Here is a 142088-nt window from a genome sequence, read left to right on the forward strand (position 1 = left end):
GATCATGTTTAAGTGGACGTTTCTGGGAGGGGGAGCTCTAGGATGAGGCAGAGCTGCTTGCATCAACCCTCTGGGAGGAAAGACACTAACTCCTAAAAGCAGGCCTGGCTGCGTGGTTTGCGGGGACAGTGCAAAAGGAAAGTTGTCCAAAACACTGGAAAAGTGTGCCTCAAAGGCCGGAAAATATAATGCTTCTCCCTTCTTTCCAAGGTCCCCCTCATGACCTGTCAGTGCAATCAGCAGCCCACTAGCTGCTAGTTTCCTCCTCCCCTCTGGGCCAGGGTGAAGCAGCATGCCCTGGGCAGGGCAGGGATGCAAACCAACTATTTCCCTCATCATATCCAACACTGCGGGGATGACCGATTCCCGAAGGTCTGAATCGGGGGCAGTGAGAGTCACGCCCCTGTCAAATTGCCGCCTGGATGTACCTTCCTCCACCTTCTCTTCTACCTAAACTCTCTGCCTCACTCCCAGAAGGACACTTGTCATTGGATTTAGGGTGCATTCGAGCAATCCATAACGATTGTATGCCAAAACTCTTAATCACATCAGCAAACCCTTTTTTCAAATAAGGAACCCATTCGCAGGTTCTGTGGATTTAGATGACAAGGAACCTTTCTGGGGGTTGCCATTACACCCTCTACGCTGGCCCTACCTGAAGAAGAAAAAGGCCAACTCAGATAGTGTTGGGAATATATCTCTTCCCCTCTTCCCTTGTTCTCTCCTCTCCAAGAAAAACTGGGTCCTTGAGAAAGAAAAGCCAGAGGAGGAGAAAGGAGACAGGTAAGAACAAGCATTGACTTAAAACATCCTGACTCACCCACCCAGCTCTAGCCTTCTCAAGGCTTCCATGTTTATCACCCAGAAAGAAGGCAGAGGGGGACCGAGATAGTTCTTTTTCCTGAAATACAGGAAGAAACGGGTCCAGATGAGTCCCAAAACTCACAGCATGCCTCTGATCCTGTCTCCATTTTAGAAAGGTCACCCTGGCCTAGGTTGGGGAATGAATGGAAGGAAAGAGAAGTGGAAGCAGGGGAACCAGAAAAGAGGATGGTACACTTGCTACTGGGAGTCAAACTGCATCCCCCTCCAACTTGCCCTTCACCAGGCACCAAATTTGCCACCACCATGATCTTGGACTTCCTAGCCTCCAGAACTGTGAGAAAGAAATATCTGTCATTTATAGGCCATCTAATTTATGATAGTCCGTTATAGCGACCCGGATGTATTAGGACCACATCAGTGGAAGTTTGAATGGGTTTGTCCAAGCATTCTGAATCCAGGGAATTACGTTCTGCAGTGAATCCGGGACAGCTCATCAAACTTCACTGTGGCCTGGAGGACACATTCTTCTACACTGTGTACCTCCATTTGTTTTCATTCCATGTCCTCCTCCAAGAAACCTCCTGATTCACATGGACTTTGAAGTGGTCAACAAACCCACAGTCTCCCAGTCCCTACAAAGAATTTCTTCCCACTGCTCCCTTTGTAAATCACTAACAAAACTGGTTAATGTTTACTGAGAGCTTACTTTGCACTAAGTGCTTTAGGTACACTATCTAACCTAAGCAGCAGGAGAAAGAGTAGGGGGCTCTAGCTCTGGCTTTATTCGCTGGTAGGCAGACAAGACCGTCCTAGCTCAGGCACACTTCCCACCAGCTGAGCACCGAACAAAGAGAATGTCATTCCTCATAGCCCCCAGGGAAAAATACCAAGTAATTCTCCAAGAGGCTCATCTGGAGTCATGTGCTCATCCCTGAACCAAAATCACTATGGGAACAACCAGGAACAGAGTTGACCTCCCAAGGCTGGGTCGAATACTCACCAGTTCCCCATACAATAGAGGGCTGTAGCAAGAAGCAGGGGCAGAGTACTGGGCAGAAAAACTACGGATGTCTGCAATAATATAAATCATGTTTACAAATATTGATTAGACCAACTATGCCTCTGGCATTTTCAATTAATTCGGCCAAAAAATTCTTTAAGTTAATGTAAGTTGAATATACTATTTGTTGTTAAGAAAGGACACTGATTCATTTACATATTTTTTCTCTCTTTCCACCAGAATGTAAGCTCCATAAGAACTGATACCAGGTCTGTTTTGCTCACTGCTGTAGTTCCTTTGCCTACAACAGTTCCTGAGACCATAGCAGGTACTCAGTAAATACTCGCTATGTTTGTGATTCTCTGTTCAACAACTGACCTTGATCCATACCAAAAGCATTTCCATGCAGCAGAGTGTTTGGTTTTCAAAACTCACCTCCGTATCCTCCAGATTCCAGTGTAGGTCTCACACACCCAGTCTCTCAGAATACACTGAAGAATGAATGAATAAGGACACGTCTCTGCTGCTGGGCTCTAAGGAAGAGAAAGGTAGAGACCCTGAATATCTGAACAGCAATTATGTCTCTAGGATCTAGCACTGTCTGACACACAGAATGCCACCACCTGTCCAATTACAATTTCTGAATGATAGACTAAGTGAATCAGTAAGTGGTGAATATGCATAATGTTAATGTAACTGCGGATTGCGGCAGCTTCTGAACCGGAAACCTATGACTTTGTGGACTCTGCAGAGGTTCACACGGTCGACATTTTGTTTTCCTGCCGAGACCCCCTCTCAACAACAGCTTTTAACACACAGAAAAGTCTTGCATCAACCACTGATGGAGAAGGTTTTAGGGCTTCAGGCAGTCCTCCCCATCCCCCAGTCAGCCAGGATGACGTCAATGGTTCGTTCTGGCTTGTTCCCCCTCAAGAGCGCTTAGCTCTTGTTAGCTATAGAGGCAGGTTCAGTCTGTTACCATGGAAACTGCAGCTGGAGTGGGGAAAAGGAGGGAGGTTGAGGAGTGGGCGGGGACTGGAACTTTCCAGCTCCAGAGGCTGACTGTGTGTGTTTGGAATCGAAAAGCAGAATCAGTACACAGTTCTCAGTAAATATTCTTGGGGCGACGGAATAAAATCGGGAGCTTGGACAAGTGACTGCATCTCTGAGCCTCTTCCCTCATTTGTAAAGTGAGACGGTTACCCCACTGCACGGGAGGTTTCAGTTAAGATGACGTGCACACAGCCCTTAGCAGAGGGCCCCGCGCTTTAGAAACCTCAAGCATCTCCAGGATGGTCTTCAGATCTGCCCAAATTCCAGACGCCATTTTTTCCTTCCTCCAAGAGGAATGCAGGCCCCTTCCCTCTCTATCTTACCGCGCGGCCTTGTCCCTAAGGCCCCGGATTAAATACAGGGGCCGCAGTGCACCCCAATGGGACTACTTAGTGCCAAGAAGACTGGTATTTATGGGAAATGCGATGGAAGCGGGTGGGCTGGTACCTGCGTTTGCTGGAGCCGTGGCCCCCTCCTTGCCCTAGGCTACTCTGCGACTGACGAAGCGCTGGTCTTGTCGGCCCACCTAGGTGATTGCTCCCTGACCGCGGCTCCGCGTCAGCCGCTCCTCAGGGGCTCCGGCCCCGCCTTTGAAAAGCCGTCCCGGAACGTCCCTTCCGGGCCAGCCACCGCGGACGCTCACCTCTGACAAGTGCCAGCCCCCGGGGCAGTCGTTCTAGGACAGGTGGAATCCGCTCTCTTTCCACCAGAACGTATTCAATCCAGTAAACATGTGCCCCGATGGAATTCTAAAACCGGAGCTTACTTCCGGGCTAGCCAACACGCTGCCTCCCGCACCAGACACCGGTAACGGGTCTGTAAACACGTAGCGCAGGCCCTACCCCGGGTGCCTCAGGCTAGGGAAGGGCCATACATCTGCGCCACCCTCGAGGTCCTCGACTGCAAGGCCCCTCTCCCGCCACGGCGGGTCTCCCAGGCGCCCTTGCGCAGGGGCTCCAGGTGCGCCTGCGCACTCAGTACCCACGCTCCACCACGCCAATGCTTGTTTTCAGGGCCTCACACCGTCCTCCGCGGGGAGCCGGGGAAGGCCTAGAGACCAGCGACGGTAGGACTTTAGCAGACCCACGGCGTCGGTAGGATCTTAGCAAACCGATGCCCTGCTTCTACCGACTGTTCTCTGCAGCTTTGGGTAAATACACAGAACTCTGTAGGCCCGGCTCCAGAGCCTAACCCCAAAGGCCGGAGCAGGCGCCTGCGCAGACAGCCGGGCTGGGGGCGGCGCCATCTTGGGCAGCCGCTGTCTCCCTCTCCTTCTGGCCGCGAGGACTCCTGCAGATGAGGGCTTCGCGTCCCTCGCGTGACTCCTGTGGCATCCCTGGCCGCCGTCACAGCCTGGGATCCTGCGCCGTCGTTGTGGCCAGCCCCCGGAAGGCCTCCGGGCAGTCGGGAGCGGCGCGCTTTTCTGAGCCCGTGATTTGTGGGGAGGGCCGTGCGCCCGCAGGAGAGCACGCCCGGGCAGGGGTCTCAGAGGAGCACTGCTGCCGTGTCCACAGCAGCTTCCCGAAGATGGGAGCGCCCGTCCTCGGAAGCTCAGCCGCTGTAAGTGCACAGCCCCGTGGTGTTTGAAGCAGGTGTCGGAGTTGTGCATCCTGGCTCCAAGGCCGCGTTGCCCCCGGTGTGCTCTCCCTCGGCAGGGGTCCCAGCACCCAAGCAGCCACCCATGTCCTTGATGTCTCTTCAGACGTCCCTTTCCTGGGCCTCTGGTGAGAATGGAGTCGTACGATGTGTGGTCTTTGGCTGCTGGCTTCTCGTACTTAGCAGAATGCTTTTGGGGGTCCACGTGTTGGTCACGTGTCGTACGTTCACCCGGCATGGGGTCCCACATCCCTTCAAGGAAAGTAGCTTTGGTTCAGAACTGCTCTGCGGGAGTCGAGACGGACTGTCAAGACTTGTTCAGACATTGTGGGAATGCGGCCGCACCTACACCGTCCCCCCAACCCCCCTGAAAGTCTGGACCAGTTTTGCCAATTTCTGTTTTCCCTGGGTCAAGCATATTTAATTCGGATTTATTACCATGGAATCCTAGGAAGTTATTAAAGATGCTGACTTTGGGGGCGCCCGGGTGGCTCAGTGGCTTAAGCCTCTGCCTTCAGCTCAGGTCATGATCTCGGGATCCTGGGATCGAGCCCCACATCAGGCTTTCTGCTCAGCAGGGAGCCTGCTTCCCCCTCTCTCTCTGCCTGCCTCTTTGCCTACTTGTGATCTCTCTCTCTGTCAAATAAATAAATAAAATTTAAAAAATTCAGGTCCTCTCACTCGTCGGTGGAGAGACTCTGGACAGCCGCTCAATCTTTCTGCGTCTCTGTTTGCAGGAGATCATTGTTACTAGACTGAAATTACTGCATAGAAAGTCTTCGTGCACTGGTGCATACCCCAGATTAGAATGTTAGCTCTTATTAACTTTTACAGATTCTTTTTTTGGGATAGCAAGGGTGGTGGGTCAAGAAATGGATGCTACTGCAACCCACCCGTGGGCTAAGGCATAAAGTTTGTTGAGAAACTCTTTTTTTATGACTAAGACCCTTTTGTGGCTTATAATTATTTGCTCCCTGGGAGTTGATAGGAAGTTTATAACCACCTCCCCCCAACCACCAGTATTGTTTTGATAGTTTGGGTACTTTTATTTTCTCAGGAAATTGTGCATTTCCTTAATCTTTGCAGATTTATTAGGTTAAAATTAAATAGCTTGCTCTTAAGAGTGTAGTCCCTGAAGGTAGAAACAAGGGTTAGAGGCCTGAGCCCTTACCAACTTTGGTGACTTGAGCAGTGTCCTTGACCTCCTGAGGCTCCAATTTCATGTTCAGAAATGGATAACAATAGCACCTACCTTCTCTTGTGGAGAGGATTAAGTGGAAACCTTTGACTTAACACTAAACCTGGCAGCATAGAGAAAGTTCCATAACTATCAGCTGTTGTTATTTTCATTATTCAGAATTCTTTCCAATTAAAACAGCTTAGGGATTGTAAACCTCTGTGAACTAGTTAATTAAAAGAAGTTGGGAAGCCCTCCACTGTTTCCTAGGCCTTGGAACATGTTATGGAACAGATAAATTACATGTTCCTTGAAAGTTGGAAGGAAGTTCCCATTCCTACTCCAGTCACCCTTCAAAGTCATGCTTTTTCTTCCTTTTGGGACGTATTTTTTATATTCTCCCCTTTCATTTTGCTAATAGTTTTAAATTTAATACTAGAGAATGGGGGTGAGTAAACCCTTTCTGTAAAGGACCAAATAGTAAATATTTTAGGCTTTGTGGGGTATTTGATGTGTGTTGAAATTACTTAAGTCCGCCATTGTGGTATGAAAGCAGCCATAGATAGTATGTAAATATGGGTATGGTTATGTCCAATGAGACTTTATTTATGGACATCGAAATTTGGATTTCATGTGACTTTTGTGTTTGATTATTCATTTGATTATTTTTTCAGCTATTTAACCACTTTTTAATTCAACTATATTGTATGTAGTCTGTCCAGAGAGAGGGCTGAATTTGGGTGTAGTTTGCTGACCCTGCCATAGGATTTCATGGCACAGTGACTAGTGGTGTGATCTGGAGTCAGATAGGCATTATACTAATCTACCTCCCTCCCTCCCTCATATATATATTGAGATAATATATATGAAAGGTCTTAGTGTTGGGAGGCAAGTGATCACATTTTAGCTATCTCACATTTCTGAGACTTAGTTGAATAGAATTAAGTGGTAGAGGTTGACACTAGATAACTTGAGTTTAAATCCTGGCCACTTATTAGCCATGTAACTCTGAGCTGGTCACTCAGCCACTCTCCCTCCTATTTCTCATCCCTAAAATAGAGATTTTAATTGTACCCACTTCAAACAGTTGTCCTAAAGATTAAATAAGCTAACACTTTATTTATAAAGTACTTAGAAAAATCCCTGGCACATATAAATTTTCAATTAGCATTAGCTGTTATTATTTCACAATACGATATATTTGGTGTTGAAAATCCCTGTGCTGTGTTGTTAAAATGAAAGATTTTCATTTCACTGAAGTACAGTTTATAAAGCAGAGAAATTATTTGTTCCTTGGAAGTGTGAAGAAAGTTGCCAGAAAAAGGCAAGGGCTTAGAGAAATATTTCAAGAAAGTACTCCCTTGATATTTGCCAAATTTTTATTATCTGCCTTCCTTTCAAGAATGATATATTTCATTATGGCTTTCAAATTTAATAGCCTAGACATGTACCCAATGGTGGTTGAGAGTTCAGGCGTCTCACGAATTTGGGTTTGATTCCTGACTCTACCACCTACTAGCATGTACCTGAGATGAGATAACTAACTTCTCAAGGCTTGCCTCTGATGCATAAAACTTGGATAATACTAGCATGTACTTCATAGAGTTGTGATGTGGGTTAGCCATCATAATGCACATAAACGCTTGGTGCCAGGCTTTGCCCATTGTAAGAATTTAATGAATGATAGCTATTACTTTTATTATCTTCCAGGGCACTCTTAATGTAAGACGCATTTGAGATTGAAAACCATTTGCTAGGTTTTTAAATGGACAGCCTTCCCTCTTCTTCTAGGTTTGGAATGCTTAGTATTATTATAGGAATTTTTGGTCTTAGGAGATTGCCTTCAGGAACCCATTAGTCACCAGTTTACTTCTCATAAAGGGGGCCATTTCTTGAAGATTTTCATTGTATTTGCATATCATTGTATTGGGAATTTAAAGCAGTGTAGACAAAAAGACCTAGGTTTGAAATCTGGCTTTCTCAACTGGTCAGATTATGACTTTGAAGAGATAACATCCTCTCTGAGCTGAAGATTTCTCATCTGTAAAACAAATATATTAGTTCTAGTTTCATTATGATTACTGGGAAAATACACCCAGATACGTAAATTTGCCAATAACTTCATCTAGATCTAATTACCCATTTAAAGTGTACAAATCAGTAGCATTTAGTATATTCACAGAATTGTGCAACCATCATCACAAGAAATTTTAGAACGTTTGCATTACCCTGAAGGGAAATCTCACTCTCCATTCCTCTCTTCCCCAACCCTGGGCAACCATTAATCTACTTTCTGTCTCTACAGGTGTGCCTGTTCTGGACAGTTTACATGAATGGAAGAGAGCTCTTCCGACTGGCTCCTTCACAAAGTGTAATGTTTTCAAAATGGATCCGTGTTGTGGTATGTATCTTTTTTCCCCCCAATACTCTTGTTGTATGGATATACCATAGTTTATTTGTCCACTCAGCACTGATGGGCATTTGTGTTGTTTCTACTTTTGGCTGTTCTGATAATTCACGTATGTTCTCATGAGGACATACGTCTTCATTTCCTCCAGAAATGGAATTGCTGGGTCCTGTGGTAACTGTTTGACCTCTCAGGGAACTGCCAGACTTTTCCAAGTGGTACCCAGATTGTTTTTGTCAGAAAATGTTCTTGAAAGCCACTCTCCTAATTTAGTTAAGGGAATTGGCAAGCCTTCTGCCTTTTTTTAACGCCCTGTAACAATTTGTGCAGACTAAGAATAATTAGTTTCTTGGGCATTTGAAAGACACTCCGGTCAAACTGAGATTTCAAGTAATTGCTGCCTCCCTAGAAAATGATAGCATTTCTTTAAGTTTTTCCAATGTGTTAGCATAGAATTACATGGCATAGTGGTTGAAGAGCCTGACCTTTGGAGTCATTTATGAGGTATGCAATTTTGAGTGAGACTGTGAGCTTCAGTCTCCTTGTATATAAAACAGATAAGGACACCTGTCTCACCTATTGTAAGGACGAGCTGCAAAACATGTAATGCTCGATGCAGTATGGAGAGCCCAAGAAGTGTTAAATAAAGATTAGTTTTTAATCATATAGATCTTATGCAGTTGAAAATCCCTCTGCTGGGTTACTGAAATATATTGGAGAGCATTTTAACATAGTATTCTTTGTAAGAAGATCTTTCCCAATTTTTTTCCCTATCCTTTTAGTAGTCAATTTTGGTCATTTTTATTTTCTTTGAAAATGTTCCTTTTCATTGAATTTTCATATATATCATTTTAAAGTCTTATTTAATATTAATGTGTTTGCTTTAACTTTTAATTATTAACGTATTTGTGTGATTCGCAATTAAAAAGGAGAAAAGGGTATGTAGTGAAAATTTCCTTCCCACATGCAATCTCCAGCCACCAGTTTCTGGTCCTGTAGATAGCCAGTGTCACTAGTTTTCTGAATAGTCTTTCAAAAGTTATCCTGCGTATATAGTGGTAAATATAGATATGTTTCCCTTTTAACTTAACAAAGTGTTCAACTCCTTGGCTTTTCATTTAATAATGTGTCTTGGACATCATTCCATCAAATATTTCTCCTTTGGATTTTTTTTGGATAAAATATTTCTCCTTTGGATGGTAATATACTATGGGATTTTCTATTACATACAGAATTTGTAAAATCTTTATTTCCAGCTGTTTTTCTGCTTTCTGAGTCATTTTCTACTTTTATCTCAATGATTGTCTTTTTCTTTCTTTCTTTTGTAAGATTTTTATTTATTTAGTTAGTTTACAGAGAGAGAGAGAGAGAGAGAGCCAGAGAGCACAAGGGGTAGAGAATAGCAGAGAGAGAAACAGAAGCTGGCTCCCACAGAGCAAGAGCCTGATGGGGGGCTTAATTCCAGGACCCTGGGATCATGGGGTCAGAGCCAGAGACAGGCACTTAACTGAGCTACCCAGGCACCCCTGATTGGTCTTTTCTTGTTCTCTTTAGATGTATCTTGTGATGGGCCTTTAGCAAAACCAGCCAGGCCTGCCTGGCCTGCTGTCACATTTGAGGTGTTGACATGTGAGTATGTGTGGAAATCGTGCCATTTTTCAGGAGACTTGGGTGAGATTTGAGTGTTGGTTGCCCCTAGGAGGATGTGCTGGAGGGTGTGATTGCTGGGGATCTCGTTTTTAAATGGTCTACAGGACCTGTATGGTCTGACTTCTCTTTCTAGCATTTGTCTTATGCCTGTCTGTTTCCAGTTCTGTGGCTCTCCAGATTCCTCTCTGCCTCCTAACCTTCATACGCACCATTAATTAGGCATCGGCTGTCTTTTCTCAGCCCCGATCCAGGTCAGACTCTCCCGTTGTTCATGTATATCTTCATGACATTTACTGCTCGTCACTCACATTGTGTGGTTATATGTGATTATTGGGCTTCACCATGGACCGTATGGCCCATGACGGCAGAGACTGTTTCCTTGTTCGTTGTACCGCAAGTGTCTGGATGTAGTTGATATTCCCTGCCTGTTTGTTGAATGATTAAATAAATAAGCCTCTAGGATGTTGCCAGTTCAGGATTAGGGCTTTCAGGCTGATACACCAATTTGAGAGAGAACGGACAAGCAGGCCGAGTGGCAGGCAGAGGCGGTGAGAGAAACAGGCTCCCTGCCGAGCAACGAGCCCAATGTGGGGACTCAATCCCAGGACCCTGGGATCATGACCTGAGCTGAAGGCAATGGTTTAACCAATGGAGCCACCCAGGTGTCCCAATGCCTTTAATGTAAATGTTTGGTTTTCAGTTGTCCTGACATCCTTTGAGAGGGTTAAAAAATAAAAGTAAGTTTACCCTTAGGAAAACTGCATTACTGAGGAATTTTATACAAATTTGTATACTAAGATATTTACCCATTCAGCAATGAATATGTATGTAAGAGCCCTAAATACTGAAGAATGATTTCTTTCTTTATCTTGTAAAGTGGTGTTTATTTTAACCTACCTATTCGTGTGTTGACCCAGCTCGAAACAGGAGCGGAGGACTTCCAGCACTAGCGCTCCAGCAGAGGCCTCTCAAGACTCCCTGCTTAAGCTCTCCACTTGATAGGAGCACAGGCATTTCAGTGGTGACATGTCCAAAAGAGCGCTTTTGATTTTAGGCTCTTCCCTAAACATGTAATTCAGAAACTCACTAAATTACACTTCCATTTACTAAGTTGCCCAAATGAGAAACATAAGAATCATTTCTGACACCTTTTTTCCTGGCCATGTGCACACAGACTGCCAGCAAGATCTCTCTCTTCTGTCTCCAAATTACACTGTATTTGTTCGCCTCTCCCTGTCTCCACTGCCACCAGGTTAGTTCAGAGCACCGTCATCCTTTGCTAGACAGCTGCTTCCTCTCTTCCCCATCTCTCATTCTCAACACAGCAACATGAATCTTCTCAGGATGGATTGAGACAGACCTTATGTATAAGTCTTTAATGGCTTCCCATCATATTTAGGATTAAATTCAAGATCATCTTGGTCCACAGTTCCTAAAGAGCTGGCTCTTGCACATTTGTACAACCTCATTTTGTGTACCTCAACCTCATCCTAACTACCCTCCATCAATTCAGATGTCTTTCTGTTGTTTCCCTTTATGGTCTTTGTATGTTGCTGTTTCGTCTGTTTAGAATGTCATTCCCCTTGCTTTTCTGGCTGGCTCTTTCCTACAACTGAGTCTTTGCTTCTCTTTGTCAGAAAAGCCTTCCCTGACTACGTTGTAACCACCATACAAACACATCCCTCCTCATTTCCACATCCTGTTTTTTTTTGTTTGTTTGTTTTTAGTTGTTGTTGTTGTTCAGAGCCCTCAGCACAGTTTTAAAGGTTTATTTTGCCAACTTACTTACTGTATGTATCTTCCTAGCTAGACTGAAGCTTGAAGACACATTTATCAAATGAGTAAGGGCAGGGGTCATTTTAGTGGCACTCAAAATGAACCATGAACCTGGCCTTAGCATTGGTCCTTATATGTAGTGGGCACTCAAATAGTTGTTGAAAGAATGGATGAATAAGTATTTACTGAGAGATTTCTATGTGTTTAAGATCTGTATAAGCTATGGGATCAGAATACCCAGTTAGTCCAATCTATTGCAGATTTATTGCATGCCAGAGATTCTCAAACTCTGGTTTTAACACCCATTTACAATCTTGAAAATGATTGAGTCCTCCAAAGAATTCTGTTAATGTGGGTTATACTTGCCACTATATATAGGTTTAGAAATTGAAACAAAAATTATAAATGTATATTAGTTCACTTAAAAATAATTGTAGTAGGGCGCCTGGGTGGCTCAGTGGGTTAAGTCGCTGCCTTCAGCTCAGGTCATGATCTCAGGGTCCTGGGATCGAGTCCTGCATCGGGCTCTCTGCTCAGCAGAGAGCCTGCTTCCTCCTCTCTCTCTCTCTGCCTGCCTCTCTGCCTACTTGTGATCTCTCTCTGTCAAATAAATAAATAAAATCTTTAAAAAAAAAAAATAAAAAAAATAATTGTAGTAAATCCCAATACATGTTAATATAAGCAACTTTTTTTTTAAACTGAAAATGTCTTAATTCCTAAAACAAAAGATTACTGAGGAGAGCAGCATTGTTTTACATCTTTGCTAATCTCTTTAACATCTGGCTTGAATGAAAATAGCTAAATGCTCATCTGCTTAAGCATTCCCTCTGTCAGCCTCAGGAGAACTCCACTATACACTTGGGAAAGAAATGAGATTACTGATGTAGATAACTTAGAAGATACTATTTTTGAGATGGTGCTGGGAGTTTTTGCTTTCACACTTCCACTTCTTTTTAATACGAACTTGCAATGATAGAGATATTTATGACATCTCTGTGGATCAAAAACTGAACAGAAAGACACAAAGATATGTGGGGTTCAAAGAGATAAACCTGCAGGACTTTTGCTCTTAAAATAGGCAGAGGAAGTTAATTCCACTGCTGTGGAGTAAGGAGGTCCAGGAGAAGCTGATGCGCACTGAGGTCCCAGGTTCACTGTGTCAAACGGGCTGGGGTGGAGTTGTCCTGACATAAAATGAGACTGGAAAAAGGCAGTGACGGTTATTCAGGCCTCCAGCTTATGATGGTTATACTCAGGGCAGTGGGGAAAAACATGACCATGTAGAGAGTACCTAGCCTAAGCTGAAGTCTTGTTCAGTGAATAATATACTCTCTCTTCACATGGCACATATTCCCTAATTGACAATATAAAACTTGTCTTGGGATTAAGTTTCTCACTGGCAGGTAGAGATTAACCCCACCCCCCCCCCCCCAAAAAAAAGCTGGATGTGGAGGGAAGAGAAGTTCTGAGAGGAGGGGAAAAGATAATCCATAGGAGAAACACTTAGAAACTAAAATTGCAAAGCATTGAGTTAAATTTAGGAAAACCTGTAATAAGACAATAAAATCAACAGATAGGACATGAATTCACTCCTGACAAATTGCAATTCAAATTAGATAGTTTCAGTGTGATCTTAAGATTATTATTTTTTAAAGATTTTATTTATTTGAGAGAGAATGAGAGAGAGTTCTAGAGGGGGGAGGGTCAGAGGGAGAAGCAGACTCCCCGGTGAGCAGGGAGCCCATGTGGGACTCAGTGTGGGCCTCAATCCTGGGACACCGGATCATGACCTGAGCTGAAGGCAGTCACTTAACCAGTTGAGCCACCTAGTTGTCCTTGACCTTAAGATTCTTAAAAGATGAAAGATAGTATTCATAACATGTTCATCCATTTGAGAAAGGTGGTCATAAAAGAGTACCAATTAAAAATCATAGACAAAAAGAAAATATAGCCATTATAAAACACATAAAGTGAAATACTATACTGGATGCAGATAAAAGGAGGAATTACAGGGGCACCTGGCTGGCTTAGTCTGTACAGCATGCAACTCTTGATCTTGGGGTCTTGTGTTCAAGTCCCATGTTGAGTATAGAGTTGACTTAATATAAAAAAAAATGTGTGTGTGTTTAAAAAGGAAAAAAAGGAATTAGCAACCCAGAAAAGAATATGAAAAATAGAGAAATTAAGATAAATGGAGGATAGATGAAGAAAGGCCAGTATACTCCAGTACAGAAGAAAATAGAATTGGAATGGCAGAAAAGTGATTTTGGCCAAGACATACTGGCATGAATTCTCCAAATGGGAAGAAATACCTTCATCAAGCACACAAGTTCTGAGCAGGATAAACAGAAATAAATCCCACCACCTATTCTAAAAGCTCCAGGGACATTTAAATTGATATCAGACCTTCTTCTCAGCAGTGTCTGAAGACAATGGAATATTATCTTCAAAATAAGGAGAGAAGATAAAGGTCACCTTAGAATTCCATACCTAGATAAACTGTCATTTAGAAATGTCTCCTAAAGCCATTTTTAGAAATACAAATAGAAAGACTGTCTTACACACTAACTAAAATTTTATTTAAGGATTTATTTCATTAACAAAGATGAATCTAGAGAGGAGTAAAATTTAAGCAAAAATGAATGAATAAATTATTAAAATATCAATAAATATAAAATTAGTCATTGAATATAAAAAACTTTTTGGTTTATTTAAAAAGTATGGCTAAATTTCTTGACAATAACTAGAAAGGGGGAATAGGAAATTCAAAAATTGCTAAGGTATTCCAGGATATCTTTTATTATTTATACTGTTAAATATATACTTGTATACAAATTAGGAATTTAAGGTGGACAATAAAATAACTGAAATATAATTGAGAGCTTCCATATTAGCAGATGGGAAAAAAGGGGGGTAAAGAAAATTTGATCTACTCAGTAGAAAGTAAGAAAGGAAAAAATAAACAGAGGAAAAAGCACAATCATCAAGCAAATATATCAGAAATTAATAATGCAAACAAATTAACTCCTCTGTGAAGAATAAACTCACAGAGTAATTTCTTTGATATCCAACTTAACAGAGGAAATCATGGACTTGTTTCTACCTAAAAATATGGCCTTGAAACATAAAGCAAAAGGTAAAGAATTAACCAGGAGCAGTGGATTAAAACCTTAGGCATAATGGATGGTTTCATGATAATTACTTAGGACTGATATATTAAGCAGAGAGAAAATTAGTAAGAATTCTGAAAATGTGAACACATAGTTAATAAGCTTGTCTATGAACACAAACAGAAATTGGTAGCTAGTATTTACAGAATACTCATTATTTTCTAATGCATTGAACAATTAAAAATTGATTATATCAAGATCACAAAGGAAGTTTTAACAAAAACATCAAATAATAACATGCAGGTGATGTCATTTGGCTATAATGCAGTTAAATTAGGAATCTGTAATTAAAGACTTTTGCAGAACTTAGAAACCTAAAGGCATTCTTAAATATCATGAAGAGGAAGTGTGATGGAAACAATATAACATGGTACTGAACAGCAGTGAAATACATGCAAAGCCAGTCAAGTGATACTTGGAGGGAAAGTTAACAGTTTTAAGTATATCTGTTAAAAATTAATGGATTAAAATATATGAGTTAAATATGCAACTCAAGATGCGAGGAAGAGAAACCCAAATAAGTAGGAGCTAGGAAATAATAAAATGAACAGAAATTAAATGGAAAAAAGGAATATGGTTAAAAAAGCCAAAAGTCACTTTAAAAACATAAAATTGTCAAATCTTTAATAAAACTGGTAACATCAGAGTAGATGAAATCGTATTAGTACTAGAAAAGGTGACATTTTACCAATGCAGAAGAGATTATAAATCAAAGAGAATACTGTGAATAGTTCTGTGCTAATAAATTTGAGTGAAGTGAACAGTTTTCTTGTAAAATATAAACGACCAAAATGACTCCAGACGAAGCAGAAATAAAAGTCCCAAACTTACAAGGAAACGAAATCTAAAATATTCTATGAGAGAAGACATCAGATCTACATAATTTTATGGTGAGTTATACTAAGCTTTCAAAAGCAGAGAACCCTATTTTTTTTATAGACTGTTGTGGAGAATATAAGCAGCAAGATAACAATCCAAGTCATTTTATAAGGCTGGCATAACCTTGATAAGGAAACCAGGCAAGGACAGTATAATTAAGAACTTAGATGTAAAAAACAAACATGAAATATAAGCCAGTAGTATCCAGCTGCATATATATATAAATCAGACTCTTGTAGTCATGCTCAAGTAGGATTTAGGAATGCAAACATGTTTCAGCATCAGAAAATTAGATTTCATTCTCCACATTAACAGATTATATAAAATAATAAAGTATAATCTTCCCCCAAAATATAGAAAAGTCATTGTATGAAATTAAACTTATTCACGGTAAATTTTTTAGAAAATTAGAGCTTAAAGGAATTTCCTTAAACCCCAATAAATAGGCTCTACAAAAAAGCTTGTGAACATTTTTACTTGATAGCGAAAGGTAAGATGTATCCCCACCTCAGAGATCCTAACCAATGTGTTATGATAATGGAATGAGTTATGATTGTCAAGAGAAAAAAATTGTCATTAATAAAGATAGTGACATTACCAAAAACCAGGAAAATTTGTAGACAAACTAACAAGTGTTAGAGCTAACAGGACTGGTAAACAAATTCACTGACTACGAAATCAAAAAAGCAATAGCAGATAATTCTTCTCAAAAGCTCATAATCTAATGCAAGTCATGAGAAAATATTAGATAAACTCATTTGAGAGACATTCTATAAAATCTTACTGATACCTCAAAACTGCCAAAATCATGTAAAACAAGAAAGTACTGAGAGGCCGTCACAGCCCAAAGCCTAAGGAGAAGTAACAATGTGTCCTGGATAGGATTCTGGAACCAAAAGGAAGATATTTACAGAAAAACCAGTAAGATAAAAATAAAGTCTGTAGTTTAATTAATAATTCTGTACTAATGTTAGTTTTTTCATTTTCACAACATTCCAAGGTTAGGCAAGATGTTAACATCAGGGGAGACTGGGTGAGGAATCTTTATCTTTGCAATTTTCCTATAAACCTGAAGTTACTTAAAAAAAAAAAAAAGCTGTACCACATTGTAACCCCAAAATAACTGATTAAGTAATAGGGGGAAAAGACCTCCTAAAATCAAATTGAAATTCCAATAGGATATATTTTCTTCAGGTGTTTTTTTGGTTGTTGTTGTTTTTTTAAGTAATATTTGTACCCAACAAGGGGCTTGAACTCACAACCTTGAATCATCAAGAATCACGTGCTCCACTGCCTGAGCCAGCCAGGCACCCTTGCAGTAGTGTGTTTCATCAAACTTGACAAGCTAATTCCAAAACTCATTTGAAGATGGAGGGTGAAGAATAGTCAAAGACACTTTCAGAAAGCAAGGTAGGGCAGATGCCCTTTCAGGTATCAAGATATTGAAAGCTATAACAATTACTATGATGTGTTAACATAGAGATAGACAAATGGGCCAGTGGGACAGATGAGAGAATTTAGGAACAGGCCTGCCCATACAGAAACATGTCAGGAGAAAAATCAGATCCCAATCACAAAACATACAGAAAATTAAACATAAAAACTTTAGACTTTTAGAATAGCTTTATGACTTCAGTGTGCAAAGGGATTTCTTAAGGTACAAAAAGCAGAAATATGAAGGAAGAGATTGTTAAATTTTACAGCGTCAGTATTTAACACCCATAGGAAAGGATTTTGATGGCTTTTCTTTAAACTTGTTTATGGTACATATTTTAGACTTATATTTAAGTGCAACTGGGGTAGGAAATGGGAGGTAATTCAAATTCATTATTTGCCTTTAAAGATCACCCTGGATGTTCTGTAGAGAATGTTGGGAGGGAAGGGTTTGGACTAAAAGCAGTTTTTCCAAGTGAGTAGGCTAATGACCAAGGGAATTCATGGTGATTAGGATTGTCAGAAAGAGGGAAAACATTGGACAGATTTGGGATGGCTTAGATGTAGGGTCAGCAGGACTTGCTGATGAATTAGATGGTGTTATTAAGGAAAAGAAGACTCAAGAACAATTGTGAGATTTTTGGCTACCACAATGGGTGCTATTTATAGAAGCATATAGAAATATAGAATGAGGAAAAGGAAAATAAAATATTTGTTTTAAATGCTTTCAGTTCCTGTTAGATATCAAGGAGCAGTCAGCTGTTCAGCCTACAGATAAAGGAGATTGGGCTTCTGTGTAAAGTTCTGTGGCAGAGTATAAACGTGGGAGCTGCTGGCATCTCGGTGATATTTAAACCATGCTACTAGCCGAAACTGCTGCCTCGGGAGCAGATGTTGATGGAGAAGTCTAGTGACTGAGTTATGAGCTTTTATAAGTTGAACAGAGCAGAAGCCAGCTAAGATGATGGAGAAGAGGCCACTGAAAATCAGAGTGGTGTAGGGTCACCAAAAAGAAGATAGTGTGTGTTCTTGTTTGTTATTGTTTCTTTTAGTGAGGATGTTGAATATCACTGAAAGATCCAGTGAAATTAAGATCAAGTGTCCTAACTGCATAGGGAATTGCTCAGCAATTTCTTTGGCTAGAAGGTATGGCATAGTAGAGGGAAAGAATGTGCAGTAAGGCCTTTGAGTTAGAAGACCACTCCATCAAGAGAGGATTTTGGGGAGCGTGGGAGGAAGGAGTGCTGAGGAAAGGGGTAATAGCTGGAGGAGCTCAGAGGGGATGTGGTATCTGAACGGAATGAATGATCTAGGAAGCAGATAGAGGACTATGAGGAGAGAGAGGATGGGGTCCATAGAATGTGTTAAAATCACCTCCAAAACCTTAATCAGACATTAACATCACCGGGAGCTCCAAAACAGCTAGAGTGCTCAGTAGTTCCCCAGGTGATCCTAATGGGTGGCCAGATGTGAAAACCTCTGACCTAAGGGTAGTACCCCATTCACTTGCACTGGTGCCTCTAGAATTTCTGTAGAGGCTGCTGGGGAATATGTTTCAAAGGTGCATAGCAAGCACAATGTTTTCATTCAGTTTTTATGTTTACTGTGGTGCGGCTGGCTGGCTGAGAAGAGACTGGTGAAGACTTGGGGAGTTTAAAACATCCTCCATCCCACGCCAGTAACTTCTTAATGTAACAAGCAATCACTGATTTCTATTTATACTTACTAAGTATAAATAGAAAATTTAATTTGGGGCATCATCTTTTATGTGCTTATAGGTAACCTGCATTTTATAATTAACTCATGAATTTTTTTCCTCTAAAATTAAAATCCTACATTTTTATTGGTCACATAAAATTGCAATGTATGGATTTACCAGAATACCATTTAATTCTCCTGCGGAGTACACTTTTCTAATAAAAGATGATGCTCCATGAATATGCTTGCGTATTATCTTTCATACATCACTGCTTATTTTCTTTGTCTTGGTCTTTTGAAGTAGAATAGTTGGATCAATGAGTTTCACCAAATTCATTGATTTTATTGCTAGAAAAGAAATTGGTATTTCTATCAAGGATATTCATACGGTATAGGTTGGAGAAGGGAAGAAAAATCCTTCCTTCGTCCTCCTCCCTTGCCCCCTCCATTCCTTTTCCCTCCAGGTAACCAGTTAACGAGTTCTTGTATTGTTTTGTGCAAGTTTTATCTGCAGATGTGTTCATCCTTAACAAACAAACAAATGAAAACACTTACCAGCTCATTCCTACAAACTTGAGCAACTTATGTGTTTACCTAACTCTGGGAGTCCTTGGTCCTTCCTAGTCCCGGACAGCTGCCCCTCACTGTTGTCCTGAGCTACCGGTCCCCTCCCTGGTGTCATCTGCGGTTCGGTGGTCTGCCACCCAGTGCGGCGGGGTTCTGCGGAGTGGCTTGCAGGGTGTGTGCGGGGCGCTGGGTCTTCCGGGAGTCTGTTCAGGGATCTGTGCGGGTGCTGTGGGGTCTGGATGGGGACCGGTGCAGGTCTGCCAGGTGGCGGTAAGGTCTGCCGGGGTTTGTGCCCGGTACCGGCGGGGTCTGCGAGGGTCTCTGCAGGGATCTGTGCGGGACACTGGCAGGGTCTGCGGGGGTCTGTGCAGGTCTGTGCCGGGCAATGGCGGGGATGCGTGCGGGGATCCGTGCACCGCACTCGTCCGTGGTGCCCACTTCGCCGGGCTTTGAGGCAGCGCGGGATTTTTTGCCGCGGGTCTGTCAGCCATTTGTGTCTTCCCATGAGGTACCAGCATCTCCGTGGCCGCCCAGCTTTCTGGTGCGGCTGGTGTTTCCCGTACTGGTTCCGAGAGCGGCTCGTTTACTGAGGGAGCTGGCCCGCGTCTTTCCTGTGTCCCAGGCGGAGAAGTGTCGTCTCCCACCTTCTCGCTTGTCTTTGCACTTCTACATACTCGGTTTTGCCCGCTGGATTTTCACATTTTGGACAAATGTACGTTATTTTTCTAAGTTGGTTTTGTGTTTGGGCATCATTAGTTGGCCCTTCTCGGTGTCACCCCCCTTTCTTTGTGTGGGGGTCACACACACCCGCCCACTGCCCCCTCCCCCCTTAGCAGACCCCTCTCAGGGGCCCCTAGTATCAGCTCAGTTGACGTCAACCTCCAGCCTTCGCGCCAAGCTGTAGGCACAGCAACCACAGCCTGATTGGCAGGGTTCAGAGGCGTGGCAAAGGGGCCCGGGGTGGGAAACCTGGCCGCTGATTGGCCTGCGCTGGAGCCCCGCCTCTGCGGAGAGTCTGACAAGGAGTCGCGCGCAGAGGCTCCGTGCAGACGCCGGGAGCTGCAGGAGGACGAGGTCGGAGCAGAGGAACTGGCATGTCCACCCTGGGCTGGTGGCGCCGCCGGGCGCCAGGGGTCCTGTGGGCGTGCTAGACCGTGCACGGGGGCTGCACCTTGGTCGGGCCCCAGGCCGTGTGGTGAGGGGAGGTGAGTCAGGCTGGCGCTCGTCCTGCACAGCCACATCAGGACGGTGTCAGGATGTAGCGTGAGGCGGCACAGCGGTCACACGCCACAGTCCGGGACCCTGGTCAGCCGGGGGGTGGGGCCGGCAGACATCGTCTGGCAGGGTCCTCCCTCAACGGGTCTCGGGCGTGGGTTGCCGTGCTTGCCGCAGGCGCCATCCTGTGTGGCCCACCAGGGTCCCGGGGACGGGTCATTCCTCTGAGGTGGCCCCGGAGCTGGGGGACTGCCGCGCCATCTTGCCTGTGGAAGTGGGGAACGGGGACGGGTTGGCGGCGGACTCCTGTCCAGCGAGCCAGCCAGAGTGGGCGCTGGGGAAGTGGCGGGCTGGCGGGTTTCAGGGCGCCCCCTCCCTTCGCAGCTGGGTCTGGGGGCTGCAGACCGCTACGTCCATCCCACGGTAACCCTGACAGGCTGGTTCGCTCCGGCTGTCCCTGCATCCCTGCTAGTCCTTGGGGGAGGGGCCTGTTTTGCCGCAGTGGCGGCGGGAGGAGCTACTGGCTGCAAGGGGCGGGGCCGAGGGCTTCATGCCTGTGGGGTAGTTTCTCTGGCTGTGAGAGGCTGGGAGCCCTCCTCCCCGCCTAACGCCTTCTTCGGTGTGGGCAGTGACGGTAGCGGCACAGGCGCTGTCCTGATTGGTTGGCTGCAGGCTGGGCGGGGCCAGGGGCTGTCAAGACTGCGGCTCAGCTGGGTTACCGCTGTGTGCTGAGACCCGCCTACCTTGGCGCCATCTTTGGGGGGGAGTGGCCGAAGTTTGCCGCGCAGGCGTGGTGGTGTCTGGCTGCAGCAGGGGGCGGGGCCAGGGGCTGTAGTGGCTTTTCCGAACCTGTGTTCCACGCAGTGATTGAAGGCTGCAGGGTCTCGACTACTTCGCAGCTCCTTTGGTAGTCATGGGTCTGGCTGCAGAGGCCGACTAGCATGGGATCTGGACTCTGACTTCTGAGAATGGGCCACGGCAAGTGACTGGGGGCCATTTTTATTGGCTTGCCCCATGTGTGTGGTCTGGAGAGGCAGCGTCTACTGAAGCCAGGCGTTGTGCCTGAAGTTTGCCGCGGTGACCGCGGCCGTCATGAAACCATCAGTTCCGAGGGACAGGGCTACAGACTGTTGGCGTGCCCGCTCTTTCTCCTAGACCACCCTTTTCCTACTGTCTGGGGACAGTTGGTGCCCTGGGTGTGTCTGGCCCCATCATTTGGCTAGGGGAATTGCTGGGGGTGCGGGAGCGGTGGAAGTGTGTTGCGCAGTTTCTGTTGGTGGGCTTGGGGTGGGGCCTGGCCTGTGAAGCCCCGCTCGCTCTGGCACTATTTTTGTTGGTCGACAGGTGGCAGCCTGAGACTTACTGCGCAGGCGCCATCCTGCAGGTCTGCAGAGCTGCAGGGGGAGGATCCAAGGGGAGGGGCTGCAGAGCTCGGCCCACCTTAGCGCTGTTTGGCCAACAGGTGGCAGCCGAGACTTATTGCGCAAGCGCCATCTTGAGTGACAGTGGGGCTAGCCCCGGCGCGGGGGCGCGGAGGGGTAGATGGGCCTAAGACGAGGGGCTGCAGAGCTCAGCCCACTTTAGCGCTGTTTGGCCAACAGGTGGCAGCTGAGACTTATTGCGCAAGCGCCATCTTGAGTGACAGTGGGGCTAGCCCCGGCGCGGGGGCGCGGGGGGGTAGGTGGACGCAAGAAGAGGGGCTACAGAGTTCGGCCCACTAGCACTCTTCATTGGCCGACAGGTGGCAGCCGAGACTTATTGCGCAGGCACCATCTTGAGTGACTGGGGCTGGCCGCGGCGGAGGTGGGGCGGGGAGTAGGTGGGCCCAAGAGGAGGGGCTACACAGTTCGGCCGACTAGCACTCTTCGTTGGCCCATAGGTGGCAGCCGAGACTTTCTGCGCAGGTGCCATCTTGAGTGACAGTGGGGCTGGCCGTAGAGGGTGGTCAAGGAGGTGGGGCTGCAGAACTCAGTCCATTCTAGTACTGTTTATTGGCCGACAGGTGGCAGTCGAGACTTATTGCGCAGGCGCCATCTTGAGTGACCGTGGGGCTGCCGCGGAGGGATGGGGTGGATCCAAGGGGAGGGGCTGAAGAACTCAGCTCACTCTAGTACTGTTGGCCAACAGGTGGCAGCCGGACTTACTGCGCAGGCGCCATCTTGAGTGACAGTGGGACTGGCCTGGGGGGGCGGGTCCAAGGGCCAAGGCCCACTCTAGTACTGTTTATTGGCCAACAGGTGGCAGCTGAGACTTACTGCGCAGGCACCATCTTGAGTGACAGAGGGGCTGGCTGTGGAGGAGTGGGATGAATCCAAGGGGAGGGGCTGCAGAGTTCGGCCCTCTGTAGTACTGCTTGTTGGCCAACAGGTGGCAGCTGAGACTGCACAGGCGCCATCTTGAGTGACATTGGGGTGGGGGTGGGGCCAAGAGGAGGGCCTATGGAGCTCCGCCCACTCTAGCAGTGTGTTTTGGCTGCCACATGGCGGCCAAGACTTACTGCGCAGGTACAATCTTAAGTGGCAGTGGGACTGGCTGCTCCTGCTAGGGGTATGGTCCCCACGAGGCCAAGGGGGGGCTTCGGAGCTCCACCCATTTGATGAACAGGTGACAGCTAGAGCTTATTGCGCAGATGTTACCATCAGTGATTTTATTTCTGGGAGCTTACCGAAGGGCGGCTTTCATGTTTTGAGTGACTAACAGGAGACTGTAGACCCCATGTTGGCCTGGGATCGCCACCCCCCCCCCCCCCGAGGTTTATTGCACAGGCACCATCTTGAGTGATGCCTCAGCTGTGGGGGAGGGCGGCTCTGAGGGAGGGGCTGGCTTGTCCTGAATGACAGACAGGATCTGCAGACCCATACCCACCCTAGCGGTATATTTATTGGCCGGTAGATGGCTGCCGAGGCTCACTGCGCAGGTGCCATTTTGAGTGAGTGGCAGAACTACACGGGGCAGTTGTGAAGGACAGGCCGACTTGTCCTGATTGATGGGACTGCAGACTCCTGCTTGTTCTTGTGCCATGTTGGCCAGTAGGTGACTCCGAGAGTTACTGCGCAGGCACCATCAGGAATGGCCATGGACTTGGAGGGTGGGCCTGCAGGTGGTCTTGCCGTGTCTTGAGTGACTAAGGGCACCTCTGTAGCTCTGCTCACCTTTGCTGGCCAAAGGGAGTGTGAGGTTTGCTGTGCAGGCACCCGTTTGGCAGGCCCAGAGTGTTCGCCGCAGTGGCCATGCAGCATGGCGGGAGGCACGTTTCCTTGGAAGGATACCAAAGCCAGCTCTCAGGGGAATGCGGGGGACAGGGCTCACCCGGACAGCTCGGAGGGTCAGTCTGGAAAACTGGGGTTCAGATTTAGATCTTTTAATATGTTTGGGGAAGGGCAGGGTCTCAAGAAAACGGAGATGGCAGGCTGTGGATGTAAGGTTTGGGGTTTGGAAGCTCTGAGGGCAGTATGGAGGTTATGCAAAGAAAAAGGTCTAAAAGCCTATGAACTAGACAATTCAGAGCTACAGACCGTTACAAGAGGGGCGTGGTATGGGAGATTATGGAGCCGCTCCTGCGCAGAGCTCTTTGGGGCACTGTCACAGCGTCCTCTGGAGGGCAGTGATGCTTCCAACACTGAATTAGCTTTCACCATGTTTCCTTAAGTCTATTCTGGACTCCAGGGGGGGCTGCTTCTAGTCCTAGCTCCAACAAAGGAGCCTGTAAGTCCCTACCTTTATTTATTTATTTATTTATTTATTTATTTATTTATTTATTTATTTAAGGTAGTAAGGAAGGTAACACGTTGCATTCTTCCTTCCCAATGGTGGTGAGAGAAAATTAAGAATATACATCCACTGGTGAACAATGTTTCTTCACATCCACTGGTGAACAATGTTTCAATATATAGTAGAGTGTAATGGTGAAGATGCTTCCCCCAGGTGCTTCTCGTTGACTGAATGCATGTTCTGAGGCACAGAGGGACTTGAAATAGGAAGTATTAATCCATTGGAATGGTGTTGATAATCTCTAAAATGTTACATAAGGTTAAGGAATGATGTTACTACTTAATGATAGTACTGAGGTCCACATATAAGTTAATTTTAAGTTAAGTTCATATTACTTAAATTTAAAGTAGAGTTAAATGTCTGGCCCTGCATCACTGGCTGTTAAATGACAAAATTGGGATTTAATTCACTTTTCTAAAGGGTGCATATTGTTGCTGCTCTGTGTGGTGCTCATGGAAAATGTCAGTAGATGTTCTGTTTTCCAAAATGACATTACGATGATCTATAATAGTCTGCCATGAGGTCTGAGATTGAGTTCTCTGAGCATCTGCTTTTCTGTGAACTGGGAACTAGAAAATTAATAGTGTTGTGGTAAGGAGTGACAAATAATAAATAATAAAAGTAAGATGTTAAGCACTATATAGGGCATGTAACTAGTAAATCACTGTACTGCTTTAGCTATTCTTTCCTCCGATTTTTGCTTGCAACATGCATCCTTTGCTTTTAGAGGGACAGCCAGTGTCACATAGCTAATAACTTCCGTTGAATTCTTGACTTGATTTCTTAATCCAAAGCACTGTGTCTTTACTATTTTGCTCTGCTTGTTAGAAAGGGTTCTGAGATACTCAGAAATTGGCTTGCACACCCATTGACATAACCTCATTGGAAAAGGGTTGTGGTTACAGTCCAAGGTACATCTGCCTCAGGGAGCAATGCCCATGGGCCCTTCCATCCTGTAAGGAAGAGCTCTTCTTCCTGGTCTGGTTTGACCTCTGTCACTGGAAGAAGTGGAGATGCATCTGTTATGCAGTCCTTTTCAGCCTGAGTAATGTATATACAAAGTAAATTTGATATCTCATGTTTTCTTTTCTTTCCCCAGCTTTGCCTTCTCGAGCTTCTACCCTTCTCAGAGACAGCTGGCAAGAGGACGAGGGACTAGGTCCAAACACTAGGTGGCCAGGTCCAGGTGAGCTGAATTCCCTTCTCACAGTGCTACACTCATCCTTGGAGCGAACACATTTTTTCCTCATCCTGACACTTTCCTACTGCATAGGTGTTCCATATAGCCATGCAAATGTCATTTGTGCTCTGAAAACTCACAGACTCTCCTGGTGAGTTTGTGTGTTCACCAGAAATTCTCCTTGGCTCCACGCTATCCTTTTCAGTTTCCTACTTCTTTTTGCAACACTCAGCTGCACCTTTCAGGCCTGCTCTTTCTCTCTTGTTGGGTGATTAAAGAAGCATGAGAGATTCATTGGTTCATCTATCAAACGTGACCCCGAGTGGAAAAGGAGGTGTTTTCTTAGAGCTCCTGCTCTATTGGGTAATGAAAAATGTTGAAAAAACAATTGTATCTTTCATGTTTTGGGGACAGAACATTCATTATGAACAACAGTTAACCTGAGAAAGGCCACATAGGGCCTTCCTGGGAAAGTCATTGAGAGTCCTGAAGAAAGGAGGACAGTAGTATACTTTAGGAAGTGTAGTCTTAAGAAGAGGGGATGGGACATTTCCTGAGGGATCCAGAGATAAAAACCAAAAGTCTAGGATACCTGGAGCAAAGGAAAGAATTGAGTGGCAGTTGAGCAAAGTTTGGATTTTGAAGGTCAATAGGAACTGTATTGTGAAAGGCCTTGCAGTCAATGGTAAGTATATGGGCTTGATATGAAGCATAGTGGGAAACCATTGAGGTGTTTTAGCCATGAAAGTAACATGGGAATAAGATTTGTGTTTTAAATATACCATCTGGTTGTCAGGTTTAGAAGGGGAGGGTGGAAATTGGTTGCACCCTCAGGTCTGGGTGAGAGGTGGTGGCGTGGATTCAGATCAGAGCATGGAGTTAAGTGAAGTGGATGGATTTGAGAGAGGTTCTAAGAGACTCAGGAGGGCCTGTACTCTTCTTTCATGGCTTGCTGACTGTTTCAGATAAGGTACAAGAAATCACGTTATGTGGAAAAGAGAGAAGAATAGCAAAAGTTGTTCATTCCATCAGCAAACATGGGCACTATATGCCCAGTATGGGATAGGACCATGTTAGATTCTTTGTCTCTGGAAGTGGGTAACATAGTCACTGACATCAGTATTTTCTGAATGAGAACTCTATTTAGATGGAGAGTAAGAAAACATGCTCACCAAAATAGGTGGCCATGTTGATGGTGTTACCAATCTGGAGAAAGGCTTACGTGCTGTCCCAGGTGGGCCCCTGGGAATGGATTTGTTTATTCCTGGCCTCAGTAAATGCTCCAAGTAGCTAATGTCTGATGCTGAAGCCTGTGGAGACTCAGGAACCTTATTTTACTCATGTTAGTAGGTACACGTGACTGAAGCTCAGGAGACTTCTAGAAACCCTACTGACATAATAATTTATGTTGAAAAATAGTGTGGCTAAAGTACGACGTTCCTGTTTTCTCAATTTTGGTTTATCAGTTTTTGGTGGGAGATAAGTACAACAGGGACCCAAATACTCAAAAGTATGTATGATTGGGACGCCTGGGTGGCTCAGTTGGTTGGACGACTGCCTTTGGCTCAGGTCATGATCCTGGAGTCCCGGGATCAAGTCCCCTATCAGGCTCCCAGCTCCATGGGGAGTCTGCTTCTCTCTCTGACCTTCTCCTTGCTCATGTTCTCTCTCACACAAATAAAATCTTAAAAAAAAAAAGTATGTATGATCAGTAAATTCTTTCTCTGTATGCAGACCTACGTGGGAAGTGAAACCATAATGAGCAGGTTGCTTGGTGAGTATGGAATCATGATGAGAGGATGCAGACAAGGTTTAATAGCACTGGCCTGTAAAGTAGGCTGGTGCTACCCTCTGGTGCAGTGCAGCTCTTGGTAGGATTACTAGGACACCAGAAGCTCTTTGTCTACAGTCCCTTTCCTCCCCAATTTCCATTCAGATTAGGTCTAACCAGAGTAGCCCTTTTCTATACATGGTTAAATGAACCATGCTTTGTGGCCTGCCTTTCCATGCTCTTTCTCTTTTGTGGGAAAAAAGTCTGATCAGCTAATTATTGACATTTAAGTATGGTCAGATATATCATACTGGTTCAGAAGACATTTTCTTTAAGGTAGCTTTATTCATCTTGAACTGTTTGGAATCTGATCATTAAACTCTGAGATACTGTTTCCTCTCTTCTGAAATTTTTTGGGAAACCCCACAGGAATGGACAACAACAAGGAAATTTTGCTGCAGTGTGGTAAGTGCTGAGCTTATGTGAGAGAGGTAAGCCCATAGTGATGTGGAGATTACCTGAGAGGAGCCATGTAAAAGACCAGATAGTAGAGATTAAGGCCAGTGTGGTAGGGAGAGTGGTCATTTACTCTTTGCGGACATTCTTATATAAAATTGTTTGCCCAACAGCTCCTGTTGGCCATATGGTGCTGTTCACGGTCAGTTGGACAAGACCACACATCTAAGTCTAGAGCAGTGGTTCTCACTGTATAGCTCCTGGAGGGCTTGTTTGAATGCCTCTTGCCTAGAGTTCCACAGACCTCTAAGTCATCATACCTGGAAAGGCAGCTACATATTTCACAAGTACCTCAGATAGCTTTTGGCACCCCCAAATTTGAGAACCACTACCCTAGAAGAACTTGGCCATGGTGTGCACTTGCAAATTCGGAGAGCTTGAGTTGTTAGTCTCTCGGCACTGAGCACTTCACTGGGAGGTGAGGTAGGACTGGGATGGGGGCAGCATTTACCCAGGTGCATGCTGTAGTAGAGACTGTTGGTCTGCAGAAAGAGGCAGGAGAATGGAGCAAATGAGAAGAGAGAGGAGACTGCACACCATGCTGTCCTTGAGAAATGAAGAAAGTAACTGCCTCGCTTCCTGACTTTAAAGTACTCAATTCCAGCCCCCTTGGATGAGGTAGGTAGAATGAGTGAGGGGGCTAAATCTAGCTGCACTGTGCTGAGGGACCAAAGTAAGTAAGTAGAGATGGGGATAAAGATGCTCTCTTGGGGGGAAAAAAAAAAGAAGCTCTCTTGGAGCTTCTTTCTCAACTGATGGGATGTGGGGAGCCTGAGGTCAAACAGTGGGGTCACAGGATTTTTTTAATCTCTCCTTACACATCCCACTTAGGTTTCCAAGCCTCTGGTATGTGTTCTTTGAGTTCTTCCAAGTTCAGTTAAATTCTTGACCCAGTGATCCTTTGAGGCCAGAGACACTGCACTTATAGCAGGGACGCCTGATGAATTCCATCTTTGTTTCAGTTGAGACCCATATTTTTGTTTTCTATTCATGAAATAGAGAAGTGAAGTGCTTTAAAACTTCTAAAGAATAACACTAAAACGGCAGCATAAACCACAATGGCAACACTGTTGTCCTGGCAGCAGCACTGTCCTGTGGTTTTGGGTAGTCAAGCTCGTGTCTGAAATTCACTCCATATAAAATGTTTGTACTGCACGTAACATTTCATGGTCAGACGTCCAGTGTGTGTAAGAACAGATATTTGGAGGTTAAAGAACAGTTAGAAATCTGGAAGCTCTTCTACCTGGTGTGGAGATCGAGACTGGTTTTCCCTCATATGTCTCCTCTCTTGGACTTCGTGGTCTCCCTTGGCCCCTAGGACCAGAGTTGGCCTGGTCCCTTTGTGTCTCCACCGTTGCCCCTGTCTGCAGAATGTGGTCAGACCTTTTAAGATCCTGCCTTTGGCTAGTGCTTAACCCACTTACTACTCTAGAGAACAGGGAAATGCAGAAGCTTTAGTAACTAGGGGCATGTGAAGGCCCACCTCCAAGTCAGAAAAGGTGATGGGTGGGCCATGTGGCCAGAATTCAGTTTGCACTAAACAGGACAGAGGGGAGGCCCTACGTAAGGAGTGCCATCAAGTGGTGCACAGGCTCGAGGGGGGTTACAGATAGTGAGTGGAGGACTCCATGGGAGCAACGTGAGGTGGCCTGACGAGGAGAGGGAAGTGTCAGAGTAAGCAGAGGCCATGTCCCAAGCACCACCACAGCAGAGGGAGTGCTGATAAACAGTAACAAGCAGAAAGAAAAAGAACAAATAGCAATTAAATTTACTTTGGATTTTTATATTCAAAAAATGTTTTTCAATTGTGAACTTAGGAAAACATTTAAACTAAAATGCAAAAAGAAATGGAAGTATCTTTTATTACTTTTTAAAAAAAGGTTTCAGGTTTATGTTTAAATGTTTAAAAATGTTTTTTAAAAAATGTTTCAGGTTTATGAAATCTTTACTCATGATTTATGTGGAAGTTTTCTTCTGGTTTAGTTTATACTTACTTCCATGTTTAAATATTTTTATAATTTTTATTTTAACACAAATGAGAGATCATACCCAATTCATTAATGTTTCAGACAAGTTATAAGAGTGCAAGTTTGTAGGATGTGAGACAGTGGTTGGCAGGAAGGTGTGATATACCTTCTGGAGAGCTCAGAATGTGTCCACCACATTTTCAGTCTCCATTTACAAGGATGTGGTTTTTTATGCGTGTACATGTACTACTTTGTCGCTGTTTAACAGTGTCTACAAGAATTTTCATATAAATACATTTTCACTTAAAGCTTTGCTTTCTAAAAATTGCATTATATTCTTTTGTGTGGATATTTTCATCATTTTCTAACATATAAATGTCATGTGTATGTACAAATTTATACCTTATTTTAACTTAATGCTTCAAAATTTTTTTACATTAGTGGTTTCTGTCAAGTTTAAATAAACCAGTGTGTTTGTAGAATGGAATACTTTGTAGCCTTTAGAAAGAATGATGGAGATCTGTAAGTACTAGTACAGAAAGATAACCATCAAAAATTACTAAGTTTTATGGTGCACACATAAGGGGCACCTGGCTGTCTCAGTGGGTAGAGCATGTGACTTTTGATCTTGAGGTTGTGAGTTCAAGCCCCATGTTGGGTGGAAAGTTTATTTAAAAAAACAAATTTTTAAAAAAGCATACTCCTGCAGAACTCCTAATGTGATCTCATTTAGGTAAAAATGAGATCCTATTCTATATATGGATGTTGGAAGGTTTAGAATAGCAACAAATTTGATCAATGGGTATGGCTTGTAGTTTCCCCATCAAATATTCTGTAACTGAACATTGCCCTATCTTCTGTGTTTGTAATCAGAAATAAAATTTTTTTGAAAACATGACTTAATGGCTACATAACATTCTATTAAAGATTTTTATCTGTTTTCATTCCTTCCTGTTCGAAAATTTTGGAAGAATGCTGTGTTTTGAGTACAGTGATTTATTTTGGTGTGAACAAAGTATGTTTGTTATTGGCCTTAGTGGTCTTAGCCTTCTAGCGATGTTTTGAAATAAAGAATTTTTTGTCAGGAGGCCAGACACCAACACTGGTTTTATTATTCTTTCCTAATGTCAAAGGCTATCTCCAGCCTCCTTGGAAAGCATACTTGAATAACTGGTCAGAAATTAAAGTGTTGGCTGTCGCCTCTTACCATGTTTGTTAAAATTACTTTACTACTTAGTCCTCAGAAAGTTTATAGTTTGTATTTAAACAGTTAATGCTTTTCTTGATTGAGAGACATTTCTTTATTGTAAACTAAATCCCGCATGTGTATATACTTCCTTGCAAGTCAGTTTTTCGATTGCGTTAGCTCTGTTAGTGTATTTGTCTTAACACTTGGATCATTGTGTTGGAAAGAATACTTTATGTTTTCATGTGTTTGGGTCATTTTATAGACAACTCCCTCCTCCCACCACACACATACCTTACTCAAAATTCTCCTGATATTTTTGTACATTTATTTACCTAGAGGAACTGGATTCTCATTTTGTTAAAACTCCGCACCCTGTTACTGAATCTTAATTTATGTTCAAGGAAGGATTGACAAAAATTTCCACATTCTCATCTGAAAACATATGTTTTCATTTATTAGGACTTGTTTTATGTTCTGTACGTTTAAAATTTTTGTTTGAGGTTCCAAATACTTTGGTGAATTTATGCGAATTTATTTTGTTATTAATGGGCTTCTTTTCTTGTATTTATTGATGAGGTTTTTCAGTTCAAAATAATTCTTTTTTCACATCACACCTTTCATTTCTTCTGTTGTGTTTACTAGGTTTTTTCCAGAATACCGTTGAATGGTAGTTTGGTGGAAGACCTCCTTTCCTTGTCCTCACCTTTAGTTGGAATAGTTTTAGTGTTTCACGTGCTTTCTTGTATTTTTTTGAGATTAAATCTTTATTCTTAAATGGTCTTCTACTTTTACTTTTGCTAAGAACAAAATAAGGAGAGGCTATTGAAGTTTGCAAATGCTTTTCAATGTGTAACAGTGCTCACGGGGTTCCCTCCCTTCCCCCTTTAATAGCTCATATAGAATAGTCCACTGGAATTGGGATATCTTCCTTGTATTCCTGGAATAGGCTTTCATGGTTATGGGCTATTTAGACTTTTCTAGATTGGATTTATTAAACATTTTTTGCATTGAAGTGCAAACAAATATTTATTGAACACCTTTTCTGTGCCAGTCCTGTGAAGATAAAATACAATGATGGAAAAGGTAGCAGAGGCCTTGCCCTCAGGGACTTTGGGTATAAGTGTGGGCACTCATTTCTACTGGCTTCATGCATCTTCAAGCACATCTCATTATATGGGTAAATTGTTATTGTTGGCCTTTCTGAGCATCCTTGGAGGGGTTCCCCCTCAGCCTTAACATTTCATGTGATCCATATCAGGCAAACCTTCATTCGACTCCTTTTTGATGCTTTGGTCTCAGCCACTTCTTCACCTGTATCTTCTGTTTTCTTTAACTGTAGGCTGGACTGGGGAAGTGGGGGCGAAGTGGGTAGAGCAGTTATGCTTCTGATTGGCCAGAGGTGCTGTCACAGGATGAGTTCACCTGGGATCTGGGTCTTCCCGAGGGTAAGGTGAGTATGGGGCCCTGGCAGGTACTAAGCATATCTGGCCCCATTCTTAGTTGCCCTTTGGGCTACAGATGTAGGACAGAGTGAGTCAGGGTTAAGGGCTGGGTCACGTAGCGAGTGGAGCACCTTACCTCATCTCACAGGGCTCACCTGCTCTTAGGTATCCCAGTGGGAGGATATTGACCAGTGTTTTGTCTCCCTGAGTTTGATTCTTAATGACTCTGGTAGGACTGCGTTATACAACAACACACTGACAGCAGAATACTTCTCTGACATGTGCTTGTCCCTTCCTGTGACTTTGTGTGTAAAATGATGTCACCTGCCGTCGTTTACTGCCACAGGTTTTTAGCACTGCAAGTGTTAGCTTTTATAAACTGGAAATTAGATATCCATATAAAGACTTAATTGTAGTGGGCAGCCAAATTTTTAGCTCTTATTTTTATCTTACTAATATTTTATTTACTTGACTATCCTTAAATGGAGACTTGCTGGTTCAAAAGGAATGGGTATTTTTAGTGTTTTTAAGCCATTTGCTGAAACAGCATTCAGAAATATGGTTCATGTCTGCACCAGCCAGCTTCTCACCAACATCAGGTTTTCTTTTTTTTTTTATTTTGATTTTTGAAATATTTGCCCATTTGATAAGCCAAAAAATGTTCACCGTCATATTTCACATTTCTTTGATTTCTAATGTAACTGTTGGATCTTATCACTGTGTGTTTTTATTTTCATGTTAAGACACTTACCTTTCTCTTACTATTTTCTTTTTTTTAAGATTTTATTTATTTATTTGACAGAGAGATCATAAGTAGGCAGAGAGGCAGGCAGAGAGAGAGGGAGAGGAGGAAGCAGGCTCCCCACTGAGCAGAGAGCCTGACGCCGGATTCGATTCCAGGACCTTGAGATCATGACCTGAGCCGAAGGCAGCGGCCCAACCCACTGAGCCACCCAGGCGCCCCTCTCTTACTATTTTCTAAGAGCTTTTCACATTTCAAATATTAACTGTCATCTATATTGTGAAATATTTTCCCCCTCCTCTTCTGGTTTGTTTTTGTTTTGGTTGCTTTTTATAGTGCTATAGAAAATTTGTTACCCATTTTTAGTTTCAGGTCTGCTGAGTAGTGGTCTTTCAGTGGTCTCTGCTGTTGAGATTCTGCTTGAGCATTCTCCTTTCTGTACCTGTTCTTTGCTGTTGTAAAGAGTGCCTCTGTGAACACACTGGTGAACTCTTGTCTTTGTGCAGTGGACAGATAAGTCTATTAGATTTCAGATGCGAAAACACTAGCATAGTAGGGGATGGCATTGCATTTATATAATAATAATTGTTGGATATCTGAAGAATATATTCAATTTTGAGCTGCAATTTCCATATGTCATTCTTGGGTGTCAGAAGTTCCACAGTTGATTCTTGGCGTTTTTCTAAATTGACTGCCATCTGGTTTAGTGTGTGACCTGACTCCAGCAGGGTGGGATGGGTAGGGAGGGGAGAAGACCCCGATCAGCATTAAGGTGTCAGTGTTGTGTTACCTATGCAGTGGGCAGCACAGTCTCTAAGGCCTCCAGTGCTTTTGTTTATTGTTTTGTTTTAACTTAGAATATATTTTTTGGACTAGGTAGTACATGTTCATGATAAAAAATAAATAAAAACAAAAAATAAAAGGAGAATATACAGTGAAAAAGTAAGTTTCTCTTCTCTCCCTGGCCCCCAGTTCCCTTCCCTGGAGGCAGTCACTATTGATCACTAATAGCAGTCTCATCTATATCGTTAGAGAAATCATCTGTTTAGGTAAATGCATCTGTTTTTATAGTTTCTTAGAATGCTATACACATTGTTGTGTCCCATTTTGTCACTTAACTACCTTAGAGAGCATCTCATAGCCATTTATTTACAATTGCCTCATTATTTTAAAAGGTTTCATAATCATTAGATGAATATGTACTGTTTTTTGTGCATTTTAGCAGTGCTTCAATGAATATATTTTGCACATGTCATTACATATATCTAGGATAAATTCATAGAAATAGAATTTAGAGGACAGGGTATGTGCATTTAAAATTTTGATAAGTTATCCAGATTGTAGAATCTACATTGCCATAAGCACTATGTGAGTATCCCAGTTTCCTCATACAGATGTATATATTGTCCATCTTTATGATTACTCTGTTCTAAAGGCCCCAAACTCTCAGATCTCAAGTGACTTTCCTCTGCCATTGTGGGAAGGAATTGTTAGGGTCTGATTATTATTATTATTTTTAAAGGTTTTCCTGTTAAAATAAAAAAAAATGGTCTTACTCACCAAGGGCTATTTATTCCCCTGGTTAGAAAAATTTATGAACACATTTAATGAAGATCGTATTTGTTTGCTCTAGTCCTGAATTTCTTGAGAAAAGAAATGAGTGAATTTTTTGTATAGAACTCGGCATCTCCCTTGTGATAGAATTCATAAGGACATTTAAGTGGTCAAATTATTAATGAATAGGAAGTCCTTCATCTCTTTTCTGTGTTCTGGGAGGGTTTTTATAACATGGTAGATTCATTGCTCATGGAAATTTTACGGGAGGTTGCTCCTTAAATCAGTTCATCTTTTAAAGTTCCTTCCCTAGGAACTTTTTTTTGCTCTGCTTTCTGATCAGATTTGTCTGTTTCTATGTTCTTAGAAAAATTGTTGATTCCCTATCAAACTTTTTAACCCTAGAGTTCTTATATATAGTTCACTTACTGGTGCTTTATGCTTCAAATACGTGCCTACTGGGAAGAAAAGTTAACATAGTAATTAAGTACCTATGTGGATTGGGAGTTACCCTTTATATCTCCTGATTTTATTGTCAGGCTAGACAAGCCTGCCCTTGTTCCATAATTATAAAAATTAAACTTTTGTTTATTTTTATTTTAGTTTTAGCGTTTTTGTATATAGTGTGACCTTTTCCCCTAAGTGAATGATAGGCTAGTTTTCCTATATACCAATCACCAAAGTAATTTATACATTCTTTACTAGTTTGAAATGCCACTTTTCATACTACTACTGGATACTTGACTATATATGGTCCTAAATGAATTCATTTTTTTGGTCATAAGTTACAAGTGCATCTTTTTTGTTGTTTTATTTCTTTGATGGTATAAACAAAACCATAATTTGTTATTTTTCTGTAGTCTTTCTGCCTTTAGGCATATTATAAAAGAACTTTCTTACCTGAGATTATGTTAAAATAGTTTTTAAATGTTGTGTTTGGTTTGTTGACCTTTGATATATGAATTCTTAAAATATTGGTCCAAATGGAATTCCTCCAGGTCAACCTTAGAACCATTGCCAAGTTACCCAATGTTAATATTCTTTGAAGTTCCATGTATTATAGATTGATTTGGGGGAGGTTTTAGAACTTTGATACACCAGATCTATACATCTCCCATGATTATATTGTGTCTCTCCAGTTATTGCCTTTTATTACTATAATTTATAATTATATTCACATGGTTGCTGTTGTCTTTTATTAAATCTTTCCTATCTTTATAATAGGAGTTCTCTTCCCATTTTTTAAAATTTATAATTGCTGAGACATTTTTAGGAAGTCTGTTATAAGTGTTTTCCATATCTTATAAGGTCTGTTTGCATTGATTCACAGTGTCTGAGTGGATAGTCTTATATAAGTGAATGATAGTTTTACATCTTTATGCTTCAGATTTGTTTCTCTTACCTTGTTCTAATTGGCTAGAACTCTGTAGAATCATGTTCAACAGTGATAGTGTTAAAGATTTGTGTCTGCTTTTATAATTGAGTTCAGTCTGTGGTTTGTTAGTGCTAGCTCTATCTTGGGTTTTTACAATTTGAAAGTTATTTCTCTCTGGTTGGTTTACATGACATGGGAATTGGCCTTTTCTTGAATATGATATATAAAGCTCTCACCTTTAATGCTATCTGAATTTGCAGCCATTTGGAGAGTTAATTCTCTGACACTCTTTTTACATTTTTTTCCACGTTTGTCTTTTTTTTTTTTAACTGTCTGCAGGTTTGTTTCATTTTGGCTCACTTCCTCTGGAAAGCTGCTTATTCTGAAGTTCCAGAAAGGATCCTGTTCCCAAACAGGTACCCTGTTGCCTCCGAGAAGTTGGACTAGTGTTTGCTAGGGGACTGGAGTGTTGCTCTGGAATCTGGATGCCAAAGAGCAGACTTGGGCTTTCTGCCCTTTTGTCCTTGCCATTCAGGCATGCCGCTCTTTGGGAACTCTGCTCTTATCAGAGGTGGTCCCTCTTAGCCAAATCCTGGATAAAATGGACTGTTCTCTCATCCAGATTATCATACCAGTTCCCCAGAGCCTTTTCCTTTGCTCTTTTCCTTTCCCTGCTTTGGAAGTCTTCTGTCCAGAAGTGCCTTTGTCTCTGTTACTGCTTGTCCTCCTCAAGGAGGGCAGGGCAGTCAGGGAGACGGTGCTTCATTCATGAGGGTCTTGATGATGGATGTGTGTTTGTGAGGCTTGGTACTCCCGGAGATAGTGGTGGGAGAGGGCATGGGAGGGCAGTTTGTGCATGAGTAGCATGCAAGCCCATCACTGCCAGGGGAACCTAACGTGGCAGAGTTTGCTACATTTATTCCCAAATAATAAAGGAAACACCTCGTTTTCTCTTTAGACATTAAAAAATAAAACCTTAATTTTAAACATACTTGGTTTCCTTTTAAAACAAAAACAAAACCAAAAAAGCAGAGAATTTTTGCTGCATATGATTTTGTTCTTCTCTGGAAGTAAAGCCAGAAGTACAGAACGGTTGGGTGAGTTAATTGACCCACCCAAAGCTAGATTTTGTTTCCATAGTGCCTGCTTCCTTGTACCATTTGTGGCTGTCTACAGGGAGACATGTATAGCCTTAATTGGTTACATTAGAAAAAAGATGAATATCAGCGTTTTTACTCTGTCTAAAGCGTTTTTCTAAAAAGAGGGGGCAGATAATAAAAGAAAAATAAAGAACTAGGGGAATAAATGAAACCATACAGAGGATTATCAAAGCTGGTTCTTTCACGACAAACTTTGGCAATATTGATCAAGGCAGAAGAATGTGTAATAGGAAGCCTGACGGCCACTGCATCATATTCTTACTATTCATGTGAATAACATACGTTTATCACCTTGGTTTCACCACTATTGTGTTTAATTTCCCTCCAGTGTACTAGGCAGGACAGAGGCTTCCCATATACCCACCAGGGCTTCCCACCCAGTTGTCTGGAGATATGGAGAAGGGGCTGGTAGAACAGTTGGCAGGTGAGGAGGGTGACACACCAGAATGCTCTTTTAGAAGCAGTGGCCTAGAGGTTAACCTAGAATGTTCTCTATCCCTGGAAACTTTTCCATGCTTCTGCAGGCACATAGTAATACTTGCCTGTGTCTAAAATCAATTCTAGGATGGGTCTATGTATGTTATTTTTTATAACGTTATTGCACTGTTGACACCTGACTTTGTGTTACGCTGGCACTAGAGGACATGGGGATAGAAAAGTTAATCTCTAATCCATTTAATAGAGTTTATAGTTTGCTGTGGGGAGAGGAGCATGTTAATTCCAGTATTTAAAAATAAATGTGATGAGTACTTGCAACACTTAAAAGATGAAGTACAGCAGGGGTGCCTGGCTGGCTCAGTGGGTTGAGCCTCTGCCTTTGGCTCAGTCATGATCTCGGGTCCTGGGAGCAAGCCCCACATCAGGCTCTCTGCTCGGCGGGGGGCCTGCTCCCCTCCCCCCCCTGCAGCCCCTCTGTCTGCCTCTCTGCCTACTTGTGATCTCTGTCAAATAAATAAAATCTTAAAAAAAAAAAAAAAAGATCAAGTGCAGCTCAGGAAACATACCTGAGGATGTGGTGTTAGCAGAGCCTTGAGGCTGGGTTTTGGGACAGGCACTCATCAGAAAGGTGTGCAGTGCTGAGGGAAGGGGTCCTAAGTATACTAGCAAACTCTGCCACTCTGGCCAGTAGAACCTTCGGCAATGATGGAGATGTTCAGAAATAATCAGAAATGGCAGGCTTGGCCATCATTCCCTATATTCCCTTTTCCATTTTTGCTGAAGAGAAAATTGACCTCCAGTTTCAGTAATGGCTAGCACCTTGAGCATTTCCCATGTGTGGACATTGGGCAGTTAGGCCTTTAGAAATACTAACTTGTTTAATCTCAGTTTTAAAAGGGTTGAGGGCATTTTTCCCCTTGTGTAGATAAGGGGACAGACTCTAGGGCATTGAATGGTTGCCCGCGGTCACAAAACCGGTTAGTAGCAGAGCTAACTCTCAAACAGGTGTGCCCAGAGGTCATGCTTGTAAGTCCTTTGTGAAGCCAACTTTGTGTGCTGTGTGTGTCTGTATGTTGTGGGTTTATGCATCTCTGTCCCCTTGACCATGTAGGGCAGCCCTGCTCTGCTGCCTGATCCTCAACTTTGGGACATGTGTATATTTCCTTATGATCTACAGGTCCCTGAGTACTGACTGTCACAGGCTGCTGCGTCTTTCCTGTTGACTCATGTTTGGTTCCTCAAGTGAAAATTTTACTTAGAAAAATGCTGCCTCCAAAGTACTTGTCTGCCACCAAACCCAAGAAGTCTTGGGCCCCAGATCTGTATGAGCTAGACAGTGACTTGACTAAGGAGCCGGATGCCACCGTAAGAGAAGGTGCAACTGACCCTGAATTCTTTCATCAGAGGTTTCGAAATTTCCTCTACGTGGAATTTGTTGGGCCTCGGAAGACGCTGTTCAAACTCCGAAACCTCTGCCTTGATTGGCTGCAGCCGGAGACTCGCACCAAGGAGGAAATTATTGAGCTCTTGGTCCTTGAGCAGTACTTGACCATCCTTCCAGAAAAGATAAAGCCTTGGGTGCGGGCAAAAAACCCAGAGAACTGTGAGAAGCTAGTTACTCTGCTGGAAAATTACAAGGGGATGTATGAGCCAGGAGGTGAGACTTTGTAGAAGTGTGGTGAAGGCCGTCATGGAGCTGTGAGCTCCTGGGGGTTTGAAGCCTCAGCATTGTTGGGGTTCAAGGCTAGATCGTTCTCTTCGTGGGGGGCCGGCTTGTTATAGGACATACAGTGACATCTCTGGCCCTTCTCTACCCACGGGATACCAGTTGCATTCCCTCCCTAGCTGTGACAACTACAACGTGATGTTGACAAATGTCCCCTGGGGAGTAGAATGCCCTGGTTAAGAACCACCACCCTAAGTGGTGTGAGAAGGAAAAGCAACACTTCATTGAGGGCCTCCATGAGGAATTGGTGAGCCTCCGTGGGCTTCACAACCCTGGTCCAGTCCCTTTCGTGAAACAGAGGGTGTATTTCCCCCGAAAGTTGTCGTGGCTGTTATTTAGAGGGGAGGTGGGAGGGCAGTTGCAGCCACTTGCCAGCCCAGGAGCAATAGGAAGCTGAGGAATGAGAGGATCTGATCACTCCTGATCCAAACTGTTGAGGTTGGGGGTTAGTGCAATAGGGGCAAGAGCAGACTCCACTTGGGGGAGTGATTTCGAGAACACAGGCAAGAGGTGATAAAGCATTAAGTCAGTGTCTGGTGTCCTCTCAGACGACAACAGCAGTGACCTCCTCAGCGAAGACAGCATAAGCCGGAAGGGAGCAGAGTCCCCGCCGCCCCGCTCCGCCTCTTCTTTCTGCAGTGAGTAACCCTGTCCGATTATGCTCCCCCCGCATTCGGCATGCTTCCAGATTTCAGCCTAACTTCCCCTCCACCAAGCCTGCTGCATGGTATAAAAGTGCATGGTGGGCATGAAGTCTTCAGGGAAGACAGCAGCGCCTTCCCCAGGGCAGCTGCTGCTACTCAAGATCTGAGTGGAAAGTAAATTAATTGATGACATAGTGAGACTTTTTTTAAAAAAATTAAAGCAGATAGCAGTATGTGGCATGAAATACAATTTTCTTTCTTTTCTTTTCTTTTCTTTTTTTTTTTTTTAAGATTTTATTCAGTTATCTGAGAGTGAGTGAGGGGAGGGTGAGCAGGGAGCCTGATCTGGGGCTCGATCCCAGAATCCTGGGATTATGATCTGAGCCAGAGGCAGTCGCTCAACCAATTGAGCTGCCCAGGCACCCCTACAATTTTCAAGATAGTATTTAAAGCCGTTGGAAATTTGCAGCAGGCTATTTGAAGGTATGCCCACACCCTACCAAAGAGGGACAAAGTCCATTACTACTTTGTTTCTAAAAGCTATTTTATCTGTTAAAGGTTCTTCAGTGAACTTTCTAAAAGCAAGAGTGCTTTTGGGAAGGGCATGTGTTTTGTTTCTTTGGAGTAGTGTAATGTGTCCATTAACATAATCAGGGGTAAGCCCAACAGCAGAGAGTCTCAAGTTATTGTCCTGAGTGTGGGCTTGAGTATGTAGGAACTGGAAAACCAACAGAAGTGTTTGAAGGGGAACTAACCTCTAAGCCAACCTTTGGAACTTGCTTTACAGTATGTCCCACTTGAGCAAAGCCTCCAGAAATGGTGTTCCAGGTCTAGGGTAATAAGAAAAACTCAGATCATGCTTAGGAGTCTGGAAACCTCATTGTGGGATCCCTTTCATCAAGGGAGGAGCAAGGAGAGTGTTCCTTTACCAAGTGGTATGTGTGCACATGAAGGGAGAACACACGTGTCAGAACACTTCTGTTAACTTCTGGAATGTCTGGCTTTCTCAGGTGACCGGGACCGGGAATGGGACCAGGACTGGGATCAGGACCGGGACCGGAATCGGGACTGGGGGCTGGACTGGGACCGGGAGCGGGAACGGAGAGGGAGAAGCAGAGACCTGGAGTCTCGAGACCGCTGGCCGTATACCAGGAATCCCAGAAGCAGTAAGTCACCTGCTTGACGTCCTGATGAGCGTGTAGGGTTAGACTGGGCCTTGTCCTTCATGATGTCTTTTCTCTTCCCAGGACTTCCTCAACGGGATCTTTCCTTTCCTCTGATGGAGAAAACAACTTTCCCGATGGAAAGGGAGCGCAAACGTAGGGACTCCGTGATGGATTATGAGTCAGGATCCCAGGTATGCTTAGGTTTCCTCTCTTTCTGGAAAGGCCATCTTCTTTTCATGGCAGAGATGCCTTTCTTTCCCAAGAGGGTATGTTCATCTGCTCCCTAGCATCCCAGCTGGCTGTAGGGAGGGGGTAATTACTCCCTGCAAGGATCCCAAGCCCGTCCCCAGAGGAGACAAGTGGCTGGGGCGACTCCTGCCTATTTTCCCATTTATCCACATAGTCAGAGGAAATACTTTTCCACTCAGCATCTGAGTCATGCTTTGGTCATGTCTGTTGTTCCTTTTGGGCCAGGGATGCAGAACTGTTCTGGAGAGCTTTCTGGCCGGCCCACTGTGGGGAGCCAAGGAAGTGGCCAGGTCATACAGCAGACTGGCAAGTGAGAGCCAGAGGCTCTGGAGCCAACCAGAGCTGGGCTTTGGGTTTAAAGCCCAGCTCTGCCACCTGTTGGGTGTGCAGCCTTGGAACATTTTTTTAAGCAAGCTGAACCTCAGTTTCCTCATCTGTAGGATGGATGTGGTGATTGGCTCAGCAGGGCTGCTGGGAGGAATGAGTGCGATTCATGTGTGTATATGAAGTGCTTATCATGAATGCCTGGCATGGGCAGTAATTTTAAGAGGCGGTATGCTGGGGCAATTGGTGAAGGGAAAAAGGACTTGGGATTTGAGCTGACCTTTAAGGAGACGGGTCACTTAGAACATGGCATCGTAAAGGGCAGCCATAGCATTGAAAGGGCTTTGAGAAGAAGCGGGTAGCTGAGTGTGAGGAGCCTGCGTCTCCTCTTAACTATTAAGGACCTCCCTCAGGTCAAGGAGTGCAGTAGTGACTGAGATAATTAGGGTCCCTGGATGCCCTGGAAACTTTGAGGCTTATAACAGAGAAGGGTATTCAATAATCCCACAAATAAATTTCCATAAAAATACCATATATGTTAATTATACAGGGTGCTGTTAAGGAAAAATTGGGAGTTACAACAAGAAATTGTCATGGACGTCTTGGTTTGGATTTGAAAGGAGATCTCTTGAAGGCAGTAACATTTGGCAGCTGAAAGACAGGAACACTTGACTAGGTGAAGTGTTGGGTTCAGGAGATCCCAGGCGAAGGCCCTGAGGCAGGAACCAAACAAAGGGAAGGTTAGCCAGAACACAGAGGACAAGAGACCCAAGACATCCTGAAGCCTGGGTAGGCCTGGTTGCTGGTGTCCTGTAGCCAAGTGGAGAGCTCAGGTCTATCGCCAGTGCACTGAGATATATTAGTAATGGTGCCAGTGAGATTTATGAGTTGGGATCAGCTGACGAGGGATTTGTGTCCTACCCTGAGAGGTCTGTCATTTGTCCTCTGTCCCAGGCAAGCAAGGATCCACAGGTGTGTATGAGAAGGGAGGATGGGTAGTGTCTGGTTATTGAAAGCAGAGCTCTTGCAGCAGCAGAAGGATGTGGAGGAAGGTAGATGGGGTCAGAGGTGACTCAGGCCCTCCAGCCCTTGTGTCAGGGAAACAATCTAAGTTTGTGACACACTTAGTTTTTCACTAATTTTGATGCTTTATTTGAAGAAACCAAAGTAACCAAAATTTTAGGAACCTAGTTAAGAATACTAAATCATAGACTCTTTCTTAAATTTGATTTCGCATTTTCCACCCATGAAGCTGGTCTGCAGTGAAGATCAGTGGCTCCCGAGCACTGCTATGCCAGATGGTCACTAAGTTTTCACTGATATGTGGGGAAATGAGAAATGCAAGTGTCCTTATTTTGGGAGTGTTAGAGTACTCTTATGAGACGAAGATGATGGGAGATTGGTAATTGACTTTTGTCTTATTTTGCTTTTTAAATGCCCTTCCTTGAGGGGCGCCTGGATGGCACAGTTGGTTAAGCATCCCAGCTCTTGATTTCAGCTCAGGTCTTGTCTCAGGGTCTTAAGTTCAGTCCCCAAGTCAGCCTCCATGCTGGGTGTGGAGCCTACTTTTAAAAAAACAAAAATGCCCTTCCTTGACTCTGAGAAGAACTGCATGTCTGTGTCTTCTTAAATGTCTAGAACCCACTGATTGCTGCTAACTCAGTGTGGTAGGAGTAGCAGCTGCAGCAGATGTAAATTATATTGTGAGGGTATACACAATAGAAAATCCTCACCCTCTTTTAACACTGCGTGTAAATCTCTGAATCACTTGGCGTGTGGGTCCTGCCATGAAAGTGAAGTGGTGCCACGCTGCCCTCTGGGCGGTGCCCATTTGAGTGGAGTTTGATTGCTGCTTGTGCAAATTTAGGATGCCATTTTGGTGGCATCTAATGCCAGGGACTGCTTTAGAGAAGCCCTGTTACATAAATTATAACTTCACTTTAAATCAGAGCACCATTTTTCTTTCATAGGAACAATGTAGTTAAAAATTTAACATGTATTTATTTTACTCAATCAAATGGAGAGAAGAATATGAAAAACAGCCATTGCTTTTTGCCATTGTCCTTGGGGGTGTCTGTCAACACCAGGGGTGGTGACCCTTCTGACTTCCCTGTGCTCCCCAAGTTCTTAACTGCATCTGTTTCTCTGCTAATCCCCCAAGTTAAGAGCCCTGGTTCCCTTTCTCTCACCAGAAATGCATCTGTTCCCACCCACACTTTCCTTTGTAGTATAATAAACTGGTGCTGGGACTTAGGATGCACTGTCACAGACATGAGCATAGCATGGTTTTTGCTCTTGAACTTGCTGTTGGGCAGGAGATTGGCACCCAGAAAAAACAATGAAAGTCAGCTTTCTGGAGTGGCAGTTGTACCCAGTTTGCAGTGCCTCCTGAGCTATGTTGCTTGTTCATTATTCTAGGAATTCTCAGCCTGGACCTAGAAAGGATTTCAGTTTTGAACTCGGCTTAGTTTTGGTTGTGTTTTTTGCTTTGTATCACTGGATGTTGGCAGGTGCATAAATGAAGCTTTCCTCTTAACTCGTAGTGTGTGTGCTTATTATCTTTCTTCATAGGAGATACAACTAATTGTGAATGCACTTTTTTTTTTTTTTTTGCTACATTTCACATGGCTATAATGCCACTTCCCAGAGAAATTAATAAATTTAATACCAAAATATCTTTATATAGTAATTTGGTGGTTTACATTTTCTTTATGTAGTTTTTCTTGGTGTTTAAACAACACATCACATTGCAGAAAATCATCACCCACAATATTGCACGGCAGGTTGGGCCTAACTCTCCATTTTACAGACGAAGAACCTGAGGCTCAGAAAGATTTCTTTTCCCAACGTTGCATGGCTCATAAATGGTACAGTTCTCCTTTGACCCTCGAGTTTTCTCTGGCTCTAAAACCTGCAGGTTTTCTATGGTGCTGTGTCCATCCTTAAGTCTATCTCTAGGCCATGGTGCCGTACTCTCTGGGACCACACTTCCGTGAGACCATTGACGTTCTGGTGCAGCAGTAAGGAAAGATCCTGTAAGATCCCGCATAGAAGATTCTTCTGAGTAGAAGAATTTAAAAATTACTTTTAGAGGCATAGCTGTTACAGTGGAAGAGGCAGCTATAAAATGAAGGCATTCAGTACTTAAAGTTATATCTGGGTTATTTGGAACTTGTCCACACCTAGAAGAGCCCACCAAGTATCCGTGTTGTACAGTGAAGGTGAACATAGGACACAGTGAGACCTTGGAGGGAGTCTTAAGTCACAGTTGCTGACTAGTTGTCTGCTGAAACATGTTTTCCTTCTGTCCTTGCATATGCCACACATAACTGATGTTTGGCCTGTTGAAGCTCTCCCACCAGTCCCTTTTCTCTGTGTTTGGAGTCTTAACCACTTAAGGTTCCACCCAAGTCCTACAAAACCCTGAGCTGTCCTTCTACCAAAGCTATTTAACACTGATTATCTGTACCCCACTTTATTGTTCATTGTTCTCTAATTGTTTCATGAGTCTTTTCTCTCCAACCAAATTATAAGCTGCATGAGGGCAAGGAATATGTGTCATACGTCTTTTGGATCTTCCTCAGAGTATAGCGCCAAGGTAGGTACAAAGTAGGTCCGTAGTAAAACTTGCCTGGGATCACTCAGAACCCCAAACACTGTAAGCACTTTCTACATATCTTTGTATGTGTAGCACCCATGTTGCCAGAATTCTCTCTTGGATGCCTGTGGAAAGACTCCATTGAGAGGTCTGTGTTTGGTATTTTAGGATGCAGTGTCATACCAGGACGTTGTGAACCTGACTGAGGACAGGAAGCCTCAGAACCCAATTCAGGACAACATGGAGAACTATAGGAAGCTGCTCTCCCTGGGTAAGCAGGTGCTTCTGTCAGTTACTCCAGACCTAGTCATTGAAGCTTTTTGTCACCTTATTCTTAAAGCTGCAGGATATTAGAATTGATGTTAATATATTTGGACTTTAAGGGCAATAATAAGGCTTTGAATATTTCAAGGAGAGAAGTAAATGATGAGATTTATGTTTTTGAGAAATCATTCTGGCTTTGGGTAAAGAGTGTATTGTACAAGGTAGAAGAGAATGGGGTGATGTCTCTTGCCACAAGAGTTGGCACTTTTTTCTAGAGAGGTAGCAGTGAAGATTTTTAAATACAAAAGTAAAATGGGATCCCGAGTTCCCGTTTGGACTGTCCTTGAAGTCCTCTAGCTCCAGTCATAGCGGGCACTTGGCTATGCAGGTCTGATGCTGGGGAGAGAGCTGTGCGAGGCAGTGGAGTTCAGAGAACAGCTAGAGAAAAGAGTCAAGGAAGAAGAGAACCATGGAGGCCGATGAAAAAGAGGGTGTGGGGATTTAAAAGGTTATGAAAAGGTTACTAAAAGGATGCATTGGATTTAAGGACATGGGATTGTCTCAGATTTCCAGGTGGAGTTGGGAGAATTAATTAAAATGCAGGCTAGAATGGACTGAGAGGTGGACAGTGAGGATGTGGGACTGCACATAGGACTGTTCAGAGACAGGGACTGTTCACGGAGTTGGATATGAGCTACCTCCTTTAGTGGTTTGTAGGAAGGTAGGCATTATTTTGTGTTGAGTCTTGTACCCAACCTGATTGCAGCTATATAAGCCATAACTCATATTATTCTTGTGAACAGGGGTTCAGCTTGCCGAAGACGATGGTCATTCCCATATGACACAAGGCCATTCATCGAGGTCAAAGAGAAGTGCCTACCCGAGCACCAGTCGAGGTAAGCACTAGGCAGATCCCAGCTAGTGGCCACTTTAGGTAGTGAGATGGGAGCTGTACCTACACACTGGTAAATCTCTTACATTTTGTATTCACACCATCATCTCAGAAGGCCCACTGTTACTTTGCACATGTACAGGGACTAGGGAGTATTTACATTTGGGGTTTCTTTTCAGGTCTGAAAACCATGCCTGAAACCAAAAAGTCAACCCATCGGCGGGGAATTTGTGAAGATGAATCTTCCCACGGGGTGATAATGGAAAAATTCATCAAGGATGTTTCACGAAACTCCAAATCGGGAAGGGCCAGGGACTCTAATGATCGGTCACAGAGGTTCCCCAGAAGGCCAGACAATGATTGGAAAGAAGCTTCATTCAACAAGAGGGAGTCGGTGATTCAGGAGAGGGGCTATGAAGGGAATGCTTTTGGGGGAAGCTATAATTGTAACTCAAGTCTTGTTTCCAAAAAGAGAGTTCTTGAAAGAAAAAGGCGCTATCACTTTGACACAGATGGGAAGGGCTCCGTTCATGAGCAGAAAGGCTGTGCAAGGAAGAGACCTTTTGAATGTAGTGAAATGAGGAAAGCCATGAGCATGAGCAGTCTTAGTGCCCCTTCCTTCACTGAGTCGCACCCACTTGATTTTGGGGCAATGTCCTATGTGTGTGATGAGTGTGGGAGGTCTTTCAGTGTGATTTCAGAATTCGTCGAACATCAGATCATGCATACTAGAGAGAATCTCTATGAGTATGGCGAATCGTTTATTCACAGTGTGGCTGTCAGTGAGGTTCAGAAAAGCCAGGCTGGGGGGAAACGCTTCGAATGTAAGGAGTGTGGGGAAACCTTCAATAAGAGTGCTGCCCTAGCCGAACACCAGAAAATTCATGCTCGAGAGCATCTTGCAGAATGTAATGATGAAGAGTACGAGGAGCCCTTCATGCCTAGCCCAACCTTCAGTGAACTTCAGAAAATATACGGAAAGGATAAATTTTATGAATGTAAGGTATGTAAGGAAACCTTCCTTCATAGTTCTGCCCTGATCGAACACCAGAAAACCCATGGTAAAGATGACAAAGATAATGAGCGTGGGGAAGCCTTTAAACCTAGCCCACCCCTTAATGAGGTTCCGAAAATGTATGGTAAAGAGAAAATGTATGAATGTAAGGTGTGCGGGGAGACTTTCCATCATAGCTCATCCCTGAAAGAACATCAGAAGATCCATACTAGAGGAAACTTATTTGAAAATAAGGGTAAAGTATGTGAGGAAACCTTTATTCCTGGTCAGTCCCTTAAAAGGCGTCAGAAATCTTACTCCAAAGAGAAGCTCTATGACTTTAAAGATGGTGGGGATGCCTTTAGGCAAAGCTCAGACCTCAGTGAGCATCAGAAAATTCATTCTCGAAAGAACCTCTATGAAGGCAGAGGGTACGAGAAGTCTGTCATTCATAGCGTGCCCTTCACTGAATCTCAGAAGAGTCATACTATAACAAGACCACCTGAAAGCGAGGAGGATGAGAAAGCGTTCACCATCAGCTCTAACCCTGATGATGGCCAGAAGATTCCTGCTAAAGAAAATGCCTGTGAGAGAAAACCATATGAGAGGTCTGTTATTCATAGTGTAGCCTTTGCTAAAGCTCAGAAAAGTAACAGTGCAGTGGGGCCCAGTAAACCACAAGTGATTGCAGAGTCTACCCAGAGCTCAGGTGTTACTGAACATCAGAAGGTCCATGCTGGAGAGAATTCCGAAGGAAAGAAATATGAAAGATCTGTTATCCATAGCTTAGCTTCTTTCAGACCTCCCAAAAATTGCAACGGAAATGAAGTTGTTGAATGTGATGAGAAGGGAGAATCCTCCACTCACATTTCCGACCCTCGTGATAAGCAACAGAAAACTCCTGCCAGAGAGAACCCTTATGAAGGTGCTAAGAGTAACAACTACAAGGACTCTGTTATACAAAGTGTGTCCCGTATCGAACCTCCGAGAAGTCTGACTAGTCAGGGGTCCAGTGAGTCGTCTGTTCCCAGCTCCAATGTCCGCGAACATCAGAAGGCTCGTGCTAAAAAAAAAAACATTGAGCGTAGGAACCATGAGACCTCTGTAATTCACTCCCTACGTTTTGGTGAACCTCATACATTTCGCCCTAGAGAGAGATTCTATGAATGTCCAGTGTGTGGAGAATCCTTTGTTCGTAGTTCCGACCTCACCGAGCATCAAAAGATTCATGATAGAAAGAAGCCCTCTGGAAGTAAAAACTATGAACGATCTGTAATTCGCAGCTTAGCTTCTACTGACCCTCAGACAAGTTATGCTGAACAAGCGCAGACAAGTTACGCTGAACACCCGGGGCAGGCGAGATACTCTGAACAACCAGCGCAGACAAGTTACGCTAAACCCCCAGCATCAGCAAGTTCCACGAAACCCCCAGCACCGGTGAGTTACCCTAAACAAATAGGGCCGACAAATTACATTGCACACCCAGTGCAGATAAGTTACCCTGAAAACCCCATGCAGATGAGTTACATTAAACAAACGGCACCACTGAGTTTCATCAAAGAACCAGCACCGCTGAGTTTCATTAAAGACCCAGCAGCGCTGAGTTTCCTTAAAGAATCAGCACCACTGAGTTTTATTAAACAGCCAGCATCACTGAGTTACACTGAAGAGCAAGCACAGACGAGTTACGCTGAACAGCAGGTGCGCAACAAATGTAAGGAGTGTGGGGACTGCTTCGCCACCATTGAAGAGCTTGGGGCACATCAGAAAATCTATGCCCGAGAAGAATTCCATGGCCAGAAGCTCTTTGGAAACTCTGTTATTCAGGGCATAGGCCTTGATGGGCCTCGGCAGGTAGAGTCTCAGCCTGATGACCCTCGGCAGGATGACCCAGATGAACAGGACGAGCAGGATGAGACTGAAGACTCAATCTATGGATGTAAGGACTGTGGGCTGGGTTTTGCAGACCGTGCAGACCTGAAGGATCATCAGAAGGTTCATGGCAGAGAGTATCTCATTGATAGTCGTGAGTACACACATTCTGTAATCCATACCCATTCTGTCAGCGAATATCAGAAAGATTATATTGGGGAGCAGCTCTACGAATGCCCTGCCTGTGGGGAATCTTTTGTTCACAGCTCTTTCCTTTTTGAGCATCAGAAAATCCATGAGCAAGATCAATTCTTTGGCCATAGAAGGTATGAGGAACCTTTTATGCAACCCTTGGTCATTAACCCACGGAGGCCTCGTGCCCCACAGAAGAATCCTCCTGCAGGAACATCCCTTCAGTGCCACGTGTGTGGACAAGACTTCATTCATGGCTCTGTCCTTAGTGAACATATGAGAATTCACACTGGTGAGGATTTACCGGAGCAGGACCAGAGAAGTGAAGATGCAGTCAGTCCAGGCTTGGCCCTTACTGAGTTTCAGAGAAGTCAGACGGAAGAGAAACACTATGAATGTAAAACATGCGGAGAATCCTTCCTCAATCAGTCAGACCTTACGGAGCACATGAGAGTTCATGAGAAAGATGAGCCCTATGATTATGGGACCTCCTTTGTTCATACCTCATTTCTCACTGAGCCCCCTAAGAGAGATTCACCATTCTATGAATGCAAGGACTGTGGGAAGTCCTTCATTCACAACACAGTTCTCACAAAACATCAGAAGCTTCATCTTGAAGAGGAAGAAGAAGAAGGAGCCCAGGAGGTGGAAGCCAATGTCCTTGTTCCACAAGAAGTTCTGCGGATCCAGGGATCAAATGTAGAAGCTGCTGAGCCAGAGGTGGAGGCTGTTGAACCAGAGGTGGAGGCTGCTGAGCCTAACGTAGAGGCCGCTGAGCCCAATGGAGAGGCCGAAGGGCCAGATGGGGAGGCTGCGGAGCCAAATGGGGAGGCCGAACAGCCCAATGGAGAGGCTGAACAGCCCAATGGAGATGCTGATGAGCCAGATGGTGCAGGGATTGAAGACCCAGAAGAAAGAGCTGAGGAGCCGGAGGGAAAGGCTGAAGAGCCAGAGGGAGATGCTGACGAGCCAGATGGGGCAGGGATCGAAGACCCTGAAGAAGAAGGTGACGATCAGGAGATTCAGGTTGAAGAACCATACTATGACTGTAGGGAGTGCGGAGAAACCTTCACCTCCAACTCAGCCTATGGTGAGCACCTGAAAACCCATGCCAGGGTGATAATATTTGAGCCTGGAAGTGTCTATGGGGAAAGCTCACGCTACACTGAACATGCCAGCACCAGCACTAGTGACAACGATAGGGCCGATGACAAGTACTTCAAATGTGATGTCTGTGGGCAGCTTTTCAGTGATCGCCTGTCCCTTGCTAGACACCAGAATACTCATACTGGCTGAGAACACAAGTATAAAGTTTAGAAAATCTTCAATTAGAACTTGACCACCACTAAACCGGAGACTTAAAACCAATCTATAATAGCGTCAGAAGGAAACTTACCCCGGCATGTACACACCTGACTTGTAGTATTAGACAACTCAGACTAAAGAGAACGAAGTGGAAACTTCTTTGGTTTTAGCTCTCCCACATCACACATCACTGAATGTATGTGGGAAAGCTATAGCACATACCTTTCATCTGAGTAATCTATTGGAGGGAAAATTTTAAAAGTTTTTGAGATTACAGAAATTGCCCCAGTCAAATGTAAATGACACTTCTGTAACCTATATATAATATCCCCTGCGATGTATATAAAATAGCATATGGTAGCAAAAGCAGTAATTACATATATTTGGATTTAATATGATAATACAGTTTACTGTGCAGAGGCACCTTACCTGGTACTCTGATTTTTTTTTTTTTGGAGGAGGAAGAGAGCAACAAATTAGAATATATTTCTAAGTATCTTAGATTCTGAGAAAGACTTATTGTGCATTATTTGAACCCCATCAGTATCGTTTTGAGTAATTGTGTATTGTTCCTTACCCTTAAGTATTCCTGTAAAAGTGTAAGCATGAAAAGTAAAATGTCTTTTATTCTTTGCTGTTTGAAAAGAGAAGTACTTGGAACTTCCTTTTCAGCCTTTTTGTTTACACCAACACTTTGGAACCTAATGCTGTGTAAGCCTTTACAATATGTGGATTGGCCTTCTGTGACCCAAAGTAGTTGGTTGCCACATTGTTCCTTGCAGTGATTCTCATGCAAATATATTACAAGTTTTTGTTTTTGTTTTTTTTAACCAACTTGTGTATTTGATAGTGAATTTTTAAAAGCTGAAGCTTTTCCCTATAAATCTTATGCTTTTGCCTTTGAAGAGTGGGTTGCAACCATCACTAGATCACAGTAGTGCCTACTGATGATTGAAAACCAGAGGGAGAGGTTTTCATGTTGTAAATAAGGACGCAGGCTTACAATTTCCATCACTTCCTTTGTGCGCTTCCTGCCTTAAGTGACAAGTAGCAGCGTGGCTTCATTAGTATTATATGGCCACGAGTCAGTTTGCCCCCTGGATGCCCAGGAGCTAGTATCCTTAGAGCTTTCTATCGCTTAATTCTCGTCTTCACCTGTCCGACCCTCCACCCATGTCCAACTTGCATTTTAAAAATTTTAAAAAAAATTAAAAAAAAATTTAAAAAAAGCTTTCTTTACAGTCAACTTAAGCTTAACATGGACTCAGGTTCCCCAGCAGCCTTAATTTCTTTCCTTAACATTTGTTCCTCCCTCTTTCAGCCCTTCTAAGTATTTCTGAGCTATCCATTTAGTGTCCCGTTCGTCTGATCACCTCAGTTTTCCACTTAATCACAAATTGACCTTATAGCTTGAGGTTTTCTGTGTCCTGTTCTGTGGACCACCTGTGCTCTTTTGCTTCCCCTCCCCTTGCATAATAACTATTAAATTTTTTGACTTTGAGTTGGCTGGGAAAAAAAATTAAAAAAAAAAAAAAACTTAGTGGATCTATAGATTAAGTGAGCAAAAGATAACAGCAGATAATTTGAGCAAGCAAAATTAATACACCTGCTGGGGGAATGCGTCTAAATCTCACTCTCCTGGATCTGCAGGGTTGGGGCTCAGAGAGTGTATGTCAGAGCTGCAGGGAATGCCAAAGTCGAGGGAGGTTGTATTGTTGAAAGCATGAAGCAGAAATGAGGAAGCCAAAGAAGGGAGTCCTAATACATCACCAGATCTAGGAGGGTAAGGAAGCAGACAGAAGGAAACATGGAAAGCAAGGCTTAGAAGGCCAGGTTTGTGGGAATGAATTGAGCAGGATGTCCTGGGCAGTTAAGAAGGGGCCTTTTCAATGTAGGTGAGGGCCAGCTGCATGGAAAGACCTGAGGTTGGAATGGACATCCAAGGAGCATTGAGGCCCCACAAAACAGGAGGACCCTTTAGATGGGAACCAGCATTGATGTTATTGGGGTGAATTTGGATTTATCACTGTTGGCAGTATTAAACAACTTGCCAGACTTCAGGGTGCCCATTCCAACCTTATGTTAGTGAAAAATTAGGAACAACATAAATGCCAAACAGTAGGAAAATGATTACAAGAAGGTATCCATGGACTGTCATGCAGTTGTTTAAAAATGATAATCATGAAGAGTTATGTAGCAATGTGGAAGTATATTTACGGAATATTGAGTGGAAAAAGCAGGACACAGAACTATATTTATACTACAGTTATAACTGATTAAAAATGTATGCTTATAGTCAAAAGCTATTGTGTTGTTCTTGTTGTAGGCTTATAGTTGAGCATTATTTTCTTAAATTCTTTGAATGTTCTTTACTGTAGTGTTACTAAAAAGTTTATAATCACGTTTCCATTGTGAACATAATTTGAACTCATTATCAGACACTTGGAAAATACAGAAAAGTAGAGGAAAAAAATCCATATTCCAACCATCCAAAGACAGATATACTCTTCAACATCTTGTTTATTCTTGTTTCTGTGCACAGGTTTATGATTATAACTGTGTCAAATGTGTATTCAAAATAGCTGTTATGTTATCTTTGTGGAATTAAGGTTAAATACTTTCATCTTAATGTCTTCAAATGTTCCTTATAATAGTGTTCTGATAACAAAGTTTATTATGATTGTTTACATTACAAGCATAATACATACCCAGAGAAAATATTGGAAAATACACTAAATTAGAAAAGAGAAAAAAGTCACCCATATTCCCAACACACAACAACTACTGTTAACATCTTGATCTATTTCCTCCATCTTGTTTTAGTGCACATGCTTGTGATTATAACAGTGTTAAATATGTATGCATAAAGTCTAAAATGAAAAAAATATATGGAAAATAATTAAAATAGTGTTGTCATTGTGGGATTATGGTTAAATATATTGTCTCAAATTCCTTGAATGACCTTTGGTGTTTTGGTATTAAATCTTATGTATGTATTTCTCCATTACAAATATAATACATACTCATAGAAACCTTTGGAAAATTCAGTAAACTAGAAGAAAAGAAATTGACCCATATTCCCAACACCAACAATTGCTGTTAACATCTTGATCTGTGCACCAATCTATAATTAGGGTGTTAATGATAAGTATACATAGAGTAAAAGATGGGAAGAAATATGGAAGACATTTAAATAGTTATGTGGTTGTTGTGGGATTATGGTTAAATATTTTGTCTTGGTTTCTTCGAATGGTCTTTATCATAGTGTTTTGGTAATCCACCTTTATCACATATATTTCCATTATAAACACTGTATGTGTTCATTATAGAAACTTTGAAGTTACAGAAATGTAGAAGAGAAACTCACCCATATTTTCACCATCCAAAGACTGTGGTTAACATCTTGATATATTTTCTTCATCTTGTTTCTGTGCACAGGTTTTTGGTTTGATAATATGGTTGTGGTTGTTCTATCTATCTGTAATAGTGTCAACAATAAAAATAAAGTTAAAAAGAAGGTATTTGTCAGTCTCTTCTTTTGTCCATTCTAAGTGTTTGGGGTTGGTAAGTGTAGTTTTTTGTTACAACTATAAATCCAAAAACTTAGTTTCTCCTTAGGCCTTTAAGTTTGGCTTACAAGTCTTACTACATTTTTAAGTGTTTATTTCAATAATTCCTTCTAAGAGATATTTAAATGCTACAGGATTCTTCATTTTTAACTGCACTTCTGTATATTCCAGTAGTGTTTTTAAACTTTGCTAATAAACACAAGTATATTTCACTCAACTTGAGTCAGCATTTTAATTTTTAATCTCAAATATGAGATTCTTTCCAGCAAAACTACAAACGAATAATGCCTTAACATAAAAATGTTAGTACTATGGTTTAGAATCTCTTTATTATTATTATTATCATTATTTAAGATTTTATTTGACAGCACAAGCAGAGGGAGCAGCAGGCATAGGTAGAGGGAGGAAGAAGCAGGCCCCCTGCTGAGCAGGGAGCGCCATGTGGGACTCAATACCAGCACCTGGAGATCATGACCTGAGCAGAAAGCAGATGCTTAACTGACTGAGCCATCCGGGTCCCCTAGAATCTCTTTAAAGTGTCTATTCCTAATTCTTCCTTGAAGTTAAAAGTCTTCAGGGGAGTCATTTCTCTTATTTTAACCTGATTTTACCACCCAAGGATCTCATGCAATTTGGTGGGTTACCATCCCAGGTAAATTGGGAGGTAATTTTTAAACATGCCTGTAAAACTGTTATGATCAGAGATTTTTGGCCAGGTTGCTAGCTGGATCCCTGTTGGTTAGGACTGTGGTTTGCATCTTAGCCAGTTTGAAATTGCTGTGTCCTTGACTCCATGACACAAAGGAGGTGCTTATATACTTGACTCCTTCTAATCTGCATGTCACATGATTGGATTCTACTCTTCAGGATATAAAAATGTGATTTTCATTTAATTCTAACTACTCTGGAATTTGACAGTGGCAGAGTCCTGGGTTCTTTCATTTTATTAGAAATTAGCTTATTTATATTAAAATGAAAGCCCACCACACTATGGTTATCTCTTGTGAACTCTGACTCCTCAGTCACAGCTTTGATGGCCCCTCTGTGGTGAGGGGTAATCAGCATAGGTCAGGGTGAGAGGGTCAGTTCTCTTAAGACTGATTTCCTGAAGTTTATATTACAAAAGGAAGTAGAGAAAAGAAATTCAGTGAAGGTCATCTGGGGTTGCCTGACCAGCACTTTCACACTTCCAGAATTCCTCCACTGTGTTTCTGTTGTAGCAGTAACCATGCTCCAGCCCCACATTTATTCCATGATATTTGACTCCTCCCTGATCTCAGCTGATAGGTGCCCTTTGGCTCCCAGTGTGTAGTCAGACTCAGACTAAGGGCTACCTGAGAGCTCACAGGTTGGGGGCTGGGTGTGCTGATGAACAAACGAGTCTGGAATTAGGCCATATAACTGAAGGGAAGCTTGGCTCCTGGTGCCTCACTCACCCCAGTACCTTGTGGATTCTGGCTGAACTGCCCCCTTTTGGGTTTCCTAAGAACTTCTGTATCTTTAACCTTCCTTTCACATGAGGCAGCTTTGTTATTGAGGCAGTTTTTGCCCTTTTCACCAAGCAAAAAACTCTTCCTCTTTCTGGAGACTACTCCATAGTGCCCTGCCCCTACCTCAACTAAAGGCTAAGCCTGGTGCCTATTGGGCTCCCTGAGCAGAAGGACACAACATGCCTCATTCCAGTGGTAGCACTGACTCATTTGTTTCTGCACGGATAGAGCTGTTCTGGTAACTGTCCTTCTTGAGAACTCTTTAGTTTTTCCTTTGATTTTCTGGGCTACCCAGTACCCTCCCAATCTACTCATTATTTGCTTTACTTGGCCAATGTTTGTTATTTGCAACCCAAAAGAGCCCTAACTGATAGAGAAGTTCATACCAGAGAGTGGGTTGAAGATAATAAACATGAGGGAAATATGAGATACTTTGAATTCAAATTTGGGCCTTGGGGTGGAAAACTAGAAGAACAAGGCATGTGGTAGTAAAATATCTAAATACTGCTTTTGATTGGCCTTCTGGATTCACCTCTCCTTTGGGTGAAGGGCTTTAATAGCTATCATCATAGACAAATTCAGAAACTTGAGTGTCAAGATCAGAGGTATGGAAGGATTTTTATATATACCTTGATCCTGCAGGTCACTGACTTATTCAGTTAAATTGATAGCCTAGCTCTGTTTATAGAGCAAGGCTGAAAAGTTTGGGTGGCCCTGGAGAAACAGGATCTTGGCAGTTGTAGTGATGGTACATAGGAGGCTTAGAAAGACTTGAGACAACTGAAGCTCCAACCCTTTGAAACATGCCTCATTTTATCACTTCCCTCCCACACAAAAGAAAGTTGAGGGGGTGCCTGTGGGAGGGGCAGCAGTTGAAATGTTCTACGATCTCCATAGTGATGGGAGGTCCCTGAGTGTTGAAAAGGGGGACACTTCCCATAGGAAGATGGCTGGTATAATGTGATCCTGGGGGGAGTAGACACACAAAATTGGGTGTGATGCTCCCCAAATAATTCATATAACAAAATAAGCAAAAATGTAGGTTCAAAAGAGGTGGTCAAGGGCCACCCTACTGGAGTCAGAACTTTTTTGGGTCAGTTTGTAAACACTTAAGGGAGAGTCCAGACACCTTTGAAGGACTCTGCTATGTCTGATACTTCTGCCTTCCACCTAGCAAAGGGACCTGCAGCCTTTTACATAGATAAGTCATTTGTTGACAAAGAAAAATTCCAAGGACTAGTGGATGTTGCACCTAAACAAATTATTAGGGATCAGAACATTGGTGACTTGAAGAACAATTATAAATACAACATGCTGTCTGTGGGGAAGCCGGCTATTGAGAACTGGGCTCTGCACATCTTAGTTACACCTTCCAAACTCTTCCACTTGGTTTAAGTCAGTCCTCCCCCGTGAAGGCATGAATGAGAACCCAGGACTGGTTCTATATCCACCCCACACCAACCAGAAGTCTGGGGGAAGGTGCATCACACTGAGCCCCTTTTATCATTGAGAGGCAATGTTTTATCCTTAATGGAATAGAAACTTGTTTTGGATTTAGACTTTTCTTTCTCTGCCCACCCACCTCTTAACATCTGTGGGCTTGCTGCATGCTTTAAACACCACTTTTGTACTATATGTAGTAGTCATCGATTGCAATCATGCTGCATAATCACCAACCACAAACCTGAAAACACACAATAAATATTTGTTTCCCATACATCTAGGATCAGCTCAAAATTGGCTAGGAGACTCTTCTTACCTTAGCTAGGCTTGTTCTTATGCCTGGGGGTTGGCTGGCTGTCAGCTAATGTAGGCTAGTTATAGTTGGTGTGGGAGGCCCTTAGCTACATGTTTCTTATCCTCCTAAAACTAGTGGACTACTTCCTTATGGTAATAGAAGTATAGGGGCACCTGGGTGGCTCAGTGGGTTAAGCCCCTGCCTTCCACTCAGGTCACGGTCTCAGGGTCCTGGGATCAAGCCCCACATTGGGCTCTCTCTGCAGGCGGGGAGCCTGCTTCCCCCCATCTCTCTACCTGACTCTCTGCCTACTTGTGATCGCTTTCTCTCTGTCAAATAAATAAAATATTTACAAAATAAAAGAAAATATATATATATATTTGCAAATATATATGATTTCTATATATTTTATATATTTTATAATATATAAGATATATTATATATATGTATATATATATATATGACCTTTAAAAAATTTTCAGTGAGAAGAGAACATAGATAGACAGCGCAATGAAATCAGGAAAATGATACAACAAACAATTTCAACAAAGACGTAGAAACAAACAGTCAAAATCCAAACACTGGATGTGAAGAATACAATAACTGAAAAATACATGAGTGGGGTTCAAAAGCAGACTTGATAAAAACAGAAGAAAAAAATGAGTAAACCTGAAGATAAAGTCATTCAAAATGATTCATTCAGAGGCATAAAAAGAATGAAAAAGAGTGAAGACAGCCTAAAGGGCTTATAGGACTTCAAAAATGAACAAATATACACATAATGGGAAGGAAGGGAAGGGAAGAGAGAGAAAGAAGAGAAGCAGAAAACGATTTTAAGGAAAAGTGGCTGAAATTTCCCTAATTCTGGGGAAGCAAATAAACATCCAGACTCATGAAGCTCAAAGAATTCCAAATAGGTTGAATTTTAAAAGACCTACACCAAGACACAAAATAATCATATTCTCCAAAGCCAAAGAAAAAGAGACTTGCCATTAACTACATAATCCCAGATTTCTCTGCAGAAGCTTTGCAGGCCAGAAATAAATGGGATGACAGAGTCAAAATTGCTGAAAGGAAAAAACTGCCAATCAAGACTACTATACCTGACAAAGCTGTCCTTCAGAAGTGAAGAAAGATAAGGCCTTCCAAGATAAGCCTTACGTCACCACTAGACCTGCCTTACAAGAAATGCCAGAGACAGTTCTTCAAGCTAAAAGAAAAAAGACACAAATTAGCAGTATGAAAACACATGAACATACCATTCACTGGTAAAGGTAAGTATATTAGTTAAATACAGAGTACTCTAATACTGCTATGGTGGTGTATAAATCACTGTCAATTCTTGTATAAAAGTTAAAAGATAAAAGCATTAAGAAATAATTATAATGACAATAACTTAGTCCATATAAAAAGATGTAAATGATAATATCAATCACAAAATGCATGGGGAAAAGCAAAAGTATAGAGTTTTTCTGTGCAAAGTCAAGTTGTGCTCAGCTTAAAGTAGACTGTTGAAACTATAAGATGTTTTATATAAGCTTCTTGATAAAAAAAAATTTTTTTTAATAGATAAACAAGGGCAACCTGGGTGGCTCAGTCAGTAAAGCATCTGCCTTCAGCTCAGGTCATGATCCCAGGGTCCTGGGATTGAGTCCCATATTGGGCTCCCTATTCAGCAGGAGCCTGCAGCTCCCTCTCCTTCCCACTCATGCTCTCCCTTGCTGTTCTATCACTATCTCTGTCAAATAAATAACATTGAAAACACAACAGGGATACCTGGGTGGCTCAGTAGGTTAAGCATCTGCCTTCGGCTCAAGTCATGATCCCAGGGTTCTGGGATTGAGCCCCCATTGGGCTTCTTGCTCAGTGGGGAGCCTGCTTCTCCCTCTCCCTCTGCCATTCACCCTGCTTATGCTCTCTGGCTCTCTCTCTCTATCAAATAACTAAATAAAATCTTAAAAATTAATAAAATAAAGACAAAAAGAAATCCCAATGCTTCTAAAAAAACAGATACACAAAACGTAAAGAATAAATGAATCAAAGCATATCACTACATAAAATTATCAAAGGACAAAGGAAAATAGCAAGAAACAAAGGAACATTCTGAAGGACAGATCACATCCTGGGTCACGAATCAGGTCTCAACCGGTACCAAAGATTGGAATCATTCCATGCATATTTTTGAACCACAATTCTTTGAAACTGGAGCTCAGTCACTAGAGGAAAGTTGGAAAGAACTCACATACATGGAGGCTAAGGAGCTTCCTACTAAAGAATGAATGGTCAGTAAATTAAAGAATTTTAAAAATTTGTGGAAACAAATGAAAATGAAAACACAACTGTTTAAAATCTTTGGAATGCAGGAAACGTGGTCCTAAGAGGGAAGTATATAGCAGCACAAGCCTTTCTTAAGAAATAAGAAAGGTCTTAAATATACAACCTAACCTTACATCTAAAAGAGTTGGAGAAAGAACAGCAAATAAAACTTAAACCCAGCAGGAGGAGAGAAATAATAAAGATTAGAGCAGAAATCAATGAAATAGAAACCAAAAGAGCAGTAGAACATATCAGTGGAACAAGGAGCGGGTCCTTTGAAAGAATTAATAAGACTGATAAACCCCCAGCCAGACTTATCAAAAAAGAACAGAGAAAGTATCCAAATAAATAAAATCATGAATGAAAGAGGAGAGATTACAATCAACACCAAAGAAATACAAACAGTTATAAGAACATATTATGAGCAACTGTATGCCAACAAATTAGGCAATCTGGAAGAAATGAATGCATTCATAGAGATGAATAAACTACCAAAACTGAAACTGGAAAAATAGAAAACCTGAATAGTCTCATAACCCGCAAGAAAATCGAAGCAATTATCAAAAATCTCCTAACATACAAGAGCCCAGGGCCAGATGGATTCTATCAGGGAATTCTACCAAACATTTAAAGAATTAATACCTATTCTTCTGAAGCTGTTTCAAAAAATCAAAATGGAAAGAAAACTTCCAATTTTTTTCCATGAGGCCAGCATTACCTTGATCCCAAAACCAGACAAAGAATCCACCAAAAAGAAGTACAGACCAATATCCCTGATGAACATGGATGCCAAAATTCTCACCAAAATGCTAGCCAATAGGATCCAACAGTACATTGAAAGGACTATTCACCAGGACCAAATGGAATTTATTTCTAGGATGCAAGGGTGGTTCAACATCCAGAAATGAATAAGTGATAACACTATGTAAATAAAAGAACAAGAATGATACGATCCTCTCAACAGCTGCAGAAAAAGCACTTGACAAAGTACAGCATCCTTTCTTGATTAAAACTCTTCACAGTGCAGGGATAGAGGAATATATCTCAATATCATAAAAGCCATCTATGAAAAACCCACAGCAAATATCATTCTCAATGAGGAAAAACTGAGAGTTTTTCTCTTAAGGTCAGGAACACAACAAGGATGTCCACTATCACCATTGCTATTCAATATAGTACTAGAAATCCTAGCCTCAGCAATCAGACAACAAAAAGAACTAAAAGGCATCCAAATTAAGAAAGAGGAAGTCAAACTGTCATTCTTTGCAGATGACATGATACTCTATGTGGAAAACCCAAAAGACTCCACTCCAAAATGGCTAGAACTCATACAAGAATTCATCAAAGTGACAGGATATAAAATCAATGCACAGAAATCAGCTGCATTTCTATACACTAACAAAGAGACAGAAGAAAGAGAAATTAAGGAGTTGGTCCCATTTATAATTGTACCCCAAACCATAAGATACGCAGGAATAAACCTAAACAAAGAGGCAAAGTATCTGTACTCAGAAGACTATAGAACACTCATGAAAGAAATTAAGGAAGGCACATAGAAATGGAAAAACATTCCATGCTCATGGATTGGATTTAACAAATATTGTTAATATGTCTATGCTACTTAGAGCGATATATATATTCAATGTAATCCCTATCAAAACACCATCAATTTTTTTCACAGAACTGGACCAAAAAATCCTAAAATTTGTATGGAGCCAGAAAGACTCCAAATAGCCAAAAGAATATTGAAAAAGAAAACCAAAGCAGGTGGCATCACAATTCCAGACTTCAAGCTCTGTTACAAAGCTTTCATCATCAAGACAGTATGATACTGGTACAAAAACAGACACATAGATCAATTAACAGAATAGAGAACCCAGAAATGGACCCCCAACTCTATGGTCAACTAATCTTTGACAAAGCAGAAAAGAATAGCCAGTGGAAAAAAGATAGTCTCTTCACAAATGGTATCGGGAAATTGAACACCCATATACAGACGAATGAAACTGGACCATTTCCTTAAACCATACACAAAAATAGACTCAAAATGGATGAAAGACCTAAATATGAGACAAGAATCCATCAAAATCCTAGAGAACAGAGGCAGCAACCACAGCAGCTTCTGGCTAGACACGTCTCCAAAGGCAAGGGAAACAAAGGCAAAAATGAACTATTGGGACTTCATCAAGATAAAAAGCTTTTGCACAGCAAAGGAAACAGTCAACAAAACCCAAAAGACAGTTGAAAGAATGGGAGAAGGTGTTTGCAAATGACGTATCAGATAAAGGGCTAGTATCCAAAATCTGTAAAGAACTTATCAAAGTCAACACCCAAAGAACAAATAATCCAGTCAAGAAATGGGCAGAAGACATGACCAGACATTTCTGAAAAGAAGACATCCAGATAGCCAACAGACACATGAGAAAATGCTCAACATCACCGGCATTAGGGAAATACAAATCAAAACCACAATGAGATACCACCTTACACCAGTCAGAATGGCTAAACTGAACAAGTCAGGAAAGGACATATGTTGGCAAGGATGAGAGTAAGGGGAATGCTCTTACACAGTTAGTGGGAATGCAAGCTGGATTGACCACTCTGGAAAACAGTATTTTGAGGAAAAACAACTTTTTCATCAAAAAGTTGAAAATAGAGCTACCCTATGACCCAGCAATTGCACTACTGGCTATTTACCCCAAAGATACAAATGCAGTGATCCAAAGGGTCACATGCACCCCAATGTTCATAGCAGCAATGTCCACAATAGCCAACTATAGAAAGAGCCCACACATCCACCAAAAGATGAATGGATAAAGAAGATGTGGTGTGTATACCCACACAAATGCACACAAACACACAGTGGAATACTCTGAAGCCACCAAAAAATTGAAATCTTGCCATTTACAATGATGGGGATGGAACTAGAGGTTATTGTGCTAAGCAAAATAGGTCAGTCAGAGAAAGACAATTATATGACCTGACTGATATGTGGAAATTAAAAAACAAAACAGGATCACAGGGGAAGGGAGGGAAGAAAAAAACAAGATGAAATCAGAGAGGAAGACAAGCCATAAGAGAGTCTTAATCACAGGAAATAAACAGAGGGTTGCTGGAGGGGAGAGGTGAGAAATGGGGTAACTGAGTGGTGGATGTTGGGGATAGTATGTGTTGTAATGAGCACTGGGTGTTATATAAGACTGATGAATCACAGACCTGTACCCCTGAAACAAATAATACATTACATGTTAATTAATTGAATTTAAATAAGAACAAAAAACAAAACAAAGATTATATGACTTTCTAACAATAAAACTCAAAGTTATTAAATACAGATAAATATCTATGTATAGAAATATGCATTAAAGTTATTGGTGATGAATAGAAACAGACTAAAATGAAACTGTCCAATAATAGATGAAGAGTTGAAGACATTTTGATAGTCTCCCATGCTGTGAAAATATGTAGCTATTAAAAAGAGACTTACAGGGCGCCTGGGTGGCTCAGTGGGTTAAGCCACTGCCTTAGGCTCAGGTCATGATCTCAGGGTCCTGGGACCTGGGATTGAGTCCCGCATCGGGCTCTCTGCTCAGCAGGGAGTCTGCTTCCTCCTCTCTCTCTATCTGCCTGCCTCTCTGCCTACTTGTGATATCTCTCTGTCAAATAAATAAATAAATAAAATCTTTTTTAAAAAAACTTAGGCACCAATAATAACAGGGAAGGATGCTAAATGTAAAAGGAAGATATAAAATTTTAAAAATGAAATGTGACATTAAAAATATTTTAACTAAAAAATTAAAAGTCAGGGGGCGCCTGGGTGGCTCAGTGGGTTAAGCCGCTACTTTTGGCTCAGGTCATGATCCCAGGGTCCTGGGTCCGAGCCCCACATCTCTCTGCTGAGCAGAGAGCCTGCTTCCTCCTCTCTCTCTGCCTGCCTCTCTGTCTACTTCTCATCTCTCTCCGTCAAATTAATAAATAAAAAATCTTTAAAAAAAATTAAAAGTCAGAAAACAGTTAAGGAAATGACAATAATATGCCCTAACCTATCAGTAAGTGCTTTTTAAAAAATATTTTATTTATTTATTTGAGAGAGAGAGAGAGAGAGAGAAAGAGAAAGAGAATGAATGAGTAAGGGGAGGGGCAGAAGGAAAGGAGAAGCAGGCTCCTGCTGAGCAGGGGGCCAAACTTGGGGCTTGATCCCAGGACTCTGGATCATGAACTGAGCTGATAGCTGATGCTTAATGGAGGGAGCCCCCCCAGATGCCCCTCTGTAAATGATTTAAGTGTACATGGATTAAATCCCTCAATCAAAAGACTATAGAAGAGGGGCGCCTGGGTGGCTCAGTGGGTTAAGCCTCTGCCTGGGCTCAGGTCATGATCTCAGGGTCCTGGGATCAAGCCCCGCATTGGGCTCTCTGCTCTGCAGCAAGCCTGCTTCCCTTTCTCTCTGCCTCTCTGCCTCTCTGCCTACTTGTAATCTTTATCAAGTAAATAAATAAAATCTTTAAAAAAAAGACTATAGAAGAGCTGAGCAGGTAAAAAATGAAAACAAAACAAAACCATAACCCAAATATATGCTGTTTACAAAAGACATATTTTAGCTTTAAGGATACACATAAGCTGAAAGTGAAGGGTTGGAAAAAGAGATTTCATGTAAATGAAATGGTAACCAAAAGAGAAGAGCGGTGGCTATTTTTATATCAGATAAATTATACCTTAGGTCAAAAACTGTTACAAGAGTCCAAAATAGTCATTATAGAATGGTAAAGGGATCAATTCACCAAAAGAATATAAAAATTATATATGCACCCAATTTCAGAGTCCCTAAACACACAAAACAAATATTAACACAAATGAAAGAAGAAAAAGACAGCAATACAATAAAAGTAGGAGACTTTAGTGCATCACTTTCAACAATGGATAGATCAGACAGAAAATAAAGAAACAGAAGATTGAATCAACACTATCAAATGGACCTATAGATGTACAGAACATTCCATCAACAGATAGGTAGCAGAAATACCTTTTTCTCAAATGCACACAGAACATTCCCTCAGATACATGATATGTTAGGTCACAAAACAAGGCTAAAATAATTTAGGAATATGGAAACCACATTAAGTATGTTTTTCAAACACAATACAAAACAATGAAAAGGATCAATGAAACAAAGAGCTGGCTTTTAAAAATAAAAACAAAATTGACAAAACCTTAGCTGGACTGAGGGGGGAAAAGGGGCTCAACTAAACAAAACTATAAATGAAAAAAATTGATACAACTGATAATCACAGAATTACAGAAGAAAATTATGACACTGCTATAAGCAATTACATGCTAATTCTATGAACAATTACATGCTAATAAGTTAGATAGCCTAGAAGAAACGGATACATTTTTAGAAATGCACAACTTACCAGAAGACTGTATCATGAAGAAATAGAACATTTGAACAGGCCAATAGTGAATAAGGAGATTAAACCAATAATCAAAGGCTTCCTAACAAAGAAAAACCCAGGACCAGATGGCTTCATTGATGATTCTACCAAATATATAACAAAGAATTATCACTGATCCTTTTTTTTTTATTAAAGATTTTATTTATTTATCTGACAGAGATCACAAGCAGGCAGAGAGGCAGAGAGAGGAGGAAGCAGGCTCCCCGCTGAGCAGAGAGCCCAATGCAGGGCTCGATCCCAGAACCCCGGGACCATGACCTGAGCCAAAGGCAGAGGCCTTAACCCACTGAGCCACCCAGACACCCCAATCCTTTTCAAACTACTCCCGAAATCTGGCCCCCTCCAAAAATAATAAGGAACTAGAAAAAAATAAATAAAAAATAATAAGGAACTAGAAGATACCCTTCCAAACTCATTTTACAAGTTCAGCACTACCCCAACACCAAAGCCAAACAAGGACAAGAAAATAAAACTACAGGCCAGTATTGTTGATGAACATAGATGCAAAAATCCTCAACAAAATACTAGCAAACTGAATTCAACAGCACATTACAAGGTTCATAAACCATGATCAAATAGGTTCATACACCATGATCATCCACGGGTTACAGGGATAATTCAGTGCCAAAATAATGTAGGCCACATGTGACAAGCCCACAGTTCACATCATACTTAATGATAAAAAAGCTGAAAGATTTTCCTCTAAGATCTGGAAAAAGACAAGGATGAACACTCTCACCACTTCTATTCAACATAGTACTGGAAGTCCTGGACAGAGCAATCGAGCAAGAAAAAGAAATAAAAGGAATCCAAATTGGAAAGGAAGAAGGAAAGTTTCTCAGTGTGTGTGTGTGTGTGCGTGTGCCATCACAGAAGATAATATATAGGTTCTGGTGATTAGGGTGCAGACATCTTTCATCTTTGGGGAGCCATTATTCTACCTAAAGTTTCCTCCCTTAGTTTGGAAAAGAGGGAAAGGACAGGGTGTTGCCTGCTTTATTTTTCTGGAGTGAGAAGGGGAGAAGCTTTCCTTCTACTAAAAAGGTCTACTAATGTCAGGTGTTGCTTTGACCCGTGGTTAAGCGACCCTTGAGCCAAGCTGACTCTGGCTTCAAATCCCAGCTTCCCATTTCCTAGTTGCTTCTTCTAACAGCTCTGTTCTTTCATTTCTTATAAATCAGAACTAATATCTATCCAGGATCAGATATGTAATTTGGGAGGTCTATTGCAAAATTAAAATGTGGGAGCCCATGTTAAAAAATTTTTTAAAATTAAGAATTTCAGACAAACACGGAGAGCATTAAACTTACCTAGGGACACATTTCCAATCCCACCTCCGACACCCAGGAAGGGGATGTTCTGGGTCTTGGCCATGGTTGGGGGTGCTGGTGACACAGTGGGCCCTGGGCGAAGGTCCTCCTCTCTCTCCACTGTCTCAGGGGCAGGGGGTCCCAGTGGTCTGCAACTATCATTCCACCAACCTGTGAGAGCGGAGACAGGAGTCCTTCCCTGCCCCCACTCTGGGCGGGTCCTGGGTGACAGCGGCAGCAACTCCGGAAGGGAAGGGATACCCACCTCCCCCCAGTCCCTCAGATCTGGGACAAGGGGTGGAGGGACCCTCCTGAACCAAATCCCCAAAGGCCTCCTAGAGTCAGCTGTTTTCTGCCCTTAGTTCCAGCCAGTGTCATCCCCACTATTCTTCAAACATGCTACACATGTGCCCATTTCTAGCCTTTGCATCAGCTGTTCCCTTTGCCCGGAAGAGATCTCCTTCAGGTATCAATGTATCTCACTTCTTGGGCTCCTTCAGATCTGTTCAAATGTTTTCTCTTTGGGGATACTTTCCTTGGCCACCCTGAAATTGCAGCACTTCCCAAGCACATGTCCCACCCACCACATCCCCCCATTCGATTTTTCTCTGTAATATTACTTTCCACCATCTGATTTACTACTTACCTTACTTAGTGTTTAATTTTCTCTCTCCTGCATTAACAAGGAAATGCCACAGATTCAGGGATCTATGCTTACTTGTTTCCCTACTGTATTCTCAGCACCTGGATTAGTTCCTCTTCTAACCCAGCTCTTAACCAGTAAGTAGACCTGGCATACATAGTAGATTCTCAGCAAATGTTAGTTACACAAGGAAACAGTATTTGGGCTCTGGATCCATTATTCCTGGGACTGGATCCCCACTTTGTCACTGGTCCACTATGGTGTGGTGGGCATGTATTTTTAAACTTTTTTTTTTAACTTTTGACCTTAACTTCCTCATTTGCAAAATGGGCTTGTTTTCATGGTTCAAAGCAGAAATACATGTAGCTTGGCTACTCTTCCTTAAGTTACCTTTGCTATTCTTACCACAGAATTCTTAACACCACCACCCCCCCAGACACCCACTGTGTGTTTCCTTTGGTTTGTTTCCAGCTTTTAAAGAGAGATGATTGACAAATAAAAATTGTATCGATTATTTTAAGGTGTACGATGTGATGTTTTGATATTCATATACGTGGTGAAATGTTTACCACAATCAAGGTAAGTAACATATCCATCACCTCACGTGGCTATCATTTTATTTTATTATCTAAGAGGGTAGATCACTGAAGATCTGCCCTCTTAGCGTATTTCCAGTATACAGTGCCATATTACTAACTGTGGTCCCAGGCTATACATTAGAGCTCCCGAGCTTACTCAGCCTGCATAACCAAAAATTTGTGCCCTTTGCCCAGCACCTCCTCATTTCCCCTACTCACCAGCCACTGGCAACCACCGTTCTATTCTCTACTTCAGAGTTTGACTTTGAGTCCGCAGATAAGTGAGACCATGCGATGCTGAACACCTTTCTATTTTCCGTAGTGGCTGCGTCAATTTGTATTCCCACAAGCAGTGTGAAAGTGTTTCCTTTCTCTGCAGCCTCGTTATCTTTTGTGTTCTTGGTAATGGCATAGAATCAAGCATGAGGTGACATCTTGCTGTGGTTCTCATTTGCATTTCCCTGCTAGTTCATGATGTTGAGGCCCTTTCCATACACCCATTGACCATTCATATGGCTTCTTTGGAGAAATGTGTATTCAGATCTTCTGCCATTTTTAAATTGATTATTTTCTCACCATTGAGTTGTATGAGTCCCTTGTATATTTTCGATATTAGCCCTTGTCAGCTGTGTGGTTTACCAGTAGTATCTCCTCCCATTCCTTAGGTTCTCTCCACTCTGCTGATCGTTTACTTTCTCAGCAACATTTTAGTTTGATGCAACCCCACTTCCCTCACTTATTTATTTTTGCTCTTGTTGCCTGTGCTTTTGGTGTCACATCCAAAAAACCATTGCCAAGACCAATGTCAAGGCGATTCTGTTAATTCTTCCAACCGATGAACAGGGGATATCTTTCCATTTATCTGTGTCATTAATTCCTCTCATTAGTGTTTATAGTTTCAATGTATAGATCTTTTGCTTCTTTTGTTTAACTTATTTCTCAGTATTAATTTTTTATTGTATTGCAAATGGAATTATTTCTTCATTTTTTATTGGATAGTACTTTATTAGTATATGGAAATGCTACTGATTTTTTGCATGCTGATTTTATATCCTGCAACTTTATTAAATTTGTGCATTAGTTCTAACTTTTTTTTTTTAGTGGGGGCTGGAGTCCTTAGTATTTTCCATGTAAGATCACATCATCTGCAAACAGAGAAAATTTTACGTCTTCCTTTCTGATTTGGATGCTTTTTGTTATTTTGTTCTTGCTTAACTGCTCTGGCTAGTGCTTTCAGTACTGTATTGGATGGGTAAGAGTGGACATTCATGTCTCCATCCTGATCTTAGAGGGAAGGCCTTCAGCCTCTGCTGCTGATGTCTGATGTTAGTTGTGGACTTACTGCACATGGCCTCTATCATGTTGTGGTTCTATACCCAGCTTGTTGAGAGTTTTTATCATGAAAGGGTATTGAATTTTGTGAAATGCTTCTTCTGCCTCTATCAAGGTGATCATGTGGTTTTTAACTTTCAGTCTATTAATGCTGTGTATCACATTTATTGATTTGTGTATGTTAAACCATCCTTGTGTCCCAGTATGTATCTCCCAAAGAGAAATACTGAAAAAAGTCTATCTTCCAAATACTACTGTTAGACTAATACATATATATGTGTGTGTGTACACACACACACACACACACACACACACACACACACACATTTAAATTTTTAAACAGTATTTATTTGAGGGTGCCTGGGTGGCTCAGTGGGTTAAGCCACTGCCTTCGGCTCAGGTCATGATCTCAGGGTCCTAGGATCGAGTCCCGCATTGGGCTCTCTGCTCAGCAGGGAGCCTGCTTCCTCCTCTCTCTCTCCCTCTTTCTGCCTGCCTCTCTGCCTACTTACTTGTGATCTCTCTCTGTCAAATAAATAATAAAATATTTAAAAAATATATTTATTTGAGACGGAGTGCAGAGGAAGAGAGCCTTCAAGTAGATTCCTCACTGAGCTGGGAGCCCCAAGTGGGCTCCATCTCAGGACCCTGAGATCAAGGCCTGAGCTGAAACCAAGAGGCTCGTGCTCAGCCCATTAAGTTCTCCAGGTGCCAGAAAATAATTCCTTTTTCTTTTTTTAAACGATTTTATTTTATTTATTTGACAGAGATCACAAGTAGGCAGACAGAAAGGGGAAAAGCAAGCTCCCTGCTGAGCAGAGAACACTTCACGGGGCTCAATCCGCATATCCTGAGATCATGACCTGAGCCCAAGGCAAAGGCTTAACCCACCGAGCCACTCCCAGAAAATAGTTTCTTAATATCATTAACTACTCAGCGCTCAGATTTCTCCAATAGAAACAACAAACTGGTTTTAAAAGTTTATTTTCTTCTCATATAAAAGTCACAAAAACTTGAGATCTTGTTGAATGTAGAGTTTGTCTGTTTTGATTTCCTTTTCATTGAGTGAATCTTGGCCTCCAGCGGCTGCGGAGGGATGCTGAAAATTTTGAGGTGGGGTCACTACGGGCCACTACTGCCAGGTAAAAGGGAGGACTGCAGAGCTTTAAGTCCACTCTTCCTCGAAAGCTCCTTCCCTCTGCGGGAACCCAGACCTTCCCTTCTGCCGGGTGGGAGGAATGGGACATCCTGCCACCTCCCAGCCACCACCGCCCCTGAAGCGCGGAGCGCCCGGCGCCGCCCCCCTCGGTCTAGGGACTACATTTCCCAGCGGTCCTCGCGCCCCCACCCTGGCTTTGGGCTCCTTAGCGGACACAGAGCGGCGGGAGCGGCGAGGCGCGGGGACTTCTGGGACTGGTAGTTTGGCGGGCGGCGCTGGCGCGCACTTGGGACGGGGTTTGAATTCCGCTCAGCCTCATTCAGCTCGGGGAGACCGCGGGCTGCGCGCGGGGCGGTGAGTTTGCGGCGGGAGAGGACCGGGGAGCTACGGGAAGGGAGCGTGTGTGGGTCTGGGGGGGTCGGGGTCTGGCAGAGGAAGCGGGGTGGCTGGGCTGCGCGCTTAGCAGGAGAGGAGCGGTCCCGTCCGCCCTTCCAGTGCCGCTGGACCGCGGACGACGGCGGGTGTGTGGGGGTGGGGGCTCCGAGGTAGCGATCCGCTCCGCGCAGGTGAGTGTGCGAGGGAGGGCGCGTGGCTTTGAGGGTGCCCGCGCGCGAGGCCCCGACTCGGGACGGGTGGCCACGTGTAGAGCGGCGTCCGTCCCAGCGCGGGAGCTCCTGCGGGACCTCGCAGCCCGCGGCTCCGCATCTCTCCGACCGCGGGCGGTGCAGGCGGCTGCGGGGCTGTGCGGCTGCGGGCATCTGAGTGTGTCCCACTGCAGCTGCCTCCCCTGTGGCGTCTGAGTTGGGGTAGCTGTCGTCTTCTTCGCGGGAGGGTGTCAGTTTGTGTCACCCTGAGTCCGCCGGTGAGTGTGGCCGAATGTGTGGGCTTGTGTGTCTGTGAATCCTGGTGGGTCATGACTTTTTGTGCAGTTGTGAGACTGTGTGTATCTGACTGTGTGAGTTCGTGTCTGACTCCTGGGTGTGGCTCGGTTTGGTTGTGTGCCTCCCTCTGTGTATGATTGTGCGTGGGACGTTGTGCCTGCTGGCATGAGTTTGTGCGTACCTTCCGATGTGTCTGATGTGTCTGCACCTGTGTGGTTGTGTGAACTCGTGTGGGGGGGAACACACAGGTGAAGACTGTCTGTGTGCTTGTGTAAGTGTGGCTGCCACTGTGGGCGTTTGTGCGACTCTGAGTGTGTCCACCGTTGAGTGGGCTCGTGTGCATCTGAGTCTGTGTGTGCTGGTGTGTGTGTGTGTGTGTATTTGAGTGTGTGTCTTGTTTAAATATGGGTGTGTGTGAGTGTGTTCATCTGTATCTGTGACTGAGTGTGCGTGTGTGCTTGTGCTAGTGTGTACTCCAAAGTGGGTTTGTGTGTTTCTACCTGTTTGATTGCAGAAGTTTGTTGGTTCCCGCGGGGCGGTCTCTGGGCATCTCCCGAGCCGCCCGCGCGGGCTCCAAGGAGACACTCAGGGCAAGTGGACCCAGCCCGTGCCCGGAGGACTGGCTGCCCGGGAGGAAGCCCTTGTTGGTTTAGACTCCAGGCAGAGAGGACAGCCCGTGGCTGTCGCTTCCCCGCAACAGTGCTCTGGCGGTGCTGGGGCAAAGCGCCCAGGGACACCCTGCTATCACAGGCTCCTGCTGCCCTGCCACCCTGGGTCTGGGAGGAGGCACCCTCAGGCTACGCACTGGCCGTCAGCCATCTGGGCCTCGGGACACCGGGCACTCTGATGCCCAAACTCCACTGGTGTGGCCCCCATGCCTCAGAGCCAGGCTGAGGACCAGGCATTAGCCCCCAGAGCCATTGTCATTTTCGGGTCTTTCTGTGCCCCTGGGTCTCAAAGTTCCTCCTGTCATTGTTGGGGAGAAAAATGAAGCGAAAGACGATGCTGGAACTGCTCCTCTGGGGACTCACTCCAGGACCTGCTGGGGAGGCTGGGTCCATGTGGGAGGCAGGATGGTCAGACTTGAGGCATGCTAGTTTGATGGGGGAGGCAGCGAAATTCAGGTTAGCTCTGGGTTGTTAGAGTAGACAGATGGAGGTCAGGAGGCTATGTTAGTGACTTGGCCTGCTGCAGCATGGAAAAACTGGGCGGGGGGCAGTCCTGAGGGGAGTTTGGGGAAAGTGGAGAAGCAGGGAGCCCCTCAGGAGGCATTTGGGCATCATCGCTGGACAAGATTTGAATCACACACAGTTTGCATATATCATCATTTAATGGCTTCATTTTTATGGCAGGCAAAGCTGAAGGAGCAAGGAGGCTAAAAACTCCCAAATTGTGTGTTGCCGGTTAACAAATAGGACTCCCCTAAAAACTATACGACACCCACTTAAATTTGAGTTTCGCATAAATGTGCATTACATTTTAGTATAAATATGTTCCAACTATTGCATGGAACTTGCCACGTTATACTTAAAAATAATTGACTCAGGGGGGCGCCTGGGTGGCTCAGTTCCTTGAGCCTGACTCCAGATCTCAGAGGTCGCAGCCCCATGTTGCGTACAGAGCTTACTTCTTAAAAAAAAGAGAAAAGAATTTATTCAAATAAGTAAGTAAAAAGAAAAGTTTTAATATAGACGTATCCCATGCATTGTTTGGGACATACTTACACTAAAAATTATTCAATTTTTTATCTCAAAATTCAAGTGTCAGGTTGCTGTGTGCTTTTTGTTAGTAAAGAATCAGGCCATCCTGATCCTTTCAGCTTCACAGCCAGTGTCCATCAGACTGGAAGTCCCACTCCACCCGCCAGACAGACTGGCCTGCAGTCCTGCCTTGTTGCAGGGCCTTCCTGCCTGGGTCAGACCAGGGTCCCCAGATCCCTGGATCCCAGGGCTGGCCCTCCCAGCAGCGCCGTGGCAGAGCGGGCCTCCCCCGCAAGGCTGTGGTGCAGGCTCCTGAGGACTGGTCTTCACCACAGTCCCAGGAAAGAGGGTATAAGCACTCGCCAGGCGAGGCAAGGTCCAGCTCTGAACATCAGGCTGACTTACAGCTTTCAGGGCCAGAAAGACAGCAACACCAGGGCTGGCCATGAGCAATATGTATTGAGTGCCTGCTGTATGCCCGGCATCAGAGGCCTGCTGTATGCCTGGGTAACCAAGCATCCCCGTCAGGGCCGCACGAGCCCTGGCCTTGGCCTTGCCAGGCACCATGGCAAGCACTGTCCATAAACTACCCAGTTGGCCTTGAAGGTGACTCTATGAAGAAAGTGTGGCTAACACCTCTCCTCCACAGTTGAGGACACAGAATGGTGGGGAGGTGGCATCACCTGCCCCAGACCACATGGCTTCTCTGGTGCTGGGACTAGAACTGGGGCTCCCGACACCATGGCCCACACCCTAACTACTCTGGTCTCCGCCCCTAGCAGAGTCCTGCACCTCACAGAGTCCTGCCTCTCAGCACCGTGGAGGGAGGGGACCATGGAGGTGAAGACCCAGCCATCTGACAAAGGCGGTAAGAGAAACACAGGGTGGAAAACTGTGGGCAGGAGGGGGGGAGGCAGGCCTCTAGGGCCCAGCGATGGTGGGAAGTTTTACCCTGGAGATTGGCCCCTGGCTACGACAAATCATCCCCATCTCTGTGATTCTCTCATTTTGAGAACCTTGTATCAGTAGAACCCTGCAGCTGGTGACCTTCTGAGATTTGCTCCTTCCCACTGGGCACGGTGCCCCGGAAAGCCATCCGGGCTGCTGTGGGAACCCACGCTTCATCCCACCTTATTGCTCAGTGGGGTTCCGTGACATGGCTCTACTTCTGGAGGGACACCTGGATTGTTTCCAGTTGCTGGCTATCGCGAGCAGAGGTTTTTGCACAAATGTGTGATTTCCTTTCGCTGGTAAAAGTGCTCAGGAGTGCAGTTGTTCACTGATAGATCAGCCAGACGAACCAGATGAGTTGGGATGCTGTGTCTTAAAATCTAAGAAACCACTTTCCCCCATATCCTCAGGAAATTACCCATGTACTCTGATCCAGGAAGAAGCTACAAACTACTGTCTCCCTGTGCCAAGTGGTCTCCTGGCTTCCACTCTTGCCTCCTCCAGACTGTTCCCCGTTCAGTAGGCCAAGGCATCTTATAAAAAAATGAGGATCAGGTCCTGTCGGAGCTCTAAAGCTGGAGAATGATACAAATTCTATACAGGGGCTCCAGTGGCCCTGAGGGACTGGACCCTGCTGGCCTGACTTCACCACTCCCATCTCTCCCTCTCCAGTTCTGCAGGCTTCGGCCACCCCTGGCCTCTTAGCTTCACCTTTAACATTCTACCTCAGGGCCTTTGTTCATGCTGCTCAAGAACACTCTTCCTTTATATGCTCACTTGGCCATCTCCTTTTCAAAATGAAGGTCAAAACAAAGTCTTAGCTCCTCAGAGAAGCCAGCCCTGACTGTCCTAACTAAAGTAGCATCCAGGGATCTGCCTTCATTCCAACCTAGCTTATTTTGGTTATGATGTCTGTCACTCTCTGGTATTTTAAAGTGTATTAATTTGGTCTTGGACTCTTTGCCTCTCTCAGATGGGAGCAGTTGAGATCCTGGGTGTCATATAGTCCATCACAGACTCTGGTGCCATTGTCTAACCCCAGCGCCTTCACTCACTGACATTTCCTGCCTGTTCCCCATTGAGCTTTGGGATGCAGTTTAATGCATGTCTTAAGGCACCCCTGCGCAACCTTGAGTGAGTGTCTTAACCTCTTTGTGCCCATGTCCTCATCTGTAAAGTGGGATGATGATAGTAGCTATCTTGTAGCATTATTATGAAAAACCAAATACGGTGATACCTGTACAGTAGTTAGAAGATGGCGTGGCACACAGCAAGTCTTCATCCATCTCTTGTGGGTTTCATCACTGGGATTTTATTGAGCTTCCCCACCCAGAGAGGGCAGGATGACCTCATTACTCCTTCTTCCTTGCCAGACCTGCTTTCTCAGAGCCCTGTTCCTACTTCAGAGAACCTCTCCAAAAAGAAGGGAAGACTACCAGTCAGATTCCGGCCCACCTGGAGCACGGTAAGCCCTCTCCATTTGACCAGAGGGCCCCTCAGTTCGGAGAAGGCAGGTGCATTTGCCACCCTCTCTGGTTGGCGGAGACCCTCGCATGGCAGGGCTCCCCTTGTCCCTCACCCCAAAAGGATATGGCCCCATCCCAGAGGGGATGGTTTTCCTGGGCCTCTTTCCTTCCTTCTTCTCTTTCCTAATTTCTACCCCGGCTGGAATGTTGTCTCCTCCAGGAAGCCTCCCTGCTCACTTCCTCCTCTTCACTCCCTAATGTCATGCCTTGCTTAATTTTCTTCAGAGTAGTTATCACTGTGTGATACAACCATGAGAATAGCAGGCTGGGACAAGACAATGATTCTCAGCCAGAGGCTGTTCGTTCCCCCAGAGGACACTGGCAGTGGCTGAAACAGTGTTTGGGTGTCAGCACAGGAGGGGTGGGTAGAGGCCAGGGACACTGCTCAACAGCCTGCAAGCCACAGCAAGGAATGATCTGGTCCCCAGATGGGCTCACTCTGTAGAGCCAAGAAACCCCGGAAGAGGGAAGGGGTGCTTTTGCAAAGAAAGGGGCATCGCATGTGGGGTGCCATCCCCATGGCCCTTTTGTGCCTCATGACTGCAAATGTCAGCCTGGAACAGCCCAAAGCGAAAGCTCTGGAGTCTGACTGTGGATTCAAATCCCCCCTCAGCCACTCATGGCTGTGGGATCCGGGTCTGTTCCTGAACAATCCAGGCCCACTGCAGTTTCCTCATCTGTAAAATGGGGCTACTATGTTTTCCATGGGCCATCCAGGGGTTATTCTGGAGAGTAAATGAACTCACATCTGTGCTGTTTTCAGACAGCATCTGACCTGTAAGGTTTGTAACATGAATGGTGGCAGATTCCTGACCCCCCCCCCCCCAAAGAAGGGTATGTTGTCATCTCGACTTGATGCCCCCAGAGCCCTCCCACCCCTGTATCTGATCGTAATGAGTGGGCAAGTTACTGGTGCTTTCCTACCCCATTTCCTTGTCTGTAGAATGCAGAAAGCACGGAGGCTACCTTGTGAGGATGAAATGGGGCCATGATGTTAGTCCCAAAGAGGAGCAAAGTGCTAGAGGTCACAGCCCTGCCAGAAACCGTCATAGCTGCGCAGGGGTTGGGGGTGGAGAGGAGGTGGGGGGTGGGGTGGTTCCCGTTGGAAAAGCAGTTTACATTTGTATGAAAGCAGACAGTTTGAAGAAACCAGCTGAGGCCAGAGTTGAGCAGCTGAGGTTCCAGCCCTTTCTTACTAAAGTGCTACCCGCGGTTGCGGATTCTGTTCTTGGACTGTCCTGTCGAATGCTCACACTCGCCGCCAGGAGGCAGCACTACTCTGTATTCTTCCCATTTTACAGATGCGGAGACTGAGGCGCCGGAAGGCAAGTCCCCAGGCGGCGCGCGGCCAGGCGGGCAGCCCAGCCCCGTGCCCGGCCCTCACACTGAGGGGCGCGGACCCCACTCCGGGAGCGAACACCGTTCCCTGTCTGCTCTGCTCTCTCCCGTTCCAGCCGCTCCCTTTGCTTCGGCACCTCCTCCGTGGCAACGCTCTGCAGGGCCTTCCCTTTCCAGCCTTTTCTAGCGTTTCAGGAAATGCGCGCTGGGGCTCTTACTCCAGGCCTTCCGGGCGTTCTCTGTGGCCACGGACCCTGCGCCCTTCTGCACCTGCGCCCTTCTGCATCTGCGCCTTCTGCACCTGTGCTCCTGCGTCCCTCTGCACCTGTCACCCTCCACACCCCTGCCTGTCCCGGGGCTGGATCTCCCCAGCCACATAATTCTGGTTGCTATAATACGACATCCCAAAATATGGCTGCTTCGCTCAGACGACATTACTTATTCCTCACGGTGACAGTGTGTGTGGACAGCCGAGGAGGGCGACTCGGCCCTGCGTGGCCGGTCCACATTCTGGGGCACTGCAAGTGGAACAGGTGCTTAGTCTCAAAGGCCAAAGCACAGAAGACGCAGGCAGCTCTTCTGCTCGCACCTCATTGGCCCGAGTGTAGTCACATGGCTGCCCCAGTGCAAGGGATGCTGGGGAATGTAGTCTTTGGTCTGTGCAAGCACGGGCTCACCTGTAGCTTCCATTATTACGGCAAAGGAAAATGGGTATTGTGTCCAGCACTCACCTTTTCTGCTTTGTTAATCTATCACATTGACTAGAATCCTCTCCCCTTCTAAACAAATATTTAGAATAATTGACATTTCTTTCTTTCTTTTCTTTTCTTTTTTTTTTTTTTAAGATTTTATTTATTTATTTGACAGAGATCACAAGTACAGAGAGGCAGGCAGAGAGAAAGGGGGAAGCAGGCTCCCTGCTAAGCAGAGAGCCCTATACCAATGCCGAGGTCATGACCCAGGACAAAGGCAGAGGTTTAACCCATTGAGCCACCCAGGTACCCTAAAATAATTGACATTTCTTGAGCACTGAGCATGTACAAGGCATAGAGCTAACTTCTTTACCTATTTTCATCCACCTAATCCTCACAGCTCCAGGACATGGTACTGTATTATTCCCATTTTTAAGAGAATGAAGGCACAGAGCTCACATCACTTGCCTAAGGTCACACAGATCCTAAGTAGTCAAGATTCGAACTCAGGGAGTCTGGCCCTGGAGCCTTTGCTCCTAACCATCAAGGTATCGATCTACCTCATTGGAAACAGATTCCCAGGTGACCGTACAACTGGTGAGTGAAAGGGCCGCTTCCAACATTCATAGGTAGCCTCCCTTCCTTCACCCCTTCATGAAGCCCATGAACACACTGAGTGTGTACAATAACGCTGTGTAAATACCACCCCCATGGAAGGTCAGGGGCACATAGCAATAAGGGTTTGGCTGTGTGCCTCTGTGGGTGTTGCTAGGCTCCTTTATGTGCCTGGTGGATGGACTCTGCCTTGTCAGCTTGCCTGAGGTGACTTTGCTGAGAGGACTGGGGTGACTTGGCACTGCTCTACTGTCTTTCATCCCCAGAGGCTAGCCTGGACAGCGCTTCCTCCTGGAGGCGGTGGAGGCCCAAGAGAGAAGTCAGTGCTGATTGCATAAGCATTTTTCAGGCTTCTCTCACACTTGGCTGACACCCCACTGGCCCCAGCAAGTTCTATGGCCAAGTGAACAGGAGCACACAGCATAGCCACGTAGCAAAGGGTGTGGATGTGGGGCAGGGTGAAGGAGCCCAGGCCTTATTTGCAAGCTGACACGGCACAGAACTCTGAACACGTCCCCAACTTCTGTTGGCTTTCCACCCGCTGTCCTGGGCCAAGTGCAGGACCAGGCCCTGGGTGAATACGAATGGGGGTTTGGGTTACAGGAACCTGTGATCTTCAGGGATGTGGCCATGTACTTCACCCAGAAGGAATGGCAGCTGCTGAAGCCCGCCCAGAAGGACCTGTACAAAGAGGTGATGCTGGAGAACTATGGGAACCTGGCCTCCTTGGGTAAGGACAAGGTCCCCACAGTTCGGAGGACTTGGATGAGCTCTGCGCTAGGACTGGTCTCACGCACTAAGGTTTGGTGGTATCGGCTTCCTTCTAAGCCTGGCTCTGCTTTGCGGTCTCGAGATAGCCGCCGGCAGCGGGGAGGCACCAGCATTGTAATTCCCTTGCAACCCAAATGGTAGACCCTTTGGGACCAGGTGTTCTCTCCCAAAGTCTGACTTTTGCTCCGATTGGAGCTGGCTTTGGTCATGTGACAGCAGCTGAGCCAATCGCAGTGGCCGGTGCAACAGGGAGAGGCTGGCTGGACAGCAGTTGAGCCAATCGCAGTGGCCAGTGCAACAGGGAGAGGCTGGCTGGCTGTCCTGCTCTCTGAGGGTGGGCTGCATTCTCTGGGAACCTCGAGGGGGGCCCCCCCGCAGACCTTCGTGCTGGTGCGGTGGGGAGGGAGAGGCTGGTGAGGCGGTGGCCCTGTGCTTCTTACAAGGTCCTTCGTGTCTTTGCGATTTTGTGATTCATGATGAGAAACACCTGTTTGGTCTCCCGCCTGTTTCTAGAACAGAACTCCCAACACCTTTGAATGTCTTAGCTAGTGAGAGGAATGAAGGTGTCATTTGCTGTTAATGAGGTGACACTGGGGAAACACCTCAGGAGGAGGGCTGGTTGCCAGGGGAACCATCCTTCAGTCTCACCCCCTGACCTCTAGGGAGAGGGAAGGGACTGGAGGCTGAATTAGTCACTAATGGCCAGTGATTTAATCAATTTTGTCTGTGTAATTAAGCCTCCACAACCCCCCCACCAAAGGACAGTGTTTGCAGACCTTCCAGACTGGTGAGCAAGTGGGGATCTGTGGAGGAGGGGTGGCGTATGAGGGCACGGATGCCCCACACCCTTTCTCCATACCTGGAGCTATACATCTCTTCTACCTGCTGTTCCTGAGTTATATCCTTTTATAATAAACTGGTGATCTAGTGGGTAAAATGTTTCTTGGAGTTCCGTGAGCTGGTCTAGCAAACTCAGCAAGCCCAAGAAGGGGGTTGTTGCAACCTCCAACCCATAGCCTGTGAGTCAGAGGCACAGGTGACGACTTGGATTCATGATTGGTGTCTGAACTAGGGGTTGGTCAGTCTCCTGGGACTAAACCCTCCACCGTGGGATGCACGCCTACCTCCAGGTAGATGGTATCAGAATTGAGCTGACTTGTAGGACCCCAGCAGTGTTTGAGAGAATTGCTCTGTGTGTGCTGTGGCAGGGGTAGGGGAAAACCAGCGTTCTGGAACTGGGAGCAGAACATAAACACACTTCTTTCTGTGCAAACTCGGCCTGGAATGGCAGTCTGGGAGGCCTCCAGCACTTCTCCCCTTCTCTGGAGCAGGGTATCGGTTCTTCAAACCCAAGCTGATCACCAGGTTAGAGCAAGGAGATGAGCCCTGTGTCAAGGAGAGAGACGTCCCTCAAGAGCCCCAGCAGAGCAGTGCTGGAGTCAGCGAGAGCCCCGTGTCCACTGGTGAGTAGGAGGAGATGCCATGGCATCTCCACAAGAAATTCTCCCCGAAGTCCCAGCACGCTGAGGGGTATGAGGAGAAGGGAGAAGCCTGGCAGGGCATGTTGCTTTCCAGAAATGCTTTTCCATTCCTCTGGCCTCTTGGGATCTCATTCCAGCTCTCCTTGGCCACATCCTCTGTATCAGAGCTGGGCTGCCAGCCACTGACACCCTAATTCAGGGCCTTTGCACTATCTGGCAATTCTGCCAGCAGTCCCCTCCCAGTGCTCTTCCCGACTGCTTCAGCGAGCACCTGTTCACTTTCCTCCTTGTATGTGTGTATCGATGTGTTCATGGTTAGAAAGATGTTTATAGCAGTTCTTTGGCAAAGACTGGTCTGGGACGTGACTTAAATCCTTAAGATCGTCACCGTTGAGTAGCCCTCCGTTGACTTGGAGAAACAACAGTATGTTTCCGGGGCAGCACAACTATCCCCCATCAGCGTCTGAACCTGGAGAATATAGGAGAATAGCGAGAGAGCTTTTCCTTTAAGAAAATACATGGATTTAAAGGGCGCCTGGGTGGCTCAGTCGGTTAAGCAACTGACTTTTGGTTTTGCTCAGGTCATGGTCTCTGGTCCTGGGATTGAGCTTCATGCTGAACTCGGAGTCTGCTTAGAGTTTCTCTCTCCTTCCCCCACAGCCCCTCCCCTCCGTGTGCTCTGGAGCACTCTCTCTCTAACATAAATAAACAGATCTTTAAAAATAAAGACAATACATGAATTTAGTAAGAATCCCAAATAGAGGGGCATCAGGTGGGCTCAGTCAGTTAGGCGTCTGTGTTCAGCTGGGGTCATGATCCCAGGGTCTTGGGATCGAGGCCTGTATGTGGCTCCCTGCTCAGCCGGGAGCCTGCTTCTCTCTCTCCCTCTCCCTCTGCTTCCCCCGCTCCGCCCCCACCTTGCTCTCTCTCTCCCTATGTCAAATAAATAAATAAAATCTTAAAAAAAGAAAAGAATCCCAAATAGTAACCAGGTGTTTTTATTAAAAAAAAATAATAACAGTAAGCCTCTTCCTCATTCCAGTGTCACCTCTGCAGTTTCAGAGCGAGAGCACAAGCAGGGGGACCAGGAGGCAGAGGGAGAGGGAGACCCAGACTCCCCGCTGAGCACAGGATGTTAATAGCAACTCAGTTCTTAATAGTCCCAAAGGGGGGACTCCCTAAATGCCTATCAACAACGAAATAGATAAACACATTGTGGCATAGTCGTGCTATGGAACCCTATAAGCAAGGCAAATGAATGATTTGTGACTACAAGCAATAATCCAGATGAATCTCATAGAACAGTTGAGTGAAAGAAAGAAGCCAGGATGAAAGGGTGTACGCTAAAAGGTTGCATTTACATAATGTACAAAAAGAGCCAAAGCCATTCTATGCCATTGGAAGGCAGGATCTTGATTTTTCGAAAGGGAGAGGGTCATTGGAGGGAGTGGGCTAAGGGCTTGCATCAGGGACAGTGCTTCGAGGGTTCTGTTTCTTGATCTTAATCTTGGCACTGTACTCATGAATGTGCTCACGTTGTGAATTCTCACCAAAAAATTTTATTCCTCTTACTTACAGATAGAAACACAGTTTTATTTTAGTGATAAGGGAACATTAAGAACTGACCATGCTTCCAACTTGCACAGGGTTCATGGACTATAAATAACAGGTTATAATACAGTTGCATTTAGTATGGAACATTCTGTATCACTGTCCCTTCAATCCAGAGATCAGCTCTTGTTTTATTTCTGGAGTGTTGCTTGAATTTTGTCTTTAAGTAATTATTCTGATACAGGATCTCTTTTTTTTCCTCTTTTCTTTTTTTAAAGATTTTATTTATTTTATTTGACAGACAGAGATTACACATAGGCAGAGAGGCAGGCAGAGAGGCAGGCAGAGAGAGAGAGGAGGAAGCAGGTTCCCTGCTGAGCAGAGAGCCCGATGCGGGGCTCGATCCCAGGACCCTGGGGTCATGACCTGAGCCGAAGGCAGAGGCTTTAACCCACTGAGCCACCCAGGCGCCCCTTTTTTTCTCTTTTCTGTGCCAACTCCTTTTCTCATTGATTCTTTTCCCCTCTTTATTTCCACCTCATTTGAACTGGCTGTCTTTTCTTTTTCCAGCCTTCTTAGGATAGAGTTGTGTGAGCTTATTGTGATATAACGTATAGGCTTAAGGTGCATAACATGATAATGTGGTATGTATATATATTATGAAATGATTATGGCAATAAGTTTAGAGAATACCTTCATCCCCTCGCAAAATCACCTTTTTTTTTTTTTTTTTGGCTGGCATGATGTGAATTCTAATCACTTCAAACATTTATATTTGTGAGCTTTTTTTGTATGTATTTTATACTCGGACAAAACATTTTCAACCAAAGATAGACAATGGCGCTAAAAAAGAGAGAGAGATTTACATTCTGAGTCCCTTTCAGACAAGAAGACACAGCTTATGCCGAACACGACATTTCTAAAGCCAGACATCTCTACGAAGCCAACCCTGGGGAAGGCAAAGGAAATGGTCCAAAAGAATGCTAGAACAGAAGGGACTTCGGAAACTGAGGACAGGCCACCGAGGAGCATACAAAAATCTGGCCCCAGCCTGGCTGCAGACTCAGACAAAAAAGTTCTCCCTACAAAGCAAAACCATGAGTCCACGGCTGTGAAGAGATGTCTGAGCCATCCACCACCAGCAACGACATCACGGAGCACCCCTCCAGAAAAGAAGACCCTAAAAAAAGATATTCTTGGGAAAAGCCAGGTGCCAGGCTTCCCAAAGCAGAATCGTCCAAAAATTCAACGGGGAAAGCCACACTTTAAATGTAAAGAATGTGGGAAAACTTTCAACCAGACCCTCCATCTCATTGAGCATGAGCGGATCCACACAGGAGAGAAACCCCACAAATGTGATGAATGTGGGAAGTCCTTCCGGCACAGCTCCTACTTCTTCACACATTATAGGATTCACACCGGCGAGAGGCCCTACAAGTGTAAGGAGTGTGGGAAAGCCTTCAACAGCAGTTCCACGCTGAGCAGCCATTATAGGACCCACACGGGAGAGAAGCCCTTCAAGTGTGAGGAGTGTGGGAAAACCTTCAAGCAGAGCACAAAGCTTACTCGTCACCGGAGGGTGCACACGGGGGAGAAGCCGTACCAGTGCAGTGAGTGTGACAAATCCTTTGGCCGCAGCTCGTCCTTGACGGAGCACAAGAGAATCCACACGGGGGAGAAGCCGTACCATTGCAAAGTGTGTGGGAAAGCCTTCCGATGCAACTCACATCTTTTTGAACACCATCGGATTCATCAGGAGGAGAAGTCCTACCAGTGCGGCCAGTGTGGGAAGTACTTCCGAAATAGCTCCCACCTGTCAGAGCACAGGAGGGTTCACCAGGTGGGGCCCTCGGAGCGGTGCCAGGAGTGTGGGAGAACCTTCCGGCGCAAGGCAGCCCTTCTCAAGCATCAGAAGGGCCACAGAGAGACTCACACCTACCAGTGTGAGGGGTGCGGAAAGGCCTTCCGCTGTAAGTCGAGCATCGAGAGACACCAGAGGATGCATGCCGGCCAGAAGCCATATGTGTGCTCTGAGTGTGGGAAAGCTTTCACTGACAGCTCCACACTCATCAATCACCGCAAAATCCACACCACGGGGAAGCTGCACCCGTGCCCCAAATGCCGGAGGGCCTTCAGGCGGCTCTCGTCCCTGGTGCTCCACCAGAAAGTGCACGCCAGAAAGAGACAGTGAGCTCCGCATGTGGGGGAGCCTTCAGTCTGGACCCACACCTTCCTAATCCCCGGAGAAGTCACGATGACGTCAACTTTGTGAGCAGAGATGGACTGCACCTGCTGGCGGGTTGCTAGCTGACCAGCGGTCTTCATTCAGGGGACAGCGCTATGTGGCTCCCCTAGATGTTTGGGGAGTGCCTAGGGCTATTTCTGGTTGTCCCAGCCTATTGCTGCCACTGGCAGAGAAAAGACAAAGGCAAAGAATCCTCCGAACCATATGACGCATCAGTCACCTCCATCTACAAGGAATATTCTGACCTCAGATATCAGGAGCAGCACCATAATTAATTAGATTTAAGAAGGATTTCAGAAATAGTCCACTACAGTAACCACTAAACAGTGTGTCATGATTTAAATTTAAATGAATAAACATAAATAAAACGTACAGTGTTTCATTAGCTGCACGCAGCCAGGGTGCAGTGGCCAAACATGACAGCCGTTGCCGAATCGGACGGTGCGGGTGGAGAACATACCCATTGTTGCAGAAGGTTCTGAGTGGGCCCCGTTTTGGATCTTTTATCAAAATCCTCCTGCAACATAGCCCCGAGAAAGTGAGCCAGAGACAGAGGGCAGCATGGCCAAGTGTAGTGTTCCACGAAGGGCTCTGAGACTGCTGTCCCCACAGATGGTTCTGATGTCTCAGGGCTGGCCAGCATCGTGCCCACAAGACACTCCCCTCTGTCTGGGCCAGAACAGCCCATCAGTGACTGATAATGCTACTCATATATGCTGACATTTCCTGAGCACCTCACCTGCCATGTGTGACACCGAGCACTTTACGTTACCTGGCCCCCTGGAATCCTCTCCGGAGCCTTATAAAATAGGAACTGATGCCATCCCATGTCATGGCTGAGAAAATGAGGCTCAGAAAAGATTTTTTTAAAAGATTTTTCAAGTTTTGCACATTAATCTAGACAATACTGCTATTTTTTTTTATATATTCTATGCTTTCAAATTCATAGCATTAAAATTTTCATGAAATATATCTTTAAAAAGTAGAGCTATTTACATTTCTGTTTGGACTGCACTTTTGGGCAGAGAGCAGCTTGGCTTTACCTATGGCAGGAGCGGGCACGGAATGAGACTCTAGATTGGAGGTGGGCAAACCAGGGCCAGCCCACCCCGTGGCCTGTGTTTGTAAATAAAGTTTTATTGGCACTTAGGCAACTATCCTCTATGACCACATCTGTGCAAAGCCGAGTGATCACAACAGAGACCGGATGCTCCATAAAGCCTAAAATATTTGCTCTTAGACCCTCGGCAAAGAAAGCTGACCGATCCCTGCTCTGAACAGCTGACGAATTGAAACAAATGAGGGTGGACTGTGGGAGTGGTTAGGGAAGGAAGAGAAACCCTCAAACTTTTGTGACCATGACCCAGGGTATAAAAGATACCCTGTATTGCAGTAAGACACACACGTGTGTATTTTCTACGTATGCCTTAACGCATGTTTGTGCCTATGTGAAGGACACGTTTAATGCCACACCACCTACCCTTATTGTGTGTACACACCGATTCTCTTTCGCTTAAAAAGTCATAACCTTCTAAACCAATTTTGCTAACCAACACATGGCACAACCCCCAGCTTGAGAAGCCTTGCCTTGGTGGTGGGACAATGTAAGATATCGCCTCCTTTTTGAGCGGTCTGGACTCGAAGGCCTTCAAGAGGGGCTATGGCTGGCATCACCGCTGGAGAATTTGCCAGAATGCGGAAGGTGGAGAGTGCCTCCGTGTTCAGAGCGTGACTTTGTGCTTGCTCCCAGAGCAGCTTGGAGGAAAGACAGACCCAGGTTCTCTGGATTGCTTTCACAACCCCCAGGATGTTTCCTTCCCGGCACTAGACTAAGGGGGAGGATGGAGAGAGCCTGCATGGGGATCTCCAAGAACTCTAGTGGGGTTTTAAGAAGGAATCATCTGGGGCGCCTGGGTGACTCCGTCGGTAAGTGTCTGCCTTGGACTCAGGTCCTGATCCTGGATTCCAGCACCCAGGGATCGAGCCCCAGGTTGGGCTCCCACTTCAGCAGGGAGTGTGCTTTTCCCACTTCCTCTCCCCACCGCCTTCCCGCTTTTGGTCTCTCTAGCTCTCTCTCAGATAAACAAAAATCTTTGGGTGGGGGGGAAGAGGGAGCCATCTTTAGGAGTGTGGCTGCATCCTCCTGGAAATTATCTCAGGAGTAGGGCTAGGTGGCTTGGGGAGGAGTACCTGTGGCAGGCGCTCGTTCTTGTGGTTGCTTTTGTCTGTGGAGGTCTTCTGTGGCATGTGTTTGTAAATAAAGTTTTATTGGCACTTAGGCAATAAGTGAGACATCTGTGGAGGTGGGAGGAGTAGAGGGGATTCCTCCTGGATAAGGGAAGAATGTGTCTCAACATACTCACTACATTCCTGGTTGCAAGTAACAGGAACCCAACTTCCATAAGCTTAAGTGAAACCAACATCAACAAAGGAATGTATTAGCTCATACACTAGGGAAGCTTCCTTGCTTGAAGTTATCTTTAACTTTAGCGACTGGAATGGAGAACATGACGTGGACTGGACCACAAGCAAGTCTCTCATTTCTGGTCCTCTCTGCAAATCATTGCCTTGTCCTTTTAGCAAATAGGAGCGTCCTCTACCAACCCAGAGGCACAGCTACCAGGCCCCAGAGTCCTAATCTAGGACAGAGAGAGAGTTTCTCCCACAGACTTGCCGGTTAGGCTGCTGTGATTTGGTGGAGCCATTAAAAGAACGATTCTTCTTTTCAATTTTTTCTTGGGGTGATTGTAGTAAGGATGTGTCACTTTTATCACTTTTGAGAGGACAATAAAGGAAGAATAAACAACCACCCAGGCTGGAGGGGAGAATGAATACAGGCAGAGAGACACCTGTCAGGGCTTAGACCCTCCCCAAAGCTGGAGATGATGGTGACCTGCGATGCCCGGCTGGAGGTGGGGGGCCAGGACCCAGCCTGGCAGATCCAGGAGGGGCCCCCGTAGGGGATGCAGGGATGGGGACGGGGTATGTGTGTGTGAGGGAGGCTGATCTATTTACAAACAGGCCTTCCAGCCTGGGCGGGGAGGGGGTGGGGGCGGGAGGGGGTCTCTGAGGTCCACTGCACTGAGCACGTCCTTCTGGGAGGCCTCCATCTTTATCTGAACACGTACACACGTGTTCTAAGGAGGTCGTGTGTGTGTGTGTGTGTGTGTGTGTGTGTCTGAGTCTGAGCAGGGGCTGTGTTCCCGCACATGTGTGGATGACTGTGGGTCTTCATTCTTACATATAGGCCCGTGAGCCCGAGGGGGTGATTCTGAGCTTTTGAGGGTGCGCTGGTGTGTGTGTGAGTGCCCGAGAGAGTCTCCCTGTGCTGGGGTCAGCGCGTGTGCGATGCTGGAGCACGGCCAGCCCTGGACGCCAGCATCCAGGGGCGGGAGCAGGGCGCGGTTGGGCCCTCCCCAGAGCGCAGCTGGCAGGCACAAGGGCTGTGACCCTGGCTTTTCCTTCTGGGCAGGGATGGGCCTGTGTCTGGAAGGTCCCTGCCAGGACTGGGGGCCAGAGTCTTGGGGAAGGGTGGGGGGAGAGCCCCTCTACTCTGGCGCCCTAAAAAGACCCCGGCCACCCGCCAGCGCTCCCAGGAAGGTGGGGGCCAGGGAGGAGGTGGTGGAAGCAGCCTCTGCCCGCCCCCTCCTACTGTGAACACAAGCACACTGGCCTCAGGGCCAGGGCGCCCGCCCCAGGTCCTTCTCTGGCCCTGTTTGGATCACTGGCCCTGGGAGAGCACATGGGGGCAGTGGGGGTGGAGAGTGTCCCTGAGCTGTGGGAGAGCAGTTCTTCTCACACACTCTTTGTCCGGGGCAGTCTCTGGGGCTGTGTTGAGGGGGCCCTGGGCAGGCAACCAGAGAGGCTCTGAGCCAGCCCGCCCCGCCCCGCCCCTGCCCAGCGGGAGAGCAAGAGCCAAGTCAGACCCAGGACTGGGACTTGGAAGGACAGTCTGTGGCTGCTGTCCTGCTCTGACAGGACCCCCGCGCTCTGCTCAGGGCTGGGCCACGGATCTGGGGGTGTGGGGCCGGCCGGGTGGCGGTGGGATCCGGATCTGGACAGGTCCCAGATGGGGGTGGGGGTGGGGTGGGGGTCAGGATCCTCGTAGGAATCCCATCAGCTGCACTGCCAGGCCGCTTTGGGAAGGGCTGAAGGGGCTGCCCTCCCAGCGGTGGAGGGATTCGGGCAGCACAACACAGCCACGGCTCTCGGGGCCGTGGGGGACAGCAGCCCGCTGCCCAGGTGCACCTGCCCTGGGTGCCAGCGGCCTGGAGCCCCGTGGAGGACCAGAGACTCATCCCCAGGACGGCTGGCACTTCCCTGCCACTTCCCAGCTGCCCGCCACCCTGAGCTGCGTGGATTCCTCCTGCCACCTGCAGGAGAGAAGACCAGCGACACAGCACCCAGAGCAGCCCAGAGAGGATGGCTGGGGACACCCTCCATGCTACTGTGAGGGGGGAGGAAGGCACCCCTGGAGGGGTCAGGACGATACACAGGCCACTGAGGCGTCAGGGGGAAAGGGATAGACTTGGCCGCTGGGGCCCAGGAGAAGGAACTTAGGGGAGGGTCCTGGGGAAAGGTGGAGGTGGGGCGGGGGTGTGAGACTGGAGACTGGAGTGGCTGCCTGGGTGGGGGAGGGGGAGGCATGCTGCCTTTGGGGGCATCCAAGGAGGATGCATCTGAAGACTGGAGGAGGAGAAGGTCACCTGCAACCCAGCCTTGGCGCCTCCAGTGAGTCTGTGCGCGCGGCCTGCCTGCCTGGTGTGGGGGCTGGGAGAGAGCCCAGGGTGCACAGCCAGGAAGGGGCTCCGGGGGGCAGGGGGGGTGTGGTGGAGGTGGGGGATCGGCCCTGGGTGTCAGGGAGAGAGGGCAGGGCGTCTGCATGTCCCAGAGGGGAACTTGGAATTTTGGGATGGGCGTCCATAGATGCACAGGTCTGTGTGTGTGTGTGTGTGTGTGTGTGCGTGCGCGCGTGCCACAGGTCTGCTGAGTTGGTGCGTGTGGGAATGCACACGTGTGTGTGTGTGTGTGTGTGTGTGCGCTGACCCGAGGGTATCCATGTGCCTGGTAGGCCTCCCAGGCAGAGGGAGTGGGTCAGAGTTCTGGAAAGCAGGCCAGTTGACCAGGAACACGTGTGTCTGTGCGTGTGCCTGCGTGCGTGTGCACAGGCGGCTGTCCCTTAGGGGCTCGGTGGACACCTGGGGGTCGTGGTGAGTCCGTGGCTCCCGTGTGTGCCCCACCCCCACAGCCTAGCCACCAGGATCCCCGCAGCCAGGCGCCTGGACCCCTGTTGTTCTGGAGCACCATGTCTGTGGCCCACAGACATCCCCTGGCCACAGAGCTTTGCCTGCTGTCCTTGCAAGGCCTGGCCAGGGCCCAGGACTGGCTTGTGCTGCAGGTTTCCTGGGTGTGTGGGCAGTATGGGGGCAGATTCAGGGGTGTGGGGTTGGGTGTAGGGGGAAGGGGAGAGTCCTCTGTGACCCCGGCAGCAGGGCCCATGGGCCGGGCAGTTGGGGGCCAGAGAGAAGGTGGAGGGAGAGGCCACCCCACCCCCCACCCTCAGCCCCTAATAACAATAAAGTTGTAGGCACCTTAGCCTCCCAAACTCTGTCTCAGGCTCTTTAATGATGAACGCGAGCGTCCTCTGTCCTTGGGTCCTGTGCTCACACGCTGTCTCCTGCGCCATTGTCGTGTCTTAGATGTGTGCCTGTGCGTGTGCAGGGTGGGGAGAGGAGAGAGGCGTGTGTGAGGTGTCATCCTTGGTGTTGTCTTTGTGCAGCGGGTTTCCTGGGCCCGGGTGGTGAGCCCGCCGGGGCCCCAGCTCCTGGGAGATGCCCTGAGCCAGCCCTCCTGGCCCCTGCAAGACAGAGAGCAGAGCAGAGTGGAGGAGAGCAGCCAGCCGGGAATGTTCCCTAAATCAGACCCAGCCCAGAGCTCGGCCAGCACCTGCTACTCCCAGAGGGCCCATGGCACTGCTAATGGGGGCGTGGGGCCCTGCCTCAGGGGTCGGGGCTGTAGGACCTCAGGGACCCTACAGGTAGGGTCCCAGGAGATGGGCCCCAGGACAGAGCAGGGAGGGGATGGTCTTCGGGGCTGCAGGGACAAGAGGCAGTGCTGAGGCGAAGCTGAGACCAGGTTGCACACGTGCCTCAGAGTCCCGCCCACGACGCCGGGTGTCGCCTGTGCCGGCGGGCAGCCCTTCTCTGAACACCCGTGAACAGCTTAGCTACTCCAGCTCCCAGGATTTGTCCAGGCCGTGTGCAGGGAAACAGACTGCAGGGGACAGGGGAGGATGGGGCTGGCCCAGGAGAGGGGACCCTCCAGGCTCGCTCCAGGATGGGCCTGGGCATCTGGGGACAGGTGCCGAGGGCTCCTAGAGGCGGGAGGGTCAGCCCAGGGCTCATGGCAGTCTGATGGCGGAGGTGGAGGCTCTTCAGGGCCCTCCGGGACTGTGGACAGGTCAACTGGGGAGCAGCGGAGTCAGTGGCCCACTTGGCCAGCTGGGACACAGGAGAAGGAATCTGGGAATGCCCTGAAGTCAGACTGGGGCAGAGGGTGGCGTCTCCTGGACGGGTGGGGTCCTCAAAGACACCCCGTCCCCAGGAAGCCTCGGACAGAGAGGCCAGGCAGGGTGGGGGCTCCTGACATGGACTCGTCTGAACTTTCGGGGTCGAGAAGGACGCTTGCAAAGGAACCGCCCGCGAGTCTGAGTGCGCTTGCTCGGCTGGGACTGGGGGATGGGAGCATGGCCGGTGTGTGCATCCAGGAGAGGACCCTGGCGGGGGCGAGTCCACCCATGGGGCTGAGCATGGGCCCTGGGTGTCACGCAGAGGCCGTGTGCGCGTCCGCAGGGTGACCTGGAGTGTCCTGGCTTTGTGTCTGCAGATGTATGGGTCGCCGGTGGTGTGCGCATGCTTGTCCGTGCTGCGTGTGCGAGGAGGGTGTCCCGGGCTCCCAGAGACACCTGCTGGCCTGAGTGTATTGCGTGTCTGCGAGTTTCCCGCAGTGCGTCTGTGGCCGGCTTTGTGGCTGAGGGGTGTGGGTGTCCTCAGGGTTCAACAGATTATGTTGTTTTTTTTTTTTATAGTCATTGTTTTTGTTGTTTTTTTCCTGGTGTGCAGGAAAATAATTTATTTGAGAGAGAAAGAGCTCTTGCAGGGGAAAGAGTAGAGAGGTAGGGAGAGGGAGAAGCAGTCCTCTTGCTTCTCTCAGCAGGATGAGGGTTTCCAACACAGAACCCCGAGATCTTAACCTGAGCTGAACTCAGATGTCCAGTGGACTGAGCCTCCCAGACACCCCAGGTCTCCATTTTTAATCCATCCTAGGTATGATTCTTTGTTTGGTTGTTCCTAAAGGTGTCTTCCTGTTTGGTGTGTCAGGGTGTGGCAATGGTGGGGTGGTGTGTGCCTTCTTGTCTACACCAAGCTAAAACAAATTTAACTTATTTCATCTTTTGAAGTGTCATTGGTGAAAAAAATTGTACATTTTAAAATGTACAATAGGTTTTATATAGCATATGTCTTGAAATGATATTCCCTGTCAAGTTAATTCACTATTCTGTTATCCTTTTCTTATTTTTAAGATTTTATGTATTTATTTGACACAGAGAGAGAGAGAGAGAGAGCACAGGCTGGGGGAGTGGGAGAGGGAGAAGAAGGCTCCCCATTGAGCAAGGAGCCTGATGTGGGGCTCAACCCCGGGACTGTAGGATTGTGACCTGAGTTGAAGGCATTCGCTTAACCGACTGAGGCACTCAGATGCCCCACTATTTCTTGACCTTAGCAGTTATGTTATTGTTTTTTTTTTTTTTAAATTTGAATTCTTCATAGTGGGAGGAAGGTCTCTTGGAGCCTGAGGGTCACAAATTATATGAGTGATGACCATGTGTCGCTCAGCTCTACCACCAGCCACCCCAAACCAGCAATCTAGGCTTCTGTGTCTCTGCTGCTCTGAAGTTTGAAGTTCTCTGATCTTATGTTCCCTTCAACCATAATATACCTGTTTTCATAAGTCCTGGCTGAGGCCAGGGGTGGGAATCATGGTGGAGGTGCACTAAGTCAAGAAACCTGATATCTGAGGGTAGATGAAGACCCAGCCACAGGCACAATGATCCAGGATAGCTGGGGTTCAGGAAAGGAGGTGGAGAAAGACCTTTCTGATCCTTATCCACAAACAACGGTAAAATTGTAGGCAGCACATAACGTCCCTGTGGTGGGGAGGTTAAACACTATTTAATCACTTGTTATGTGATGGGGTACAGGATAACATACTCCTAAATATGACCCTTTGGCATATTGGAGCTCAGAGAGTGTGAGAAAACACTGGAAGCAGGGTCACTGTAACATCCCCCACCTCTTCCCTGAAACATGTTATAAAACTGTCATGTGAGCGTTGCCCTCCATATACCAGGAGGGAAGGAGCATCTTTATCTCCGAAGACACAGAGACTTCAAGAAGAATTCAACAAGCAGGGGTTGCTATGGTTTATTACAATTCCCTCCTACTCCTTACCCAGTAGCGTCCACTCTTCACCAAACGTAGCAAAGAATACTCAAGTCTGTCTCTTTCAGGGTTCGTTTTCTCATGAAGTTTCTCAGGTCACGTCAAACTTACATTGCACTTGTAAGGTCTTCGGTGAATCTGTCTTTGTTGGTTTAAATGTCCAGCCCCAGCTGCGATCATGAGAGGGTCAAGGAGAACTTTTTAATCTAGGTAATCCCTATATTTAATAACTTAGTGTCCTTTTACTGGCTGAAAAGTTCTTTCTGATTTGGGAATAACAGAGAATAGCATTTTGGGACCAGCAAGATGCTTCAAAAAGCCTAGGCTGGTCCAAAAAACAAAGGAGAGGAACTTTTTTTTTAATGGAGAAGGAGAATTTGGGAGGGATTGTTTAGAATGAAAGTCCATTAGTAAAAAGCAGGGGTTCCGGGTGGTGTTGGTTTTTCACTGGCTGGGTTGCAGGGGTGGTCAGTTTCTTCTAGAAGATGCGGCTTCCATCTTTTCCTGTTCTGGTCTGTAATTGATTCTTCCCCTGTGCTGCTTTCTTCCAGGGCTTCCATCACTGAGGAATCTTGATTTAGACTGGTACGGAGTGAGAGCACCCCCTTGTGGTCTCCCAGCTCCATTTTAGTGAGGTTTCCCTGCATTAATTTTCTCACCAGTTAAGCTTGGGTTTTTTTTTTTTTTTAATTTTTGTTTTTTATTAATCTTTTAAAAATTTAAATTCAATTAATTAACATATAATGTATTATTGATTTCAGAGGTAGAGGTCAGCGATTCATCAGTCTCATGTAACACCCAGTGCTCATTCCATCATTCTTCCTTCCCTTCCCTATGATCCTGTTTTGTTTCTTTTTTTTTTTTTTTTTTTTTTTTTTAAATTTTATTTATTTATCAGAGAGAGAGAGGGGGAGAGAGCAAGCACAGGCAGACAGAATGGCAGGCAGAGGCAGAGGGAGAAGCAGGCTCCCTGCTGAGCAAGGAGCCCGATGTGGGACTCGATCCCAGGACGCTGGGATCATGACCCGAGCCGAAGGCAGCTGCTTAACCAACTGAGCCACCCAGGCGTCCCCTGTTTTGTTTCTTAAATTCCTCATACCAGAGAGGTCATATGAAAATTGTCTTTCTCTGATTGACTTATTTTACTCAGCATAATACCCTCTAGTTCCAACCATGTCGTTGTAAATGGCAAAGTTTCAAATTTTTGTTGTTGTTGTTGATACCTGAGTAGCATTCCATTGTATCTACACACTACATCTTTATCCATTCATTTTTTGGTGGACATCTGGGCTCTTTCCATAGTTTGGCTATTGTGGACATTGTTGCTATAAACACAGGGATGCACGTGTCCCTTCAGATCACTACATTTGTATCTTTAGGGTAAATACCCAGTAGTGCAATTGCTGGGTTGTAGTGTAGCTCTATTTTCAACTTTTTGAGGAACCTCCATGCTGTTTTCCAGAGTGGCCGCACCAGCTTGCATTCCCACCAACAGTGTAGGAGGGTTTCCCTTTATCCTCATCCTCGACAGCATCTGTCATTTCCTGCCTTGATAGTTTTAGCCATTCTGACTGGTATGAGGTGGTATCTCACTGTGGTTTTGATTTGTATTTCCCTGATGATGAGTGATGTGGAGCAGTTTTGCATGTGTCTATTGGCCATTTGCTTATCTTCTCTGAAGAAATGTCTGTTCACGTATTTCACATAGTCTGCCCGTTTCTTTTCTTTCCTTTCTTTTCTTTTTTTTTTTTTTTTAAGATCTTGTGTATTTATTTGACACAGAGAGAGAGAGAGACAGTGAAGGAGTGAACACAAGCAGGGGTAGTGTGAGAGGGAGAAGCAGGCCTCCCCCTGAGCAGGGAGCCCAATGTGGGGCTTGGTCCCAGGACTCTGGGATCATGACCTAAGCAGAAGGCAGAGGCTTAACAACTGAGCCACCCAGGTGCCCTTCTGCCCATTTCTTGATTGAATTATTTGTTCCTGGGTGCTGAGTTTGATAAGTTATTTATAGATTTTGGATATTAGTCCTTTATCTGATACATCATTTGCAAATATCTTCTCCCATTCTGTCAGCTGTCTTTTGGTTTTGTTGACTATTTCCTTTGCTGTGCAAAGGCTTTTATCTTGATGAAGTCCCAATAGTTCACTTTTGCCTTTGTTTCCTTGCCTTTGGAGACCTGTCTAGCCAGAACCTGCAGCAGCCAAGGTCACAGAGGTTGCTGTTCTTGTCCACCTCTAGGATTTTGATGGATTCCTGCTTCACATTTAGGTCTTTCATCCATTTTCAGTCTCTTTTTGTATATTAAAATGTAAGAGAGTGGCCCAATTTCATTCTACATGTGGCTGTCTAATTTTCGAACACCATTTGTTGAAGAGATGGGTTTTTCCACTGGATATTCTTTCTTGTTTTGTCAAAGATTAGTTGACCATAGAGTTGTGGGTCCATTTCTGGGCTTTCTATTCTGTTCACTGATCTATGTGTCTGTTTTTGTGCCAGTACCAAGCTGTCTTCATGATGACAGCTTTGCGATAGAGCTTAAACTCAGGCATTGTGGTACCCCCAGCTTTGGTTTTCTTTTTCAACATTCCTTTGGCTATTTGGGGTCTTTTCTGGTCCCATAAAATTTTAGGATTATTTACTCCAGCTCTGAAAAAAGTTGATAGAGATTGCATTGAATATATAGATTGCTCTAGGTAACATGGACATTTTAACAATATTTGTCCTTCCAATCCATGAGTACAGAATGTTTTTCCATTGCTTCGTGTCTTCCTCAATTTCTTCCATGCATGTTCTATAGTCTTCTGAGTACAGATACTTTGTCTCCTTGGTTAGGTTTATTTCAAGGTATTTTATGGTTTGGGGTACAATTGTAAATGGGACCAAGTCCTTAATTTCTCTTTCTTCTGTCTCATTGTTAGTGTATAGAAATGCAACTGATTTCTGTGCATTGATTTTGTATCCTTCACTTTGCTGAATTCCTGTATGAATTCTAGCCATTTTGGAGTGGAGTTTTTTGGGTTTTCTACATAAAGTATCATGTCATCTGCAAAGAGTGACAGTTTGACTTCCTTTCTTGATTTGGATGCCTTTTATTTCTTTTTGTTGTCTGATTGCTGAGGCTAGGACTTCTAGTACTATGTTGAACAGCAGTGGTGATAGTGGACATCCTTGTCATGTTCCTGACTTCAGGGAAAAAGCTCTCAGTTTTATCCCATTGAGAATGATATTTGTTGTGGGCTTTTCATAGATGACTTTGATGATATTGAATTATGTTCCCTCTATCCGTACATTGTGAGGAGTTTTAATCAAGAAAGGATGCTGTACTTTGTCAAGTGCTTTTTCTGCAGCTGTTGAGAGGATCATATGGTTCTTGTTCTTTCTTTTATTTATGTAGTGTATCACTTTGATTGATTTGTGGATGTTGAATCACTCTTGCATCCTAGAAATAAATCCCATTTGGTCCTGGTGAATAATTCTTTCAGTGTACTGTTGGATCCTATTGGCTAGCATTTTGGTGAGAATTTTGGCATCTGTGTTTATCAGGGATATTGGTCTGTAATTCTTTTTGGTGGATTCTTTGTCTAGTCTTGGGATCAAGGTAATGCAGACCTAATAGAGTTTGGAAGTTTCCTTCCATTTTGATTTTTTTTTAAACAGCTTCAGAAGAATGGGTATTAATTCTTCTTTAAATGTTTAGTAGAATTCTCCTGGGAAGCCACCCAGCCCTGGGCTCTTACTTGTTGGGAGATTTTTGATGATTGCTTCAATTTCCTCGCTGGTTTTGGGTTTGCTCATGTTTTCAATTTCTTCTTGTTTCAGTTTTCGTAATTTATACTTCTCTAGGAATGCATCCATTTCTTCCAGATTGCCTAATTTGCTGGCGTATAGTTGCTCATAATATATTCTTATAATTGTTTGTATTTCTTTGGTGTTGGTTGTGATCTTTCCTCTTTCATTCACGATTTTATTTATTTGGGTCCTTTCCTTTTTTGCTAAGTCTGGCCAGGTGTTTAACAGGCTTATTAATTTTTTTCAAAGAACCAGCTGCTCCATGTTCCATTGATCTGTCCTACTGTTCTTTTGGTTTCTGTTTCATTGATTTCTGCTCTAATCTTTATCATTTCTCTTCTCCTGCTGGGTGTGGGCTGTATTTGCTCTTCTTTTTCCAACTCTTTTAGATGTAAGGTTAGGTTGTGTACTGGAGACCTTTCTTGTTTCTTGAGAAAGGCTTGTGTTGCTATATACTTCCCTCTTAGGACCACGTTTCCTTCATTCCAAAGATTTTAAACAGTTGTGTTTTCATTTTCATTTGTTTCCATGAATATTTTTTTTTCTTTAATTTCCTGATAGATCCATTCATTCTTTAGTAGGGTGCTCTTTACCGTCCATGTATTTGGGTTCTTTCCAACTTTTCTCTTGTGATTGAGTTCCAATGTCAAAGCACTGTGGTCTGAAAATATGCAGGGAATGATACCAGTCTTTTAGTACTAGTGGAGACGATTTGTGACCCAGGATGTAATCTATTCTGGAGAATATTCTATGTAGTACTGAAGAATGTGTATTCTGTTGCTTTGGGATGGAATGTTCTGAGTATATAATATAAAATCCATCTGGTCCATTGCATAATTCAAAGCCCTTGTTTCCTTGTTGATCTTCTGCTTAGGTGATCTGTCAATTGCAGTGAGTGGGATGTTAAAGTCCCCTACTATTATTGAATTATTATCAATGCATTTCTTTAATTTTGTTATCTTTTGTTATCTTACGTAATTGGCTGCTCCCATGTTAGGGGTATAAATATTCACAGTTGTTAGGTCTTCTTGTTGAATAGACCTTAAATTATGATATAGTGCTCTTCCTCATCTCTTATTACAGTTTCTGGTTTAAAATCTAATTTGTCGGGATGCCTGGGTGGCTCAGTTGGTTAAGCAGCTGCCTTCAGCTCAGGTCATGATCCCAGCGTCCTGGGATCGAGTCCCACATCAGGCTCCTTGCTCGGCGGGGAGCCTGCTTCTCCCTCTGCCTCTGCCTGCCATTCTGTCTGCTTGTGCTCGCTCTCTCCCCCTCTCTGTCTCTCTGATAAATAAATAAAAATCTTTAAAAATAAATAAATAAATAAAATCTAATTTGTCTGATATAAGGATTGCCACCCCAGCTTTCTTTTGATGTCCATTAGCATGGTAAATTGTTTTTCACCCCCTCCCTTTCAATATGGAGGGGTCTTTGGGTCTAAAACGAGTCTCTTGCAGACAGCATGCTGATGGGTCTTGTTTTTTTGTTGTTTTTTTTCCAGTCTGATACCCTGTGTCTTTTGATTGGAGCATTGAGCCCATTTACATTCCTAGTAACTATTGAACAATATTAATTCATTGCCATTGTATTACCTGTAAAGTCACTGTTTCTGTATATTGTCTCTGTTCCTTTATGGTCTATATTACTTTGGGGCTCTCTTTTTGCTTAAAGGGTCCCTTTTAATATTTCTTTTTGGGCTGGTTTGGTTATCACAAATTCTTGTATGTTCTGTTTGTCCTGGAAACTTTTCATCTCGCCTTCATTTTGAATGATATCCTAGCTGGATAAGTATTCTTGGCTGTATATTTTTCTCATTTAGCACCCTAAATATATGGTGCCTATCCTTTCTGGCCTACCAGATCTCTGTGGATAGGTCTTCTGCCAATCTAATGTTTCTACCACTGTAGGATACAGACCTCTTATCCCTGAGCTGCTTTCAGGATTTTCTCTTTGTCTCTAACGTTTGAGATTTTCACTATTATATGTCATATTGACATATAATTCACAAAATATTGACCTATTTTTATTGATTTTTGAAGGAGGTCCTCTGAAAAATATGTACCATTTCATGAATTTGCATTTCATTCTTGCACAGGGGCTATGCTGATCTTCTCTGTATCATTCCAATTTTAGTATACGTGCTGCCAAAGTGAGCACCCACCTGTTAAGTTTTGAAAGTCAGCTAGTGTTAAGTCCTGAAATCCTCTGACTCTGTTCTTCTTTTTTTCATTTTTAAGATTATTTATTTATTTATGAGAGAGAAAGAGAGAGCATGAAATGGAGAATGGGGAGGGGGAGAAACAAGCTCCCCGCTGAGCAGAGATCCCAATGCGGGGCTTGATCCCAGGATCTAAGATCATGACCTGAGCTGAAGGCAGATGCTGAACCCACTGAGCCACCCAGGCACCCTTGTTTTTCTCTTTCAATATTTTATTGGTCATTCTGGATCTTTTGCCTCTCATATAAACTTTAGTATCAGTTTCCTGATATCCACAAAGTCAATGAGGTATTTAAAATAATCACTAGACCCATCAGTTCCTTGGTTCCTCTAGGCCTGTGGAAATGCAGCCTGGTCATGACATTCTGGCCTTCCTGGGCAAGGCAGGGCTCTGTCTCAGCCTTGGTTCAGTCAGAGCTTCCCTCTCTCACCTGAGCAGAGCCCTTAATAGACATGCTCACGTAGGGTGGAGGGGGGTCTAAGATGCAGTAGTGCTAATGAAAGGCAACTTAGAAATCTCTATCAAAATGACACTGAAAAAATTAAATTAAATTAAAGAAAAAGAAAGTTAAAAGCTCAATTATTTATCAAAGTATTTTGGTTTCCTTTTTTTTTTTTTTTTTAAAGATTTTATTTATTTATTTGACAGAGAGATCACAAGTAGGCAGAGAGGCAGGGGGAAGCAGGCTCTCTACTGAGCAGAGAGCCCAATGCAGGGCTCAATCCCAGGATCCCAAGATCACGACCTGAGCCGAAAGTAGAAGCTTAACCTACTGAGCCACCCAGGTGCCCCTCAAAGTATTTTGTAGATTTCCTAGGATTTTTTCCAGATACAATAAAATTGGAAAAAAAAAAAAAAGACAAGTGCAAGGGGCACCTGGCTGGCACAGTCGGTGGGGCACACAACTCTTGTTCTCAGAATTGTAAGTTGGAACCCCATGTTGGGTGTAGAGATTATGTAAAAATAAAGCCTTACTGCACCTGGGTGGCTCAGTTGATTAAGCATCCAACTCTTGATTTTGGCTCAGGTCATGATCTTGGGGTTGTGAGAGCAAGCCCCACATGTTGGGCATGGACCCTGGTTGGGATTCTCTCTCTCTCTCCATTCTCTCTCTTCTCTTCTCTTAGGTCCGTTATTAAATGAAACGAGACTGAGACAAAGTGAAAGTTATTTAAAGCTTTATTTTATGATCAGTATTAGAAGTTAGACTGATGAGCCAGGGCCATCTCTGAAGAGAGCGACCACCCCCAGTTTACAGACTCAAGAATCAACGGACTGGTCAGGGCCGCCTCCGAAGACAGTGACCCCTCCCAGCCTCACAGACTAACTTTTATAGAGCAAAATCCTGGCCACACATAGGTGGCCAATGAGATTATAACATTGTATAGTCATGTTAGGTCACATGCAGGTGGCCAATTGAATTACAGTTTACCTTATAGTAGCTGTTTGAACTAACCTATTACTCTGGTCAGAATTGGCCCTCAAGTTTGGCGCCCAAAGGGCGGAGTTTACATTTTTTGGTGGTTAGGGAGACAGTATGTGTACTTTTACTGATTGGATGTCTCCACCTGGCCTGACTCATCCTTGTATTCTGGGCTCTGTCATCAGGAACTGGCTGACCATATTTTACTGGTTTCCCAGACTTGCTTCTAAGTAAGTTTCTCTGGAGGGATGGGGGGGGGAGGGGAGACAGGATCAGTTTAAGTTTTACTGCACACACAACAAAATGGCTTTTAACCAAGATGGAGTCACTAGCTAAATAGGCCCTTACAATATGTGTTTTTCTTCAGCAATTCTTTGTCAGGGGATTTATCTCACCTATAGATTTACATGCCAGCACAATTGTTGATGGTCAAGGGTATGCGCTCAGTGAAAAAGGACTGGACACAATTCAGCCCCCTGCAGTCAGGAACTGATTAAATAAGTGAGGTCAGCGCCATAGAAGATCATCCAAACAGCTGTTCAAAAACTGAGGAAACTCTCCCTATATAGTGTTATGGAAAGCTCTCCAAGGTATGCAAGTAAGTAAAAAGAAACCAGAACATGGAACAGTGTGTAAAGTGTGCCACCTTTTGTCTAAAAATGGGAGGACATGTGAATACAAATATTCACACAGGCCTAAACTTACATCTTACATTTATACAAATATATAATTATGTCCAATAGTGAACTTATGTATTATAACAATGCATAATTACAGAATTATATATTTCCATTACACATATTTCATATGTTTATATTATATTTAATATGTATTTATAAAAATATTAATTTTATGTCTTAAACGATTCATTTATTCTGGAGGTATGTAAACAGGTGTGAGAACATAGGTGTATAAAATATATCATGTGTGTACACTCTGCACACGTGTGTGTATACTACTCATGGATATATGCAGATACACACATGAAGAACCCGTGGAAGGACACAAACTAATTGCTGTGGTTACCGTGTAGTTCATGGACATAAAAAATTGGTGGTGGTGCCCACATTGCGGGAGGAAGACTTTTCAACGCACACTATTTACTTAACAATATGTAAACCGTGTATTAACTCTTCCAACAGCGAATAAGAGCATCTCAGGGAGGAAGGCCACGCCGGCGCCAGGGCCTTCTTCCCTCTTTGCTCCTCCCTGTCCAGCCACGGCCGTCCAGCGACCAGCGGCCGGGATTTTGACACGCCCGCTCCCACAGCCCGGCAGAGCGCACGCGCAGAGGCGCAGCAGGACGCATGCGCCGCGGCTTGGGCGTGAAGTCCCAGCACGAGCCGTTCAGTCAGGCGAGGCGCCCGGTGGGCGAGGTGAGCGCAGGCGCGCGCGCGGGTGTGGGGGCGAGCACGTGGGGGGGGGGCGCGGGCATTCCAGGGCCGAACGTGGTCGGAGGAGACGCGAGGGCGAGGGGCAGACACGCCTGAGGGCGTGAGGAGCCCAGGGAGGCGGCGTGGGCGTCCTTGAGGGGCTATGCCGGCGCGGTCGAGGCTGGGTGGGGGTTGGGAGGTGCCTCCGCGCGAAGAGACTATGGGACATAGTGACCCTTGTAGGGAAGGGGCCCACGTCGGACGTGGGGTCTGTGGAGACCCGGAAGCTGAGGAACACCAGTGCAGGAGTGGCCTCCCCCGCCCTCGGCGCGCCTGTCTGCTCCTCAGTTTCTTGGCCTCCTCGGTTGGCTGTCCTCCCAGCCTTCAGGCCAACGTCCTCCCTGGACCACCGGCCTCGGCCCCGCCGCCAAGCCAGGCCCCACCCCAGACCCCGTCTCCAGCCTAAGCCCCACCCCTGCCGACCCTAGGCTTCAGCCCCAAGACCCTCGTCTCTTACTTCACCGTTATCCGGAGTCCGGCCTTGAGCTTCAGCCCCGCCCCTCCCGGCCCTGGGCCACACCCACCAAGGCCCCTGCACCGACTTTCTTCTCCCCAGCCCGGCCCCTGGGCCTCTGTCGCTCTGGACTGCTCCTGGCTCTCCGCTCTTGGAGCTCCCGACGTCCCCAGGTCCGCCTGCACTGTCAGTGTCTCTTCCCTGCCCAGGTCACGCCCCCCATTGCCCAGCCCAGCCCCTCCTGTCTGCTCTTCTTCATCTTGCCCCATTCCCCCTCCAGCTCGGCCCAGCTCTGTGCCTTACCTTGTTCTGCTCCGTTTCTCTTGCCTCGCCACCACTCTTCCACCTGTCCCCTTCAGTCCCTACTTCCTCCTTCCACCGTAAATCCCCCGACCCAGGACGAAGTGAAGTGTTTAGGTAAAGCAGTAATAAAATGTGATTGCATATTTAACTTATTTCTGAATGGATAGTGATACATTGCACGTTCAAATATTAAAATTCTCTGAAGACCAAAGACTAGGTGTGGCATGGCTAGAATTTTTTTTAAATCAAGTAGGACAAGGAATATCCTTCCTTTATATACAGTCTTTACCAATCAGCGGCAGAAACACCCTACTGGAAAGAAGGCAAGGATAGGTGTAATTTATAAAGGGCCAGTGCGTCTGAAGAAATACAGTAAGCTTTATTGTTAATTTAAGGAAATGCAAAGTTAAAGAATAAAAATATCTTTTTCATCGGTTTAATTGGCAACAGGTTTTGAGGAAAGATAATATTCTTGCTGGGCAGACTGGTTACATAATTTGCTGGGCCTAATGCAAAATGAAATATGAGGTCCTTCTTTAAAATATGAAAAATCTCAAGATAGCAAGCAGAGCTTTAGATTAAGCTTGAGGCCCTTCTGAGCATGGAGCCTGGTATGACTGCCCCGGCTGCATGCCCATGAAGCTGGCCCTACTGACTTGCAGGGTGGCTGTGTGATCTATATTGAGGCTGGAAGAGGAAATTAGTGGAAGCCTTGTATGAATGTACTATTCTACCATGGTTCTTTCTCCTCTCAAACACTTACTATTGTCTGATTCTTTTCAATTAGAATGTTCTGGAGGATGTGTAGTGATAGCTCATTATTTTAATTCCTATTTCTCTGATAACTAATGCAGTTGAGCCCCATTTCATGTCTATTGGCCATTTAGCTCTGTTTTGTGCAATACCTGTTTAAATCTTTTAACTTTATTGCGCCTTTTTTTTTTTTTTAAGATTTTTATTTATTTATTAGACAGAGAGAGACAGCAAGAGAGGGAACACAAGCAGGGGGAGTGGGAGAGGGAGAAGCTGGCCTCCCGCAGAGCAGGGAACCCAATGAGGGGCTTGATCCCAGGACCCCAGGACCACGACCTGAGCCAAAGGCAGACGCCTAATGACTGAGCCACCCAGGCGCCCCAACTTTTTTGCTCTTATTTTATCTCCCTTTTCCTTACTGATTTGTATGAGTTCTTTAAATATTTTGCATATGAATGCAGTACTTTGTAGGATGTATGTGTTACAAAAGACTCTTTATTCTGTGTAATATAAAATCATTTTAACTCATTTGTTTTTTGAGGTGAAATTCTTCTGTGGTTCATCAAATTAATTCAGTTCATTGTGTTTGGAGTTCAAGTCTCTTTCCCCTACAATGCCATTTCTGAAATACTTCAAGCCTGTGCCTGTGCATTTTCCAGATTTGGGATGGGGCTGAAGTAGCATCTTATCTGGAGATGTGCAAATTTCTATGAGTCTGTATTTAGGCAGCTATGTGAAATGAAGTAATTCCTTTTGCTCCAAATCACCTCCACCCCATTGTCCAGGTCTAACTGTGCAGGCTGTTTATAAGTCTCTCTACATAATTTCTGCAGGTCCTGGGTTTCCGTATCTTCTTTTCATATGATACAGCTCTGCCCATCATCTTCCACAAAGTGTGTTCTGGAGCAGCCTGCCTTTTCGAGTACCTTTGTCCTGAAGCTGTAAAGATGCTGCACATGACAGACGTTTTGGATATCTTGAAGAATACTCAGCTCTTCCGTCTACATGATCAAGAAGAGAATCCAGAAACCATCCCCATAAGAAATCCAGGGGTTCTGAAAGTTTCTCATCAGAAGTTTAGGGATTTTCAATATCTTTCAGTGACGGGGCCTCACCAAGCTGTGAGCCAAATCCAGGAGCTCTGCCGGCAATGGCTGCAGCCAGAGACCCACACCAAGGAGCAGATGATGGAGCAGCTGGTGCTGGAGCAGTTTCTGAACACGCTACCAGAGGAGGTCCAGAGCTGGGTGAGGTCCAAAAAGCCCAAGAACAGCAAGGAGGCAGGAAGCCTGGTGGCCAGTTTGATCCAAGCATGTGGGGAGAAAGGTGAGAAAGAAAGGAAGCAACTAGCAATTTCTGTTTATTTATTGAACATCTTCTGTATGCCTGGCATGCTATAGGAGATGAATAAAAAATTTTTCAAGTGGATAAATGAAAGAATGAATTAAAAAATTTTTTTAAAGATTTTATTTAATTTATTTGACAGGCAGAGATCACAAGTAGGCAGAGAGGCAGGCAGAGAGAGAGTAGGAAGCAGGCTCCCTGCTGAGCAGAGAGCCCAACTCAGGGCTCGATCCCAGGATCCTGGGATCATGACATGAGCAGAAGGCAGAGGCTTTAACCCACTGGGCCACCCAGACGCCCTAAGAATAATTTTTTTTTTTTTTTAAAGATTTAATGTATTTGACAGAGAGAGACAGTGAGAACAGGAACATAAGCAGGGCGAGTGTGAGAGGGAAAGCAGGCTTCCTGCAAAGAACCTGACGTAGGGCTCAATCCCAGGACCCTGGGATCATGACCTGAGCCAAAGGCAGGTGCTTAAGAACTGAGCCACCCAGGTGCTTCAAGAATGAATTTTATAATCCAGTCTAATCTGCCTCATATGAGATGGAAGAGATTTGGGGTTTGGCTTTTGCTTGTAATATTTACTATTTCTCTGAAAGTATCCTTTCTCTCCAGCTTTGTTCCTCCCTGCTCCGTTTCTTATCTCACCTAAACTTTAGTATCAACACAAAACAAAACAACACACACAGCCATAAAAACGAGGGTATAAAGTGTGGGAGATAAGAGGCCTGGAAGTTTAACCTTTACCAAAATTTGGTTTCTTGGAGACTCAAGTTATTAGGTTAGAACTAAGGGTATTTTAATAATGAAAGAAGAAAGTCATTTACTCCTCATAGTCCTTTGAATAAAAGTGATACTAAAAACAAAACATTGTTTAGGGGTATTTTATATAGAGAGACAGACAAGGGAACAAAAATATGAATATAAAACCACTGTTGCCTCTGGAGAGAAGACTGAGGGTGGACAAGAAAAAGCACATAGGTAGATACAAGTTATTGAGAATGTTCTAGATTGGGGGTTGGGTAGCGAATTCATAGGCATTAATTATACTTAAACCTGTAAATGAGTAAATTTAAAGTAAACAGGGTCATGCATGGTTAAGTACTAATACCATGAATCAAGGATTATGATTAATCCAAATATGTGTACCTGCACTTCTTAAAAGGAATTTGAAGATGATAGTAGTGAACATGTTGAATACTTTTAAAAAATATTTTGTTTATTAATTTGATAGGACAAGCAGGGGGAACAGCAGGCAGAGGGAGAGGGAGAAGCAGGTTCCCCACTGAGCGAGGAGTCCGAAGCAGGACTCAGTCCCAGGACTCTGGGATCGTGACCTGAGCTGAAGGCAGATGCTTAACTGCATGTTGAATACTTTCAGTGTGCTATATTCTAGGTGTTTTGTATTTACCAATTTATTTAGTTCTCTTAATAGCTCTTGAAATAGTTGTTACCCTTATTCTATAGATGACACAGAGGCTGAGTAACAATTCATCAGGATTCAGAACTGGGCAGGGGCTCCAGCATCTGTATGTTAATCACGGTGTTAAACTGTCTCAGGTGGGCATGGAGGGTGTTGTGTTGTCCCATAGGTTAAAAACTCGGTCAAAGGCCCAGAGCTATTGATGGACCTGGAATTCGGGGGAAAGGAAAGAGAGCTCCCTAGAATATGAGAAAGAAACAATAGATGAATAAAGGGTGTACTTGGGAAAAGACTACAGGTGGGGGGCCTTCAAGGTTCCGGTTTCTGTAGGGAATATGGTGGCCGTCTTCTAGACCAGTGAATGAAAAAGATGTAGGAAAACTTCTAAGAGTTGACACTTTTTAAAATGCTTGTGCACTTTATATATGTAATGTTTAATCCTTACAAGATCCCTTAGAAGTTTGGTATTCTTTCCATTTTATAGTTGAGAAACTTAAGCTCCCTGGTGGTTATGAGTGGACAGTGAGGCTGGAAACCACTGAAAGAGAAGGAATTTCCCCCTTTTTTGGAAGGCAGTGGGGAGTCATTGAAAGGTTTAAAGTTGGGAAATGCCCAGAGCTCTTCTTTGGAACTTGCTGTACTGACGGGAGAAAAGATGTCTGTGGTTTTTCTCTTACAGGAAGTCCAGGACTGCTGCTGTCTTCCATGGCAGGAAGTGTGGTACGAGGTGGCAAGCCACTCTCTGTGTCTGTGGGTGCTGCCAGACTGGAATCAGTTCCATGGTCATTCCTTCTCTCTTCTAGGTTTCTCTCCTCAGGACTTTGTCCTCGCAGAAGAGAGGAACACCAAAGAACACCAAAAGGACACGGAGATGTCTGACAGTCTCTCATCTGCTGGATCCCAGGTGAGTGAAACTTTCTTCTGATGTGGTTCTCCAATATGGGGATCTCACCTTCCTGATTTCTAGACCTTCCCTATAGAATTAAATCACATTCTCATTTCCTTTAAATCTTTATATAAATATCACCTAACTTAGCCTTTCCCTGGTTATCCTATTTAAATTTTTTTTTCTGACTCAGGGTGCCTGGGTGGCTTAGTCGGTTGAGCTACCTACTGACTCTTAGTTTCGACTCAGGTCGTGATCTCAGGGTCATGGGATTGAGCCCCATCTCAGGCTCCATGTTCAGTGCAAAGTCTGCTTGTCCTTTTCTCTCTGCTTCTCCCCTGGTTATGAGTGCACTGTCTCTCTCAAATAAATAAAATCTTAAAAAAATTTTTTCTGACTCCTTATATCCCCTTTCTCTGCTTTATTTTTCTCTGTTGGACTTATCACCATCCCATATACTATCCATTTAACATTTTCCTGCTTTTTCTATCTCTTGAATTAAATTTTTTTTTAGTATTCCATTTTATGCCGTGTTGACTCATTCAGAACAACTTTTATGTGGTTTGCACTGTTATGCTCCTTTTTACATGTAAAATAAATGGCAGCTCTTACAGGGACATGATACTACTCTGCGGTTTTATTTTTTTCACAAATGTTTTCCTGAATGTTCTTGTTAAGTCATTTCTTTAAAGATTTATTTATTTACTTTGGTGGGGGAAGGGCAGAGAGAGAGGGAGAGAGATTCTTGAGCAGACTCCATGCTGAGCATGGAGCCCGATTTCTGATTTTAAAACTCCAGTTAATAATATTAAATCTATAAATTTTCTTGGTGTTGGCAGTTAATGTGAATTTTAAATAATAAAAAAACTCATAATAAGAGCCACATGACCTCCTCTGTACACTTGGCAGCTAGTGTACGACTTCTAGTTTAAATCAGTTGTTCATAGATGCATAATGTTTTCCTGAAAAACATTGCTCATAGATGCATAATGTTTCCCTGAAAACAAAAAAGATGTATATTAATAAAATGTGTATCATATTCTTTTGTAGTCTTCTAACATCTACTTTTTAAATTCAACCTTAGGGATACCTGGGTGGCCTAGTCGGTTGAATGTCTGGCTCTTGGTTTCAGCTCGGGTCGTGATGTGGGGTTTGTGGGACTGAGTCCTGTGTTGGGCTCCACACTCAGTGTAGAGTCCGCTTAGGTTTCTCTCTGCCCCTCCCCCACCAGGCGCATGTGCACGTACGTGCCTGTGCACACTCTGTCTCTCAGATAAATAAATAAGTTTTTAATTAATTAATTAGTTGATTGATTCAACCTTAGGTTATCAATTGTTTTAACTGTGGCTAATTGGTTTGTATTGCTGGAATATTCCATTTTGTCACCGTACTGTAATATGTTTATCTCTTCTACTTTAAACAGACATTTGGATTGTTTATAGGTTTTGGGTGTTAGAAACAGCGCTGTTAAGAATATAAATGTCAGGGGGCCCCTGGGTGGCATAGTTGGTTAATTGTAACTCTTGATTTTAGTTCAGGTCATGATCTTGGGAGTCATGAGATCAAGGCCTGTGTCAGCCTCCACAAGATTCTCTTTCTCACCCTGTCTCTCTGTCCCTCCCCCTGCCTCACGCATTTGTGTGTGCTTTTTTTCTGTCTCTCGATGGCCAAGAGATATATATATATATATATACACATATATCCCCAAGTACACATGACAAATATAATTTCTGGGTCCAAAGTGGTTTATCAATTTACATTTCCCCTAGTATCTAATAAGAGGTCTCATGGTCCACATTCTAGACAACGTTTGGTATTGCCAGACTTACTACTTTTTGTCAGTTGAATGAGTATAAATGGTACTTTGTCATTTTGATTTGCATTTCTCTGTTTATTTATAAGATTGAAAATCTCTTTATGAACTTTTTGGGTTTTACAGATGAGTCACTGAGGCTTAACCTACCCACATTCACAAAGATTGTAAGAACCAGAGTAGGACTTAAAACCTAACTCTTGATTCCCAAGACTGAGGTATACTGCTCAGATTTTAATTATGTACATTCATTATTTCTTTATAAAGTGGCTTAAAAGGATCTTTTTAAAAAAAAGATTTTATTTATTTATTTGACACAAAGAGAGAGATCACAAGTAGGCAGAGAAGCAGGCAGAGAGAGAGAGAGGAGTGCAGGCTCCCTGCTGAGCAGAGGCAGAGCTGAAGGCAGAGGCTTAACCCACTGAGCCACCCAGGTGCCCCTAAAAGGATCTTTTTTTTAAAAAAGATTTTATTTATCTGTCAGAGAGAGAGGGAGAGAGAGGGAGTGCATAAGCAAGGGGAGCAGCAGGGAGAGGGAGAAGCAGACTCCCTGCTGAGCAAGGGCCCAGTGCATGTCTCAATCCCAGGACCCTGGAATCACAACCTGAGCCAAAGACAGACAATTAACCAAATGAGCCACCCAGGGATCTCTTAAGAGGATCTTTGCCTCCAATCCAAATTTGTAGTAATTAGCAGTAAGAACTATCTCAGAAATATTCCCCCTTCTTCCATACTACAAGACAAAGAAAGGTACATTACTAGGTCCCTGTATCCTCTGGATTAGACCACTGTATTAGAAGCTTTCTGCCAGGGGAACCTGGGTGGCTTAGTTGGTTAAGCATCTGCCTTCTACTCAGGTGATGATCCCAGGGTTCTAGGATCAAGCCCCACATCTGGCTCCCTGCTCAGCAGGGAGCCTGCTTCTCCTTCTTTCCAGTTTGTGCTCTCTCATTCTCTCTCTCTCTCTCTCAACTAAATAAAATCTTTGGGCGGGGAGAGAAGTTTTCTGTCAGTATGAATGCTTTATGTTCAGTCCTCTCTCATCTCCTTCCTTGAGATAATTTCTCAGGAGGCTCCTTCCCCCTCCTTGAGATAATTTCTGTATTTTGATCATTTGGAGGTATTTCTGGTATTTTAGGAGTTGGTGACTTTCCAGGATGTGGTTGTGGACTTCAGTCCAGAGGAATTAACCTACCTTAGTGCTGCTCAGAGGAACCTCTACAGGGAGGTGATGCTGGAGAATTACAGGAACCTGGTCTCCTTAGGTAAGGCTACCTTCTCCCTGGAACTTGGCTTCTGCCCGCTAGCGCAGTGGTTCTCTACTCTTCTGTGTCCTCACCTCAGGAACATCAGTAATAGTGGTTCACCATGTCGGTGAATCTCAACTCAGTTCAAAGACAATATTTTAGTATCGAGTTCACTCTTACGCATAATAGGGCTAACATTGAGTACTTACATGTGTCAGACATTCATCTAAGCATTGTACATGTCTTAATTCCTTTAATCCTTGCACTGGTCCTGTGAGGGAGAAGTATATTTCCTGTTATTGTTATTATTGCCATTTTACAGTTGAGGAAACAGAGTCCTGGGAAAGTTATCTAAAGCCACATGGCTACAAAGTGGCAGGTTGAGATTGGACCCTTAGTTTTTCAGCTCCAGAATCTGCTCCCTTAAATTCATTGGTTGTACTGGGGGTGGGATTCATCAGGTCTTGGCACAGTAGAAGGCTCCCAGTGATGTTTTTTGAATGTGTGAAGGAATTGATGAAAATTTCAGGAGCTCCAAAAACTTTTACTAGACTTAAAGTTTAAGAGTCAGGGAATGCCGGTCTCTCTTTACGTTCAGAGGCAAGTTATAATATTAACTCCCACAAGCTAAATGTTTTTAGTATCAGTGCCAGGATCTTCATTTCAGTGGCTTTTTGGGGAGCCCAAGGTCTCCTGAAACACACAGTCAAACCAAATACCATTCCAAAGGCAGTAAGCTGGTGCTCTTGTCCTTGTGAAGTCACAGACATATGTGGGAGATGGAAATGCCTTATCTCACACCAGGCACAAGAGTGTATAAATTGAGGGGTGCCTGAGTGATACAGTCGGTTAAGGATCCAATTCTTGGTTTTGGCTCAGCTCATGATCTCAGGGTTCTGGGATCAAGTCCCACATTGGGCTCTGTGCTCAGCAGAGTTCGTTTGATATTCTCTCTCCTTCTTCCTCTGCCCCTTCCACTCTTGCATGTGCCCTCTCTCTCCCTCTCCCTCTCTCAAATAAATAAATATTAAAAAGAAGAGTGTGTTATTTGAACTGCGACTTCTGTTGTTCACAAAGAAGGCCAGAGGAGTGTCTTTCCCAATATAACTCTTCTCTCACCACATTTGTGACTTAAAATAGAGGGAATAAGTCGGTTTTACCCTTTTAGTCCTCATGCAGTCACCTGAAGCCATTTTGTCTTCTTGAGAGGCCTTGGCTTCTTGTATCACTGCAGGTTTTGGGTTAGCAGAGATTTTACATATGTAAAATATGATTTTACATTTCATAGTGTCACCCAGGACATTGTCTTCCCAAGTGTGGAATGAGTACAGTGGACTGTAGAGAAGGTTATTTTAGGTAATACCTCTTGTTGGCCTTCCATTTTAGTAAAGAGAGAGCAGACTGCAGCCCCTGAGCCTTAGCCAGGCAACCAAAACGAGGCAGCACTCAGTAACATTAATTTCGGTTGGATCTGTTGCTGTATTATCTTCAGGGTTTTTTTTTTTATCAAATGACTGTGGTTTCTGTTTTTAAGGTTCATATAAAGCTTCCATTTAAATATGTATATTCAAGTTAAAAAGAAATGATCTAAAGAAGAGTATTAAATGCTAAATGTTACTACAAGTGGCACATAGATAGGGCCAGAATGTGAAGGTCATCAATAAATTTATCATTGAAATTGTCAGTACGGCAGGCATTGGTGTTATACAATTGATGAAGTTTCCTGTTTTCATGGATGTTACTAATTTTAATGGGGTGAGACAGACAATAAATAAGGAAATAATGAGGTAGTGTCTTAGTTTGTTTGGTCTTTATAACATCCCAGAATGGGTAGTTTCTAAACAACAACCATTTATTTCTCATAGTTCTAGAGTCTGGAAGTCAAAGATCAGAGTTCCAGCACAGTCAGATAAGCCTGTCTTCTGGGTCCTAGGCTTCCTATTCCTTCCTCATTGGGTGGAAAGGGCTAGGTATTCTCTCTGAAGCCTTTTTTTTTTTTTTTTTAATTTATTTATTTATTTCAGCGTAACAGTATTCATTGTTTTGGCACCACACCTAGTGCGCCATGCAATCCGTGCCCTCTCTAATACCCACCACCGGGTTCCCCCAACCTCCCACCCCCCACCCCCTCTTTAAATAAGGGCATTAATCCCATCCATGAAGGCTCCGTCCTCATGACCTAAGCACATTTCAAAAGAGCCCACCTTCTAATAACACCACAGTGGGCATTAGGACTTCAACATAGGAATTTTGGGGAAATGCAAACATTTAGACCACAGCAGGTGGCCTGCAAATGACTGAAGTTTGGGAAACACAGGACTGGGGGAGGGAGAAGGAGCATTTTAAGATGAAGGGAATGAAGGTATCAGGAGGAAAAGAACTTTTTTTTTTAAAAAAGATTTATTTATTTTAGAGAGAGTGCACAAGCGGGGGGGATCAGAGGGAGAGGGAGAAGCAGACTCCCTGCTGAGCAGGGGGCCTGATGTGGGTCTTGATCCCAGGACCCTGGATTATGACCAGCAGCTGAAGGCAGCTACTGAACTGCCTTAGCCACCCGGTGCCCCAGGAAAAGAACTTTCTGAACAGCTGCGATATCAGGTCCCCCAAACTGAAGTAGAGAGCCCAGCACACCGTCCTCAAGCCCCCTTTTCAGTATTTACTCCTGAACATAGTTTTTCGGCCTTGGCACAGTTGATATTTGCCCAGATCATTTCTTGCTGTGGAAGAATGTCCCGGGCATTGCAGGGTATTTGGCGACCTCGCTTCTATGTACTAGACATCAATAGCCTTCCTTCCTGTGTCTGAACTTGTAACAACAAAAAATGTCTCCATTTGGGCCAAAATCATTAGAAACAGAATTCACTTTTCTTTTGTGTGAATCTGCATCTTCCTTATTATCTCTGAGTCTTTGGTGCCTAGGCTGGAAGTTGCTGCAGGTACAAGGCAGAACCGCTTAGTTATGAGTCTCCTTCTTCAACAGGGTACCAGTTCTCTAAACCCGACATTATCTCACAGCTGGAAGAAGAAGAGTCACGTGTGAGGGAAGAAGACAGCAATACAGAGCTGTGTCAAGGTGAGTAACAAGGGGGAAGCCCATGGAGACCGGAATTGTGGGAAGATAACCCCCCACCCCCAGTCAGCTGGGATGGTGGCTGGGAGCTGTTGGTCAGAAAGCATCCCTCAGAGTCCTCTCAGGCCAGGGAGAGAGAGGTGGTAGGTGCTGGTAGGCGCTTTCACCTCAGGGCTCACAAGCCTTCACCACCAAGTGTGTACTTAGTTCCTCTTTTATCTGCTCTTTCCCTTCGGAGTGACTCTCTTGCCTAGTGCCAGGGAGGCCTGTTTCCCTTTCCTCTAGTGTTCCAACCTCTGTACTTATCTGTGCCTTTCCCTTTGCAGCTAGAAAGCCTTGGTCTTTCCTCTTTAACTGAGACAAGAAGAAACCTTGGCATGATACCACTTTTCTTTCCACTTGCCTACATTTTCCCTCATGGCAGTTTTCCAGATTTGTTGGCACCCAAAGGCTCCCTTTCCCTTCCCTCTTTAACCCCCATAATCTGGATTCATTCCCCTACCTCTGCCAACACACACACACACAGGGTCTCACTGTATCTCGCTCCATCTTTCCCTCTCCTTCTCTCACACTCAGTTCTACAGCCCCCCAAAAGTCCCTACCAATATCCTCATGGCTCAAGGATAAGAACATTTTAGACTTAAATTCTCCAAACTCTATGGCTACAATATGATAACATTGGCCATCTTTATGAAATCTTCTCCTCTGCTTTGGAGATCAGCCAGGATTATCGTTGCCCTTCAGCCCCTGTTAACATAAAAGCATACCCAAACTGTATAAGCCATAGGCGGATTGTATTAGCTTATAATGTTGCTCACCTGGGCTTCAGGGATGGCTGGATTTAGGGGCTCAGTGATGTTATCAAGGGCCTACTTTCATTTTTTTTCACTATGCCAATAAGGCCAAAGGCTAGGATGGGGTGGACGAGAGAGTGGGCGAGAGCAAGTGAGTAGGCTTGTCCAAAAAGTATTCTTAGGAGCGAGGGCGCTTCTTAGAAGCCCTTGACACACCTCTCTTCGTTTTTCAGTTTGGGTCATAGCCCATTCCTGAACCCGTAGCTGTGGCCAGTCTAGTGCTAATCAGTACAGTTTTCCCTGCCTTCTCCTGTGTAGACAAAGAAGCAGATGTCCAAGCAAAATTCAAGGACCTGCCAAGGGGACCCTACTTGCCTCAGCATTGTCTTTAATACCTTCTTTACATTGACTCTTTGACTCCTTCAGTCATTCCACAGATATTTATTGAGCCTTTGTAGTGGGTCAGACCTGTTCTAGGTTCTGTGGCTACAGTAATGAACAAGTCAGACATACACAAATAATAGAGTGTGAGTGTAAAGCAGACAGCGACAAATGGGAGGCCACTTAAGATAGGTAGTCAGACGGAGGAAGAACCACATAGAAATCTTGAGGAAGAGTGTTGCAGGCAGGAGGAATAACAAATACAAAGGCTGCAAGTTTGGAATGAGCTTAGGGTTCCAGAAAAAGGAAGAAAAGCGATGTGGTCTGAGAAAGTGGTGGGGGATGGGAGATAATGTTGAGAAGATGGACATAGGCCAGCTCGCGTAAGAGTATGTTAAAGAATGCGGATTCATTACAAGTGAGATGTGAAAAAGGCGTTAGAGGTGTTGAGCCAGGGAATGAGGTAGTATTATTGACTCCTTAGAACTGTGCTGTCTGATGTGGCAGCCACTAGGCATACAGAGTTGAATTTACATAATTATAATTGCATAAATTTAAATTCTGTCACACCAGCTACATTTCAAGTGCTCATTACCTCATGTGGCCAGTGGCTATGTATCAGACAGCAAAAATATACATCATTTACCTCACTGTGGGGCGTTCCACTGGGCAGCATGTTCTAGAAAGATCCCTCTGGCTGTTCAATGGAAAGTGGGCTTTAGGAAGACCAGCCGAGAAACCAGTTGGGAACCTGCTAGTGCGGGCTAAAGCTGATGGAAGCTGGTGCTGTGATTGTGGAGTACAGCTTGGAGGTAGTCTCGGTGCAGAGAATGGGCAGAACAGCTGTCTCTTAGTCTGCCATGCTTGTGTCTTGTCTCCAAAGACCATTTCCTAAAAGATCTATTCCATTGTAATGGTCCAGTTATCCCTTCCCTGATGAGTTCCTAGTCTCTATTCTGGCTCTGCTGTTTCGTCTGTACTTCACTCACCCAGCCGGCTATCTGCCCAGATGCAACTATTGTGTTCATCCTTGTCTCTTGTCAGTTTCTTTCCCAGAGTTGCCTTTGTAAAGCACAAACTTTTGATAGTACCACTCTCCAAAGAAAATTCAAACTTTTAGCAAAACATTTAAACCCCTCTCAATATGCATAATATCTGTCCTGTTATTTTTGGTCCCTTTCTATGTTTCTACTATAATGATGTGTCTCTATGAGGAAAGAATAGAGGAACTTTTAAATTTCTTTTAGATGGGGAGGAAAGACCTAAAACCAAAGATCTAACTCCAGAGCAAAGTCTGCCTATGGAAAAGTCATCCTCAGGGGCAGGAATGGAGGATCAGATGGGAGGAAACTTCTGCAGTGTCTCTGTAGGAGAGCCTTCTCCTGATGACCCATCAGATTCATGCCAGGTCAACCAGGAGAAACCTTTGAGTCCTGTAACAATGGGTGAGCCCAAGTCCCCCACTCAAGAAAGAAGCCACGACAGTGATGATTCTGAGAGCAGCTCAGATCTTACTAAACAATCAGAAGGCCCTCCAGGAAAGGATCCCCAGGAACGTGCTACTCCTGGAGTTTGCACCAGGTCCCAGCCAGTGGATGATGAGTCTTTCCTCCAAGAGAACAGATGTGGATTTTGTGAAAGAACTTTTCTTACCCAGATAGCTCGTGAGAGACATGAACAGATCCATACTGGGAAGAAACCATTTGAATGTAAACGATGTGGAGAAGCCTTTTACCTCATGCCACACCTCACCAGACATCAGAGGACTCATTCCAGCGAGAAGTCCTCTGGATACGATGAAGGTGGAAAGCCCTTCACCAAGCATGCAGATATCTGTGGCCGTGTAAGAATTCATAGCCAGGAAGACTACTATGAATGTTTCCAGTGTGGCAGAGCCTTTATCCAGGATGTGCATCTTTTTCAACATCTCAAAGCCCACGAGGCAGCAAAAGCCCTTCCACCTGGGTTGCCCCGCATTAAGACGTACTTAATTCGCTATCAGAGGAAACATGACTATGTTGGAGAGAGAGCCTGCCAGTGTTGTGACTGTGGCAAAGCCTTCAGTCGGAGTTCACATCTCATTCAACACTATCGAATTCATGCTCAAGAGAGACCTTACCAGTGTCAGCTGTGCGGGAAGTGTTTCAGCCGACCTTCATACCTCACTCAACATTATCAACTTCATTCTCAAATGAAGCCTGAGGAGTGCCGTTATTACTGAAAACCTCCAGTCAGAGAACATTCTCGACATCTTCATCTTTGGCTCCATTGTGGAAAGAGTCCCTCTGAGTGCTGTGAATGTGAGAAGACCTTCCACCAGCCCTCAGAACTTAGTAACTTGAAAACTCATCATGATGTGATAAAGAGAAATGACGAATGGTTGCAAGGGTATAGCACAATATTTTGGCAAAAAAAGATTCAGCACATGTGTCAGTAGTCAAAATCCTTATAAAGAACATTTTTGTTGCATAGGAAAGATGTTAATAGATTTTGCCTTTCTTTGGTGGTATTCATGGAATGGGAAACTTTGATCTTGACCACCCCAACAAAACATTTGTGACTGGCAGTTGGACTCCAGATAGACAATCTGTTCTCAAGTTTTTCTAGAAGTGTTTACATATAGTATCTTCACCACATGGGATGTGTCAACACAGAGCACGCTAGAAAGATTTTAATGGTGTCCTGATACTGATTCATCTGCAGAGCCTGTTGTAATTGGTAATGTATTCACATCGTACCACATCATTTACAAAACATTGTCATGTATATTATTTCATTTGATGTTTTAAGGTATGCTATGAGGTATCTAGTGAGCATGTTCAATTTTTACAGGCAAACAGACTTGAAACTCCCAAATTGCCTGTTGATCTGACCTAGGTTGTAAGTGATGAAGTAGGAACTGAACACAGGTTTTGTTCTATTTTGAGATTTCATGAGATATTTATTTTACATCTTGATATTCAACCCTGGTTTTCTTTATTCCTGCCACTTGCTCTCTGAAGAAACGGTGCAGTGCTCTACTGCCTTCAGCACCTTCCTCTGCAGGAGGCCCAGCACTGTTTCACAGGAAATTGGACCAGGACACCTACAGTATTAGAGGTTCAGAAAGCTTTCTTAGGGTGAGGAATGAGAGCCACTTCTCTCAAGATTTAAGATTGGTGGATGTCTTTTTGAGACTAATTCAGGGAAGTGTATTTTTGCAAAACACTTTTTTGTAAGTCTTCTTGTACATTGTGAAATGGTTACTAATCAAGGAGAATTTTTTGGTAGTTTTCTGTGGTGGTTTGAGGGATTGGGGTTTCTTGCCTCCTTTTTCCTTCCTTTAAAAAAAATCCTGTTTGAGAATTTTCTTGGGCTGTGGCATCATTAACGCAGCCAACTTCACCTAAAATCCTAATTCTATGCAGAATACACTTCACTGTTTAAATGTATGAGCCTGAATTGCATAGAAATCTCTTGAATACCATATTGCTATACTGTTAAAAACTCTCCATCACTGCCTTGACTGGTGGCCAAATGCAGAGACAAATGGACCAGGATCCCCAATACCTGATTCCTTGCCTGGTAAGGTGAGTCTTACTGCTGTTATTCACTGTCCTGCTTTTTCTTATCAGCCCTTTTTGAGGCTGATCTATGATCCGTGGCCCAGAGTCATGGTATTAAAAGCAAACATGACTGGTCAGAACCTAATGAGCCAAACAAGCGTTAGCCACACAACCTCTCTTCATTTCCAAATTCTAGATGAAATAGCCCTCATTGGCAGGCCCTCTTTTCCCACAAGAGTCTACTCTTCAGCCCACTGTAGGTTTGTTTTTTTTTTTTTAAAAGATTTTATTTATTTTATTTGACAGAGAGCGAGATCACAAGTAGGCAGAGAGGCAGGCAGAGACAGAGGGGGAAGCAGGCTCCCTGCTGAGCAGAGAGCCTGATGCGGGGCTCCATCCCAGGACTCTGAGATCATGACCTGAGCCGAAGGCAGCGGCTTAATCCACTGAGCCACCCAGGCGCCCCTGTAGGTTGGTTTCTGCGCCTGCCACCACTCCTACGGAGGAGCAGGATGTCAGTGCATCTTACTGATGGTGATGTTGATTGGTCTTGATGTCTTACCTAAAGTGCTGTCCGGGGGGGTTGTTTTTTAAAGTTACTATTTATTTCTCCTTGTAATTAATAAATATCTTACAGGAGAGATTTAAAAACTATGCAAGTACAGATCTTTCTTGCCTTACAATGAGGCTTTATCCTAATAAACCTGTTGTAAATTGAAAATATCATAAGCTGAAAGGGCATTTAATATGGCTCAGCTATTGAACATCATAGCTTAACATCTTCTACCTTAAAAGTGCTCAGAATACTTATACTTGCCTACAGCTGGGCAAAATTATTTAACACAAAGCCTGTTGTATAATGGTATTGAATATCTCATATAATTTATCAAATACTGTACGGAAAGTGGAAAACAGAATGACTGTATGGGTACAGAGGGTTCTAAGTGTGTTGGTTGTTAATCCTTTGATTGCAAGTCTGGCAGGGAGCTGGGGCTCGCTGCCACTCGCTGCCTCTGTCCATCATCATGAGGGAGTATTGTACCCTGTATCATTAGCTGGGGGGAAAGATAAAAATTTAAAATTTGAAAAATAGTTTCTGCTGAATGCTTGTTGCTTTTGTAAAGTCATTGTAAAGTCAAAATATCATAAGTTGAACCATTATAAGTTGATGGCCATCTGTATCCAGCTTCTCCTCAATCTTTCATTCATTAAATTTTAGCATCTTGCAGGTGGATCTTGCCTACACCCATTGTGGCTCTGTGGTATTGGCGAATTTCTATTTCCCTCATTCTTTCTATATTTAGTAATTACATTTCTCCTATAAGTTACCCTCCCTATTTATTTATTCAGTAATTTATTTATATCAGTATGAATTAATGGATATTTATTTTTTTCTATGGGCTGTAATTAAATACTATTTATTTTATTGTTCATATTCTTCCAGCTTTGGCCATTGGGAACCCTTTCAGGTTGGCTCCTGGGACTTTTCAACAAGATGCCATCCTTTTCTGAATGCTTCTAACTTGCTACACCCTCCTTAAGTCCTCTCCCTTCCCCTCCAGCAATACCCTGTATGACTTTCTACCTCCCATTTTGTGAAATCTGCTTCTTTCCCCAGGACCATCCATTTACTTAGGCCCCTGTCAATCTCAGTCATTTCATTAATGCCTTTGCCATTTTTGCTAAATCTGCATCCTACCCAGATTGTGATTCACTTACTACATTTTTGAAAATGTCTTCTCTGTTTTTTAACCTTTAATACATGTACTTTATTTATTTATTTATTTTAAAGATTTTATTTATTGAGAGAGAGAGTACAAGCCAGGGAGAGAGGCAAAGAAAGGGAGAAGCAGGCTCTCTGCCAAGCAAGGAGCCTGATGTGGGGCTCCATCCCAGGACCTCAGGCTCATGGCCTGAACCGAAGGCAGATGCTTAACTGACTGAGCCACCCAAATACTTCTTAATACATCTACTTTAGAAGGAAAATTTCAAATCACCTCAAAGGGTTTTACCCAGGCCATAATCAGATTCCCTGATTGCCACTAAGGTGTCTTTTTAGTTAGCTCATTTGAATCCAGATTCAAACATGATCTACAAATTGTATTTGGTTGTCTTGTCTCTTGAGTCTTAATATAAAGCAGTCTCCTCTTAATTTTTTAAGGCCTTGTGTGACCCCAAGGATAATGTGGGATGTACCTCCCTCCTTTCCCCACCCAGTTCCCAATATATCTAATAGTTTGGGTAATCTTATATTTTGGTTTAATTTTTAATTTGAAAGCACTTACTTTTAAAACTCCTTATTTACATCATGGTTAAAAAGTTCCATATAACATAATATTTGCCATCTCAAACATTTTTAGGTTTGCAGCTCAGTGGTATTAATTATAGTCACATTATTATTCAGCAGATCCCAGGACTTTATCATCTCACGAAACAAAAACTCTATACCCATTAAGCAGTAACTCCACATTCTCCCCTTCCCCAGTCCTGTGACCATAATTCTAGCATCCTTTTTTTCTGTTAAGGTTTTGTGTGATTATACAAATAATACTGGAAGAAACTGTGCCAGTTGTCCTGTAGGATGTCCCCATTCTAAATCTGTCTGCTTCCTGTGGTGTCCTTAAGCTTATTCCTCTCTGTATTTTCTGTAAATGGAAGTTAGTGTATCAGAGACTTGGATTGATCTTCAACTTCTTTGCAAGAATACCTTTTAGGTAGTTTTGTGTGCTTTACCATCATGATCTGGAGTTGGCTTTTCCTAGGGGCCCAGCTTTTTAAAGTCATTCTCTAAGTCACTGCACCAGTCAGAGGCAATGAGGTTTCAAGGTGTTTGCCATCTCTGGGTTATACATAGGCCGGCTGCTTTAGTTCCTTCTGCATTACCTCTTCCAGATTCCTCTAAATTCCTCCATCACTCCAGATTGGTCTTCAGACGCTTGAATTAAGAGGTGGTGGAAACTCCTTGAGGAGCCTGGGTGTGGGCCATTTGTTGAGAATTCTGGGCCACAGCTTCAGACTGCTTGAGGAGCCTTAACTAGAGAAAGTCAAGGAGCATGACTTGACCAATTTTGTTCTGATACTTCTTTCGTGCTAAAACTGGAATCAGTGACAATATGGGATAGTTGACTCTGCCTGTCACCCCTGAACTATTTGAACATATGGAAGACGTACAAACCACTGCCTCTGTATTTTACACACTTGACCTGCCAAGACGCTACATACCTCAGCCTGTTATTTTGGCTTTAAGCTTGCTGCTATCCTGTGGGCTCCCAATGATAATGCTTTGCTGCTTCCCTTTTCCCACCCAGTTCCTAACCTCTGACAGGGCACTGCTATTTCATTCAGGCTAATTTTTTTTTTAATTTAGAAATACTCATGTTTTAAACATTTTTTGTGATTATGCAAGTAATATATATTCTTTGAAGATTAGAAAATGACATGTTTTTCTTTGACTATTTGTATTTCCATCTCCCAGATACACTTGCTGCTAAAATTGTCCAGATATTTTTCCTATGCATAGATCTATATATATTTTTATATAAAAATATTTTTATGACATAGAATTTTACCATTGGCACTATTTTGAAGGGTGTAATTTTATAATATATCATGAATATCTTTCCATACCCATATTTATGCCCCTAACTTAGTCCTGTTTTATAGGACTTCCTAGTACTTGGTTACATAGATGTGTCCTGATTTATTTTCTAGCACTAGCCTTATAAAGTTATAAACTGACATTGGATTTAATTTATCTTTTATGTGTACATTACTGCTATCATTACACTTCCTTGTTACCTCTTAGGCCTTAGCATTCCCTTATCAATTCACTCTAACATCTTTGCATATGGCCATGTTTCCTAAGAGGAAATTCCCAGCAGTAGAATTTCTGGGCCAAGAAGTATGTATATCTAAAAGGTTTTAGAGACCTTCCTGGCCGCATCCCAGCAAAGTCTAAAAGTTGTGATTTTTTTTTTCTCTAAACTACTCAGCTCTCTCTCACTTTTCTCCTTGAAGAATTTGCTCTATGAACCCATCTTCAGTCCTAATAGGACTGAAGGCAGACCTAGAAAGAGTCACAGGCAAAGTCTGTTAGAACCCTAATTCTCTCACTAAACAAATAATAGTAAGCATGTTAGGAAAATTTTGGAAAGTGAAGAAGGCTAATAAATTTTCTAATAGTCCCAGAATCTCAACATGTACAAGCCCAGGGATGTGGTTATGTTTACAGGTAAAAGAGCTCTTGGCAGAGAAGGGAGAGTGTGGACTTCCGAGCCAGGCTGACCTGAGGTCAAATCTTAGTCCCTTCTTGGAGCCTGATTGGTTAAACTTCATTTCCTCCGGATACGGGAGAGCAGTGCTTCCCCAGAACTGACCGAAGGCCTGGAGCTCATCTACATAGAAGATGTCTGGTACAGAGTAGGCAGTCTGTTACCCGGAGCTGCTAGGATAGAGTATTTTGTTTCCATGTATTTTTCATTTACTTTTTAAGACTTCCTTAGTGATAGCAAACTATAGAATTGTAAACCAGGTTGTTTTCTACTTCAGTATTCTCTGTACAAGTTAAGTTTTTCTGTGTGTAAGGGCTTCTCATATATATGTTGCAGATTTGAAGTTCTCTTTTTCTCATTTCATAATCACTTTCTTAAATGACTAATTATAAAAAAGTTTGATTAACAGAGCATAAAGCATTGTATTTTTAGTTTTCTTAGGATAGATTTCCAAAAAGTGGTATTATTAGGCGAGATGTGGTGTAAATATTTTTATGGCTTTTGAAACATCCTGATAAATTGCCTTCTGGAGGGGCCCTGCCTTTTGTAGCAAAGGGAGGTCCAGGGGTGTGAAACAGGTGACAAACCGTCCTCCCTCCTGAGTCACGACAAGTGTTGCTGCTCAGTTATGTTCTGTGGGTCTGCTGCACTGGAAGAATCTTCCATAACACGGCCCTCTGGATAGACAAAACAAACTGCAAAGTTTGTGCATGCGAAGAAATGTCTTTGCCATGCCTGGTATGAATAAGCATGTGAACAACTTTACCAGCAATGGGTGGGTAACTCACTTAAAACAAACCAACCAAAAAGTTTGTCTAATTGATAAACCAAAAAAATGATTCTTTGCTTACTAACAGATTTTCCACATATGCTTTTAAATTTATTTGTGAACAATATAGATACTTTGCCTTTTTAGCTAGTGTGTCTTCATGCCTTTTCTTGTTGATTTGCCTGAAATCACTTTTTTTAAAATTTAAATTTAAATTCAATTTAGTTAATATATAGTATGTTGTTAGTTTCAGGCAGAGTTTAGTGATTCAATGGTTGCATGTAACACTCAGTGCTCCTTCCATCAAATGCCTCCTTAATGCCCATCGCCCACGTTACTCCGTCCCCTCACCCACCACCCCTCCAGCAGCCTGTTTCTTTCCTATGGTTAAGAATCTCTTATAGTTTGCCTCCCTCTCTATGTTTATCTTAATTTTTCCTTCCCTTCCCCTTTGTCCATCTTTTTGTTTCATAAATTCCACAGGAGTGAAATCATATGGTATGTGTCTTTCTCCGGCAGACTTATTTCACTTGGCATAATACCCTCTAGTTTTATCTATGTTGTTGCAAGTGGCAAGAGTTCATTCTTTTTGATGGCTGAGTAACATTCCACTGTTATATACACCACAGCTTCTTTATCCATTACCTATTGATGGACATCTGGGCTCTTCCCTTAGTTTTTAAAGTAGGCACTTTTGAAGGATGAATGTTTTTCATTTTAAAGTAATACTTGGCTCATTAAAGATAACTCATATTTTATAGAAAGGTAGAACCCTCTTTCCTTTGCCCCCACAATGTCCCATATACCATGAACACCATTTTCTTATAATTTAAAAATAATTACTAGATTCATGAAAGTGGCTGCCTCTGGGGAGTAGTGGGGAAAGGTCTAGTTTTCACAGTACCTCTGCCTTTTCACTTTTCTACCCATGTGACTGTATCACTTATTACAAGACGTTTAGTTTTCACAGAGCTGTGATCACTCTGTGTGTGCAATAGTGCAGATCCTATCCCCCGTCCCTGCCTTACCCCTGCGCCTTGCTGTCTCACCTCCTCATCTGTTAGCACCTCATTAACAGCTGCGCCACAGCTTTGCACATGGGGCCCTCCTCTGCCATTTGAATGTTTGACTTAGTTCTGCTTTCTCATAGTTGTAAATGATATTGCAGTGAACATGGTGGTGCTTAAATGTTTTTCTAGATTTAGGATTCTTTCCCTCAGATAGGTTTTGCCAAAGGCGAATCACTGGGTCAGGATGGGTATGATCATTGTAAGGTTCTTAATACATACATCCAGGCTCCCTTGAAAACATTAAACCAGTTTGCACTGCTGCCTCTAACGTGATGGTGTATTTTCCACACATCCTGTTGGCATTATATATTAACAGCATTTTTCTCCTTTGTTGATTTAACAGGGGAAAGGGCATCTAATTTTAAATGCATTTATTTCGTTCTTAAGGAGGTTGAACATTTCCCTCTAAGTTTGTTAAGCAATTACATTTTTCCCATCTTTGCATGATCTTTGTAGCCTTAATACCTTTCTATCAATTTAAATAATCTCTTTATATAATAAATATTTTTTTTAAATAATTTTTTTATTTTTTATAAACATATATTTTTATCCCCAGGGGTACAGGTCTGTGAATCACCAGGTTTACACACTTCACAGCACTCACCAAATCACATGCCCTCCCCAATGTCCATAATCCCAACCCCTTCTCCCAAACCCCCTCCCCTCGGCAACCCTCAGTTTGTTTTGTGAGATTAAAAGTCACTTATGGTGATGTCCATCAACAGATGAATGGATCAAGAAGATGTGGTATATATACATAATAAATATTTTTATAAAGTTTAATCCTGTGTTCCAAGAATACAAAATTTAAACTTCCCTAAACAGTGTTTTTTTTCTTTTTAAGATTTTATTTATTTATTTGACAGAGAGAGATTACAAGTAGGCAGAGAGAGAGAGGAGGAAGCAGGCTCCCCGCCGAGCAGAGAGCCCGATGCGGGACTCGATCCCAGGACCCTGAGATCATGACCTGAGCCGAAGGCAGCGGCTCAACCCACCGAGCCACCCAGGCACCCATCTAAACGTGTTTTAATTATTTTATTTTCTAATCTATTTTAACTACTCTTGAATTGACTTTGATATATTGTGTGAAGTAATCAAAATTACCCATCCTTAATTGCTCCAACCTCAATTATTAGTAAATGACTCATAGTCATAACACATTATTGTATAGTGTAGGATCTATTATCTGGACCATCTACATTGTTTCATTGACTTGTTGTCCTATTTTATTTTTGATCTATGTTCTTCTTAATTTTTCTAGCCTTATATTTGGGTTTTCTATCATACCTTTAAAAAGTATATTTATATATATGCATATTGCTATGAAAAATACATAATTGTATTCTTCTGGATGAAAATTTATGTTTATTAATTAAAAAGTCTTGATGAATTTATAAGTACATGAATTTGTAAGTACACTAGAGGAAAAAAATTGTTACCTTTTAATCTTAGCATCCTGGAACATACTGTCCTTTGAATCAAAGTTTACAGTTTACTTCTCATCACATACAAGTTTTCCTTAGTCATTCCTACATACTGTTGCAGTGGGGGTTTCCTTGTGTGTGGTTTTTCTTTTTTGTTAGGATTCTCATTTTAAAAAGCCAGTGTTCCAGGAATGGCGTCACTTCAGTGTTGCCCCACTGCATGTACCCAAGCCAACCAAACCCGAGTTCCACAAGCAGTTGGGGGCCACGAATGCTCCTGAAATGTTTATGTAAGCTGGAGACCCTTTCTCCAGGGAATCTGAGAAGCTTAGCAGTGTGCATGGTGTGTGTGTGTGTGTGTGTGTATATGTGTACCCACACACATACTTATGAATATGACTTCAGTGCGTCAGCCATACCACCACATTAGCTTCAAATCTCTCCCCCCACTGATACTTCCAGTTGGGAAGGTCTGGGTTCAGTGCTGATGCCCGGGCCATCATCTCCTACAGGTGGGATCTTGCAGGAAGAAAGAAATAGAGGACCCACAGTCTGGCACCTGGCCCACTTCAGCCTCTCAGGTAAAATGTTAGGCTTGGTATAGAGAGAAGGGAGCTAGGCTTCGAGAATCAGCCCCATGAGGCGTATGTGAGGGAGCCAGGTGGGCAGGAAGGGGGAAATGATGAAGAGGAAGTGGGATAATCTTCAACAAAGCACCTCTTGTCACATGATCTTAGACTTTTCAAGAGATGCTGGAATGCTCAGTTTTTATGTGATGTCTCCCAATATTTTAATCAAAGCAACTAATTAAAAAATCCACTCAGGACCATAAAACACTCGTGAGCTATGTCTGGTCCATAGGTCCTATTTTGAGGCATCTGAATCACTAGGGGCCAGATCTGCTGCTGACTGGGTAGGGATTTGGAGTGGATAGACTGGGAGGGGCAGTCATTTGCTCAAGAACACACAGGCAGAAATTGGTGGTATCCTTACTGACTCCAAGTCAGGCCCAAGTGAGTCCCGAGCCATGCTATTACCTACCCCGTGGTTTAAAGGCAGTGTTTCTCAGTGTGTGGCCCCTGGAGCAGCAGCATCCTGTTAACCTGGTGTACTAGACTAGTGATGGCCCACAGAGATCAGGTCCTAATCCCTGGAATTTTTAAATGTTGCCTTATTTGGAAAAGGGGGCTTTTCAGAGGTGATCAAGGAGTCTGAGATGAAGAGATTATCTGGGTTGGCCCTAAATGCCACTAACATATCCTTATAAGCAAGCAGAACGAGATCGATCTCTCTTTCTCTCTCACACACACACGTGTAAAATTTTAAGACTAGAATGATTCAGTCACAAAACAAGAACATCAGCAGCTGAAGAGGCAAGGAAGGACTGTTACCTAGAGGCTCCAGATTACGGCCCTGCTGACATCTTTTTTTCAGCCACCAGGTTTGTGGCAGTTTGTTAAAGCGGTCCCAGGAAGCGAATATATCTAGAAACATCTTAGAAATTCTGAGGCTCCCTCCCAGACCTGCTGAACAGGAGATTTTGGGAATGGGGCTTAGCACCCTGTTTTAACAAGCCCTCCTGTTGAAAGCTGAAGTTCCAAAAACACTGGCTTAAGGCAAGGGCTGAAAAAACAGGGGCCAGGCATTTTGTGCAAATGTGATTTGGGGCCTGCGGCAGAACTGGAGGTGAGTTTGACCTAAAGGCATTCACGCATCTGCATGAAGTGCTTGACCCCCACAGACATACGAACTTTTCAACCTTGTCCCAAACCAGTATTTCTCGAACTTCAGTGTACAATAAAGAGAAAGGTAATAAGCAAAAAAAGGTGGTATGTGCTACAAAGAAAACGATGGTAAATGGGCAGAGGGAGTGCCAGTGGGGAGGGCCAGTTTTAGCCTGGGTGGTCCAGGAAAAGCTTTCTGAAGAGGTGACCTTATGAGAAGGCAGCCAAGGAACATTAGGGAGGAGAGGGTTCTGGGCAGAGGAAACAGCATGAGCCAAGATCCTGAGGTCAGAAAATAGCTTAGTGTTCGGAGGAAGTGCTGGGAGAGCAGTGCTGTCACAACCTGCTGGAGGAACTAAATGTGTCCCATGTGACTCTGCTTGGAGAGGAATCCTGAAAGCTTGTGCCTAGCTTCCTCCAGACCTCACTCCATGCGCCTCTTTGCAGGTTTTGCTTTCTATCCTTTTGCTATAACTCTTAGCCATAAGTATGACTATATGCACAGTCCTTTGTGTCCTCTTACTGAGTCACCGAACTTGGGTGTGGTTTTGGGAACCCCTGAGGCATACCCTCAAAACTAATGTATGTGATGTCTCAGACCTCCCGGGATGAAAGAAATCTGAAGGTTCTATGTGCATAGTCTGTTTTATTAAGAACTGCTGGAAATCAGTTGCCACAATGGTCTTCCTCACCCTCACTGTATGCGTAGGATTTCTCCCTGGTATGGATCCTCTGATGTACTTTAAGGGATGAATCACAACTAAAGGCTTTTAGACATTCCTTACACTCATGGGGTGTCTTGATTTTGTGGGTCCACTGGTGCTTGGTCAGGGAGGAGTGGTACCTGAAGGCGTCCCCGCACTGCTTACACGTGTAGGGACTCTCCCCAGTGTGAGTTCTCTGATGGAGGCTGAGGGAGGAGCTGTAGCGGAAAGTCTTCTCATAGTCACTGCATTTGTAGGGTTTCTCTCCTGTGTGGGTTTTCCGGTGCTTGATGAGGGAGGACCTGTACTGGAAAGGTTTCCTGCAGTCGGGACACTTATAGGGGTTCTCACTTGTATGAGTTCTCTGGTGGAGATTAAGGGATGAGGCCCAGCTAAAGGCCTTTCCACATTCACTGCATTGGTAAGGTTTCTTCCCACTGTGGATCCTCCGGTGCTGGCTGAAGAAAGACTGATCACTAAAGGCCTTCCCACACTCATTGCACTGATAGGGTTTCTCGCCAGTGTGAATCCTCTGATGGGAGAGGAGGGCTGATCGTTTGCTGAAGCCTTTCCCACATTCATTACAGAGAAATGGCTTCCTGCCACTGTGGGTGATCTGGTGCTCCCAGAGGGAGTGAAGGACCCCAGGTCAGAATTATACTATAGCCTATAAGTTTTAACATTCTTTTTATAACCAGCTTATGCTAACTGAGAAACTGTAGCTAGCTGACGATAGATAAGGGAGTCAGCAAGCAGCATAACAGGATAACGAATAGCGAAAATCTGTGTTTAACCCAGCTGTTTCTGGCTTCTGTATAATAATGCTTCTAATGCTTTGCTAAGAAATGAAAAATTGCTTAAACCCTCAACTCTAAGGAGCAAGAGGCTGGCTGAGGACAAAGCAAAAGCTGGCGCCTTGCACCCCCCCTTCACCCGCTCCCCTCCATATGTGTAGCATTATAAATAGTTAACTTGCAGAAATCACAGTCCTGCAGGGTAGGAGTCTCCCTTGGTTTGCAAATGTCCTTGAGATTTACAACAAAGAAGTTACCTTACGTTTGATAGCAGGAATGTAACATTTCACCAGGAGAGACTCCCAATTGTCTTTATGTTAGGACCTCATTAAAGGGAAAATGGCCTTGGCTTGATAGTAACCAGGCCTTCAATATCCTGATAGTGCTTTCATTCACATTCGTGGGCTAATCGGCCAGTTCTGCTTCTGTAAGATTGCTTTGTCTGCTTTCGCACGTGGGTCCCCTGATCCACTCCACTGACGCCAAGTATGCCTGTTCAAACTATCAATCAGTCAGCTCAGCCCCTCCCGAAACTTGTTTGTCCATAAAAATCCTGCACCACCCCAGCCTGGTGTGCTCAGCTAGCAGGAGCTGCTGACCACCCGCAGGCGCGCGCTGACCACCCGCAGGCGCCTGCGTAACAATAAAGAACCTCTTGCTGATTGCATCCAGTGGCAATGTTGGATTCTTGGGTAAGGGGATCCGCGGGTCTTTCAGGAGGAGCTCCACCTGAAAGCTTTGTCACAGTCCTCACACTTGTATGGTTTCTCTCCAGAATGAATTCTTTGATGCTGAGTAAGGTTTGCCCTCTGGCTGAAGGCCCTCATGCACTCACTGCATTCATAGGGTCTCTCCCCTGTGTGGATCTGCCAGTGCTGAGTAAGGAAGGACTTGGAGCTGAAGGCTCTCCCACATTCAGGACATCCATAGCCTTTCTTCTCTGTGAAGCTGCTCAGAGATTCCACCAGGATGGGCATCTCAGAGAGGCTGTTCTCTCTGCAGGCCTTTATGAAGTTCATGTCCCGATGTCCCTTCTTTTGAGGTGACTCTTCAGAGATGTTATGCTTTGAAGGTATCCTGTTGTCAGACCCAGTGCCCCAGTCTGAAATAAAGTTTTCAAAACTGCAAATTCCTGTAAGGTGTGAGACAGAACACTGAAAATCAGATGGCTGCTCCATTACCCATTGTGACTATCAGTCTTGTCAGCCCGACCATGCTCTAGTCCCCAGCAATCTCAATCAAATACAAATCCAAGTGTTGGTTAGCATTTTTTAAAAAGATTTTATTTATTTATTTGACAGAGAGAGACAGTGAGAGAGGGAGCACACGTAAGGGGAGTGGGAAAGGGAGAAGCAGGCTCTCTGCCAAGCAGAGAGCCCAATGTGGAGCTCAATCCCAGGACCCTGGGATCATGACCTGAGCCAAAGGCAGATGCCTAACGACTGAGGCACCCAGATGCCCCATGTTGGTTAGCATTTAAAATCACTTCAGGTAAAGGAAATTATCTATGACCATGTAGGTGGGCCTCACCCAATCAGTTGAAGGCATGCAGAGCAAAAACAGGTTTCATAGGAAATTTTGCCTTAAGTCAGCAGCATCGGCTCCAGCTTATTTCCAGCCTGCTGGGCAGCCCCAAAATGTGTTGAGTCATTTCTTAAAGTAAATCCCTCAATATATAGTTTATTGGTTCTGTTTTTCTGGAGAATTCTTACTGATGTATCAGCTCTCTAATGAGGCTTGACACTAGGAGGACACCTGGAACCAGGCTGGGTTAAGGGGGAAGCATGCATAGATTTTAAAATCGGGGAAAGCAGAGTTGACCGACAGAGGAAAGAAACATGTCAAGGATGAATCCAGCTGGGAGGATGAGAACCTGGAAAGGGCAGACCAGGACACTGGGGCCTCAGAAGCCCACGTGGGCTGGAGTGAGCCCTCACTACCTCACAGCCTGGTCTCCGCAGCTGGGGCACATGCACACTCAATTTTAGGCCGTTGCTGTTCTTCAGTGAGTCATGGAACTAAGTCAGGTTCCTTGCCTTGGCACCAGTGACATTTTGAGCCAGGAAGTTCTGTTGTGGGGACTGTCCTGGGTATTGCAGGATGGCAGGCAGCATTCCTGGCCACTTCCCCTCTGCACCACAGTGCCCTCTCAGCAGGGACGACCAAAGAAATCTTGAGACATTGCTACATGTCCCCTCAGGGCAAAACCACTCCGGGTTGAGACCACGGCTTTAGTAGGTTGTGACAAGAAGTTTTAAACAACGGGACAGAATGGAGTAACAGTGCACTGTGTATAGTAAGGACAAGTATTACTTCATACAATTTATTTTTTAATTACTTTATTTATTTTTAAAGATTTTATTTAATTTGAAAAAGAGAGATCACAAGTAGGCAGAGAGGCAGGCAGACAGAGAGAGGAGGAAGCAGGCTCCTTGCCAAGCAGAGAGCCCGATGCGGGGCTCAATCCCAGGACCCTGAAATCCTGACCTGAGCCGAAGGCAGAGGCTTTAACCCACTGAGCCACCCAGGTACCCCACTTTATACAATTTTTATTTCATTTATATCTGATGGATACACAGCATGTGCAGTGGGCTGCGATGTAAAATGTACCTTTCACCAGGGTTGTGGGAGAAACAAGTCTGAGGCACACAGACATGGGGCAGTCAGTTCCATCACAGGGACTGAGCAAGACAGAGCAGGAAAGAAGGCAGAGAGGGGTGGAGGCAGAGGCAGAAACAGGCTTTAAACTGAACTGAGAGGTAGACAGTACATTCTCTGTGGACACCTTTCAATGGGACCCCACTGACTGCGCCCTTGTTGACCCTCCTTTGGGCTCTCCTCCCCCCAACACATCCCAGCCAAACACTGGCATATACTGAGTGTTCAGCAGGAGACAGCTACCAATAATGGCTAAACCAAGCGTGGCCAATTAAAAAGCTCAGTCCCCTGGCCTCCAGCTGGCTTAAGAAAGAGAACAGATTTGGTCTGATGGCACTAGGGCCTGCAACTTCCGTTAGAACTTCTGGGAAAGAAAGCCTTCTGCCCTCCTGGGACCAGCGTGTCACTGAACCCATTGCTGCCAGAAACAGAAGGAGCCAGCCCAGGAGTGGAACCAAGAGAGGAAGAAACAGAACTAAGAAACACAGAGTGGGAGCCTATAGAGGACCAAAGAGACTAAGGTCAGGAAGTAACACTTGAGCTCCTGGCTCCAGCCATGCCTGAAGTCTGAGTTACCCTTAATGTTTCCATTATGTTCCTATAGAGAGGTAGACACTTCAGGGGAAGGAGTGTGGGAGGACCCTCAGAGGCACTGAATGGCTGAGCCTCAACCCAACACAGATGATGCCCCTTGGCTTCTGTGCAGTAAGGTAGGGTCTGAGTTCACTGATAAGCTACTGTCCTTACCCAGTGAGATCAGGTTCCTGTAGTTTTCCAGCATGACGTCCCAGTACAGCACCTTCTGGCCAGGACTCAGCTGCCCCCACTCCTCCTGGGAGAAGTCTATCGCCACATCCTGGAACGCAATTAGCTCCTGGAATGACAAGGCCACAGCATGACTAGCCCTTCATGTGTCCATAGGGAAAGGAGCCTGGGGTCAGGAGGGGAGTCAAACAAGAAAAGAGTGGGTCAGGCTGGGTTCAGGACTCACCACAGTGTGGCGGAGGTTGCATGTGGTGGTTCAAGAGCTGGAACCAAGAGCTAGAAGAGCCCACAGACTGCTGAAGTCTGATTCCCGTGGGGCTCTATAGGGAAACTGCAATGCATTCAGTGTGACAAAGATTTACTAAGGTCACCTACGGCCAGGCACCTTTCTAGGCACTGGGGATACAGACCAAAACCCTGCCCTGGTGAGTCCCACATTCCAGTCAGGCTTAGACAATAAACCAGCCAAACAGCATGTCAGATGGTGCTAAGTGGTACAGAGAAAAACAGGCAGGGACGAGAGTGATGGGACATTAGGTACCAGCTAGAGTGGTCAGGAGAGACTTTACAAGGCAGTGACTCTAGACAAAGACCCGAGGGAAGTGAAGAGGTCTGTGCCATGTGGCTATTGGAAGGTGCCAATATTTTATTGGCACTGCCGATAATTTAAAACATGGATATTCATACAAAAATCCAAATATCAGTCTTGAAAAACAGGAAGCTTTTACATTGCAAAGCCTGGATTCCTGCAGTGACAACAGGCTGGAGCCTGGTCACAGTCGCCCCTATAGATGGGCTCAGTTTCCCACTGTGACTCCCCAACTCTGGGATCTCAAACTCAAGTGCCTATGGGGGGGACTAGCGAGGTAGTGGGAATGAATGAAGTGGGCTGCCCGAATGCTTACAGTTTTCCTGAAACACATGGCCCTCCTTCATCCTGCTTCCATTTCTCCCTTTCCTGAGAAAAGTAATTCTCTGCTGACACAGGATTCAGTTGCTGGGGACTGCCGCAAACTAGAAATCTTGTATCCAAAGAAGGTGCCCCCGCCTCAGCCCAGCTAGCAGTTGTCACGGAACACCAGAACACCGGCCTAGTGTTGCTACCTCTGACCCTGCCTGGTGCGTTCATGGATCTCCCGCAGCACTTACCACCCCTGAATGACCAGGCTGGTGTCTTTGTTGAGTGTCCCCCACATCGCTCCTGGTCTCCACCCAAGCAGGGGCCTCGTCAGTCTCAAAAGGACTGCATCCTGGTGCCTACAGGGTGCCCCATACACAGGAGGCCCGCAGATATCCGCTGACTAACACGTGAAGCGCACCCGCCGCCACCACTACCCCACTGGGTGCTCCACACCCAACCAGAAGCGACGTCCTGCCTTTCAGAACCCAGTGGCCCTCCCAGGGGAGACCAACGAAGACTGACTGACCTGGGGCCTCACAGTCACAAGCCCGGGAACCATGCCCTCCTCGGCAAAGGACCTCTCCTGGTGGAGGCCTGAGATCCGAACTGGGGGGAGGAGGAAAGAGTGGTGAGAGAGGAGGCCCAGCTGGGCCATCACAACTGCCCCTCCTCCAGGACCCGAAAGGACCACATCCCTTGTTGGAGTTAGAGGAATGCGTTAAGTGGCACTGTTTCCTGCAGCCCAATCTAAGCTGAGAACCCAAACTCTGGAAACAAGGTACTTGGATTTGAATCCCACCTCCGACCCACTAATTGTATGGCGTTGGACAAGTTCCAGGACCTCTCTCTGAGACTCAGTTTCCTTATTTGAGAAATGGGGATAGAATGGTATCTACCTGTAGGACATGGTGACAGCGTTACTGTGGCGGATGGTATTAGTGCCCCCAGTCCTTCACACTCCCTGTAGATATACCCTTGGCCATGTACCTCTCAGGTGACCTGTCACCTTAAGTGTGGTGTCTGTCCCCACCTCTTGACATCAGGTCTGGCCTTGTAACCCGAGCCGACCAGTGGTGGCCTCATCTGCTCACCCCCTCACCGTCCTGCTGTTCCTCCAGGATCCCAGGCTCATTCCTGCTTTAGGGCCTCTGTCCTCACCTCTCCCTCTGCTGACAACACTCTTCCTCCCACTTCTCCTCCAGGTCATTCTCACCGTGCAGGGCTGAGCCTAGACCTCCGTCCTCAAAGGGTGTTTCTACCGGCCCAAACTCAGTGAGCGGACCCAGCCCCTATGTCCCCCCGCCCTCTCGTGTTTCCTCCCCGAGCACTTATCAGTGACGGGCACTATTTCACTGTGTTCCCCGGGAGAATGCAAGTTCCATCACAAGCCGCACCACCCAGGAACAAAATTCCACAGGCATCCCCAAGAAATCTCATGCAAAAGGGACAATGACACTTACAGATGAACGCAGCCACGCGGACTCAGCACAGTGTGGCCACCTGGTTTGGGGACACTTGTTATACTTGCGCACAAACACAACCACACGCACATTGTTCGCTTCCTCAGGCAAGTGCTTGGAAGCCCTTCCCACAGGGACATCCAGCATGGCACAGGGTCACGAACCACAACAGCCACACAAACTCGCCCTCCACGTAAGCCCCTCCCGCACAAAACCACACACAGAAGCCAAACTCCATTACCAGAGCCACAGGAGTCACACAGGACTGGGCTCCCCGTTGCTCTAACGCCCCCAACTCAGTCACATACGATCCCTTAAATGACAAATTACCATAGACCCTCGTGACACACAGGTCTGCATTCAGTCACACAGACCCTCGGACGAGGACAAACTCACACTCACACACCAGGCCCTTCCACACTCAACATGCACACCCAGCCTCAGGCAGACTGCAGACACTCCCAGACAACACCACACACACACACACACACACACACACACACACACACACGGCTTGAGAGGCAACTTCAGACACTCACAAAATCCCACCTGAACTCTGACAGCAAATCATCCTCGGCAACGCCCCCCGCTTGCACGCACACACACACCGCCTCACACTCCGCTCACGCCCCCTCCCCCCCCACCCCCGCGCTCACTCCAGCAACAGGCAGAGACGCCTCACCACGCGGACGTCACTGCATCAGACACACCCGACATGCCCTCATCACACACACACTCCCACCGAGTCACGGATCACAAAGTCACACTCGGCAAGGGACACACGCACAGACCTACACTAGCTCACGCGCGCACCACACCTCCACAGAACTGCAGCCCAGATGCGGCCCCGGCTGGAAGTGGAAGCACTCCCGGCGCCCGGGCGCAGAGCTCTCTGGGAGTTGTGGTTCAGAGACCGGTGCTCCGGTGTACGTCCCCGTGGCGCTGGGGCTCCATCCTTCCTGGGTTCAGCTCAGCTCCTGTGAGAAGGAGGAACCAGCTCCGCAGAGCGGATACTCCCTGTCTCCCAAGTGAGAGCCCTTGTCTGAGAAACAGGAACTAGCCCCACAGAGCGGATATTTCCTGTCTCCGAAGTGGGGAGTAATACCCCACAAATGAGGCACTGGAAGGCAATAAGAGGCGAAAGGACGATGCTGCCCAAAGAGGCGGCTTGGGAACATCTCTGCACCTTCCAGGAAATGACATTTGAAGCGAATTTCAAGCGTGGGCAGCAGCAGCAGCCACGCTCCAGCTCGGCAAGGGCATACCAGGCTGAGAAAGGAGCCAGTGCAAAGGCCCTGAGACAGGGTGAAGGTTGATGTGCTTGAAGAACCAAGGTAACGCCCGCATAGCTGGGGGTGAAAGATGCAGGGGTGGGTGCAGGGGAGGAGTCCGGAGAGCCCCAGGCAGTGGATGGGCACTGAAGGGCCGCAACAGGGGGGGGGGGTGGCGTGGCCCGATTTATGCATTCACAGGAGCCCGTGGCTGCTGGGTGGAGGGTGAGTTTGGGAAGCCAAGAGTGAAGGCAGGGAGATCGGAGAGGAGGCCATTGCAGTGGTCCAGACAGAGACGATGGTGTGCCAGGAGAGGTTGGTGGCCATGGGCATAGTGTGACGTGCGTGGGTTTAAACCTGCACTGGGGGACATGCTGGATGTGGAGTGTAATGGGAAGAGGAGGGGGTAAGAGAGTGCCTGAGTGCCACCTGGTGAGGTGGAACCTGAGAAGGCACAGGCGTGGAGGAGGACAGAAAGCTGCCTGCACGTGTGCTCAGTTTGAAGTCCTTGCTGCTCTTCACTCATCGTGGTTTAATGTCAGTGTATTCACTCACTAACCATCTATTTTTTGAGTTTTGGTCCTGGGACAACTGCGTGCTGGAGCAGGCTGGGAGATCGCACAAGAGTTCACTTTATTTTATTTTTTTTTAAAGGTTTTATTTATTTATATGACAGAGATCACAAGTAGGCAGAGAGAAAGAGAGAGAGGAGGAAGCAGGCTCCCTCTGAGCAGAGAGCCCGATGCGGGGCTCTATCCCAGAACCCTGGGATCATGACCGGAGCTGAAGGCAGAGGCTTTAACCCGCTGAGCAACCCAGGCGCCCCAAGAGCTCACTTTAAATGTTCAGAAATGATGCAGATCGGTTGTTAGGCTGCGGACTCCTAGTTTGACATCAGCTGTGGTGAGATTACTTAGGCCATGGCAGTTGGCAAGTGCTACAGTATTTTTCTCCAGAGAGCTGGCTTTCCAGCTCGCCATTCGATAATAGGAAACAAACACGTAATCACCTTCATTCAGCTTTCATTCTGGTGTGTGGGGGACAGATCTGTAAACAGATAACTAAACAATTTATTGAAACTGCGGTGTGTATTTTGGAGAAATGGGAGTTCTAAGAGCATAGAAGGAAAATGACTTAGGTTGAGCCAGGAGGGGTGATCAGGAAGTGGTATTTGAGCTGTGATCTGAAGGCTGAGCAGCACGCTCTTGCTCTCTTGTGTTTCATTGAGAAGGTGTCATCGTTGATTGATAGTGTCTTTTTCGTTCTTAGCGAAATGTAAAATAAGAGTCTGTCTTCTAATCAGTGTTGGTTTGGATTCAGCTGCACTTAATAATCTGATTAGGGGAGGGTTGTTTGAGCTGGGTTTGTGGAGCCCAAAGAGGCATGCAGGTGTGGCACAAGTGAGTGTGGGGAAGGGGCTAAGAAGCCATTAAGTGCTCAGAAGGCCCGGCCCTCTGACTCCAGCTAACGCCATAGCCACTCCGGCTCTTGTTTTTTGTTGTTCTGCATCACATTGGTTTATTCAAGAAATACATATCGAACGCCCAGTGCGTGCCAGACAGTATGCTGCACACTGGGGCCACAGCACGCAGAAGGCAGTGCCACTCTCATGGAGGTTATATCTGGAAGGGGCGGTGGGGAGCAGAACAAACAAACTGAACAATCTAGGTAATTACAGGTGGCGAGAAATTCAAGTAGGAAATAAAACAAAATGAGGGCATTGAGAGTGACCAGGAGGTGAGCTGCTTTGGATGGGAGGGTTGTGGAGGCTCCTTTTCTCTTTTTGGACAATTTGGACAATAACTCCCAAGGGTTATGCATTTGATCAAGAGGCTGGTATCCTCAAGGATATGTTGGTAGCACAGCAACAGTTTCCTAAAATCTCCCCACAAAATGTCTTAACAAAGTAAGGTTGCTTTAAAAAAAAATTTATTAATTTATTTTTAGAGAGGTGGGGGAAGAGGGAGAAGGAGAGAGAATCTCAAGCAGGCTCCATGCCCAGCATGAAGCCTCATGTGGGGTTTGATCCCATGACCTGAGCCGAAATCAAGAGTCAGATACAATTGACTGTACCACCCAGGCGCCCCAAGGTATTTAAAGTCAAAGAGAAATACAGTCTAATTTTTATCATTCAAAAATAGAACCCTGAGTGCTTCTGGATAAAATTATTGATCCTTTCCCCATCCTCTTAACTTTGGGTAAATTGCCTAATCTATCTGTATTTTATTTTCCTTATCTGCAAAGTGAAGAGAATTACAACCACATCATGAAGTGTTTCAAATGTTAGAGATAGTGCATATAAGAGTGACTAGTAAAGATGGTCTGGGAACAAAAGAGGAATTGGAAATATGATGATAGGATGGAGTAAAAAGAGGAGAAGGGAGTTGGGGGAAATTGGAAGGGGAGGTGAACCATGAAAGACTATGGACTCTGAAAAACAATCTGAGGGTTTTGAAGGGGCGGGGGTGGGGGGTGGGAGGTCGGGTTACCAGGTGGTGGGTATTATAGAGGGCACGGATTGCATGGAGCACTGGGTGTGGTGCAAAAATAATGAATACTGTTATGCTGAAAATAAATAATAAAGAAAGAAAGAAAGAAAGAAAGAAAGAAAGAAATAGCTTACTAGAACCATAATTTGCTATTATTTACAAATGTGGTATTATCAGATAGCTTTGTTCTTGTAATAGAAGAAATAAAAGATGATCATTTTGTAAATCAATAAAAAAAGATAGATGGTCACTCATCAAAAGAGTGGATATGGAGGAACGATCAAAAAATAGGAACTGTTCTCAAAAAATAAAAATAAATTAAAAAAAAAAGGAACTGTTCTTTCCTTCTTTCTAGAATTTTATCTTGGTGTATGGCAACCCAACTGGAAACATTTCCCAGCCTCCTTTTTGGGTCAGCATGGCCATGTGACTAAGCACTAGCCAATGCGGTATTAGCAGAAACTTCTGGTTTACATCTTAAAACCATGTTGCTTGCCCTCTATTTCCTCTCTATTCCTTCCTGAAGCCAGATTGTGAATGAGGTGCTGGTGAGCTCTCCCTCACCTTGCGGATAAGGAGAACTTAGGCAATGGTAGAGCAAAGAGACAGGAGGAACCTGGTCTCAGAACGACTTTGTGGCACAGAGACACTAGAATTACCTCAAGCACAGATGTTTAAACGAAAGAGAACTAAGCCTTCTGTATCATTTAACCCACTGTTTGTTGTTTTCTATGAAAGCAACTGAACCAAAAATCCAACTCATAAAAGGCTACCAGGTAAACATAGTAGAAAGATGAAAATGCCTTTGACATTCCCTTGGGAAGGATTCACATGAAGATGACACAGTGTATATGGACAAGTCCAAAATGGCCTGTTTTTCTTCTGGAATATTTGCTGCTTCTTCTGATTGAAGTCATTGGCTTGCATTCAGGACAGGCATTAGATGAAAAATGTCTACCGCTAACCATGAAGCACATTGAGTAGGCCAAGGTGTGCCCACCTGCAGAAGGCCCATGGAAACTGAAAGGGAGGTCTCCTATTGGACTCTCTGGGACATAGGGTCATCGAAGGGGCTCTTGGATGGAATGATCCCGCTATTTAAATTATTTACTCCCTGTCCCTCCATCTTCCCCTGTGTACCTATAGTACCATTTGCCTTTATTAACTGCACATTGGACATATCTCTAACTTACCTGGACATCTACTAGGTAGATGGCATAGCTCATTGTCATCCAGCTTGGCTGCCAACTTTTTGGCTACAGGTGTGTTCCTTGTGGTGTCCGGAGGCACTAGCACCTCTACCGTGGCCACAGGGACCTCCTGTGAGGGTGGATTGCTGGGTGCCTCCCATGTCCAGATGCCAAGTCCTAAAATGGCCCCCGAGGATAAAGCTTCTGCAGGGCTCCCTTCATGTCCTTGTTCCTCAGGCTGTAGATAAGTGGATTCAGGGTGGGCGTGAGGACAGAGTAGAAGACAGCTGCCACAAGCCCTTGCGTTGGGGAGTAGCTGGTGCGAGGCTGCATGTAGGCAGAGCTGCCGGAGCCATAGAACAGGAGCACAGTGGCCAGGTGGGAGGAACAGGTGGACAGGGCCTTCCAGCGGCTGGCAGTGGAGCGGATCCGACACACGGTGGCCAAGATGCGGACGTAGGACAAGACAGTGAGGCCAAAGCAGCTCATGATGACGCAGCCACTGACTGCAAATCCTGCAGCCTCGTGGACATCTGCATTGGCACAGGCTAGCCGCATGAGTGCAGGGATGTCACAGAAGAAGTGGTCGATCACGTTGGGGCCACAAAAGGGCAGGGAGAAGGTGTTGGCTGTGTGGAAGGCCGAGAAAACAAGCCCACTGCCCCAGGCCACCGACACCAGGGAGATGCAGGTCTCAGGGCTCATGGCTGCTCTGTACAACAGGGGCTTATAGATGGCCAGACAACGATCGAAAGCCATGGAGGTAATGAGAAAACACTCAGTGGACCCAAGGCAGACAAAGGCAAAGAGCTGGGATGCACATGCATGGAGGGAGATGTCCCTGGAGCCCAGCATGGTGGCAACCAGGGCCCAGGGGAGGGTGGTGGACACGGAACAGATATCCACCAAGGAGAGGTGTTTGAGGAAGAAGTACATGGGCGTGTGCAGGTGCGCGTCCTGTGTCACGGCGGCCACGATAGCCACGTTCCCCAGAATGGCAGCCAGGTAAATGAGAAGGAAGGAGGCGGCGCTGAGCAACTGTAACTGGGGGACTGTGGAGAAGCCCCGGAGGAGGAAGACAGAGACTGCTGTGAGATTGGGCATGGTCGGCCTTTGGAAGAAGTCCTGAACTGCTGAGGCCACTCAAGGAACAGCCACGAGGGGAATGAGGAGACAACAGCAAAGACCTAGGAGGAAAGGAAGGGGAGGTGAGCTGCGTCTGAATTAAATGCACATGCACGGCCTTCCCTGGTGGTCTCAAACTCCAGATACTCACAGTGTCTGGCAGATGCATCTGGGAATCTGGTGGAGTGTCATGGGTGGGGGTAGGGGGAGCGTACACAATGTTCTGTTCAAGAGAGACAGCTGCTCTAAGCTCGTGCTAGCTGTTGGGGGACCAAGCACTGCCAGATCCTCTGATATTTGCCAAGAAAAGCCAGAATTCCAGGTTGTTTTTTCATTGTGAAATTTCCTGGGGCACCTGGGTGGCTCGGTCATTTGAGCATCTGACTCTTGATTTGGGCTCAGGTCATAGCCTCAGGGTCGTGGGATGGAGCCCCATGTCAGGCTCCCTGCTCAGCTCCGAGGTTGTGTCTCCCTCTCCCTCTGTCCCCTCCCCCCGCTCAGCTTATGCTCATGCATACTCCTTCCCTCTCAAATAAATAAATAAAATCCTTTAACAAATGTGAAATTTTCCTGACTTCTTTACATTGGCAGGAAGTTCAAATTTAAAACATTGTGCCTATCCAATGGGCCCTCCAGTTTAAGACTTCTGGTCTTATGTGTACTTGCTTCATAACTTCATAACATTGTCATGGTGACACCCAACCCAAGGCCTTGTAAAGGTCTGTTTCCCGCGGGAGGCTGCAAGCACCCCCACCTGAGTGCAGGGCCCCCTTTTCCTCTTGTCTTTGTTTCCCGGCATCCCTCAGAGGAAGCTCTGTAGGGGAGGGAAGTGGTGCACAGAATGTTTTTGCACCAGATGTCCAGGGTTTGGATTCTGTGTGACCATGCACAAATACCTTAATCTCCCAGAGACTCAATTTCCTCCTCTGTAGGATGGATTTCCTCCCCTGTAGGATATAGTGTGTGTTGTGGGAGCACGTGAGGACTGCAAGAAACATACTTAAAACAAGTTCTGGCAGGTGATGGGGCTGTCACTAAAGGTTGGCTCTTACTGTTCTGTTTCTTTGTGAGTGTGTGTTCCTTATTTTCCTTTCCACTGTGGTCCCTGAGCTGCTGGGATTGTGTAATAAAATAGACGTGAAAATATATCTCTAAACTTCTTCATGGAAAGTATTACTTTTTTCATGCTCCATCAGCCCCTGTCGCCGATGTCACTTTCAGTGCTATGGGATGGCAGCCTTGGACAGCTGGGGGTGGGCCTGGAACTCCCAGCGGAGTCCTAGTGATCTCCTCGGGGACATAAACCACCTCACTTATTATCTGCCTCTCATTGGCAGAATAATGCCTGCATTCCAAAGCGCTCTCTGTCCCAGTCCCTGAAACCTGGGGGTATGTGACCTTACAGGGCAAAAGGAACTTTGCAAGTGTGGTTAAGCTGAAGATTTTCAGATGTGTAGATTATCCTGGATTATCCTGGGGTTAGGGATGAACTGTGTCCCCCCCACCCCTGCTGGCTCCACTCCCAGCAAAAGATACATTGCAGTCCTAACCCCCAGTACCTCAGAATGGAGCCTCAGCTGGAAATAGGCCACTGCAGATGTAGTGAGTTACGATGAGGTCCTTATAGGAAGAGGGTCTCACAAAGACAGGGACACACAAGGGACGGCCATGTGATGACAAAGACAGACAGTGAGACAGTGCATCTACAGCCAGGGAATGCCGCAGACACTGGCAAGCCACCAAATGCTAAGCTAGCAGAGCCCGGGGAGGGGACCTGCAGGGGTCAGGAGGAGCGTGGTCCTGTGGACAAACGGATCCCAGACTTCCAGCCTCCATAACTATGAGAGAACACATTTCTGTTGTTCGAAGCCACCCAGTCTGTGGCATTTTGCTGTGGTGGCCCCAGCAAACTGAGGGGCTGGCGGAAACCCCTATAGCCACAGGGGCCCTTCCCAAGACAGAAGAGAGTCAGAG

The 142088-nt window shown here is 44.9% G+C and overlaps 5 protein-coding genes and 1 non-coding gene across 9 annotated transcripts; 3 read left to right on the forward strand and 3 right to left on the reverse strand.

The window, feature by feature from the left end:
- The first annotated feature begins 4138 nt into the window (after positions 1-4138).
- On the forward strand, positions 4139-54295 carry PEG3 (paternally expressed 3). Of its 4 annotated transcripts, none has more exons than XM_059152238.1 (11): positions 4139-4438; positions 7957-8052; positions 25318-25404; positions 36294-36370; positions 38730-39209; positions 39827-39916; positions 40933-41088; positions 41170-41279; positions 45428-45530; positions 46327-46419; positions 46595-54295. In XM_059152238.1, exons 5-11 carry the CDS (start codon positions 38816-38818, stop codon positions 50767-50769), a joined length of 5121 nt encoding a protein of 1706 aa, XP_059008221.1. In that variant the 5' UTR covers positions 4139-4438; positions 7957-8052; positions 25318-25404; positions 36294-36370; positions 38730-38815; the 3' UTR covers positions 50770-54295. The 4 variants fall into 4 exon arrangements, with proteins under 4 accessions (XP_059008221.1, XP_059008220.1, XP_059008219.1 ...); XM_059152237.1 differs by lacking the exons at positions 4139-4438; positions 7957-8052 and adding exons at positions 20258-20437; positions 32181-32291; XM_059152236.1 differs by lacking the exons at positions 4139-4438; positions 7957-8052 and adding an exon at positions 20258-20437.
- A 16376-nt stretch (positions 54296-70671) lies between these two features.
- LOC131818164 (zinc finger protein 383-like) lies at positions 70672-86929 on the forward strand. Its single transcript, XM_059152375.1, has 6 exons — positions 70672-70723; positions 73733-73818; positions 75275-75366; positions 78676-78802; positions 80175-80306; positions 82760-86929. Exons 2-6 carry the CDS (start codon positions 73785-73787, stop codon positions 84064-84066), a joined length of 1692 nt encoding a protein of 563 aa, XP_059008358.1. The 5' UTR covers positions 70672-70723; positions 73733-73784; the 3' UTR covers positions 84067-86929.
- An 11532-nt stretch (positions 86930-98461) lies between these two features.
- Positions 98462-98568, reverse strand: LOC131819074 (U6 spliceosomal RNA). Its single transcript, XR_009349052.1, has one exon. It is a non-coding gene; the product is annotated as a U6 spliceosomal RNA (small nuclear RNA).
- A 5273-nt stretch (positions 98569-103841) lies between these two features.
- ZIM2 (zinc finger imprinted 2) lies at positions 103842-117222 on the forward strand. The gene is made up of 5 exons (XM_059152377.1): positions 103842-104322; positions 106567-106667; positions 109601-109727; positions 112690-112782; positions 115202-117222. Exons 1-5 carry the CDS (start codon positions 103944-103946, stop codon positions 116173-116175), a joined length of 1674 nt encoding a protein of 557 aa, XP_059008360.1. The 5' UTR covers positions 103842-103943; the 3' UTR covers positions 116176-117222.
- Positions 117223-127423: 10201 nt separating this feature from the next.
- LOC131817649 (zinc finger protein 331-like) lies at positions 127424-134260 on the reverse strand. Its single transcript, XM_059151191.1, has 5 exons — positions 134040-134260; positions 133106-133185; positions 131661-131787; positions 128985-129387; positions 127424-127991 (listed from the first exon to the last, which is right to left on the reverse strand). The coding sequence occupies exons 2-5, from the start codon at positions 133136-133138 to the stop codon at positions 127424-127426; spliced, it is 1131 nt and encodes a 376-aa protein (XP_059007174.1). The 5' UTR covers positions 133139-133185; positions 134040-134260.
- Positions 134261-139166: 4906 nt separating this feature from the next.
- On the reverse strand, positions 139167-140093 carry LOC131817650 (olfactory receptor 8U3-like). Its single transcript, XM_059151192.1, has one exon. It carries the CDS (start codon positions 140091-140093, stop codon positions 139167-139169), a length of 927 nt encoding a protein of 308 aa, XP_059007175.1.
- Positions 140094-142088: the final 1995 nt, after the last annotated feature.

This window comes from Mustela lutreola, chromosome 16 (assembly GCF_030435805.1).
Source record: "Mustela lutreola isolate mMusLut2 chromosome 16, mMusLut2.pri, whole genome shotgun sequence".
Lineage (NCBI taxonomy): Eukaryota > Metazoa > Chordata > Mammalia > Carnivora > Mustelidae > Mustela > Mustela lutreola.

What these genes read in the sequence shown, in the direction of transcription:
- LOC131817650 (XM_059151192.1), bottom strand. Translation starts at nt 140,093, where the DNA reads ATGCCCAATCTCACAGCAGTCTCTGTCTTCCTCCTCCGGGGCTTCTCC.
- PEG3 (XM_059152238.1), top strand. Translation starts at nt 38,816, where the DNA reads ATGCTGCCTCCAAAGTACTTGTCTGCCACCAAACCCAAGAAGTCTTGG. An exon ending in CTCCGCCTCTTCTTTCTGCA is followed by an intron (nt 39,917 to 40,932) that starts GTGAGTAACCCT and finishes TGGCTTTCTCAG; the next exon opens with GTGACCGGGACCGGGAATGG. An exon ending in TACCAGGAATCCCAGAAGCA is followed by an intron (nt 41,089 to 41,169) that starts GTAAGTCACCTG and finishes TTCTCTTCCCAG; the next exon opens with GACTTCCTCAACGGGATCTT.
- ZIM2 (XM_059152377.1), top strand. Translation starts at nt 103,944, where the DNA reads ATGCTGCACATGACAGACGTTTTGGATATCTTGAAGAATACTCAGCTC. An exon ending in CAGGAACCTGGTCTCCTTAG is followed by an intron (nt 109,728 to 112,689) that starts GTAAGGCTACCT and finishes CTTCTTCAACAG; the next exon opens with GGTACCAGTTCTCTAAACCC. An exon ending in CAATACAGAGCTGTGTCAAG is followed by an intron (nt 112,783 to 115,201) that starts GTGAGTAACAAG and finishes AATTTCTTTTAG; the next exon opens with ATGGGGAGGAAAGACCTAAA.
- LOC131817649 (XM_059151191.1), bottom strand. Translation starts at nt 133,138, where the DNA reads ATGGTTCCCGGGCTTGTGACTGTGAGGCCCCAG. An exon ending in TTGTGACTGTGAGGCCCCAG is followed by an intron (nt 131,788 to 133,105) that starts GTCAGTCAGTCT and finishes TTGTCATTCCAG; the next exon opens with GAGCTAATTGCGTTCCAGGA. An exon ending in GACTGTGACAAAGCTTTCAG is followed by an intron (nt 127,992 to 128,984) that starts GTGGAGCTCCTC and finishes CTCCCATCAGAG; the next exon opens with GATTCACACTGGCGAGAAAC.
- LOC131818164 (XM_059152375.1), top strand. Translation starts at nt 73,785, where the DNA reads ATGGAGGTGAAGACCCAGCCATCTGACAAAGGCG. An exon ending in CCAGCCATCTGACAAAGGCG is followed by an intron (nt 73,819 to 75,274) that starts GTAAGAGAAACA and finishes CTTCCTTGCCAG; the next exon opens with ACCTGCTTTCTCAGAGCCCT. An exon ending in TCCGGCCCACCTGGAGCACG is followed by an intron (nt 75,367 to 78,675) that starts GTAAGCCCTCTC and finishes TTTGGGTTACAG; the next exon opens with GAACCTGTGATCTTCAGGGA.